General features: G+C 43.0%; 2 protein-coding genes and 1 pseudogene across 12 annotated transcripts; 2 read left to right on the forward strand and 1 right to left on the reverse strand.

Annotated features, from left to right (window-relative positions):
- The first annotated feature begins 1655 nt into the window (after positions 1–1655).
- Positions 1656–86633, forward strand: MAPK14 (mitogen-activated protein kinase 14). 11 transcript variants are annotated; one of them, XR_002521533.2, is made up of 13 exons: positions 1656–2287; positions 26478–26607; positions 33388–33446; positions 47831–47942; positions 48641–48670; positions 48998–49045; positions 50809–50923; positions 51505–51576; positions 52812–52841; positions 58249–58297; positions 77977–78055; positions 82840–83013; positions 83779–86633. XR_002521533.2 is itself a non-coding variant. In XM_009205001.4 (13 exons), exons 3-13 carry the CDS (start codon positions 26593–26595, stop codon positions 83844–83846), a joined length of 852 nt encoding a protein of 283 aa, XP_009203265.1. In that variant the 5' UTR covers positions 1763–1898; positions 2205–2287; positions 26478–26592; the 3' UTR covers positions 83847–86633. The 11 variants fall into 11 exon arrangements, 9 of the variants coding, with proteins under 9 accessions (XP_003897562.1, XP_003897563.1, XP_021792870.1 ...); XM_009205001.4 differs by lacking the exons at positions 52812–52841; positions 58249–58297 and adding an exon at positions 71359–71438 and having other exon boundaries at positions 1763–1898; positions 2205–2287; XM_009205002.4 differs by lacking the exons at positions 52812–52841; positions 58249–58297 and adding an exon at positions 71359–71438 and having other exon boundaries at positions 1763–1886; positions 2205–2287.
- Positions 67353–68407, reverse strand: LOC108585256 (annotated as a pseudogene).
- A 19580-nt stretch (positions 86634–106213) lies between the features above and the next one.
- On the forward strand, positions 106214–115491 carry MAPK13 (mitogen-activated protein kinase 13). Its single transcript, XM_003897515.5, has 12 exons — positions 106214–106735; positions 107380–107509; positions 108729–108787; positions 112219–112327; positions 112500–112529; positions 112965–113012; positions 113135–113249; positions 113362–113433; positions 114381–114460; positions 114700–114778; positions 114874–115050; positions 115305–115491. The coding sequence occupies exons 1-12, from the start codon at positions 106617–106619 to the stop codon at positions 115382–115384; spliced, it is 1098 nt and encodes a 365-aa protein (XP_003897564.1). The 5' UTR covers positions 106214–106616; the 3' UTR covers positions 115385–115491.
- Positions 115492–144179: the final 28688 nt, after the last annotated feature.

Consider the following 144179-nt stretch of genomic DNA (forward strand, 5'->3'; position numbering starts at 1 on the left):
ATAGAATAATCACAGGAAATGTTGAGCAATGTCCTGGCTTGGACCTAGTTATTTCTAATACAAGAAACTAAGACAATGATGCAGGATCTGATTCTTCTGCTCATTGTAACAAGCTTTAGCATAGGTGTAGGTTGATAATGGATGTAGGCATGGGGTTATAATGCCTTGCCCATTCACATTTATCTTGTTTAGTTTTTACAAATGACTCTGTTAGTCGGGAATGCAGGGCAGGAATTCTCTCCTAGAAGCTGGAACTAAGGTTCAGGAAAGGTCAGTTGACTTGCCTAAATTCGATGAGACTTCTGCCCTCTTCTCCTTACTCGAAAGGTGTGAGTTGAATGCTTAAAATCCTCTTCACTGATGGCTCTTCAGGATAGGAGTCAGTTTCAAATCTTCAGTGTAATGGTTTTTTAAATGCTTTTCAAAGGGAGATATCAGACTTTCCTGAATCAGAATTACCTAAGATGTATTATAAAAATACATGCTCTTGATGCCTTCCTCTGACCTACCCAATTAGACTCCCTGTGAGTCCTGGGAACTTGCATCTTAAACTCCCAGGGTGATTTTTCTGCATGTAAGTTTAAGAACTATTAGGAGAGTTTGAATGGAAAGCCTCAGCCTTTTTTTTTTTTTTTTGAGACGGAGTCTCCTTCTGAGGCCAGGCTGGAGTGCAGTGGCGCGATTTTAGCTCACTGCAACCTCCGCCTCCCGGATTCAAGCAATTCTCCTGCCTCAGTCTCCCGAGAAGCTGGAACTACAGGCTCAAGCCACCATGCCCAGCTAATTTTTGTATTTTTTAGTAGAGACGGGGTTTCACCATGTTGGCCAGGATGGTCTCTATCTCTTGACCTCGTGATCCGACCGCCTCGGCCTCCCAAAGTGCTGGGATAACAGGCGTGAGCCACCGCGCCCAGCCCCTGGAAAGCCTCAGCTTTGATGCAGGGTTAACATTTGCCTTTGGGACATATTTCGTCAGCATCTCGAAGAGTAACCCATATGTAGAGTAACCCATATGTCCTTGAGCAGATGGGAATGCAACAGCCTTCTGGCCAGAACCTGTCTCTCACTTTTTTTTTTTTTTTTTTTTTAATTTGAGACGGAGTTTCGCTCCTGTTTCCCAGGCTGGAGTGCAATGGCGCGATCTCGGCTCACCACAACCTCCGCCTCCCGGGTTCAAGCGATTCTCCTGCCTCTGCCTCCCGAGTAGCTGGGACTCCAGGTGCGCGCCACCACGCCCAGCTAATTTTGCATTTTTAGTAGAGACGGGGGTTTCTCCATTTTGGTCAGGCTGGTCTCGAACTCCCGACCTCAGGTGATCCGCCCGCTTCGGCCTCCCAAAGTGCTGGGATTACGGGCGTGAGCCACCGCGCCCTGCCACCTGTCTCTTTTTCATGCAAGTGTTTTTTGGAATTTGGGGGTTCAGCTGAGCAGGTGCTCCGCTGCTGGTAACTACTCGCAGTTAAAGATCTTTTGACTCTTTCCCCGACACGCTATTTGTCACTGTCGTTTTCCACCACAGAGCCAGGTATTTGCCCTGCCGGCCACGGTGGGGCGCGCGCGGCGTGTGCTGCCCGCTTATCTCTTCCTTCCCTGGTCCGCCTTCGCGCCCTTAAGGAGACAGTCCCTGGGAGTTTCTGCCTTTGGGCTCCAGTTGTTGCTCTCTTCTCGCGAGAACTGCTCCTCCCATCCTCTCCTCTCACGAAGCCCCGCCCGCGAAGAGGTTCCATATTGGGTAAAATCTCGGCTCTCGGAGAGTCCCGGGAGCAGTTCTCGCGAGAGTACTGCGGGAGGCTCCTGTTTGCTGGCTGTGGAACCGCGACCACTGGAGCCTCAGCGGGCGCAGCAGCTGGATCCGGAGTACTGCGACGCAGCTCGGAGTCGGCCTTGTAGGGACGAAGGTGCAGGGAAATCGCGGCGGGCGCAGCCTTGAGCGCCGGAGCGCGTCCCTGCCCTTAGCGGGGCTTGCCCCAGTCGCAGGGGCGCATCCAGCCGCGGCGGCTGACAGCAGCCGCGCGCGCGGGAGTCTGCGGGGTCGCGGCAGCCGCACCTGCGCGGGCGACCAGCGCAAGGTCCCCGCCCGGCTGGGCGGGCAGCAAGGGCCGGGGAGAGGGTGCGGGTGCAGGCGGGGGCCCCATAGGGCCACCTTCTTGCCCGGCGACTGCCGCTGGAAAATGTCTCAGGAGAGGCCCACGTTCTACCGGCAGGAGCTGAACAAGACAATCTGGGAGGTGCCCGAGCGTTACCAGAACCTGTCTCCAGTGGGCTCCGGCGCCTATGGCTCTGTGTGGTGAGTGTCGCCGGGCCTGGGGCCGCTGTGGGCAGGGTGGCCCCTCGCGCCCGAGAGCCAGGCCTGCACCACTGCTCTGCGTTGCGTCAAGTGGCAGGAATTTTCCTCGGGGGAGGGCATTGCTGCCCCTTCGAGCTCTGCCTGTTCTGCACCTCCTGCACCCCTCGCCCTGCACTCACGCGGGTATTGCGGTCCACCGTGTGCAGCGCTCAAGTCCGCTGCGAGAGGTAGGTGGTGGTGCTGGAGCTCGGTTCTGGCTAGCACCCTGCGCCTTCGCCTCTCGGAAGGTTGCTGCTCGGCGGCAGGCACCGGGGGAAGGGCTGCTTCCTTGGGGGTCTCCCTCCCGACCTGGAGCAGAAGGACCCTCTCCCGCGATGCGCCCACGCTGTGGCGCCGGACCCTGTCCTCTGAGCAGACAAGCTTGGGGAGCTGCTGGGAGAAGCAGAAGGGCAGAGCCCAACCCGAAGACTGCGGTCATCTAAACAAAACTGACCAGGAAGGGAGCTCTCTCCGGGCCTTTTTTTTTTTTTTCCCCAAACCTCTGTCGAAATCCCATCTCGAGAAGTGTTCTTTTTGAAATCGCACTTGAATTAGCAGCGATCCATAGAGCTTAAAATGCCGACTTTATCTCGGTGAACACTGTGCCAGCTTGAGTGGTGTGTTTCCGATTCGGTTGAAAGCGTATTTCCTTTCTGTGGAGGGGCGGCGGTGGTAGTGCCTGCAAGAACGCTGCAGCTTGAGAAACTGGCAGTCTCACTGATTAGTCACATACCACTGCTCATTTAAGTATTGTTCGACAAAACAGTTTTTTCATTTGGAGCAAGAAAGATTCAGATCTGTAAGGCGCCCTCAAGATCAAAAAATTATTAACAGTGCTAGGAGGTATTGTAAATATTTTTTGAGATAATTCCTGCGAATACTGTGTTTTAAAAGTCCCTTTCAGAGTTTGCAGGGATTTATCTAGTTATCTGCATTTATGGCCTGAGGTACACGATGGTTTTCGTAAGAATATGGAACCACATAGAAAAGGAAGGGAAGAGATACTTTTTAGCTTTAATTTACACCGTGAGTGTGTTTTAAATTAAGTCGATACCATGTAATTTCCAGACCTGAAATATTTCACTAACTGCTCTCTAATTTTCAAGGCTTTATACCCTGTATTTTAGATTTTCTATAATTTAAAAGCTACGGATCTGAAACTAAATATCAGATTTAACTGTTAGCTTTTTCTGTGTTTTAGTAATTCGTATTGTATGCGTCATTTGAAAAGGGGCCTGTAAAATCGTTTTTTGTTTTGGAACAAATTCCAGGCTTTGGATGTGTTAATCTTTAAATATGATTTCTGTGTTTCCCAAAGTCACATCATGAATTTCCTGTTTGGTAGAATCTTCTGGGTAATTGAGATTGTGCAATTGTGTCCAGTAACAGATCATATTGCAATTTCTAGTTCAAGCTGCTTAAGTTATGTTGCAGATGGCACCGTGCGTGACATCTTTCTCCCATTTTTACAGCATGGCAGTTTACATTTTAAAGGAATTTGCAGGATTTTACATTCAGAGAGTATGTATGTGTATAGTTGATTTGCAGCATTTTACATTCGATATATACATGTTAATATATGTATATCCATTCAGTATATACATATTATGTATATCTAGTTGATTTGCTAATTTTCAAAGATGTATTTGGATCATTGTTCTTTTAATATTTTATAGCTCATTAATATACTTCCATTTTTTCATTCTTGAATTGACACATTCATTTCTGTAGTATCACGTTTTTGTTTTCAATGCTATTTAAATTTTAATGGAGTGATAACAGCAGAATAACTCAAGTATAGAGGGTTTGGGTGAACTCCAGTTGAATTCCTCGCAAAGGTTCAGTACTGTTGGTGACTAGCTCTGCACTGGAACAGGAGATCCAGATTTACAGTGAAGTACCATTAAAATTAACTCCACATTTCTTTAGTGGTATATTTTTCTGTGGTATAAAAGCCAGCAGAGGCCGGGCGCGGTGGCTCAAGCCTGTAATCCCAGCACTTTGGGAGGCTGAGACGGGCGGATCACGAGGTCAGGAGATTGAGACCGTCCTGGTTAACACGGTGAAACCCCGTCTCTACTAAAAAATACGAAAAAGTAGCCGGGCGAGGTGGCGGGCGCCTGTAGTCCCAGCTAACCGGGAGGCTGAGGCAGGAGAATGGCGTAAACCCGGGAGGCGGAGCTTGCAGCGAGCCGAGATGGCGCCACTGCACTCCAGCCTGGGCGCAGAGCGAGACTCTGTCTCAAAATAAAAAAAAAGCCAGCAGTATCTGACACTTAAAAGTACTTTTATTGAACAGATTTTTAAAAATAGGTAATATATTGACATTGTATAAAATTTGAAAGTTTTAAAAAGGTATTCAGTGGGCCGGGCGCGGTGGCTCAAGCCTGTAATCCCAGTAGTTTGGGAGGCCGAGGCGAGTGGATCAGGAGATCTGGAGATCGAGACCATCCTGGCTAACACAGTGAAACCCCATCTCTACTAAAAATACAAAAAATTAGCCTGGTGTGGTGGCAGGCGCCTGTAGTCCCAGCTACTCGGGAGGCTGAGGCAGGAGAATGATGTGAACCCGGAAGGCGGAGGTTGCAGTGAGCCGAGATCGCGGCACTGCACTCCAGCCTGGGCGACAGAGCGAGACTCTGTCTCAAAAACAAAAAAAGGTATTCAGTGTAAAGTCTCGTTTTTTGTTCTCCAGCCACTCTACTGTCTTTGTCAAAGACAAGCACTGTTAAGTGTCTTGTGTCTTTCCAGGGGGGCAGAGTTTTTTTATTTGCTTGTTTGTTTAGTAGTCTTTCTACTAAAGGGATTTAAGATGTAACCTACAGCATATTGGTGAAGGAAAATACAACTGAAACTGAAATTATTTGACAGTTAACAATAAACAATTATAACTAATATTGGAATGAAAATACCAGAATTTAGATTTACAATTAAGTGTTATCTTATTCAGAGTTTCGGTGTAGTTATTTGAAGTTGTTCTTTTCTTTGAGATGAAGTCTCACTCTGTTGCCCAGGCTTGAGTGCAGTGGTGCCATCTCGGCTCACTGCAACTTCCACCTCCTGGGTTCAAGCGATTCTCCTGCCTCAGCCTCCGGAGTAGCTGGGACTACAGGTGCCCTCCACCATTCCCAGCTAATTTTTGTATTTTTAGTAGAGACGGGGTTCTCCATGTTGGCCAGGCTGGTCTCAGACTCCTGACCTTGAGTGATCTGCCCTCCTTGGCCTCCCAAAGTGCTGGGATTACAGGCCTGAGCCACTGTGCCCGGCCTGAAGTTGTTCTTTCAATGAGTACCTTTTTATGTGTGGCAGAAAACATTTTTTGGAACTTCTTTTAGAATCCACTTTGGAGCCTATGATACTCTTCTTCTTTTTTTTTTTTATTTTGAGACAGAGTCTTACTCTGTTGCCCAGGTTGGAGTGCAATGGCACCATCTCTGTTCACTGTAACCTCCACCTCCTGGATTCAAGCGATTCTCCTGCCTCAGGCTCCCAAGTAGCTGGAATTACAAGTGTGCAACACCATGCCCGGCTGATTTTTGTATTTTTTAATACAGACAGGGTTTCACCACGTTGGCCAGGCTGGTCTCTAACTCCTTACTTCAGGTGATCTGCTCACCTTGGCCTCCCAAAGTGCTGAGATTACAGGGGTGAGCCACTGTGTCTGGCCATCCATCTTCATTTTTTTGAGAGCAGATTTGATTTTAGGGAATAACAGTCCATTTGAATCCAAATAATTTAGGGAATTTGGACTCAAAGATTAGGCAATCAGGTTGGTGATACTACTGTTTTAGGTCAGATAGGAGTTACAAGTATAAAGTAATGACACAGCATTTTTTGTGTGACTTCTTGAACTGGACGTGAAGTCTGCTTCCAAAAATATCTCAGAATTTTATTTTATTAATATTTATTTATTTTGTAGAGATAGGGTCTTACTGTGTTGCCCAGGCTGGTCTCAAACTCCTGGCCTCAAGCATTTCTCCCACGTTGGCCTCCCAAAGTGCTGGGATTATAGGGATGAGCCACCACACCCAGTCCCTGAATTTTATTTTCAAGAATGAAGATAAATGAATAGAATATTTCAATGAATAAAATTCATTCATTGAAATATTTGTCAGTTTCCTAATTATTGCTCTGAAGTGCCGGGTACTTTGATGTGTAACATTTATAAATTATTTTAAGCCTATATTAATTTATACTAAGTATAGTAAAAAAACAAGTAGCAGCCTGTGTGATAACCAACTATGAATCAAAATAAGGTTTTACATATATGCCTTTCCTTTAAAGGGTAAAGGGAACTAGACTAGGTCTTGCAGTTTTAAGGAACTTTATGCATTGTCTGTGAGGGGAAATGAAGCAAAATTGTTTAAGAATACATTGTTGCAAAGCATTGATTTTGGGGTTTTGGGACAGAAGGGGAGAATCTTTGTGGTGAGTTTAAGGAAATACAAACAGGAACTTAAAAGTGCCTTTCCTCTGGGGTACTGTTTTTCCAGGCCCTTGCTGTTGATTAGAGGAGGTGGGGCACTGGTAACCATAAAATAGGAGGTGATAGTTGAGAATTACTCTTAGATCATATTCAACTGTTTATTCAACAGTGTTTATTGAATACCTACTATGGGCCAGATAGCTAGGTTCTGGAAGTAGAGTGCTAAAGACAATCCATTCTCAACTGGAGCTTATAGTCTAGTGGGTTTAATAACTACATTTTGTGGATTGCTTGCTATGTTCTAGCATTGTGCTGTGCACTGTATCTTCAGCATAGAAAGTATATAACAAAACCTTTGGTAAAAGGATAGCAAAACTTGCTAAGAAATAAAATACAACTTCCTAAGTGCTTTGTGGAACAAGATTATTCTAGTATAATAAAAATAAATGAAGCTAACTTTTTTTAAACTATTAGTGGCCATTCACCGTTTTAAATCTTTTTTTAAATTATTTTTTATTTTTTTTAGAATGAGCCAGGGTGCAAAGAAATAAAAATGCATCATTATTAAGTATACAAGGGTGACTTTCTTGACTCCTGACCAGTGAGAAGGTCTACTTTTCTAGTAGTGATAGTAGGTCCATGCTGAGCTTTCCATTCTTTTCTTTGTAACCAAAAGTAAGGTAGTTGCCTGTATGTTACCAGTGCTAGTCAATAAGAAATCTTGAAACATAATTAATGGCAAACATTTGTATTATTTATGTATAAAGGTTGTTTTAAGAAAGAGTTCATTTGAAGCTGACTGTAAAGTCATTTTATTTATCAAATCCCATTTTTCCACTGTTTTTTTTTTTTTTTTTTTCGCCCAGGCTGGAGTGCAGTGGCACGATCTCGGCTCACGGCAACCTCTGCCTCCCGGGTTCAAGCAATTCTCCTGAGTAGCTGGGATTACAAGTGCACGCCACCACGCCTGGCTGATTTTTGTATTTTCAGTAGAGATGGGATTTTACCATGTTGGTCAGGCTAGTCTCGAACTCCTGACCGCGTGCTCCGCCCATCTTGGCCTCCCAAAGTCCTGGGATTACAGGAGTAAGCCACTGCACCTGGCCTCCACTGGTTCTTCTTTGAAATAAGCTTATCTGGGATCTCCAGGTTTTCAATTCTGCCAGTTTGATTTCTTGATACTGAGGAGTACTCTGCTTTTGATTTCTTCCTAGCCCAGTCTCAGAGATGATCTGTGTTGACTTTGCCTTTCATGGGCAAGAGTACAGATATTGCTGGGCCTCTAGGGCCTACAGTTCAAAGATGGAAGAATTCACTGGGGTAGATCACCCTCACTTTAGAATTAAATGACATTTTTAGGGATTTTTGCAGTTTATAAAGTGTTTTCATTCAAAACGTTATCAATCAGTTCTCACTAGCTCCATGGAGGCTGATATTTATTAACCCCATTTTATAGATGGACTCATTCATTAAAAGAATGGCATACTTGTCAGTGCTACTTTTAGTAGTCTCCTTTCCGATAGATGTGGGCTGCTGAGGTTGTGTGGTGGCACCTTCTCTTATGCCACCTTCTCTTATGCCACCTATTGTGAAAAAGGGATTGCTGAGTCACTCGGAATAGAGCTTGAGTGTAGGAAAGCAATCCCACCAGTGTCATTGCCCAGTTTATGTGAGGGGAAATGACTTAATTTAACCCATTAAAGTCATGTCTCCTTCTCAGAACTGATAAACCAAAAATGCACTCATTGCCCAGATTAAATTTTTTTCTGAAGGAATTATTAGGCAGTGCAAATAGTTAATTCCTGAATTTATGAATCCTATTGGTTTGAAATTCTTTAGTGTACATTTATGTAAAGTTGGGACTGTCCATACATGTTTGTGTTATGTACATATAGGATATAAATAGAAATAACTGCCTCTCCAGCCCTTTGAAAATATATTAGATTTTTGCTTTTTGCAGTAAAATTTGTTGTAAAACTGATTTGTTCTTATCTAAGAGGTATAATTACTGCAGTGCTCAGAAAAGTCTCATTATAAAGTGGGCACCCCTGACTTAGAGCTTAGGAATTTCTTCTCATGGCTGCTATGGAAGTCATGCGCCTATTTCATCAGAAAAATAACCAAAAACTTCTTTAAACTTGGAAATGTTTTTTGTAAAAGAAACATCAGTATTTGGAGTTGTTTGTCTTTCACAGTGCTCCCATAAATTAAGTACAGGCACAACTCATCTTATGCTTCACAGATAATTGCTTTTTTTTTTTTTTTTTTTTTTTACAAATTGAAGGTTTGTGACAACCCTGTGGTAAGCAAGTCTAGTGGCATCATTTTACCAACAGCATGTGCTCACATCATGTCTCCATGTCACATTTTGGTAATTCTCGCAATATTTCTTTTCTTTTTCTTTTTTTTTTTTTTTTTGAGATGGAGTTTCGCTCTGTCGCCCAGGCTGGCGTTCCGTGGCGCGATCTCGGCTCACTGCAACCTCCGCCTTCCAGTTTCAAGTGATTTTCCTGCCTCAGCCTCCCGAGTAGCTGGGACTATAGGCATGTGCCACCACGCCCAGCTAATTTTTGTATTTTTAGTAGAGATGGGGTTTCACCATGTTGGTCAGGCGGTTTTCGAACTCCTGACCTTGTGATCTGCCTGCCTCGGCCTCCCCAAACGCTGGGATTACAGGTGTGAGCCACCGTGCCCGGCAATTCTCGCAATATTTCAAACTTTCTTCTTCTTATTAAATGTTATGGGGATCTGAGATCACTGATCTTTGATGTTACTGTTGTAATTGTTTTGAGGTATCTGGAACCATGCCCATAGGCAGACTTAATTGATAAACATTGTGTGTGTTCTGACTGCTCTGCCAACCAGCTGTTGCCTCTCTCCATCTCCTAAGGCCTCCTTATTCCCTGAGACACAATAATATTGGAATTAGGCCAATTAATAGCACTACAGTGGTTTCTAAGTGTTCAAGTGAAAGGAATGGTTGCATGTCTCTTACTTTAAATCAAAAGCTAGAAATGATTAAACAGTGAGGAAGGCATGTCGAAAACTGAGATAAGCTGAAAGCTAGGCTTCTTGTACCAAACAGCCAATTTGTGAATGCAAATGAAAAGTTTTTGAAGGAAATTAAAAGTTATATTCCAGTAAACAAATGAATGATTAGAAAGTAAAACAGCCTTGTTGCTGAGATGGAGAAAGTTTTAGTGGTCTGGATAAAAGAACAGACCAACCACAACATGCCCTTAAGCCAAAGCCTAATCTAGAGCAAAGCCCTAACTCTCTTTAATTGTATGAAGTTTGAGACAGGTGAGAAAGCTGCAAAAGATAAGTTTGAAGCTAGCAGAGGGTGGTTCATAGGTTTAAGGAAAGAACTTGTCTCCATAGCATAACTTTATAGTGCAAGGTGGCTGGGGGCGGTGGCTAACATCTGTAATTCCAGCACTTTGGGAGGCTGAGGCAGGTAGATCATCTGAGATCAGGAGTTTGAGACCAGCCTGGCCAACATGGCGAAACTCTGCCTCTACAAAAAATACAAAAATTTGTTTTTTGTATTTTTTGGTGTTGTGGCGTGTACCTGTAGTCCCAGCTGCTTGGGAGGCTGAGGCAGGAGAATTGCTTGAACCCAGGAAGTGGAGGTTGCAGTGAGCCACTGCAACCAAGTGGCAACCGAGATTGTGTCACTGCACTCCAGCCTGGGTGATAGAGCAAGAGTACATCTCAAAAAAAAAAAAAAAAAAAAAGAATAAAAACTTCCATAGATGAGACATTGCTTCTCAGAAATGAATAAAGCAAGTAGTTTCTTGAGGTGGAATCTACCGTTGGTGAAGATGCTTATGAACATTGTTGAAATGACAACAAAGGGTTTACAATATTACATAAACTTAGTTGATAAAGCAGCAGCAAGGTTTGAGAGGATCGACTCCCATTTTGAAAATAGTTCTACTGTGAGTAAAATGCTGTCAAACACCATTGCAGGCTACAGAGAAATCTGTCACGAAAGGAAGAGTAAATCAATGCAGCAAGCTTCACTGTTGTCTTATTTTTAGGAATTGCCATAGTCATTCCAACCTTCAGCAATTATCACCTTGATCAGTCAGCAGCCATCAACACTGAGACAAGACCTTCCACCAGCAAGAAGATAGTGACTTGCTGAAGGCCCAGGTGACCCTTAGCATTTTTTAGCAAAAAAGTGTTTTATTTATTTATTTATTTATTCATTCATTCATTCATTCATTTATTTTTTCGAGACAGAGTCTCGCTCTGTCACCCAGGCTGGAGTGCAGTGGCACAATCTCGGCTCACTGCACCCTCCACCTCACAGGTTCAAGCAATTCTCCCCCCTTAGCCTCCCGAGTAGCTGGGATTACAGGTATGCGCCACCATGCCCAGCTAATCTTTGTATTTTTAATAGAGATGGGGTTTCACCATGTTGGTTAGGCTGGTCTCAAACTCGGACCTCAAGCCATCCTTCTGCCTCAGCCTCCCAAAGTGCTGGAATTAATAGATATGAGCCATCGTGCCTAGCCAATAAAATATTTTTAAATTAAGGTATGTGTGTATGTGTGTGTGTGTATATATATATATTTTGACATACTACTAGTGCATACTTAATAGAGTACAGTATCGTAAATATAACTTGTATTTGCATTGGGAAACCAAAAAATTCATGTTACTCATTTTTTTGTGATACTCACTTTGTTGTGGTTATCTGGAACTGAACTCATGATATCTCTGAGGTACACTTGGATGTATGTGTTAAGGATTTACAAAATTAACCAGTTTTCTCATGCAGTGTTCAAGTCTATTAATAATTTATTCTAGGGAAGAAGAAGTGGTGGTTTGTAAATTCTGCACTTAACAAAATACTGGGTTTTGGGCATGCTTGGCTCCAAGGCTGAATGTAGTGGGGAAAGAAGTATACGAGAGGCCAGGCGCCGTGGCTCACGCCTGTAATCCCAGCACTTTGGGAGGCCGAGGCGGGTGGATCACGAGGTCAGGAGATCGAGACCATCCTGGCTAACACGGTGAAACTCCGTCTCTACTAAAAATACAAAAAACGAGCCGGGCGTGGTGGCGGCGCCTGTGGTCCCAGCTCCTCGGGAGGCTGGGGCAGGAGAATGGCGGGAACCCGGGGGGCGGAGCTTGCAGTGAGTTAAGATGGCGCCGCTCACTCCAGCCTGGGCCACAGAGCGACACTCCGTCTCAAAAAAAAAAAAAAAAAAAAAAAAGAAGTATACGAGAGTGAGGAGTCTAGGATTTCCAAGTTTTGGCCTTGGGCAAATGGATATATTTTAGTGCCGTTTTCTGAACTTTGTGTTACAAAGTTACAAAGAGTGTTACAGGGTACAAGATTATAGAGAGAAAGGGGAAGGAACATAGGTTCATGGTAATCTCCTTGAGGACAGGACTCATTATACATTGAGTGTCTACCATGTATGGTTTGCTGTAAGTGCTGGAGATGAAATATGAATAACAAAGACAAAAATTTCTGCCTTAAGAAGCTATATTCTGACCAGGTGCAGTGAGGGATTATATTCTGTAATCCCTGCACTTTGGGAGGCCAAGGTAGGAGGTTTCCTTGAGCCGGGTAGTTAGAAACCAGCAGCCTGGGCAAAATGGGGAGACTCCTCTACTAAAAAATAAAAATAAAAAATTAGGCAAGCTTGGTGGCACACTCCTGTAGTTCCAGCTACTTGGGAGGCTGAGGTGGAAGGACTGCTTGAGCCTGAGAAGTTGAGACTGTAGTGAGCTGTGATCCTGCCAGTGTACTCCAGCCTGGGTGACAGAGTGAGCCCCTGTCTCCAGAAACAAACAAACAAACAAAAAAAAAAAAAAAAAAAAAAGGAAGCTATATTCTAATGGGGATGGCAGTGGAAGTATATAATAAACAAGTAAAATTTATAGTGTGTGAGGTAAGTGCTGTGGAGAAAATGCAACAAGGGAAGGAGAGTGAGTGCTAGGATGCCTATTGCACTTTTAAGCAAGGTGAACAGGGTAAGCATCATTGATAAAGTAACAATTGAGCAAAAACCTGAAGAAGGTGATATAGAACACTGGTTGGACATGGGTGAGGATGTAAGAACATTCTAGGCTGAGGATTAACAAGTGTGCAAAAGCCCTGAAGTAAGGGCCCTGTGTTCCAGGAAATAGCTAAGAGGCCAGTACAGCTGGAGCTAAATGAACCAGGGGCCAAATATAGGGAGAAAAGTGGAGTGAGGGATGGGTCGCAGATGTTCAGGGATCATGTAGGGTCTTATTTGCCTTTATAAAGACTGTGACTTTTCCTTTGAGTGAGAGGGGAAGCCTTGGAGGGTTGTGACCAGAGGAAGGACATGACCTAAATCATGTTTTGACAGATCACTGCGCTCTAGGGTCCCAAGTGTTTCATTTCGGTTTCTTACCCATTCTACCCTAAATGACTACTGTGAATAGGATAGAATGGTGGAGTTAGATGAATTGATGCAGAGCCCTGACCCATGCTCACAACTCTCATTCCAGCAGTCCCAGAGTGCCAGAGCCAGTATTTTTGTTGGGCCCTAGAAATTTAGGGTATTCCAGTCCAGCTCTTTAAATAACATGGGCTTCCTTTACTTTTTCAGGTTTTTGTTGCCAAAAGGAAGGGAGCAGAGCTTAGCTCTTGAGTTTAGCTGGAAAAGGAAGATGAGTCTGCTGGCAGATTGTTTTTTAACTTCTTTGCCTTTTAGGGTTTTTCTTACTTTTGGATCGTGTTTTAAAAGTCATTTTTACCTTCTTTCAACAGTTAAACATTTAAGATCTTATTTATTTGATTTTATTTGACTCTTTTTCTGACTTATATTCCTCTGCCTTTTCCCCATTATAATACTTTTAGTAGAGATTGGACCATTGTTATCTGTCATTAATATCTTGGCTTTGAGGTCCCAAGGACTTCTCTGTTAAACTTGAATACGTTGTATAGATTGAAAGATTCTACAGACATGTGACCCTATAAAAACCCATATTATTTATTGTCCTCCCTGCCTTTACAGATGTAAGCCCCCCTCCTCTTTTCATCAGAGCTCTCCCTCTTTTACTGCTCTGTCATCAAGTTGCAGAAAATAAGTTTTCCTGCAAACATAGATTCCCATGGCAACATAACAGAAAGGTAATAGAACAAATGTTTATTTTGTCTAGACCTGCTGTCTGAGTAACATTAGACCCTGAACATGTTGGCTCCTGTTACTTGAATGTGTGGTTACAAATTCCTTATTTTCCTCAAAACTTACTTCTCTTAGACCTTCATGATATTGTCACTGTGCCTGTGATATGGAGGAAGGTGTGTGTGTGAGTATGTGTGCCTTACTGTCATTCTACTCAAAAGTATGTATTGATTGCATTTTCAAGCTTATGGCTTAAAATCTAGACACCACACAACATGTGAGCATGTGAAGAAAAAAAAAGCATACCAGTTTTGTCCTTTGTTTTCATAAGTTCATTAATTTAGTATTTCCAGTGCACTATACTAGGTGTTTTGTTTACAGAGATTTAAAACAGAAGAAGGGTACCTGCTTTCGAAAATATCAGTCCAGGCTGTGTGTGGTGGTTCACGCCTGTAATCCCAGCACTCTAGGAGGCTGAGGTGGGCGGATCACTTGAGGTCAGGAGTTGGAGACCAGCCTGGCCAACATGGTGAAACCCGTCTCTGCAAAAATTAGCTGGGCGTGGTGGTGTGTGCCTGTAATCCCAGCTATTTGGGAGACTGAGGCACGAGAATTGCTTGAACCGGGGAGGCGGAGGTTGCAGTGAGTCCAGATCGCACCCCTGCGCTCCTGCCTGGGCAACAGAGCAAGACTCAGTCTCAAAAAAAAAAAAAAGTATCAGTCCAGAGGAGACATATTTATGTTTCCTCAGAGATGGCTTTAGGAGTCCTTTGTAGCTTTTATTTTCTGCATTCTTCCTGCTTAAGTTGGCATTTGAAATCTACCTTTGTATTGCTAATTCTTCTCTTAAGATCTTTTTAGATTTTTCTATGTCTCAGATTGAGTGACTGCTGTGGTTTGAATGTATTCCCCAAAGTTCATATGTTAGAAACTTAATCCCCAATGCAACAGTGTTGGGGAGTGGGGCCTAAGAAGTGATCAGGTCATGAGGGCTCTGCACTCCTGACTGGATTAATGTCATGATCAAGGAAGTGGGTTAGTTATCACTAGAGTGGCTTTATTATTAAAGCAGGTTCAGTCCCCTCTTGCTCTCTCTCTCTCACCATCTCTTGTCTTCTGTCACCCTCTTGCCTTCCACTACTGGATTACACAGCAAGAAGGCCCTAACTAGATGCCAGCACCTTGATACTGGACTTCCCCGCCTCATGGACTGTGAGAAATAAGTTTATTTTTTAATAAATTACCCAATCTGTGATACTCTATTATAGCAACACAAAATGGACTAAGATTGACATACTGGTCATTTTTTACATCTAAGGTAATTTTATGCAAAGGTATATATTGGAAATCTGTGTCAGATAAGCCTTTCCATCTGATGATTCAGATGTAGAAATGATGACATCAGCATGTGTTCACACGAAGTCAAAACAACATCTTTTGATCTGCCAAGGGCTCAGGGAGGATGTTTTAGGAGGAAAAAGGAACTGTGAGGGTAAGAGTCCTTTAGTTCCTTAACCCATCCCTATACTTGCACTTGGGGTAATGTCTCTGGCTGTGACAGTCTTCTCACCTATAACATGTGGCCCTAATCATACCCTTACTTTTGTCTGACACACGGTTGAGATGTCTGGCTTATGCAAGTGTATATTTAACTCATCTTTCTTGTATTTCCTCATCCCTGTAGTAGGTATAACTTGATTCTCAGAAATAATTGCTTTGCTTTTAATATCTCCAATAGCTATCTCTTTTTTTCTCTCCTGTCAAATCTTTTATTTAGGGCTTTAGCTGGCATGAACTTTCTGGAACTTAGGCTTTTAAATAAATAGTTTCTATTTATGTTTTCTTCTTCAGGCTACCAAATGCTGGTGAAAATATTAGTTGTCTTCCTCATTCAGTGTAATAAACTATTATGTACTAATGAGCATAGTATTAAGTTGAAGTGAAATGTTGATATTGGCTTCTTATACTGATATACTTCTTATGTCATTCCCTCATTTGACATTAAGTTTGGCTTGCCTCATTTTCTGTTTCCTAGTTTAGTGTTCTGAGCGCGTTATGCTTTGAATGATCTGTTGTGAAATGAGCAATCTCAATATTAAATGATACTGATGCTAGAGCAAACAGAAAAAAGTTAGCAAATTAAGAGAACAGGCAGTAAGTACTATGAGCATCTATTAAGCTCTTTCTGCATTCCCAAATATAGTACAGGTTCAGTGTTCCTTATCCAAAATGCTTCGGATCACAAATGTTTTGGATTTTGGATTTTGGAATATTTGTATTATACTTCCCAGTTGAGCATCTTTTTTCAAAATATCCAAAATCTGAAATGCTCCAATGCATATTTCTCTTGAGCATCATGTTGATGCCCAGAAAGTTTTGGATTTTGAAGCATTTTAGGTTTTGGATTTTCAGATTAGGGTTACTCAACCCGTATAACCCAGAGTAATTCAACCTATTGACATTTTAGGTGGGATAATGTTTTGTTGTGGGGTACAGACTTGTGCGTTGTAGTATGTTTAGCAGCATCCCTGTCTCCTACTTGCTATATACTAATAGCAATTCCCAGTTGTGACAACCAAAAACATCTAGACATTGCCGCATACCTCTTGAGGGGTAGGGAGGGCAAAATCACCTTTAGTTGAGAATCACTTGTATAACCCTATATATTTGGATTGGTTGGTCCTGAGTAAAAACTAGATGGGATAATATGAACCTTCCACCTGCAAAAAGATAGAAATGCTATACTTTTTGCATTATAAATTGGGCCTCTCTAAACATGGTTTTTATTATTTCTAGGAGAGTAGCAGCATTTCTAATGGTCCAGGTCCTAGTTATAACCCGATAAGCTTAATGGATGGGAGAACTTGCACAAGCATGTTTGAAGAGGCCAGGTGTATCACTGGCACGTTTGAGAAACAACTAATTAGGGAGGGAGACCCAGTTTTCATGAACAATTGTGTTTTGTCATTGTCATGGCCCCAGCTTTGGGTGTTTTGAATTTTTTCTGGAAAGGAAATTAGCATGAAGTCCCAGTTGGTAGGTAGGCAGCATTTTCCGTAGTGTCTCTTCTGTATTCTGTGTCCTTCGTCTCCTGTCTTTCAGTATTTAGCATTTTCAAACTCCTAGAAATGAAATGCTGTTTAGAAGTCCACAAAGAGAGCTAGTCCATTGTGAATTACACAAAGAAGTAGTCCATTGTGTATTAATTTTCTGTACGTTTTTGAAGGCTCTTGCATCTGGGAAGGCTTGCTTAGTTTTAAAAATATTAGGTAATAACAGACTGAAATTTTGAAGATCTTATGGATCCAAGGTAGCAGGAACTCAGGAAGATCAGCCTTCTTTGATTTAGAATGTCATTTAGGCACATTATATATTCTGATACCTTAGAAGATACAATGCATTTTCCTGAATTATCATTGCTACTGCTTTAATTACTTTAAGGCTGTGAGGCGGTAACTAACTTTAGTGTCATGATGTATACATCTTAACATTTAATGTGCTCTTTTATTTTTTTTAACACCCCCTTAAAGTACTCTGGTATTCAGATTTTTCCTTGTGTTTCTCTAATTCTCCTATTTCATCCATTGGTCAGTTTTTCCTGCCTCTTTTCTTTCTGCTCCATGATCCATTCTTAAATTTTCTTTTTTCTTTGCATATGCTTTTTGAATTCATTATCTCATAGTCTCAACAATGGTCTTGTTCATATACTATACTTCCAAATTTGTACTTTCAAACCTATTCTCAAGAATGTCTGACCCTTTGGATTCTCAATCTATTGAGATGTAATGTTTCATGCTTTCCCTTGATTACTTTCCTACACACTTGTTGAAGATACCAAAGATGTAGCACTAACTTCTCTTGGAATGGGATTGATGTTACAAACTTGAATGGTTCATTCAGTTTAGATATGTGAAGCGGATATCATCATTAGCACTGATGATTGACAGTAGTTTTAAAAATTCCAGTCAGGAATGAACCAGAAGTTACCTGAAGTTTTCAATAACTCTAGGTATTAATGCAACGTATTTTGAAAGTTTGAAATATATGGGTGTAAATATTGATGCTTACATGTTAGATTTACTGTGGTGAAGGAAATTTGCCAGTCGTCCATCAGACAGTGTTAAATGCCCACCAATGTGTAAAAGCAATAGACCTAAAATATTAATAAATTGTGTATATATGTATGAAGGTATTGATGTGTACAGAGAAGTGGAGACATTGTGAGTTATAGTGGTCAGTATGGTTTCATGGAGGAGGAAGGATTTGAAGATTATTTAAAAAGATGGATATTTGGACAGAAGAAAAGCAAACATTTTCAGACAAGAGAAAACATAAACCAAGAGAATGGATATGAAAAGGACTGTCCTGACAGGAGGAACATCTCAGGTAGGGTGAACCCAGTTGTGGTTCTCATTCTTGTTGTGCTTCAGACTCACTTGTGGAACTTTTAAACGTACCCCCAGAAATTAAGAATGAGGTCTGGAGTGGGACTTAGGCAGTTGCTTTTCTAAAAAGTCTACAAATGGTTCTTTAGGTAGTAGAGAGCTGTTGGAGTTTCTTGAGTTGTGAACTGTTGAGTAAAATTGTTTTAAATTGGTCTTGCTGGAGTGTAAAGAATGGATTAGAGGAAACAATTGTATTGCTTTGTAAAAGTCTGGTAAATGTATTTACGTGTCCCTCTGTTCATTTTGACTCCTCAGCTAGATTTCTTAGTTCCTTGAGATCATAAACAATCAACTTTTAAAGGTACAATGAAGAAATATCTTTTTTTTTTTTTTTTTTTTTTTTTTTTTTGCTGGGTTGGGGGACAGGGTTTTGCTCTCTCACCCAGGCTGAAGTGCAGTTATACAATCAATGGCTCACTGAAGCCTTGAACTCCTGAGTTCAAGCGATCTTCCTACTTCAGCCACCCAAAGTAGCTGAGACAACAGGTGTGTGCCGCCATGCCCGCCTAATGTTTTTTTCTTTTTTTTTAGACACGAGGTCTCACTACCTCATGAAGTTGCCCAGGCTGGTCTTGAACTCCTGAGCTGAAGCTGTCTTCCTGCCTCAGACTTCCAAAGTGCTAGGATTACATGTGTGAGCCACTGCACCTAGCAAGAAATACCTTATCATTCTATTTTCATTTGGAACTTGCAGGCTCATGCCTGTAATCCCAGCACTTTGGGAGGCTGAGGCAGGCGAATCATGAGGTCAGGAGATTGAGACCATCCTGGCTAACATGGTGAAACCCTGTCTCCACTAAAAATACAAAAAAATTAGTCGGGTGTGGTGGCGGGTGCCTGTAGTCCCAGCTGCTGGGGAGGCTGAGGCAGGAGAATGGCATGAACCAGGGAGTCGGAACTTGCAATGAGCCGAGATCGTGCCACTGCACTCCAGCCTGGGTGACAGAGCAAGACTCCGTCTCAAAAAAAAAAAAAAAGAAAGAAAGGACCTCATGATATATGCTAACCTCACCTGTACAGACTTTCTTATTTTCCCTTAATCTCTTACCATTTTGTCAGGTTTTATATATGCAATTCCAGTCTGCTTTAAATCCATTGTGAATAAAGGAAGGTATGCATCAATAAATTTAGAAGTTAAACAATTTTATTAGGATATATGAAGAATCTAGTAACCCAGATTTTCTATGTGTGTGTGACACAAGGGGAGGCAAGTATGAATGTGTAACAAAACATTGAAGTTTATTTAATGATTATCCTTGTATGTTATGTACTGGATTCACAGCAGTAGATGAGTGACAATGACATCCTAATATTGTAATAACTGCTTCTAATTTTTATGTTTCTTTCAGCTATTTTTTACTATACCAATGATTTTATAAGATGTGAATTAATTTGATAACTTTGGAAGGCTTCATGTAAATTCACAATTGGGGAAAAAACTTGTTAAACAGTATGTCCTGAATTTTAGTTTGGAGAACCTGTTTATCATAAAGATAATTTCATTTTATAATGCTGTTCATGAAAACAAGGTTTTACTTGTAGCTCTACTTTTACAAATGTGATTGAGAGGAGTATTCCAGCTTTGCCATGGACCAAGCTCCTTGCCAAACCCACTATAAAAGTTATCACATTTAATTCTAACAAATACCCTACAGATGAAATATAAACATAATTCTCATTTCATGAAAAAATTTAATTAACATCCTCAAGATTATATAGCTATTAAGTGACAGAACTGGAATTAAAATCCAGATAGTCTAATTCCAAAGTCTCGGCTCTTATTTAATCACTCTGTTGGAGTATTATAAACATGTAATAATAAATTGTGATTGTTGGGGTCTGTAGGGTACGATTAATTCTAGCCTGCCTTTTGCTGAATAGATTCAGGAGTCAAATAGAGATAAAAATATTTACTTTATTAGTAAAGCTGGCATGCAGAGTGGCTTGGACAGGCAACTTAAGTGGGCTTCTTTCTTCCCTAGTTAATTGAACTTGCACACTTAATCAGTCAGATCAGCTAGAGAACTGCTGCTGTTCCTTGCTCCCCAGCGGACTTACCAGCGGAGGAGAGAAGAAAGTGCTCAAGTTGCAGGTGGCAGGCAAACTCTGAGGTGGGAAGTTGAAAAAGCTGGGTCCCGCAGGGGCAATGGCCATTTTTCCAGTCTCACCAGAGCTAGTTTAGAGAACTGGGTTTAGAGATGAGTATACATTTACTTGCTACTTTTGAGAGAGAAGAAGTTACTAATTTATGGGTCTGTAGGAGCAGTGGGAGTGGGAAAGAAGAGAACAACCACCCTCCTTTATGTGGGATAAGGAAGGAGTCAGTGTGGGCATTGTAACAGAGTAATTGCTTCTTAGAGGTCCCTGACAGGTTCCTGAGCAGGTGACTATTTAAACCAATACTTGAAGGGTAAGGATTTAGCTATGGAGTGGGATGGGTGCGGAGGAGAAGAAAGTCCTAGGAACCAGGAGCAGCTTGTCTGAATAGTTAAAAGAACTGAAAGGAGCTAGCAGAACACAGTGGCCGAGAGAGAGGGAAAGAGTAGCACAGGAGCAGGTAGAATAATCAGTGGTGGCCAGATCACCTGGGCCTTGTAGGCCATCATGAGAAATTTGTGTTTTACTCTGTATGCCAAGGAGATTTCTTGAACGGTTTGAAGGAGGGGAGCGGTGTGATCTAATTTGTACTTTTATTGCTATTTTTTATTTTTCGTTTTGAGACAGTCTCACTGTATCTTCCAGGCTAGAGTGCAGTGGTGCCATCATGGCACACAGCAGCTTCAACCCTCCTGGGCTCAAGCAGTCCTCCTGCCTCAGCCTCCCAAGTAGCTGGGCATGGTGGCCCATGCCTAATTTTTTTTTTTTTTTTTTTTTTTTTGAGATGGAGTTTTGCTCTTGTTGCCCAGGCTGGAGTGCAATGGCGTGATCTCAGCTCACTGTAACCTCCGCCTCCCTGGTTCAAGCAATTCTTCTGCCTCAGCCTCCTGAGTAGCTGGGATTGCAGGCTCCTGCCACCACACCCAGCTAATTTTTTTTAATGTATATTTTTAGTAGAGACAGGATTTCACCATGTTGGCCAGGCTGGTCTCAAACTCGTAACCATGGCCTCCCAAAGTGCTGGGATTACAGGTGTGAGCCACTGCGTCTGGCTGCCTGACTGATTTTTAATTTATTTATAATTATTTTTTTGAGACAGAGTCTCACTTTGTTGCTCAGGCTTGAGTGCAGTGATACAATCTCAGCTCAGTGCAACCTCCACCTCCTGGGTTCAAGCGATCCTCCCGCCTCAGCCTCCCAAGTAGCTGGGGTTACAAGTGTGTGCCACCACGCCCCACTAAATTTTGTATTTTTTTAGTAGAAACGGGTTTCACCATATTGGCCAAGCTGGTCTCAAACTCCTGACCTCAAGTGATCCACCCGCCTTGGCCTCCCAAAGTGCTGGGATTACAGGCGTGAGCCACCACACCCAACCAATTTTTTATTTTTTGTAGATACAGGGTCTTGCTGTGTTGCTCAGGCTGATCTCAAACTTCTGGGCTCAAACAGTCCTCCTACCCTGGCCTCCCAAAGTGCTAGGTTTATAGGCTTGAGCCATTGTGCCTGGCATCATTTGTATTTTTAAAAGACTGTATTGGCTGCATTTGGAGAGCATATTAGAAGGACCGGCAGGCTGGTGACGTGGACTAATATGATAGTGGTGAAATGAAGAGCAGTTGACTTTGAGATGTATTTTGGAGGTGAAAACCATGAGACTTGCCAATAGATTTGAATGGGGACTGAGGAAAGGGAGAAATCAAGGATGACAATCAAATGTCTAGCTCGAGCAACTGGATGAACAATCCATTTATTGGATAACAGAGACATGGAGAAGAATAGTTCTGGGTGTTTTGTACTTGTTGCGTTTCAGGTGCTTATGTGTCTTTCTCATGGAGACGTCAGGACACAGAGAAGAGATTTCAGTGAGAGACATAAATTTGGGAGTTTTCAATATATAGATGGCATTTAATTTAAAGTTGTGGACATAGATGAGATTATCTAGAAAGAGAATATGGGAGAGAGAACAGGGCCCAGTACCATGTCCTGAAGAACTCCAACATAGAGAGTTTGAGTAGAAGCAGCACATGCAGTGGAGACAGAGATGGAGCTGCCACAGGGGTCATAGAAAACCAATAGAAGTGTTGATAAAGACTCCAGGATGGACAGTATTTAGAGAAAGTGGTGACTATGTCAATTACTAATCTTAGAAAAGTGGATTTGGTAGCAGAGATCATTAATGACCTTGAGAAGAGCAGTTTCAGTGGAATGGATTGAGGGAAGAATGGAATTGAAATGAGTCAGTTGTGTAGACGTGTGCTTCTCACATCTTAAGAGGTATATTAATCACCTGGAAATCTTGTCAAAATGTAAATTCTATTTTAGGGCCCAAGATGTCCTGTCCTTTCCTTTTCCTCTTCATTTTCCTTTTCCTTTCTCCTTTCTCCTTTCCTGTTGTCTGCAGAGATCCTGCATTTTCTTTTTTTTTTTTTTTTTTTTTTTTTGAGACGGAGTCTCGCGCTGTGTCACCCAGGCTGGAGTGCAGTGGCGCGATCTCGGCTCACTGCAAGCTCCGCCTCCCAGGTTCAGGCCATTCTCCTGCCTCAGCCTCCGAGTAGCTGGGACTACAGGCGCCCGCCACCACGCCCGGCTAGTTTTTTGTATTTTTAGTAGAGACGGGGTTTCACCATGTTAGCCAGGATGGTCTCGATCTCCTGACCTCGTGATCCGCCCGCCTCGGCCTCCCAAAGTGCTGGGATTACAGGCTTGAGCCACCGCGCCCGGCCGAGATCCTGCATTTTCTAATGAGCTCCCAGATAATGCCAGCGCTACTGGTCCATGGAGCAATCAATGGAGCACACTTTGAGTAGCAAAGGTATAGATTAGTGATTCTCAAACTGTAATATGTATCAGACTAATGTGGAGGGCTTGATAAAATACAGATTATTAGACCTAGTTCAAAGTTTCTCATTCCGTAACTCTGGGGTGGTACCTGAGAATTTTCATTTCCTATAAATTCCCAGGTGAAACTGATGCTGCTAATCTGGGAACCTCTGGTGTAGGTGATTTTTTGGAGAATTTTAACTGTGATGCAGAACTGTCAAGGGAAGTCTTTTGTTTGTTGGTTGAAGGTGGCAAACAAGTAGAGTGCCTTTCTGCTGATGAGAATGGTCCAGTAGATAGGGAGACACTGATGATGCAAGGGAGAAGAGGAATGAAGAAGGGAAACCCTTGAGAAGATGAGGAGGGTGGCTCCAAAGCATATATTGTGGTCTTGAATTTTGATAAGAAAGGGTATATTCTTAGTTATAGCAACAGGGAAGGTGGAGACGATGGGTTTATAGATTTGGGGATAAGCAAATGGAGCTCCCCTCTTGATGGTTTCTGTTTTCTCAGTGAAGGTAAGGGCAACTCTTGAGGGAAGAGGGTGAGTTGGAGATTTGAGAGAGAACATGTCAAATGATCATTTTCGAGTAGGAAAATGAACTTACTAGAAGAAAATGGCTTTATTGAGAGCCTCTTTGAGATTAAGGTCAGAAACTAAGAATGAAAATCTGATTCTACAGTCTTTTTTGTTCAACCTCCGTTAGTTCCTTGGATTCAGTCATGGGAGAATTAAGTGGTTGAGATTACCCAAGGTTAAATTTTATCCAGGTGAGTACATCAGAGAGAGAGAGAGAGAGAGAGAGAGAGAAGTACAAGGAAGTGATTATAATCATGGAACAGGAAGGGAAATGAAGACAGAAGAGGGCTGAAGGATAGAAACAAGCAATGACGAGGTTAACAAATTGTTGTATTCAGGGTGCAAGTAAACTAGAAGTAACTAGGTTTGTGATGAAAAGCAAATGCTGCTGGCATTCAAAATTTTGTAGGTGGGGCAGTTTTTGGTAGGAATAAAGGTCTAGAGTGTGACTGTGAAGACGGCTGGGTGTGGTGGAGTTTCCTAGAGAGATCAGGAAACAGGATGTTGGGTGTGCCGTTCACCTGGATGTTGAAGTTGCCAAGAGTGATGACAGAAGTTGGGAGTGTAGAGAGATCTTCTGGATAGACACTAACTTTTCAATGAATGATGGAAAATTTCAGGTTAGTGGATACCAGCAGCAGAGAGGGATAGGTTTATCAGGGTTGTGAGCAGGAGGTATTTTATAGAACAAATGGAAAGTAATGGTCCTGAAGTGGTAATGGCTGCCAAGGAAGACTCCTACCCACCTGCTAGCCAGGAGGTATCTGGGCTATTAGAGAATGCTTTCTAATGGCAGGGCTATAAGAGAAGCAGTGTCTTCTAGATATGGCCTAGTTTCACAGAGATGGAGGGAAGGTTCAGAAAAGAGGTTGCAGATTTATAGGAGTTTATCACAAATTGGGATTTGAAGATTGAGGGCATGGCATAAAAGTTTGGGAGTGAAAGGAAGGGAACTGGAGTAGGTACAGAGTTGTAAAAGCAAGTTTGGCAGGCAAAGAGTTTGGTGATAATAGATGACCAGAAAGTCTTAGATACATATTAGAGACCGAGACAAACTGGAGGATGAGGCATAATGGAACTGGCCCAGACAATTTCTGTTATTACTATTATATGTTTTTTTGAGACAGAGTTTCACTCTTGTTGCCAGGCTGGAGTGCAGTGGCACAATCTCAGCTCACTGCAACCTCTGCCTCTTGGGATCAAGCGATTCTCCTGCCTCAGCCTCCCGAGTAGCTGGGATTACAGGCACCCGCCACTGTGCCCGGTTAATTTTGTATTTTTGGTAGAAACGGAATTTCACCATGTTGGTCAGACTGGTCTCGAACTCCTGACCTTGTGATCCACCCGCCTCGGCCTCCCAAGGTGCTGGGATTACAGGCGTGAGCCACCGTGCCCGGCGATGATTTCTAAAAATAATTAAAATACACATCTCATTTTTGCTGTAGATGTCCTCCATGATCTAGCCACTGCCTGCATCTCTTATATCATCCCTTCCCACTCTCCCCTTGCACCCTGTGCTCCGCCCACACAGCCCTTCTGTCTTTCTGTCACTCACTCCAGCATGCCATAGTTTTCCTACCTCTGTTTCTTTTTTCATTTGTTTGCACTTGCTCTTCTGAGAGATAGCAGAGTCAAGTGGTCAGTAGCATAAGCTCTGGATCCAGACTCCCTGCTCTGCCACTTTTAAGCTTTGTGACCATGGTCAAGTTACTTAACCTCTCTGTGCTTCAGTTGCTTATTTGTAAGTTGGGGAATGATAATAGTGTTTTTTCATAGGAGATTCGGGGAATTACAAAAGCTGAATTGAGACAAATTAATGTAAAGGGCTTAGAATAATTTCTTGTATGTGTGGGTAAAGACTCAATAAACATTAATATTATTATTTCTTCTACTTGAAGCTCTTTTTCTTATATATTTATATAGGGAATTTAATCATTACATTGTTTCCTTCTCAGGTCAGATGTGATTCCTCAGCCATCCTAGCTAAAGTGTCATAACTCCGCTGGCTGTCTGTCACTCTTTATCCCATTACCCTTTTATTTAGTCATAGTATTTTCATCACCATTTGAAATTATTTTATTATTCTGTTTTGCTCTTCCCCCATTCCCTGAAGGGCCAAGTACTTTGTAGGTGCTCCAGAAATATTTGTGGCAATTTATCGTCCTGAAAACACGGTTTCCTGGGCCTTGACTCTAATCAGGTGACGACAGTGAGGCCTAGGCAGGGAAGACAGAATTCAACTCTGTTTATTAATCTGTTGGCTCATCTAGATCAAGCAGCTGCCAGTTTTTGTAAATTTTATTAGAACACAGCCACACCCATTTTTAAACTTATTTTCTGGCTGCTTTCCTCCTACAACCAGAGTTGAGTAGTTGTGACAGAGGTCTTAGGGTTTGCAAAGTTGAAAATATTACTATCTGGCCCTTCATAGAAAAAAATTTGCTGACTCCTGATTTAGATACATAGAAAAGACAAGGAGAAAACACCAAAAATAATAACAAGCTTTATTTGGATAGTGGGATAATAGGTCATTTTGCTTTTTATCTTTATGCTTTTTTTTTGTATTTTGTTATAACCCTTTAATTTGGAAATAGCCGTATAAATACCCCAAAATGGTATTTAGAACGCCTTTTTAATGGTGAGTTTTTTTCCCTTTTTTTCTCCTTAGTGCCGCTTTTGACACAAAAACGGGGTTACGTGTGGCAGTGAAGAAGCTCTCCAGACCATTTCAGTCCATCATTCATGCCAAGAGAACCTACAGAGAACTGCGGTTACTTAAACATATGAAACATGAAAATGTAAGTTAATTCATTCAAGGAAGAATAAATTTTGATCTTGAATAGGCTGGGGAAAATGTTTTAATTACTGCAGTTGGAAATGCATTGGAGTGCATCAGATGTTGGTCCCTGCTTCTTGTCCTGGGGTGTTAGTGGCCACTTGGTTATGTCAGGTCAAAGACTTGGAATGAAAGTGATGCATCTTCCTGGAGTTCTAGTTTTACTCAAAGGTTTTTAGAGGGGAAGGAACTCTTTAAAATTTTAAAGTAAAAGGATATATTATGAAATATAACACAAAATTCACAAGAATTGTTAAGAGAAAATATTAAAAGGTTGTGTATTCTTTGCCTGGTTTTCCTAAGGCTCTATTATGAGAATGTGGGAGTCTGTGGCTATCAAAACACAAAATAGCCACAGACTCCCATATTCTCATAATATAGCCTTAATATTTTTAAGTGGAAAAATCTGAGGAAGAGTGCCCTAGGCTCACTGAAGGTCCTATCAAAGAGGGCTATTATTTTATATATTTGTTAATAATTTTTCTTTTTTTCCAGATTCAGTTATTTTAATAAATATGTCAGAGGCATTGTTTAAGTTAATTACAACTTTTTATTTTTTACCAATTTGGTAATTCGAGGACATTGCCATTCTGCCAAGATGCTTACAAATTCTAATATAGTAAATAAGTGGATATAATTGGAGTATTAACTGAAAGTAAAAAGACAGTTGACTGAAGACATTTTACTGAACTTCAAAATCAAGTTGTGAATTTCTGTGACTGCTGTATGAAGGGTACTGTGGAGTTTGTAGCATCGTGGAAGCAATGGCCATAGAGATTTCAAAGTCCTTTGGCTGTACTGCTTGTTTTTTGTGCAGAAGAAAATTCAAAATCTATGAATTTATTATTTGACTATTTAGACTGTTTTAGTAATTTAACTTCTTCATAGCGAGAAAAAAGTCACAGATAAGTGATTCTTCATTAGCATACACTTGTTTCATTAGTGCAAATTTCTTCTAAATTGAGAACATTAAGACTTAAATTTGTAATTGGATTATGGATGCCATTATAATCACAGCTGCTGCTTTTGATTTTCACATTTTATTTTGATTGTATAGTATCGAGGAAATCCTATTTCTACAGACAACTTCTATTCCTGAATATAATTTTACATAAGTAGCTATGTGCAAACCTGAGTTTTAAGAATGTTCAGTGTGGAGCTGCAGCTTTCCTAATCAGTGACATGTTTACAAGAAGTTGAGATATGTGGAAAAAGCTGGCAGCAGAAACTTTATTCCTAGGTCTGCATAAAATCAAGGTGGCCTGGCAGCTTTAAGGGATGTGTTTGCATTTGATTTTTAACACACTTGAGTGTGTATGCTGTTTTTCATTACACATTATTATATGTGACAGAGATAGTGTCACAGCTTTGCAAGTATAAAGGATATTTTGAAAATGAAATGCAAGCCAAGCATTTATGGAACCCCAGAGCACCTTTGGGAGCCCCTAGGATCTTATTGATGTGGCTACGCTAATTTAAGAACATCTAGTTTAAGAGATTATCAGTGCTACACTTGATTGTTTTGCTTTTCTTCCTAAATATGTTAAGCCAGTGTTTAGGGATCATGGTATTAGAAAAATAGGATTTTAATTTCCATGTATTGTTTTATAAGTGTCTTGCTTACTAGCGGTAGATGGTCACCTAGATATCAGTGATTTGTTACTTAAACAAAATAAGACACATGGCTGAATGTCTCATAGTTCTCTATTCCGCTGGCAAATGTTTGAAGCCAAAAGACTTGACTCAATGTAGAAAAATTCCTGCATTTTAGCCTATTTTAAAAACATTTGTTAGGTGCTTACAATGTAACAGTAATTTTACCCAATAAAGAACCAAAACTTCCAGTAAGTTTAATTGAGGGTTTTCAGAGAAATTTGTCTCGTTTACCTTCCTCTTCTTTTTTAAAAAATTACTGTTTTGGGTCACCATCCAATTTTTATAGCTGCCAAACCTCCTACGGGCAGCAGCAACAGAAGCTTAAAACTTGTGACCATTTTAAGTGTTGGTAACAAATACAATTTTCAGGTGCCAGAGGGCACATGTGATCTTTTACACAAAAATGCCTCTGACCCACAGTCGGTAGTTCATCTTGAGTTGTCTCTTCTGTTAGTGATCATGAATAATAAATAAAACATTTATTAGGTGAGTGACTGAAGCTAGGGGATGTCCTCTGTGACTGTGAGAGTTTCTCTCTGAACAAAGTTAGTTGGACCATTCCTGATTGAACTTCTGACCTTGATCTCATTAACACCTGCTCTAAGGAAAGATTAAAGGGAGGCAGCCTGCCAGCTGCATCCTTTTGCTGTCTGGGCAGACACTACAGAAATGGCCCACATATGGGTCTAGAGATCTGTACATTTTAGAATTTAAAAATGATCAAAGAAATTCTTTTGTAAATTTTATTTGGGAACCTTAGATTTAACCTTACCATTGTAGACCAAGAGATTGTTTTGATGTGCTGTTGTTAAATATGCTAAATATGGTCTTTGGATACTGAGTTTTAAAGTATTTTTTTTGGATGTGTGCTAATTTGATAAAAAATATGACTTATATTTGCCAGGCTTTGGACCATGATGGGATAATCATTAGAGATATTTGCTGCTTATTTGTATTATAAATGTCTTTTCTAAAACTTTTATTCCTGGATTACTTTGAGGTGACTGAAGTCATGTAACAGCAGAAGGAGTTAAGGAAATAGACTAAAATATGACTTGATTTAGAAGGGAATTTCCATTTAAGAAATGAGAAATGGCCGGGTGCAGTGGCTCATGCCTGTAATCCTAGCACTTCGGGAGGCCAAGGTGGGTGGATTGCTTGAACCCAGAAGTTTGAGACTAGCCTGGGCAACATGGCAAAACCCAGTCTCTATTATTATATTAAAAAAAAAAAAGAAATGAGAAATGAATAGATTCCTAAAATATTTTCCAGATCTATTTTAATGCTGAGAATTTTTTGTTTTACAGTATTTTCCTTATGATTAATATTTCATAAATATGATTAATGGAGGGAGGGGTATTTTGTGAAAACCCATCAAAAATTTAAGTACTTTGATTTAACATGAGTAGTTTTAATCTCAAAATTGTTATTTTTGGTGTCCTTATGTTAAATACATTAAATATTATAAATATTGCTCTTTTTAGGAAATTAAAATTTGCTAGGGTATTTACTAGTTGGCTTTTCTCTATTTTTTTTCAGGTTACTTTGTTTTTCTTCTTGCAGTCATGCTTTTTAATCATTTGAATAGTTGAGCTTTATGTCTCAAATTCTGTTAATGGAAGTAGCTGCTTCAGATAGTTTGCTTAGGTATATTGTATTTTGTAATTCTCTATTCAGCTGTATGGGCTGTGGTCACCACTTATTCTGATGATCCACAGTGGGTCAGTCCTTTGTCCTAGCCACCTTCAGATACGTTATCTGCTCAGTCTTGCTGTCAGGACTGTGAAAATAAGCAATGATGTCCTCATGTTTTTCATACGAGGAAAATGGAACTCAAGAGAAGATACCAAATGTATTTGCCAATTATTATTTACATAATAGCCATTCATTTTAGCTCCTGCTGAATGCCAGGCTCCGTTCCAAGTGCCAAGGGTATTGGAATGAAGAAATTATAAGCTCTTGGATCCAAGAAATCACAGACTGATACTGGGGTTCAAACTTATAGCTGTTTGGTTCCAAAATGTCTGTTATGTTTTCAGTTTGAAATTGGAGTTTTTATTTGAAAATAGTTTTGACTTTTTTTTTGTCTTTGAGGTAACTCTTGCATGTGTAAATCGGATCTCTAATGATTTAATTTCCATAGGAGGGTGATTTTCACAATCACAATGGAAACAATGTAAAACAATGTAAATAGTTGTAAACTTTTCTATTATATTGAGGAGATGGGCATCTCAAATAACAAGAATCTTTGATTAGAAAATATTGGAACAGGTGAATAAAGTTAGCTTCTGGACCTCAGTTACCTTAAGTAGAAGTGGGTGTAAGGGAGAATGATTAAAAGTCCAGAGGTCTTAAGCCAGGAGTGTACCAAACTCAAGGGAAACAATTACAGTTTAGATGGAAAAGGTAAAAGAAAATGGATTTGACTTAAATTTAAAGCACTATTATGAATGAGGTCACAGGTACTGTATTGGGAGGGGGGGCATGTAAGTTGGCCTTACCTCTATGGAGGACAATTTGACAATATTAAGATTCTTAAATATATTGGTGCCCTTTGATTCTGTAATTCTGTTTCTTGAAATTTATTTCCTGGAAGAAAATATGAGATGTGCAAAATACATATATTTTTCTTGCAGTATTCCTTAAATGTCTAAAGATAGGAAATTGGTTATGGTATACACAAATGATAGATATGCTGTATACAAATGTTTAAATATTAAGTAAAAAGGCAGGATATAAAACTGTGCATGGTATAACCCCAATTTAATTTATGTACATCAGAAAATCAAAGGAAATATATCTCAAAATGTTAATGATGGTTATAATGGGTGGTACAATTATGGGTAATTTTGATTTTCTTGTATACTGTTGTCTGGGTAGGGATCTAAAAGTGACTCTATTTCCTTTGGAACAATTTTCAAGGACTTGAAACCTATTCTTAAATTCCAAGTATGTGTCCCAACCACCTCCTTTTCAGGTTCAGACTGTAAAATTGAAGTTGCTTTTAAAAAGTCTGATATTGGCCGGGCGCGGTGGCTCAAGCCTGTAATCCCAGCACTTTGGGAGGCCGAGGCGGGTGGATCACGAGGTCAGGAGATCGAGACTATCCTGGCTAACATGGTGAAACCCCGTCTCTACTAAAAATACAAAAAACTAGCCGGGCGTGGTGGCGGGCGCCTGTAGTCTCAGCGGTGGCGGGCGCCTGTAGTCTCAGCTACTTGGGAGGCTGAGGCGGGAGAATGGCGTGAACCCGGGAGGTGGAGCTTGCAGTGAGCCGAGATCACGCCACTGCGCTCCAGCCTGGGAGCACAGCGAGACTCCGTCTCAAAAAAAAAAAAATAAATAAATAAATAAATAAATAAATAAAGTCTGATATTTGGAGTCAGGCATGGTGGTGCACTCGGGAGGCTGAGGCAGAAGAATCGCTTATACCCGGGAGGCAGAGGTTGCAGTGGGCTGAGATTGTGCCACGTACTCCAGCCTGGGCAACAGGAGCGAAACTGTGTCTCAAAAAAAAAAAAAAAAAAAAAAAAAAAGCCTGATATTTGGATGAGTGGAGTAACATCCTAATTAGAAGACCTTTTTCATGATAATGTTTTGAGTATTAACATATCTTACTTCTAGAGCTTCGTGTTTAAGTTGGCAGGTTAGAACAGTGTGCTAGTGAGGCCACAGTCTTGCTTCATATCCAGATACTCTCAAATATGGCTGGGTGTATTACAAATGAATTATAATATTTCTTATTTGTCTTGTCAATACCTAACTCTGTAGAAATGAATGGCCTGGGTTTTAAGGAAAATGAATGGGAGGTGGGGGATGGAGGTGCTGTATGTGGATGAATTCATGATCAGAAAACTTTTCAAAGACCTTGGGTTATTGAGTATTAAGTACCTCTTTGCTTTATCCCTGTGTAAAGATAGACTTTTTTTTTTTTCATTTTTAAATTGTCTGATTTAAATACCTGATCCATTAAGACTTTGTGAGAATAATACCAAGAATATACTGAGAATATTTTGAGGCTATAAATATGTCAGTTTTGAAGGCTATACAGTTAAGATGGAAATTTTTCATGGAATACATTTTTTGAAAACACAATATTATGGTAACAACCATGGACATGTGACCTTTTTTTCCTGTTGGATTAATTCATTAGACCATTAGTACATACGTAACGCAGGTACCCTAAATCTTTTTGCCTTCTGGTAAACTACTGACTACATATGATTAAATTCTAAAGAGATGAAGATTTTTAATGGTAAAATGGGTTAATATGAGAATTGATGTTAACAAGTAGAAAACAAAAGCATAATTTGGGTAGAAAATTAGTTGGAGTTACTAAGGATGTGACGTGATGTTATGAAACTGAGGTAGCTGGTTTTGAATTAGTTCCTATTAAAATGATTGAGACCTGGCTGGCCATGGTGGCTCACTGCTGTAATCCCAGCACTTTGGGATGCTAAAGTGGGAGGATCACTTGAGGCCAAAAGTTCCAGACCAGCCTGGGCAATCTAGTGAGACACATCTGTACAAAAAAAGAAAAATTAGCTAGGCATGGTGGTGGCATGTGCTTATAGTCCCAGCTACTTGGGAAGCTGAGACAGGAGGATTACTTGAGCTGCCATGAACTGTGGTGGTGTCACTGTACTTTAGCTTGCATGTCGAGTGAGATCCTGACTCTTTTTTTTTTTTTTTTTTTTGAGACGGAGTCTCGCTCTGTTGCCCGGGCTGGAGTGCAGTGACACAATCTCAGCTCACTGCAACCTCCGCCTCCCAGGTTTAAGCAATTCTCCTGCCTCAGCTTCCCGAGTAGCTGGGATTACAGGCGTCCACCACCATGCCTGGCTAATGTTTGTATTTTTAGTAGAGACAGGGTTTCACCATGTAGGCCGGACTGGTCTTGAACTCCTGACTTCAGGTGATTCACCTGCCTCAGCCTCCCAAAGTGCTGGGATTACAGGCATGAGCCACTGCTCCTGGCCTAGACCCTGACTCTTAAAAAAAAAAAAAGAAAAGAAGATTAACACCTGATAGGTACTATACTGAGTTTAATATTTATTTACTGTTTAATTTTTATATTTTCTTACAGGTGATTGGTCTGTTGGACGTTTTTACACCTGCAAGGTCTCTGGAGGAATTCAATGATGTGTGAGTAAATCTTTTGCATTTGCCTTCCTGGTCTACAGAATGAAGACTAATAGCCCATTTCTATTCCTGAACCATTTAGCAACATACAGACTTCAAAAAATTCTTTATTCCTATCATGCAACTCTTTCTGGGTGTAGGGGTGGATACCAGAAGAGATATGTTATGGGTGGGGTGTGTTAGTATTTGCATCATTTCAGGCACATTGTACCCCACTGAAGAGTCAGTCTTGAATTCTTACAAAAGTTCCATGGAGAAAGGAGTAGAGAGTTTTGACTATGGATTTTTTCTTTTCAAAGTGTTTATCCCAGGTTTGGTTTTTTTTTTTGTTGTTGTTGTTGTTTTAAAAGACACGGGGTCTTGTGATATTGCCCAGGCTGAACTCAGGCTCCTGGGCTGTAATGTTCCTCCCACCTCAGCCTCCTGAGTAGCTGGGACTGCAGGCACATGCTACCATGCCTGGCCAGTCCCAACTTTTTAAAGTGCTCTTCAAGAAATGTAATGGAGCCCCAGTCATATAAACTCCCTCCACTTTTATTGCCCATGCATGTGGGAGGTGATATTAGAACTACATACTGATCCTTGAAGTATTAGATTGCTACACTGGGATAAGGGGCAGACATGTTGAGAAAGGCTTCTCCCAGCTTTGTAACCACCTCTGTTATTTTAACCTGGGATCCCCCTAGAAAGCAGAGCCTGGGATTCTCAGGAACTGGTAGTAGGGGCTAGGGAAAATGAAACAGGGAAGGAGAGAAAGCTTCTGAGGATATGTTGATTTGGTCACCACTATGGACAACTGGGCTGAAAACTGCTAAGATCTAAGAAGCTGTACATAATGCACCTCAGATAGGGATCATGAATCCACTGGCTCCTGACCCCATTGGCAGGGGTTGCCACATGTGTCATTAGTGCCTTCACATGCCCAGGTTGCACCTTGGTGAGCATAAGACAGATTCCAGCAAGTGTTCCCATGTATGTGTGAGCTCTCTACTATAATAGCTTTTCTAGTATCTGAGTTGACACAGCTCTCCCTGCCCCCAGTTCACAGATACACTATACCATAAAAGAGAAAAAAACCTTAAACGTAGTTATACTTTTGGTCCCATTGAAATTTTGGCATTCCTAAATGGAAACGGTTACTGTTATGAAAGCTAAAACAGAATTGAAGATCATTACTTCTCTTCCTTAACCTCCATTCCCCCATTGACTCCGGTGCTGAACCTAACCAGTTTCTCTTCACCCTTATCCTGGTTTCAGTTTCTCCCATTCTTATCCTGGACTGATCACAAACACCATTTACTCCTTTCCCACAGAACACACAGGGGATTTGTTTGAACTTGTATGTTCTGTCTAAGGAAAGGGAGAAAGAAATAAAGAAGATGAAATGGAAAGGGAAGGAGGAAAGGTGACAAAAACATTTCTCCACCATTTGAATTTAGTTGGAACAGTGTATGGCTGAGAGTAGAAGTTGAGAGAGGAGAATTTGGTCTACCTACAAGATCTCCTTGGCCACATTAACTTTGACCCTGCTAATGAAAGTTTAAGAAACAAAGGAAAAAAATAGCCAATAACTAAGAAAAATTGTTCTTCTCGCAGCCTTGCTTGGTACAAGAATATGGAGGCTTCCAGAGATTACTGGATGTTACCCAAGGGCATGTATATTACAGTTTGTTGAGCCCTACTGTATGCTGTAGTTGGAAAAGGGAATGTTGCAGAATGATGGTTTTTTAAAAAATAGTTTCCCTAAATGTGGAAGAAATGCTGAAGTAATGTGTTAGTGAATTACTTTGGAAAACATTTGAGCTGTTAGATCCCAAAATTTTAGGTCTACTAAGGATGGATTTATATAACAAAGGAAATGATTATTTGCTGACTTGTGCAAAGTGCAAAATGCTGTACTTTGGCCTAACTGGACAGTCTGGAACTGTATTGAGAACCTATTTTTCCTGTGTGAAAAGACCTTAATTAAGGCCAGTGTCTTCTTAAAAGGTTAAATGTTACTGATAGTTTTGCCTTTGTTTGGATCCTTTATCCATGTAAGGACCCAGCAACTACAAGTCTACCTTTGAACTAAAGTTTCATTCATTTATTCATTCAACCATTCATTCATTTATTAATTCATTCAACAAATACTATGGCTGATGAGCAGGAATCTGTTTTTTCTACTTTAGCTGGATTCTGTTCTTTATAAACAATAACTGAGTTTACCTCTTGGAAGCAAATCTCATTACTACTTGTTGAATACTTACTGAGTGCAGAACACTGAGCAGAGTGTTGGCACAGGCTCAGAATAATCAGAAACAGTCGCTCTTCCTTTTGATGAAAGTGTCTGGTTGCGGGAAACAAATTCAAAGCAGTTTTGTATCCAGGCTACCAATTGGCTGTATGACCTTGGACAAGTCACTTTACTACTATAGGCCCAGTCGTTTCCCTGTAAAATGATGAGAATTGAGGTCGTTGACTTCTGAGGTGTTTCAAATTACAGAAAGTCTCTGAAAATAGAATGAACTTGTTTGCCCTTAGAAAAATATTCCATTGTTTACTTTTTCTGTGACATTCATATCACGGAAAAAATCACTGTAGTTCAGGACAATAGTTATTTCAGTGTTTTCTTTTTTTTTGAGACAGGGTCTTGCCCTGTTGTCACCCGGGTTGGAGTGCAGTGGCGAGATCTCGACTTACTGCCACCTCTGCCTCCCAGACTCATGCAATCCTCCCATCTCAGTCCCCCAAGTAGCTGGGACTACAGGCATGGGCCACCATGTCCAGCTAATTTTTGTATTTTTGGTAGAGATGGGGTTTCGCTATGTTGCCTAGGCTGGTCTTGAACTCCTGAGCTCAGGTGATCGCCCTCTTAGGCCACTCAAAGTGCTGGGATTCCAGACATGAGCCACCACTCCCGGCAGTTTCAGTATTTTCTAAAGTTATTTAGGGTCACACAAAGAACATAAATGAGGTTCAGTGTTACACAATTGGGAGCGGTGGGGTCTGTGGCAAAATACATCTGCACCTCCTAAAAGTATTCAAATTCACATTCAAACAAAACAAGTAAACAAAAACCTACACTTCCGGCCAAGCCAGACATAATTTAGGCTAGAGTGGTTCTACAAGCCGCCTGTTTAGAGCAGGCTATAATTTGAACACAAATTTTTAAATGGTAATTAGCAAAATCTCTAATTACTTTCAGATTTACAGTTGATTTTTTTCTTTTCTTTTTTTTTGAGACAGTCTCTCTCTGTCACCCAGGCTGGAGTGCAGTGGCATGATCTTAACTTGCTGCAACCTCTGCCCCCTAGGTTCAAGTGATTCTCCTACCTCAGCCTCACAAGTAGCTGGGATTACAGGTGCACACCAACACGCCTGGCTAATTTTTGTATTTTTAGTAGAGATGGGATTTCACCGTATTGGCCAGACTGGTCATGAACTCTTGACCTCAAGTGATCTGCCCACCTCAGCCTCCCAAAATGCTGGGATTATAGGTGTGAGCCACCGCACCTGGCCTACAGTTGACTTTTAATCATGTGGTACGTGTATTTGTGCCTTTATGTTTTGGTTAGCACTTTTAATTTATATACAGCCATGCATCAGTTAATGACTGGGATGTGTTCTGAGGAATATGTCATTAGGTGATTTTGTCATTGTGCAGACATCACGGAGTGTACTTCCACAAACCTAGATAGTATAATCTGCACACCTAGTCTATATGGTATATCTTGTTGCTCCTATGCTACAAACCTGCACAGCATGTTACTGTACTGGATACTATAGGTAACTGTAACATGATGCTATGTATTTATGTATCTAAACATAACTAAGCATAGAAAACATACAGTAAAAATACGGTACTATAGGCCAGGCTTAGTGGCTCACTCCTGTAATCCCAGCACTTTGGGAAGCCAAGGTGGGCACATCACTTGAGCCCAAGAGCTGGAGACCAGCCTGAGCAACATAGGGAAACCCCTTCTCTACAAAAAAATTTAAAAAATTAATCGAGCATGGTGGTGCATGCCTGTAGTCCAGCTACTGGGGAGTCTGAGGTGGGAGGATCACTTGAGCCCAGAGGCGGCGGTTTTATTGAACTGTGATTGCGCCACTGCATTCCAGCCTGGGTGACAGAGTAATATACGTGGTCCACTGTTGACTGAAACATTGTTTTGTGGTACATGACTACTTCAGATTTTTGCTGTGTTTTAAATTTTAATTCTTACAAATGAAGACTATACCTTTGAGAAAGGAATAATAGGTAGTGCATTTTGAACATTAGGAACAATATACAGTTACTGAATCTAACAGATGGAGATTATTTTTGGAAGATGTAGTGTTAAAAGATGGATATACGGAGTTGCTCTTGACCGCCATAGGATGTGGTTGTACAGATGGCAACATTTTGTAAAGATACAGTACCTCTAGATCTCTTAAATGATTGGAAATCATTTGGGCCTCTCTGTTGGCTTTTTGATAGTAATGTTTGGCAAGAGACTGCATGCATATATATTCCTGTGTATGCAGCAAATATTACCAGTAGAAATGCAAAAATCTTAAATAGCCAATATTTGAACCTAACACCAGAGCGAGCTGTAATTTAGTATTATTACAGTATTGCCTTTTCTCTGCGTGTGTGTGTGTGTGTGTGTGTTTTCCTTTTGTAGTTGGGTCTACAGGCTCACACCACTAGACTCAGCTGTTTTTATTTTTTTGTAAACATGAGGCCTTGCTGTGTTGCCTTGGTTGTTCTTGAACTCCTTGACTCAACCAGTCCTCCCACCTTGGTCTCCCAAAATGCTGGGATTACAGATATAAGCCACCATGCCCCCGCCTTTTCTTAACTGTAGTGGTTCTTTGCACAAGCATAGTAGGCAGTGAAGAATTTTTTGATTCCTCCTGGGAACTATTTCCTCAAATTTCCTGGAAACTGAATTGTCATAAGTGGAAATTAGTCTTCTGGTACTTTTTCCTTTATTTTACAAGTTCCCATCCCAGGTTTCTTGCACTGAATTCCTTATCTCTGCTTCATTCTTGAAGAGTGAAATGGAAGTGGGGTTTTGGAGTCTACCGTGGTAGAGCAGAAAACCTACAACAAGGCTAATCAGCAGCCCTTGTTTTAGTGAAAACCAATGAGGAGAGATCACTTCTTCCACCTACTGACAATGATTGCTCAACTAATACGTTTAGCTTTTTATTTCAATGTAAAAGTTGCTGAAAACACTGAATTGGTAAAGGAAATTTCAAGATTTACATTTTAACCTGATGATGTTCAATAAATATTTGAAGACCTTATGCTAGGCACAGTAATAGTCTCTGAGGAATATAGCAATAAATAAGAGTTGAGGCTCTTAACGGGAGAGAAGAACAGTGTAAATGATCAAACAAAATACCATGTGGTAAGATCTAAAAGGTCCTATATGAGTTGGTCTCCTGTGTACTCTCTAATCTGACCTCACTTAGTCCTCTTTCCACTCTGTCTCCACCCCAGTCACTCTGGCCTCTTGTTCTTTGACTACAGACAACCACATTTGCAATAAGACCTTTGCACCAGTTTCTGTTATTGCCCTGGAACTGTTTCCCCACATACCTACATGACTGTCTCCTTTCCTTCAGGACTCTACCCAAGGGTCTTCTCATTAGAAGTTCTTCTTGGCCGGGCGCGGTGGCTCAAGCCTGTAATCCCAGCACTTTGGGAGGCCGAGATGGGCGGATCACGAGGTCAGGAGATCGAGACCATCCTGGCTAACACGGTGAAACCCCGTCTCTACTAAGAAATACAAAAAATAGCCGGGCGAGGTGGCAGCGCCTGTAGTCCCAGCTACTCGGGAGGCTGAGGCCGGAGAATGGCGTGAACCCGGGAGGCGGAGCTTGCAGTGAGCTGAGATCCGGCCACTGCACTCCAGCCTGGGCGACAGCGCGAGACTCCGTCTCAAAAAAAAAAAAAAAAAAAAAAAGTTCTTCTTTTGTTACCACTCTAACTGAAATAGTATCCCTGCTGGTCACTGTTTACCCCTTACCCTGCTTTGTTCTTAGCAAATTTTGTTATTGTCTGTCTTCTCCCTCCGTTTGTAAGTTCTTTTCGAGCATGGAGTTTGTTTTCGAGCATGGAGTTTGTTTTCGTCATCGCTGAATCATTAGCACTTAGAACAGTAACATGCACTCTATTGTTTGTTAAACAGGTGAACACAAGAATTGCCATTATAGGGCAGGTATAGGGTGCTAAAGGACTGCATAGTATGGCCACCTAACCCAGACATGGAGTGTCTTCAGGAAAGCCTCTGCAAAAAAGATGTATACATAGAGGGCTTAAGGGATGAAGGAGAGTTGGAAAGGTCGGGAAAGTGCAAGTTCATCCAGGGGCTAAGAGAGGGAGCTGAGGGCAGAAGAGGGGTGTGTGTGTGTGTGTGTGTGTGTGTGTGTGTGTGTGTGTGTGTTTGGTGGGAATAGAGGTGTATATGGCAAAAGATGAAGCTGGAATGGGGAGGGACTAGATCCTTGGGGCTTTGTAAGCTAAGCCTCATTAAGGTGGTTGCTTTAGAGAAGAGATCAAAGGGTACTGGGAACTGGAAATGGAATTGGAAAAAGGATGAAAGGTTTTATTTTTATGTGGGATGACATAGTTACAACTCTCTCCCCCTTCCTCCCCACACAAACACATTCCATAGTGTGTGATAAAAAGATATCATTTTACCACAGGCAGTTTTCTTCTGGATCCTTAACACATTAGGAAATATTTTGGATGAGCATACTAGTTTAAAATCTGAAATGGATTTAAGACTTTTCTGGGAACTTAAATTTTTGTAATGATGCTTCTCATTGTGAATATGTGACTTGAATTTCTTTTGGTTTGACTTCTTGCCAGTATTACAACTATGTCCTTTCTTTAAAAACAGGGTCTTATGCTTGTGAGTGAAACTGACAAAACATGTGGGTGAGCAGTTCTGTGACACCAGCTTTCTTTTTTTCAGTAACATCTTGTAGGGTACAAAGGGCTTTCACATAATCTCATTTGACACAACAACCCTGTGAAATAGATATTATCTCTAATTCTCAGATGAGGGAACTGAGGTTGAGAGAGATGAACTTAATTGTATAATATCACATACAAAATTGCATCTCTCCCTGGTCTTTTGGCTCTAAACCTATTTCTCATCACATTTTTCTGATCTAAGGCTATGATTATTATTTGAGAGTCTGCTCCCCCTTCTTATTGAGTAAATACTGTGTTAAGTTCTATGTAAGATGCCGAAACTAAGGGCCTGTCTCGTTTTCCAATTGCTATGATCTTATTAAAGAAATGAGGCATTTCTTATTAAGAAATGCTTACCTAAAATAACTGAAGAGGTGAGTCAAATCTGTAATGTCTAGACAACTTACAGGGTGCTGCATGAACTCAGAATATTAGAGAAGCTTAGTGGAGAAAAGCCTCTAAAGAGGGTAATAACTGTCCGAAGAAGCAAACAGGGAATAGGATGTGGAAGCTGAAATTTATTCCAGACAGAGAATGAAGGAAATATGTAAAGTATATAGAAAAGAGATTTGTATGGAATGGAGAGTATTAAATGAAAAAAACTATTGATTCTTCTTTTGTACTTGGATGAAAATTGTGCATTAATGAATTCTGGGTGTGTGTGTGCGCATATGTATATGTTTAGGGTTATTCCTAATTTAGCTAATAAACATGATCTTTTTGGAAATAATGCTGAAAGAAATACCTAGCCTGGTTGCTTGGACTTATAGGTTATTTCCTAATTTAGCTACTAAACATGGTATTTTTGGAAATAATGCTGAAAGAAATACCTAGCCTGGTTGCTTGGACTTATAGGTTATTTCCTAATTTAGCTACTAAACATGGTATTTTTGGAAATAATGCTGAAAGAAATACCTAGCCTAGTTGCTTGAAACTAGGCTAAGTGCTCAAGTTAGTGAACACAGGAAGAGAAGTAGTCTGGGAAAAAGATTAATGAGTTAACTATTAACATTTGTGTTTACAATTTATTTATCAGAGAGGTCTGCTGAAATGGAGATGGTGGGTGGTGAAACTCCTTGTAGATGTTTTTACAAACTCACGTTAGAAATCTTAAATAAGTTACATATCTCTTAAGAAAATATCATTCAGTTTTTGCTTGACATGATCAGTAAGATGCCACTTTTTTCTCAGATTAGCTAGTTTTAAAAGGTAAAGAAGCTTCAAGGCCTAGCTTAGAGTTTGAGTCCTTCAGCAATCTCTCTCTAATTCACTCCTTCCTAAGTCTGTGCTGGGACCCTCTCCTGTGTGTTCTCCAGCACTATATGTCCTTTTATTATGATTATATATTCATATATGCCTTCCTTTCATCTAAATGCTGTATCTGCCTTTCCCACTGCTGCATCTTGAGGGCCCAGAAATACGTATTTGTTGATGGAGTGATAGAATGAATAAATGACTGCGCTGTCACTGTTTATAACTGGTTGAGGATTTGGTTGTCTGAAAGCATGCTCAGTGCTCTCTCCTTTGACTAGCTTTTTTGTTTTCATCCTGTAATGTAGACTATATGTTAAAATATTGAGTCTAGTTTCATTGATGCAGGTAATGTAGAGGGCATCTTTTAGTAATCTTTGCTTCAAGTGAGAATAATTTGTTGTGAAATAAGCCTACTAAGCTGCCTACTTGGCTGCTGAATGGTTCTTTTACCCCTAAATTAGAACAGTCTGGTCTGCTTAACAGATAAGACCTTTGGCACACATATTTCAATAAAATGAGCCCTTGTCTTGTCTCACTAGTAGTGCTGTATGAGTTGTCCTGAGTCATTCAGTGGTAATTGAGTGCCTACTATCTATCCGACACTGTTCTCGGTACTTTAGATACTACAGGGAACAAAAAATAACCCTGCCCTCCATGAACATTGTACAAGCAGATAACAATAAACAACAGTGAGCATATAAAAAAGGAAATTACATAGTCTGTCAGCAGACAATAATGCTATAACTAAAAAGAAAAGGTAGAACAGGAAAGGGGAATTAGGAGTACAAGGGCGGGAGGAAGATAGAATTTTAAATGGAGTAAGGATAGGTCTTATTGAGATGAATTTTGAGCAAAAATGTGAAGAAGCGGAGGAATTAGACCTGGGGATATCTAGGGAAAGAGCATTCCAGGCAGAAGAGGCAGTCAGTGCTAAGGTCCTGAGGCAGACTGCATGATATATTGGAACTGGAGCAAGGAGGCCAGTGTGGAGCTAAGAGCAAGGGAGAGAGATGTAGACTATGAAATAATGAGAGACATAATTGGGGGCAGTGTACTGGATTAGGTAGGGCTTTCTCTGCCATTGAAAGGAATTTTGTCTTTTACTCTCAGTAAAATAGGGAGCCTTTTGAGGAAAGGAATGCCCTGATCTGATTTTTATTTCTAAAGAATCACTCTTCCCCTGTGTTGAGAATAGACTGTAGTAAGTCCCAGGGATCACTAGGTGAGTTGCAGAAGGTTGTGCTTACAAATTGTCAATCCCTGTGATTGTTTTAAGCATGCTGTTTAAATATGGAATAAATTTTTTTTTTTTGCCTTTTGATAATTTCTTTGAATAGGACTGATGGTGGTAAGAGATGCCAGTCTGTAGATACAGATATAGAAGAGTTTTTCCTACAAAGGTTCTTTCTCTTTTTTTATTTTTATTTTTATTTTTTTGAGACGGAGTGTCACTCTGTCGCTCAGGCTGGAGTGCAGTGGCGCGATCTCGGCTCACTGCAAGCTCCACCTTCCGGGTTCACGCCATTCTCCTGCCTCAGCCTCCCGAGTAGCTGGGACTACAAGCGCCTGCCACCACGCCCGTCTAATTTTTTTGTATTTTTAGTAGAGACGGGGTTTCACCATGTTAGCCAGGATGGTCTCGATCTCCTGACCTTGTGATCTGCCTGCCTTAGCCTCCCAAAGTGCTGGGATTACAGGCGTGAGCCACCACGCCTGCCCTCTACATAGGTTCTTTCTGATTATTCTGTGCTTTAAAAAGTGGAGGGTGGGGAGAGAGAGGGCAGGGACGGTGGTACTGGTCTTAACAATTGGATATTATCCAAGAAGTATAAATGAAGCTGTAGAATGGGGTGCTGTCTAGAGTACTGGAAAGCATTTATGACAGAGTTCTTCCTTCTTGCTGTCACAGTACATTTTACTCACAGGAGTCACTTTGAGAAATGTGATTTGTGATCTCTATACTTTGATTAAATTTAAAGAAGACCAACTTCACAAGGAAAGTGAAAAACAAGATTTGTATCAGTCCATGAAGTTCTGTTTTCAGCTTTTAGCCTAATAAAGGCCAACTTACTTAATTCCGTTGTAAAGATGTGAGAACCAGATAGCTTTCCAACCATACTCAAGTCTGACCTTCCTTAGTTTACTTTAGGTGTTATATACATTGACAATATTAGGCATGTCTTTAAAATGTAATTGACTATGCTTTCCAGAAACAAATACTGTAGAAATTATGTGACTCTCCATTAATGCCTCTTTTGGAATGTACTTACTTAAAATGTGCTCATCTATATTCCTTGCCCCCCATCCTGTTCATTATTTTTAGAAGTTGGTGCGTCTTCCATAAACAGTCAGCAACTTTGTATGATGCTTGCTTTTGTCCTCTGTTGCAAGACTTACTTTGAAAATCTTTCTATATGGGAGTTAGAATGTAACAGTTGGTGGTCATGGATTGGTTTTTGGGCCTCCTGGAAACAAGTATAGTGATTATGTTAGTTCCTGCAAGACACTTCTGCCATAAATTATGCCTTTCAGTTTATTTCATTGTAGCTTAGTAGTAACGCTTGATAGTTATTACTATATAGAGTGATTAATCTTACAAACTTACATAATGTTTTGGCAGTCTCACCCTTTCTCTAAATTTTGGTGATAAAATGGATGTGGTCTCTGAGGGGGAAAGGGTTTGAGAGAAATTACATCGTGGTAAAATGTTCTAACTAAAAGCACACTGTCTCTCTCTCAGGCCATGCAGTCAGTGGTCCTCTGGCTGCCTAAGATTTCTTAAGTCACTGATAACCATTTAAACACAATAGTTGTATTTGAAGTTGCTATACTTTCATTAGTAATTTTGCCTAACCTTTGTGAACTAGCTCAGGCATATTAGTTAGGACTTTTAGGTTTTATTTAAAGATAAGTTATGTTTGTCCTTTCTCCATAAAATTATTTAGAAAAGTTGAAAGAATAACCCTCTTATTTTCCAATGTCAAAAAATATAATTATGTGCAAAGTAGTCTTATAAGACTGAAATTGGATTCTGTCTTCCTCAGCTTATGCATCAATTTAGAGTTAAAGAATATAGTAACTGTGATTAGGACAGAATATTGCTATGTTCTTGCCAGCCTTCTTTATTAGTTAAGATTAACTTTGATAGTAAATACAGTATTGATAATTATTAAGGACATTATTCAGACATACTGCTTCGCTAGTTATTGTGACATTTATAAGAGTTTTTAAAAAGGTCATTCCCTTGATGTAAATTTTGTATCAGCTGAAAGAATTGTTGGAAGAATATGTGCTGTGATTAAGATCATGGTCTGTGGAGTCAGTTAGTTTTAGATTCAACTCCTGACGTTACTACTCTTTTTGACCTTCAGTAGATGGCTTATCCTTGTTCTGTCTCTGTTTCCTTGTCAGTAAATGGGAACACTAATGGACATTATCTCACAGAGTTATTGGGAGGAGTGTATGAGACGTGGACATAATAAACTGCTTACTGCAGTGCTGGACACAGAATAAGTGCTAGTTAGTGTCTTTGGTTATGTTATGTTGAGATTGGAACATTTCTTAAAACGTTTCAATCTCATTTACTTATTAAATTACATTTAGAGTCTACTCTTTCCTCAAGGCAGTATAAACATGTAAGTTTTAAAAATATGAAATGCTAAAATCTTAAGGTTACAACTAGATTAGGTCCTGTTGATCTCCATGAAATTGAGAACTAACCATGGCAGCCCTACAGGGAAATTATGATAGAGAAAAAAAATTCCATTCCTCTTGGAGTTGTGTGTGTAGGTATATAGAGAGGTCACACACACGCATGTTTATTCTTATAATACATTAATAATAGATCTAAATTACTGACCTCCTTTCTTCCCTCCAAAATTCATAAAAAATGAAAATAGAAATGAAATGAAATCAGCATTCTTTATAGCTCAGGTGATATATATTATTACCCAACCTTAGGAATAGGAATGATTCTTAGACAGTAAATAAAACTTACACATATTTTTAAAAATTCAGCCTCTTAGCCGGGCACAGTAGCTCACGCCTCTAATCCCAGCACTTTGGGAGGCTGTGGTGGGAGGATCACTTGAGGTCAGGAGTTGGAGACCAGCCTGGCCAACATGGTGAAACCTCATCTCTACAAAAATACAAAAATTAGCCAGGCGTAGTGGTGCGTACCTGTAATCCCAGCTGCTCGGGAGGCTGAGGCATGAGAATCACTTGATCCCGGGAGGTGGAGATTGCAGTGAGCCGAGATTGTGCCACTGTACTCCAGCCTGGGTGACAGAGCAAGACTCTGTCTCAAGAAAAAAAAAAAAAAATCAGCCTTTTTAGTACCAATCTACTTTTTATGTTTCCATAACTGCGTAATACAGTAATGAGTGGCTTAAGACATTGTGTCTAGAATATGTGTGGTGAACCTGTTGGACTTGAATGTAATCATTCCCTAATCTTACCACATAAAGATGGAATTAATAACCAGCACCACACCTGTGAGGAGAAATTCTGGAATGCCTCATCTTGCCTCCAGATAAAACATGTTCCTCCTTCCTTTAAGGTAAATGCAGGAATATTGTCAATGAACAAAATCCTTTCACTAGTCATTCCTGAAAAAGAATTATAGTTTGAAAATCAAAAAATAGACTGGGCGCAGTGGCTCAAGCCTGTAATCCCAGCACTTTGGGAGGCCGAGACGGGCAGATCACAAGGTCAGGAGATCGAGACCATCCTGGCTAACCCGGTGAAACGCCGTCTCTACTAAAAAATACAAAAAAAAAAAACTAGCCGGGCGAGGTGGTGGGTGCCTACTGTAGTCCCAGCTACTCGGGAGGCTGAGGCAGGAGAATGGTGTAAACCCGGGAGGCGGAGCTTGCAGTGAGCTGAGATCCAGCCACTGCACTCCAGCCTGGGCGACAGAGCGAGACTCCGTCTCAAAAAGAAGAAAAAAAAAAAAAGAAAATCAAAAAATACTCCTATTTTAGAACCTACAACGTGGAAGGCTTATAATAAGGTGAAAATGTACTGGTGGATTTAAAACTACAAGATACTTAATTATAGCCATGCACTAAGTTATACTTTATATTTTGTCATGCAAGAATAATATTTTTAAGAAAACTGATACTGACACATGTATCTTTCTAATCCCTACCTTTGCTTTTATTATTATTATTATTTTATTTTTTGTAGAGATGGGGTTTCCCTATGTTGCCCAGGCTGATCTCAAACTCCTGCCTCAGCCTCCCAGAGTGTTAAGATTATAGGTGTGAGCCACAAAGCTTGGCCTGTTTTCTTTTCTCTTGAAATAACCTGAAAAAAGTTATGTCAAGTAGGAATAAGTATGTAAATGTTTAGAATAGATGGCAGGTAGTTAAAGTTAGAATAGTAATGTTGGGAGGCTGAATTGGGAGGATCACCTGAGACCAAGAGTTAGAGCCCAGCCTGAGCAACATAGTAAGACCCCATCTCTACAGAAAAATTTTAAAAAATTAGCTGTGCGTGGTGGTGCACACCTTTAGTCCTAGCTACTCGGGAAGCTGAAGTAGGAGGATCGCTTGAGCCCAGGAATTTGAGGTTGCAGTGAGTTACTATGATTGCTCCACTGCATGACAGAGCATGACCCTGTCTCTAAAAAAAGAAAAGTAAAAGAATAGCAATGTTGAAAATGAGGTAATGAGGTGCCCCTCCCCCGCAAAAACGAGTAGTTGTTAACTTTTAGCTGTCATCGTGGTACAGCTACCATTTTAAGGGAAGGGTGGCCTTCCCTTAAAAACTTAGAAAAGTCAGGCTGGGTGCAGTGGCTCATGCCTGTAATCCCAGCACTTTGGGAGGCTGAGGCGGGTGAACTATGAGGTCAGGAGATCGAGACCATCTTGGCCAACACGGTGAAACCTTGTCTCCACTAAAAATACAAAAATTAGCTGGGTGTGTTGGCGGGCACCTGGAGTTCCAGCTACTCGGGAGGCTGAGGCAGGAGAATCACTTGAACCTGGGATGGAGGTGGAGTGCAGTGAGCCGAGATTGCGTCATTGCACTCCAGTCTAGCAACAGAGTGAGACTCCGTCTCAAAAACAAAAACAAAAACAAAAACAAAAAAAATAGAAAACTTACAAAAGTCTTGTGAAGATAAGAGTTTTCTTAGGGGTTCTAGATTGTTATGTAACTTTTCACTAATTTCTAGGTATCTGGTGACCCATCTCATGGGGGCAGATCTGAACAACATTGTGAAATGTCAGAAGCTTACAGATGACCATGTTCAGTTCCTTATCTACCAAATTCTCCGAGGTCTAAAGGTACAGATAATATAAGTAATAATTTTAAAAAATTAATTCTGCCTTTCTCCCCTCCTTTTAGGGCTTAAACAAGTAAACAACTTTTCTTACGGAAAATTCAAACACATAAAATCACAAGTAAAGGTCATAGTACAATAAACTGCCATGTTCACTCAGTGACAACAGTTACCGACATATGGCCAATCATGTTTCTTTTGTATTTCCCAAGCCCTGGATTATTTTAAAGCAAGTCTAGACATTATATAATACCACCCATAGATACCTCAGTATGCACATCTGAAAGATAAGGACTCTTCATTCTTACATCTAAACAATAATTTATTGATGTGATCTAATATCTGGTCAGTGTAATGTTGAGATTTTCAAAAAATCCTCAAGAAAGACTAATTTATTTGTTGGAGGGGCAGGTAAACAGTGTTTTAAAATTAAACCATCTTTGATATTTAGCTGCTTTGAGTCCTTATTGAGCTCCAGAGTGCCAACCAGAAAATAGATAAAAAGCTCAACTGAGTGGAGTCAATGGCTGTGGAAATTATAGTTATGGTAAATGTACACAATACTGATAGTTACTTACGCTGATTTCTAATCTTACTGTTAACACTAGCAGTTCTTACTGATTCATGAAAATGTGCAGCAAATATGTTATATAATGTGACAATAGAAGGTTGGAGGTAACTGACTTTTTTTCTTTTTTGCAGTATATACATTCAGCTGACATAATTCACAGGGTATGTATTATGACTTTGATCACATTATTTTGGGGAAGTGGGGTGAGAGTGGAAGAATGGCATTTAGCCAAGATCCTAATCTAAACTTACTTTAGCCATTGAAATGTTGATTGATTGCAACTTTAGGTTTAGGCTGATTAAAGAAAGAAGTTGTGTAGTTTTGTTCTATGTAAAGCTAACTTGGACTAGATATTGACTGTAGGATGGAGATTGTGTTTTGATAGCTGGATGAAGTCTTTTATGTCTGGATCCTCATTATTACCTGTAGGGGGAAAATTGATCATGCATCATGAAGTTGATCCTGTCTTCCCTGTATTTGCTTCCTAGGACCTAAAACCTAGTAATCTAGCTGTGAATGAAGACTGTGAGCTGAAGGTAAAATGAAGAGACAGTATTCATTGTTTGCTTTACTTTGAGATTGTATGTTTGACTAAGCAGGCAAACTTTCATAGGGAGTAGATTTATGAGCCATGACTATCCGAAATTCATATTATTTTTATTACCAGACTTTGAAATGTAAACCATTTCTGAGTAAGCTAAGTGACATTGAAAGTGGCATCACTTGTTTTTATTTTAACATAAAGTTAAATTATAAATTTAATATATTCATAATAAAGGAAGATAATAGTCAAATATCAAGTAAGTGGTCCTAAAGAGGTGATAACTACATTAAATACATTTCTAAGAGGAGAAATGACAGAAACCCACTCACTCAAAATAATTCAAATAAAAGATAAGTGAATTAATTTTTTCTAAAGAGCAAGCAGCTCTAGAACTTATTTTGTTCCATTTCATTTTTTTTAACTTAAAAAAAAATAATTTCCATACATTAGAACGCACCATTTTCATTTTGGCAAAATTATGTATCCACTTAACTATCACATTTATGATAAAGAACATTTCTTTTTTTTTTCTTTTTTTTTTTTTTGAGATGCAGTCTCGCTCTGTTGCGGTCTAGAGTGCAGTGGTGAGATCTTGGCTCACTGCACCCTCTGCCTCCCGGGTTCAAGCAATTCTCCTGCCTCAGCCTCCTGAGTAGTTGGGATTACAGGTGCATGCCATCACGCCTGGCTAATATTTGTATTTTTAGTGGAGATGGGATTTCACCATGTTGGCTAGGATGGTGTCGATCTCCTGACCTTGTGATCCACGTGCCTTGGCCTCTGAGAGTGCTGGGATTACAGGTGTGAGCCACTGCTTCCAGCGAAGAACATTTGGATTACTTTAAAAAGTTTATGGCCAGGCGCAGTGGTTCATGCGTGTAATCCCAGCACTTTGAGAGGCCGAGGCGGGTGGATCATGAGGTCAGGAGATAGAGACCATCTTGGCCAACACGGTGAAACCTCGTCTCCACTAAAAATATAAAAATTTAGCTTGGCGTGGTGGCAGGCACCTGGAGTCACAGCTACTCAGGGGGCTGAGGCAGGAGAATGGCATGAACCCAGGAAGGCAGAGCTTGCAGTGAGCCGAAATTGCGCCACTGCACCCCAGCCTGGGTGACAGAGTGAGACTCCTGTCTCAAAAAAAAAAAAGAAAAGAAAAAGAAAAAGTTTATTGTGTCCCTTCCTAGTCTAGTCAATCCCTATCCCTCCACCCCTATTTCTGGCTCCACGCAACTATGCATCTGCTTCTAACACTATAGATTAGGTTTATCTTTTCTGGAGTTTCATGTAAATGGAATCATATAGTGTGTATTTTTGTGTGTCTGACCTTTGCTTTGTGTAATGATTCGGTATTGTGTGTGTCAGTGGTTTCTTCCTTTTTATTGGTAATAGTATTTTGTTTTATGAACGTATCAGAATTTTTAAATCTGTCCACCTGCTGATGGACATTTGCTTGAGTTTGAGGCTATGTAAAGCAACTGTGAACATTTATGTGCAAACCTTTGTGTGGACATAAGTTCTCATTGCACTTGATTAAATACCTAGGAGTGACGTTTTTGTTTTGCTTTTTGTAATTTCAGTTTAAGTTCTTGCTGTATATTTCCCATACATTCTAAGCATGGACCAGGAAATCTTTTTATGAAAGTGCTATTTTGTTCTCCTTTTTAATAAGGCGGCAGAAGTTTGTTTGTTTGTTTGTTTCCCGTGCCTGTTTCTCAGTCTTAGCAGTTTGTCTGTTCCTCTTCTGCCCTTTAGATTCTGGATTTTGGACTGGCTCGGCACACAGATGATGAAATGACAGGCTACGTGGCCACTAGGTGGTACAGGGCTCCTGAGATCATGCTGAACTGGATGCATTACAACCAGACAGGTATTACTTGCCTTGGTTATTTAGGGCCTTATTTAATTCCATGTTGGATGCATTTGGGATTCTCAGAAGTAGAGATGGTGGGAGTGGGAAGAAATATCTTTTGTTCCCTCAGTGGTCCTTTTAAAGCCTACAAGTAAAAATATTTCACTTCCTCAGATGGGGAAGTGTGGGGTTTTATACACAGCCTTTAAATCTTGTGATTTAGCAATTGGGTTTTTATTTATTTAGATTTTAATATATTCTCTGAGTACTTATACCTAAAGACAATGAATCCATAATATTAACCCCTCAATGTTACTTGGAAGAATCTACCATTCTGCTAATACGAAACTTACCCCTTTTTAAACAGCTTATTTCTCTTAAGTATGTTTTGACTTACCACACCTTTGAATAGCCCTTTAGTCAGGTGATCTTAGTAAGCTATTTATTTCTGTAAAAATGACTATGATTGTTGAGCCTCAGATGTCTTAAATAGTAATTTGAATATTTCACCCCTAGTTACGGTTTCATTTGTTGCCATTGTTGCCAAGAATAGTAACAGTGACATTGCATGTACTTTTATTTCTCTTTAATTTTGCCAGTTGATATTTGGTCAGTGGGATGCATAATGGCCGAGCTGTTGACTGGAAGAACATTGTTTCCTGGCACAGACCGTATCCTTTAAAAAGTTTTGGATTCTTGTTTCTTATCTGTATTCCAGTGTCCATGGATGTATACTCCTTTTACTTATCTCTAGGAAAGGCTCTCAGTTTTTTGCTTTTATAGTCTAGATAATGCATTATGAAGTTTTTCTTCTTACTGAGTAGCTTGCCTTGCCAAGAAAGAGGCTTCAGTTTACTTTTATGAGTTGGAAAAATTCCTCGTAAGTTGAAAAACCCATCAAATCTGTCTTCTTTTTGCAGCAATCCCTTATTAATCATCCCACAGCAGTTCTGAGACCTGAACATACTCATGAGAAACTCCAGATCCCAATGACGGGTTTAGTCTGCTTGTATAAACACTTAATGAGCACAAGATACCTGTTTCTAAATGAAGGACATCTTGCTAGTATGTTTGTTTTGTGTATTAAAAAGGCTATGTTTGGTACCTGCAATGATATACTGCTTACTTGTTATGTTTGTTGTTTGACAACAAAGAGTAAAAGCAAGAAGTGAAAAGGTTACCATGTAATGTACTTTTGTTTTTCCAGCACAAACTTTTTCCCAGATTGCAGCCAAACCCTAATTTACTCCAAGACTTACTGTCTAGTTTATGGTTTATTATAGCCCCTTTATTTTAGTTCCTTTCCTATCTGCGGTATGCTTGTTTCATTGTTTAGTAATAATGTCATGAGAAATGTGGTTTGTTGGAACTCTTATCAGTTCTACTTATGGAAGATGTTTAGGTGAGAAAGAATGTTAAAATATATATCTAGAATTAGTTTTAGGGATTTTTTTTTTTTTTTCTATAGAATTGAGTTAACTAGCCTTCAGTTGGTTTTGGTTGGGCTGTTAGACATGCTACAGTTACCTCTGATCTATTATGCCTAGAGATCTAAAAGTCGTTTTAGTCCCTTACCTAAATAAACTCATTGAGTTTATAAACCAGAATGTCAGTTCACTTGCTTACAGTTTGGGATGTACTTCTATAATGGCTGTGATGTTTGTGATATCTGCCCATGTGTTCTAACTGTCTTCTGCTAGAGAGAATGTACTTGCATTATGAACTGAAAACTCCTCTATTTCTCAGGTAAAGCTGTTTCTTTCTCTGAATATTAGGATTGATACAGAATGCAGTCTCCCTGTACATAGCTTACCTTATTACTCCCTACCTCTGGATTTTAAGTTAGTTGAATACCTAGTATTTCTCCTTTGTCCTTTGTTTCATTCACCTTATATCTGTTTCTCAGAAATTTGGTATATATATATTACAGTCCAAGGTAAGAGAATTAGGGAAAATTTATACTTCCCCCTTTCCTCATGTACATATCTCAGAGTCCCATCCTTGGTTTGTCCTCTGGAGTAGCTGCTATCCTGATGCTATTCTCTGTTCCCCACTCCCCTTCCTCTTCTTGTGTCTGTATCTCCAGCTACCATTCAGTCAGTCACAGACCTCCATGCCGGTGTAGACATACAAGGTGGCAGAGAGGGAAAAACAGTACATACAGGTTAAGCACATGCTCTGGAGCCAGACTTCCTGGGTTTAGATCTTAGCTCTTTTATTTCCAGCTGTGTAACTTTGAGCAAGTTTTCTAACCTCTATGTCTCTCAGTTTCCTTAACCGTAAAATGATAGTAATCATACATACTCACAAGGTTGTCGTAAGAATTCAGCCAGATAGTGACTGGAAAGTACTGAGACGAGCCTGCCAGTAAATGTTAGCCATCATCTTTAGTAATGACCTTGCGAAACAGATTACCCCTTCACCCTCCCACTTTATTGTCTACCTGTGAATCATTAATGTTTTGTTTTATTTTTAATTCTGTGATAGGTAGAAAAGGATGGCTCTCCTTGGCAGACTGATGTTAAAAAGTTTTCAAAGCAATGTGGGTCTTGTACCTTTGTGGTCCGGTCTCACAGACACCTGTCTATTCTCTGACCCTTTTAAATGCTAACTTTCCGCCTATAGGAAATCTTCCCTTTGTGCTTACGTCTTTTTCTTCTGTGAACTTTAGATAAACAACCTAGTGTTTCAACTTATTAATAGGGGATTCATTTTTTAATACATGAGAATTCATTTCAAAATTTTGGTTTTAGTTATTTATTGTTTCTATTCTACTTGGCTCTTTCAGACAGATGTTCTCTCCTGGATTGTAAAAGTCGAATTCAAAGGATTTTTATTTGTAATATACTTAACCTTTCTCTTGTAAGTTGCCATCTGTGTAGATACAGCTTCGATTGCCTGACCAGAAGAAAAGAGGAAAATGTTTCCCATTATCTTTTCCTGCCTGAACTATACAGTCACTTGTGTTCCAGCATAGTGGTTCTTAACCCTCATAGTGTGTCAGAATCACTTTGCAGAGCTTTTAACAACTCTAGATGCCTTGGCACCACCCTAAAGACTCCATTTTGTTGTCATGGGTCAAAGCACAGTCTTCTAGTTTGCAGCTAGTGTTGAGTACAACTAGAGTTTAACCCAGTTGAATTTTAGTTTAATCTTGACTGATCTTGAAGATGTTAGTAATCTTTATTCTTTTTTTTAAAAAAGCACCAATGAGATCTAGTTGAATCGCCTGTTTAAGAGATGAGGAAACCAAGACCCAGAGAATATAATCCAAAGCTACCGGTCATGTAGGCCACAATTTTTTTTCTAATATTCTGGTCTTTGCTATTCTTCGTAGAACTCCTCTTTTCAAAACCTTTGGAGAATGTATTGGCCTCATACCCTCTTCCTTCAGCCTGAAAGACATGCAACTGCCACTTATTTATGATTTTTAAATGCACCCTCTAGAACAGGGGTGTCCAATCTTCTGGCTTCCCTGGGCCACATGGGCCACACATAAAATACACTAATGATAGCCGATAAGCTTAAAAAAAAAATTGCAAAAAGAAACTCATAATGTTTTCAGAAAGTTTACAAATTTGTGATGGGCTGCATCCAAAGCCATCCTGGGCCACATGCAGCCCGCAGGCCCTGGGTTGGAAAAGCTTGTTCTGGAAGGTACTCGTTGTTTGAGTGTCCAGTTTTCTCCCTGTTTTCCTTATTTATTGATCATTTTGCATTTGGAATTGTTGATTTTGGCTTGTAAGTAAGAACTAGGTACTAGAACTTTTGTGGTATTGCAAATGTTTTATATCTGTGCTATCCAATGTGGTGGTTGTAGGCACCAGCTGCCTGTGGCTAGTTATTAAGCAATTGAAATGCAGCTAGTGATGAGCAGTAACATTTTTGTGGAGAAGAAAACAAGAAATGTAGCTAGTTTAACTTGGAAATTGAATTGAAAATATTTTTGTGGTTAAATGTACATAACATAAAATTTACCATTTTAACTTTTTTTTTTTTTTTTGGAGACAGTCTTGCTCTGTTGCCCAGGCTGGAGTGCAGTGGCATGATCTTGGCTCACTACAACCTCTGCCTCCCAGGCTCAAGCGATTCTCCTGCCTCAGCCTACCAAATAGTTGGGATTACAGGTGTGTACCACCACGCCTGGCTAATTTTTGTATCTTTAGTAGGGATGGGGCTTCACCGTGTTGGCCAGGCTGGTCTCGAACTCCTGGCCTCAAGTGGTCCGCCCACCTCGGCCTCCCAAATTGCTGGATTACAGGCATGAGCCACTGTGCCCGGCCCCATTTTAACCATTTTAAGTATACAATTTAGTGGCATTAATTACATTCATGATTTACAATCACAACTACTATCTATTTCCAGAATTTTTTCATCACCACAGATGGAAACACTCAGCCCATGAAACAGTAACTTCCCATTCATTCTCCCTTCTGGTAACCTCTGTTCTTTCTGTCTCTGTGAATTTGCTTATTCTAGATATTTCATAGAAGTAGAATCATATTATAGTATATTTGTCCTTTTGTGTCTGGATTATTTCACTTAGTGTAATGTTTTCATGGTGCTTCCATGATGTGTCATGTATCAGAATACTATTCCATTGTAAGTATTTAATATATCCCACATTTTGTTAACCTGTTCTTCTGTTGGTAGACAGTTGAGTTGTTTTTACCTTTGGCTGTTGTGAATAATGCTGCAGTGAACATTGTCATACAAGCATCTGTTTGAGTCCCTGCTTTTGATTCTTTTGGTTATGCACCTAGGAGTGAAATTGTTGCGTCATATGTTTAACTTTCTGAAGAGCACCAAACTCTTTTCCATAGTGGCTGCACCATTTTAAATGTCCACCAGCAATGTATGAGGATTCCTGTATCTCCACACTTGTTCTTTTTTTTTTTTTTTAATAGCCATCCTAGTAGTTACAAAGTGGCATCTCATTGTGGTTTTGATTTGCATTTCTCTCATGACTAACAATTTTGAGCATCTTTTCATCTGCTTATTGGCCATTTGTATATCTTCTTTGGAGAAATGTCTATTCAAGTATTTTGCCTATTCTTAATTGGTTGTTTGTCTTTTTGTTGTTGAGTGGTAGTTCTTTATATATCTTGGACCCTTATCAGATACATGATCTGCAAGTATTTTCACGTATTTTGTGGGTTGTCTTTTCACTTTCTTGACAATGTCGTTTGACACACGAAACATTTTTTTTTTTTTTTTTGAGACGGAGTCTCACTCTGTCGCCCAGACTGGAGTGCAGTGGCTGGATCTCAGCTCACTGCAAGCTCCGCCTCCCGGGTTTTACGCTATTCTCCTGCCTCAGCCTCCCGAGTAGCTGGGACTACAGGCGCCAGCCACCTCGCCCGGCTAGTTTTTTGTATTTTTTAGTAGAGACGGGGTTTCACCGTGTTAGCCAGGATGGTCTCGATCTCCTGACCTCGTGATCCGCCTGTCTCGGCCTCCCAAAGTGCTAGGGACACACGAAACATTTTTAATTTTGATCAAGTTCCATTTTTTTTTTCTTTCATTGCTCATGCTTTTTTGATGTCATGTTGTAGACTATATTGCCAAATTCAAGGTCGTGAAGAATTTGTCCCTATGTTTTCTGCTAAGAGTTTTATAACTACTAGGAATGTAATAGGGTTTAGCTCTTATACTTGGGTCTTTGATCCGTTTTGAATTTTTATAGATGATGTGAGGTAGGGGCCCAACTTCATTCTTTTGCATCTGGAAGTCCAGTTATTCTAGCACCATAAAGCGACTATTACTTCCCCCATTGAATCAACATGGTACCCTAGGATTTCTCCTTTGTTTTTGGTTTCATTCACCTTTTACCTGTTTCTTAGAAATTTGGTATATATAATTAGCAATACATGTGTGGGTTTAATTCTGTACTGTGAATTCTATTCTATTGGTTTGTATATCTATCCTTATGGCAGTACCACACTGTTTTGATCACTGTAGCTTTATAGTAAGCTTTGAAATCAGGAAGTGTGAGTCTTCCAGCTTTGTTCTTCTTTTTCAAGATTGCTTTGACTATTCTGGGTCCCTTGTAATTCCATATGAATTTAACAATTGGCATTTCTATTTCTGCAAAAAAAAGGCTTTAGAATTTTGATAGGGATTGTGTGAAATTTTTAGATCACTTTAAGTGATAGTGACATCTTAACCACTATGAAGTCATCCTGTTCATGAACACAGGATCTCTTTCCATTTATTTAAGTCTTTAATTTTGTTTCAGTAGTGTTTTATAGCTTGCGGTTGTAAAGTCTTTCACCTTGGTTAAATTTTTTCCTAGGTATTTTATTCTTTTTGCTGTGATTATAAATGGAATTTCTTTGATGTGTTCCTTGTTGGTATACAGAAACAAAATTAATTTTTGATTGTTGATCGTACACCCTGCAAATTTGCTCAATTTATTTATTAGCTCTGCAGCTTTCTTCTAGATTCTTTGGGATTTTCTATATATAGGGTCATGTCATCTGCAAACAGAGATAGTTTTATTTCTTCCTTTCCAATTTAGATGCTTTTAATTCTTTCTCTTATCTAATGTAATGGCTCTGTCTAGAACTTCCACTACAATGCTGAATAGCAGCAGTGAAAGTAGGCATCCTTGTCTTGTTCCTGTCTTAGGGAGAAAGCTGCCAGTCTCTTCCTGTTGAGTATGATATTAGCTATTGGTTTTTCATAAATGCCCTTTATCATGTTGGGGAAGTTCTCTTCTTTGGTAGTCCACTTCACATTGCTATAAAGGAATACTTGAGACTAGGTAATTTATCAAGAAAAGAGGTTTATTTGGCTCACAGTTGCACAGCTGTAAAAGAAGCATAGTGCCATCATCTGCTTCTGGTCAGGACCTCAGGAAGCTTTCAGTTGTGGTGGGGGAATAGGCATTTCACATGTCAAAGGAGGGAGCAAGAAAGATGCCAGACTCTTTTAAAAAACAGCCAGCATTTGCATGAACTAATAGAGTGATAACTCACTCATTAATGTGGGGAGGGCACCAAGCCATTCATGAAGGATCCAAGACCCTAACACCTTCAATCAGGCCCCACTTCCAACATTTGGGATCACATTTCAACATACTTGGAGGGGACAAAACATCCAGATCCTATCACCTTCTGTTCAAAGTCTTCTGAGTATTTTTATCTGAATTTTAAATGTCATTAAAATTTTATTTAGATTACATTTAAACTTAATTACACATGTCTAGTGGTAATGGTTTATGCATTTTTAGATCTCTTCAAGTTGTCTTCCTGTTCTACTTTTTCTTGGGTTTTATAATTAGTCTCCTTGAAAGATTATTTTGGTACTGGTTGTTAGTAATTCCTGGATTTCCTTTAAAGATATAAGAAGTACTGCAGTCAGAGGCTCCCAACAAGAAGAGCGAAAACGGTGAGTGAATCCTGCACCAGCAGCTGAGGTCTTTAGCTTCTCTCAATGGGACTGACTAGGTGGTTGGCATGACCCATGGAGAGTGAGGAAAAGCAGGTGGAGCGACAGCCCACCTGGGAGCTGCAAAGGGCAGGGGGAACTCCCACCCCCAGCCAAGGGAGGTGGTGAGTGATTGTGCTACCCTGCCCAGGAAATCATGCTTTTTCCAAGGATCTGTGCAACCTGTGAATCAGGAGATCCCCCTTATGAGCACACACCACCAGGGCCTTGGGTCCCAAGCACAGAGCTGTGTAAATTCTTGGTGGCCTCTTGACTGGAGACTACATAAGACTACTGAGTTCCTTGGGGTAGGGGTTGCTGTCATCACTGTAGCTCCAGTTTGCCATTTTCACCTGCTGGTGCTGGAGAGACTGGGCGATTGGGACCCGGAAGGAATTTCCCACAGTGCAGACCATACAGTGGTGGTGGCAGGTCATGGCCAGACTGACTCTTTAGGCTGAACCCTGACTCATACCCCTTCACGGGTTGGGGCCTCTCTGCAGGAATTTCAGCAACTCCAGCCAGGGGTTTACAGACAGAATTCTAATCTCCCTGGGATGGAGCCCCTGGTGGGAGGGGTGGCCATGGTCTCCACAGATCAGCAGACTTAGTCTTTCCCCTTTCTGGCTCTGAAGAATCCAGGCAATCTGGATGACTGGGATTCCTCCCAGCGCAGCACACCCCCTCCACCAAGGGGCAGCCAGAGTGCTTGATTAAGTGGGCCCTTGCCTCTTGACTGGATGAGACCCCTCCAACAGGGGTCGCCAAACACCTTATACAAGAGCGTGCCCACTGGCATCAGCAAAACAAATGGAAAGCAACAACAATAGCATCAACAAAAAGGTCCCCACCAAAAACCCCTCTAAAGATTAGCAGCCTCAACGATCAAAGCTAGATAAACTCATGAAGATGAGAAAGAATCAATGAAAAAACACTGAAACTCAAAACACCAGAGTGCTTCTTTTCCTCCAAATGGTTGCAACACCTCTCTGGCAAGGGCACAGATGTGGGCTGAGGCTGAGATGGATGAGTTGACAGAATTCCATTCTTCAGAAGGTGGATAGTAATGAACTTCACTGAGCTAAAAGAGCATGTTCTAACCCAATGCAAAGAAGCTAAGCACCATGATAAAACATTACAGGAACTGTTAACCAGAATAACCAGTTTAGAAAGGAACATAAATGATGGAGCTGAAGAACACAACCTCAGAACTTCATAATGTAACCACAAGTATCAATAGCCAAATAGACCAAGTGGAGGAAAGAATTTCAGAGCTTGAAGACTATCTTGCTGACAAGATTAGAGAAAAAGGTAAGGGAATGAACAAAACCTCTGAGAACTATGGGATTATGTAAAAAGACTGAACCTGCGAATAATAGGGGTACCTGAAAGAGTTGGGGAGAATGGAACCAAATTGGAAAACACACTTCAGGATATCATCTAGGAGAACTTCCCCAACCTAGCAAGACCAGCCAACATTCAAATCAGGAAATCCCTAGAGAACCCCAGTAAGCTACCCCATGAGAAGATCAACCCCAAGACACATAATCATCAGATTCTCCAAGGTTGAAATGGAGGAAAAAATACTAAGGGCAGCCAGAGAGAAAGGCTAGGTCACCTACAAAGAGAAGCCAATCAGACTAACAGTGGACCTCAGCAAAAACCCTACAAGCCAGAAGAGATTGGGGGCCAGTATTCAACATTCTTAAAGAAAAGAATTTCCAACCCAGAATTTCATAATCTGGCCAAACTAAGCTTCATAGTCGAAGGAGAAATAAAATCCTTTTTAGATGAGCAAATGCTGAGGGAATTCATCACCATCAGGCCTGCCTTGCAAGAGCTCCTGAAGGAAGCACTAAATATGGAAAGGAAAAATGTACTGGCCGCTACAAAAACACACTGTTTCTTTGACCAGTGACACTATGAAGCAACTACCTTAACAAGTCTGCAAAATAACCTGCTAGCATCATGATGATAGGATCAGATTCACACATAAAAAAATATTAACCTTAAATGTAAACGGACTAAATGCCCCAATTAAAAAAAACAGAATGGCAAGCTGGATAACGAGTCATGACCCATCAGTATGCTGTTGTATTCAAGAGACCCATCTAACGCAAAGACATACAAAAGGCTCAAAATAAAGGGATGGAGGAAAATTCACCAAGCAAATGGAAAGCAGATAAAAGCGGGAGTTGCAATCCTATTTTCTGACAAAACAGACTTTGAACCAGCAAATATCAAAAAAGACAAAGAAGGGCATTACATAGTGGTAAAGAGTTCAATTCAATAAGAAAAGCTAACTATCCTAAATATATATGCACCCAATACAGGAGCACCCAGATTTATAAGCCAAGTTGTTAGAGATCTACAAAGAGACTTAGACTCCCATACAATAAGAGTGTGAGACTTTAATACCCCACTGTCAATATTAGACAGATCATCGAGACAGAAAATTAATAGGGATATTCAGGACTTGAACTCCACTTGAACTCTGGACCTGATAGATAGCTACAGAACTCTCCATCCAGAAACAACAGAATATGCATTCTTCTCGGCAGCACATCGAACTTAGACTGAAATTGATCACATAATTGGAAGTAAAACACTCCTCAGTAACTGTGGAAGAACTGAAAATATAACAAACAGCCTCTCAGACCACAGCACAATCAAATTATAACTCAAGATTAAGAAACTCACTCAAAACCACACAATTGCATGGAAATTGGACAATCTGCTCCTGAATGACTCTTGGATAAATAATGAAATTAAAGCGGAAATCAAGAAGTTCTTTGAAACCAATGAGAACAAAGAGACAACATACCAGAATTTCTGGGACACAGCTAAAACAGTGTTAAGAGGGATAGCGGGGCTAGGCGTGATGGCTCACGCCTGTAATCCCAGCACTTTGGGAGGCTGAGGCGGGCGGATCACAAGGTCAGGAGATCGAGACTATCCTGGCTAACACGGTGAAACCCCGTCTCTACTAAAAATACAAAAACAAAATTAGCTGGGCGTGGTGGCAGGCGCTTGTAGTCCCAGCTGCTCATGAGGCTGAGGCAGGAGAAGGGCCTGAACCCAGGAGGCAGAGCTTGCAGCGAGCTGAGATTCCGTCACTGTACTCCAGCCTGGGTGGCAGAGCGAGACTCCGTCTCAAAAAAAAAGGATAGCATTAGGAGATATGCCTAATGTAAATGATGAGTTAATGGGTGCAGCACACTAACATGGCACATGTATACATATGTAACAAACCTGCACGTTGTGCACATGTACCCTAGAATTAAAGTATAATTTAAAAAAGGGAAGTTTATAGCACTAAATACCCACATCAGAAAGCTAAAAAGATCTCAAATTGATACCCTGACATCACAGCTAAAAGAACTAGAGAACCAAGAGCGCACAAACCCAAAGCTAGCAGAGGATAAGAAATAACCAAGATCAGAGGGGAACTGAAGGAGACAGAGACACAAAAAACCCTTCCAAAAATATCAGTGACTCCAGGAGCTGTTTTTTTGGAAAATAAAATAAGACTTCCAGCTAGAATAATGAAAAGAAGGAAGAATCAAATAGACACAATAAAGATGATAAAGGGGATATCACCACTGACCCCACAGAAATATGAACAACCATCAGAGAATACTATAAACACCTCTATGCAAATAAACTAGAAAATCTAGAAGAAATGGATAAATTCCTGGACACATATGATCTCCCAAGACCGAACCAGGAAAATGTTGAATCTACCAATAACAAATTCTCAAATCGATGCAGTAATAAATAGCCTACCAAGGAAGAAAAGCCCAGGACCAGACAAATTTACAGCCAAATTCCACCACAGGTACAAAGAAGAGCTGGTACATTTCTTCTGAAACTATCCCAAACATACAAAAAGGAGGGACTCCCCTGTGACTCATTTTATGAGGCCAGTGTTATCCCAGTACCAAAGCCTGCCAGAGATACAGCAGAAAAAGAAAACTTCAGGCCAATATCCCTGATGAACATTGATGCAAAAATCCTCAGTAAAATACTGGCAAACCAAATCCAGCAGCACGTCAAAAGCTTATCCATCTACCACGATCAAGTTGGCTTCATCCCTGGGATGCAAGGCTGTTTTAACATAGGCAAATCAATAACCATAATTCATCACATAAACAGAACTAAAGACAAAAACCACATGATTATCTCAATGGATGCAGAAAAGGCCTTTAATAAAATTCAGCATGTCTTCATGTTAAAAGCTCTCAATAAACTAGGTATTAATGGAACATACCTCAAAATAGTAAGTCATTTAAGACAAACCCACAGCCAGTATCTTACTGAATAGGCAAAAGCTGGAAGCATTCCCCTTCAAAACTGGCACAAGGATGCCCTCTTTCCCCACTCCTATTCAACATAGTATTGGAAATTCTGGCCAGGGCAATCAGGCAAAAGAAAGAAAGAAAGAGTGTTCAAATGGGAAGAGAGGAAGTCAAACTCTGCAGGTGACATGATCCTATATCTAGAAAACCTTGTTGTCTCAGACTAAAAGCTTCTTAAGCTGATAAGGAACTTCAGCAAAGTCTCAGGATGCAAAATCAAAGTGCAAAAATCACAGCTATTCCTATACACCAACAATAGACAAGCAGAGAACCAAATCATGAATGAACTCTCACTCACAACTGCTAGAAGAGAACAACATACGCAGGACTATAGCTATTAATAACAAGGGAAGTGAAGGACCTCTTCAAGGAGAACTACAAACCGCTGCTAAAGGAAATCAGAGAGGACACAAACAAATGGAACAACATTCCATGCTCATGGATAGGAAGAATCAGTGTCATGAAAATGGCCATATTGCCCAAAGTAATTTATAGATTCAATGCTATTCCCATTAAACTACCATTGACATTCTTCACAGAATTAGAAAAAAACTTTAAAATTCATATGGAACCAAAAAAGAGCCCATGTAGCCCAAACAATCCTAAGCAAAAAGAACAAATGTGGAGGTATCACACTACCCGACTTTGAACTATACTACAAGGCTACAGTAACCAAGACAGCATGGTACTAGTACAAAAACAGACACACAGACCAATGGAACAGAATAGAGATCTCAGAAATAAAACTGCACATCTACAACCATCTGATCTTCAACAAAGCTGACAAAAACAAGCAATGGGGAAAGGATTCCCTATTTAATAAATGGTGCTGGGAGAACTGGCTAGCCATATGCAGAAAATTGAAACTGGACCCCTTCCATCCACCTTATACAAAAATTAACTCGAGATGAATTAAAGACTTAAATGTAGAACCCAAAACTATAAAAACCCTAGAAGAAAATCTAGGCAATATCATTAAGGACATAGGCATACGCAAAAATTTCATGATGAAAACATCAAAAGCAATGGCAACAAAAGCAAAAACTGACGAATGGTCTTCTGCACAGCAAAAGAAACTGTCATGAGTGAACAGACAACCTACAGAATGGGAGACAATTTTTGTGATCTATCCATCTGACAAAAGTCTGATATCCAGAATCTACAAGGAACTTAAACAAATTTACAAGAGAAAAACCCCATTAAAAAGTTGGCAAAGGGCCAGGCATGGTGGCTCATGCCTGTAATCCCAGCACTTTGGGAGGCCAAGGCAGGGATCACGAGGTCAGGAGATCGAGACCATCCTGGCTAACACAGTGAAACCCCATCTCTACTAAAAACGCAAAAACTTCGCCAGGCATGGTGGCTCATGCCTGTAGTCCCAGCTACTCAGGAGGCTGCGGCATGGCATGAACCCGGGAGGCGGAGCTTGCAGTGAGCCAAGATCACACCACTGCGTTCCAGCCTGGGCGACAGAGCAAGACTCTGTCTCAAAAAAAAAAAAAGTTGGCAAAGGACATGAACAGACATTTCTCAAAAGAAGACATTTATGCAGCCAACAAACATGAAAAAAAGCTCAACATCACTGACCATTAGAGAAATGCAAATGGAAACCACAATGAGATACCATCTCATGCGAGTCAGAATGGTGATTATTAAAAAGTCAAGAAACAACAGATGCTGGTGAGACTATGGAGAAATAGGAACATTTACACTGTTGGTGGGAATGAAAATTAGTTCAACCATTGTGGAAGACACTGTGGTGAAATCCTCAAAGACCTAGAATCAGAAATAACATTTGACCCAGCAATCCCATTACTGGGTATATACCCAAAGGAATATAAATCATTCTGTTACAAAGATACATGCATGTGTATGTTGACTGCAGCAGTATTCACAATAGCAAAGACATGGAATCAACCCAAATGCCCATTATCCAGTGATGGACTGGATAAAAAAATGTGGTACATATACACTATGGAATACTATACAGCCATAAAAAGGAATGAGATTGTGCCCTTTGCAGGGACACTGATGGAGCTTGAAGCCATTTTCCTCAAAAAGCCAAACACTGCATGTTCTCACAAGTGGGAGCTGAACAATGAGAACACATGGACACATGGAGGAGAGCAACACACACTGGGGCCTGTTGGTGGGGTGGGGTGGGGTGGGGGGCAGGTGGAGGGAGCACATCAGGATAAATAGCTAATGCATGTGGGGCTTAACACCTAGGTGATGGATTGATAGGTGGAGCAAACTACCATGCCACATATTTACCTATGTAACAAACCGGCACATGCTGCACATGTATCTCAGAATTTTAATTTAATTTAAAAAACATATAAGAAATACTCATTTTTGTCTTAAAGCCAATTATGTGTTATCAGATTAGAAATTCTTGTTTGTGACTTTGCAGAACCTCTTCCATCTGGCCTAATAATAGTAGTAGTATTTTTTAAAGAATGAAGCCCTTTCTTAAAAGCCTAGTTGACTAGGGATCTCAAGTGGACACAGCTGACAGAACTTTGTACTAGAAAGGAGGGGGAGGATATAGAATGTCTCTTCAGGTATAGTACTAACTTACTTCAAATACCATAGATCTTGAAATGAATAAGCCACTTAGAAAATTCTGTTATCGACACTTAACACTCTGCAGCTTAAGGAATAGAGAAAGTTTCATAGCCCTGTTACTCATCAAATACTATTTTTCTACCAGAGATCACAGCCTTGGCTTGCTGCTGTTTTCCTTTTCTACACAATCAAGTGAATTTCCTGTATGTGTAAAACCTTCTTTAATTTTAACAGAAATGGTGCTCTTATGGGTTAATGGAGCTGAGTTAAAATCCACTTGCCATCAGTTGCTGCCCTGGTCTATAGGAATTTTCTTAGTGTATTAAATTTGCTGCTTCTATTTTTTTTTCCATTTCTTTTGCAAACATGTTTTGAAATATTTCAGACATACTAGTAGACAAATAGTAATATAATGAACACCTCTGTTCATACTGTCCTGCTTGTGGGTTAAAACACTGGCAGTAGAGCTAAAGTTTCTGGAGACCCTTCTCTCACATCTGCCCATCACTTTCAGTCATTGGTTTCAAATATTCTTTTTTTGTTGTTTGTTTTTTGAGACAGAGTCTCGCTCTGTCGCCCAAGCTGGAGTGCAGTGGCACAATCTCAGCTCACTGTAACCTCTACCTCCTGGGTTCAAACAATTCTGCCTCAACCTCCCAAGAACCTGGGACTACAGGCGCACACCACCACGTCCAGCTAATTTTTTGTATTTTTAGTAGAGATTGGGTTTCATCATGTTGGCCAGGCTGGTCTAGAACTCCAGACCTCAAGTGATTTGCCCACCTTGGCCTGCCAAAGTGTTGGGATTACAGGTGTGGCCACTGCACCCTGCCAAATATTCTCTGTTGTCTCTCTTTTTTTTTTTTTTTTTGGAGACAGAATCCTGCTCTGTCACCCAGGCTGGAGTGCAATGGCCTCATCTTGGCTCCCTGCAACCTCCACTTCCTGGGTTCAAGTGATTCTCCCTGCCTCAGCCTCCCGAGTATCTGGGATTACAGGCGCACGTCATCATGCCCTGTTAATTTTTGTATTTTTAGTAGAGACAGGGTTTTGCCATGTTGGCCAGCCTGGATGTTCTCTCATTTTTAAAAAGCAGTTTCACTTTAGACACTAAAAGCAAGTGTCCTAATAAACGCTGAAGAAGAAAAATATTTTATTAGATTATTTGCCCTTTCTTCTCTGACTTGAGAATACATTTTCTCAGAAAAAGGTAGAATCCTCAGATTTGTCCATAAACCAAGGGTACCTTAAGACATTTTCTTTGTGTTACAGTGAAAATGACTATTTTGACAACCTGGAAGATAAGGAGCTAGGCTAAGTCTTACTCTCGTCTATCCTGTCTGTCACTAGGAAGGTTTCCTACCTTTCCAAAGGTTAGTGCTCCATTTTGCCCCTATGTGGATTTATTTCGTTGAAAATTGCTGCTCATGGCAGGTAGGTCCTGCAACTGGTCCTTTTATTCATCTTCAACTTTCTGGTCTGTGGAGGTTTTTTAGGAGTTGCCTGGAGAACTTAGAACTGACTAAAATATCCCTCTTTTACTTTCCCTAGAAATATCCTGTTATACTTTGTTTTTGTTTTTGTTTTTTTTCTTTACATGTTCATTCTGACTGTTGCTTCTGTTAAAGATGACTTGATCTAAAGAGTAATCTTAGGCTTAAGTTGTTCTTTTCTTCATTTGTTTTAGAAGGATTCAGGAGATTTATGATTTAAATTTTGACGTTGTGATCATTACAGTTAAAACACATTTTAAACTAATAGTAAAAATATTTTCTACCTAAGAGAAAAAGGGCTAAACCTGTTACAAAGGATGACTCACTGTGGAAATACTGATTGTCATGATGTGGTAAGTTTTGCTTTACTCCGCTAATATGGCTACGTGAAGCTCCTTCTGGTCTTAACTGCCTGGACAAATCATAGTGGCCTTATAGTAGCTGGTACTGTTGGAAGACTGGCCTGTATTTCAGTGGATTTGCCAACTTTTGAAGAACCCATGGTGATTTCTTCTGAGGTTTGCATGTTTTAACTTCCTTCATGCAAATGCTTTTAGCTACTAAGATTTTTATTTTACATTGTGTATTTTTCCATGGAGTATGGTCATTCTGTGTTTTGAGGGCAAGGCAGTGGGGTAGGACTGAGTTGAAAAGCATAATATGGCTCATCTTTTCTTTTCTTTTCTTTTTTTTTTTTTTGCATTTTGTGCTGCTTTTATTTTACGAAAAAGCTAATTCAAATCTACATTAAACTAAGTTGAATACAAAGTCTTTGTGAAGAAGGCCTGGTAGTCTCATTTACAAAAATGGCCAGTGTCGTCTTTGGCCTTCAGATTTCAGGGTGGGCACTTCAAATGGCTTCACATTTGCATGTTTCAGCACTAGAGCATAGGAATAGACTCTGGCATCCACTGTAAGATGTTCTTCAGCTATGAGAGCATCGAGTCTCTGCAGCAGGTCATTCTTGGGTAACGAAATGACTTCCACAAATTCTCCATCCCCTGGCGTTGGCTTGGGCCTTAGATTTTCTATATCATCTCCGTTAATGATTACTGTCACAATGTGTGTGGTACAGTTTGACAAACTTGGGTCCATACAGACCACTGGAGAACTTTCGGCAATGTCCCCCTAGTAGCCAGTTTCTTCTTCAAGCTCCCGAAGAGCAGCTGCTCCTGGGATTTCACCATAATCTATGAGATCTGCAGGGAACTCTATGCAGTAGCCACCCGTTGGTCGTCAGGACTGTTTCACCAGAATGATACACTCGTAGTGAAGCGTTCTCTGCAGCACAGGGATGATCGCTGCATCATCACCAGTCTGTTCTTTCCTGGTTGTACGTTACACTGAGTCCCAAGTTCCAGTTTTACCAGTAGGAGCCACCTACGTTGTTTTTTCAAGCTTGACCCATTTTCCTTCTGAAATTAACTCCTCCAAAATAATACAGTGTTTCCATTCTGAGAAGATTCAGTTGGTTCTTGGCTGTCCCTTTTCAAACTAGTCTTTACAGCCCTCAGGAGAGAAGTTTACCTCCAAGGTGTAGGGGTGACAAAGGGAAGAGAATGAAAGAACTACTGGAGGCAGCAGTGTCAGCAGGTGCCAGTGCCACGGCTGGAGACACCGGTGCCTACCGAGGTGCTGAAAGGATGTGCCATGGCTCATCTTTTCAAGTCAACCAGTATTTATCAAGCTGCTCTGTGGAAGGTGTGGGGACAGGATGGTACCTGTCCTTAAAACCAGAATGATCAGACTCAGTGGAAAGAGAGTTACAAGAGTTACTTGAACAACTGTTTGTCCCTGATTATAAAATAAGATGGAGTGATAAATACGCTAGAATAATAGATAAGCTTTTGAAAAAAAAGTAGAGAATTAGTTCCACCTCAATATATCCAAGACTTCATGGCAGAGTTCTTGGTTGAATAGGACTTCAAAGAGTAAATAGGAATAGGAAAGGCTTGGAAGGATGGGAGGAGGGGAGGTGTTCTGGTTTATGAGTTACATAAATAAGTACTTGGAAGCTTAGAAGTGCCTGGAATATCTGGTGTGAGTTGAAGCACTGAGTGCATTCAAGAATACTAGTTTGAGCCAGAGTCAGAAAAGAAGCTTGATGCCAAATCACAGACGGCTGTGAATGTGAGGCTGAGGAATTGGGGCTTGATTCTTCAGGCCTGATATTGTTTCATGCCAGCAGAGGTGGGAGAGAGAGGGTTTCCCAGCTCATTGACGTAATGAGCCACTGTGACTAATGGAAATTGCATATTCTTCAGGTAGGTTGGGGTGAAGTTCAGGTAGTTGAGAAATTCGTAGCTCAGAGAGCTTGTCTTCCTTAGAGAGAGTATAAAAATTGACTCTCACTGTAAGTAGTCAGAAGTCTCTTAAGAATACTAATATCAAAAGCTTCATTTTAGAGATTACTTTTGATGCATATATTGTAAAGCCACCTGTTTGAGATATGAAGTCATTGAGATTTTTCCCATATATGATTTACTTTATCTTGTGGTAGCTACCCAGGTAAATATATTCCTGAAGAGTGTTAATGTGAGGGAACTAAATTTTTGTAAATTGAGTCATTTTAGAGCAGCAAGAATTTTTTTTTTTACAGATTTCTATTGTGATATAATTAATCTGATTATTTTAGAGCAAGACAGTATCCATCCCACCCCCACTCCTGCTCTGTCCTATGAACATATGCTTCAAAATTTTTGTCTTGTCAACATCTTGAACTGAGAAGCCAGTATTTAAATCTTAACCTTTATAACACACTGATTTTTACCATTTGCAGATGACAGAATTCCCTGTTATTCTTAATTTAGAAGTAACTTACGTGAGTGGACTTGTTTCTAGTTTGTTTTGCTTGCTAAAGAACACAAGTTGTTTGGGTTTAGGATGGGGTTTGGCACACCTTTTCTGAAAGGGCCAGGTCGTTAATATTTTAGGCTTGGGAACCGTATGGTAACTGTGCTTGTTGTAATTGGAAACACCTATAGACTGTACATAAATGAATGGACATGGCTGTGTTCTAATAAAACTTTATATATAAAACAGGAAGAGATAAAACAGGAAGAGATTGGGGTTTGCTGACTTCAGCCTAGAATTTTCTTCTGTTTAAGCTGATTTCATATCTAAAAGAAAGTAAAAGACAAGATGTCAAATTACTGCATAAGTTATTCCTATAACGTAGGCACCTGTGGCTTATAGAGACTGCTGTTTTTAAGTGTTGCTATGTTGCCTTTATATGTATAACCATAAGCAAAAATTTCTTTCATCCTGCTCTACCTTTTCCTCAAATATTTTGACTACCCGTCATGTACCAGATGTTAGGCTGAGGATAAATGGTGAAGAGGCAGAGTGGCCCCTGTCCTCACAGAGCTGTAGACCAGTACAGGGGGCAGACGGTAAGCAAACAAAGTAATTCTAGGCTGTGATAAGCACTATGATGTTATCAAGCATGATGCTGAGAAGGAATTGGGGGGGAGTGGGGTATTATGTATATAGAGTGTTGAGGGGAGGCCTCCCTGAGGAGGTGAAGTTGAAGCCGAGACCTGAGGCCAAGAGGATTTAGTCATGTGAAAAACCTGATGGGTCAGAAGACAGTCATCCTCCCCTTCTCCCTCCGTGGAATGTCAGTCAGTATAAACGTGGATAAACTATTCACATTTTCAGATAAAACATTAAAAGCTATTTTATAATATTTCCCCCCCCTCTTTTTAACTTCCTTTTTAGGTAAGACTAAAAGCAATGAGAACAAATGGAAATTTTTGTCTTCTGGTTAACACATGCACATACATTCTGAATATACATTGAAGTGTTGGCTACCAGGATAAAAGTTTTAGCATTGTGGCCTATTATTTAGAGCCTTTGGGATGTGTGGAACTTGTTAAGCATTGTTCATTTGCGTTTTATAAGGTTGAAACTGCCTGTGTTTGTGTTCTCATGGCGCTCCTGAAGGAACATGCGGTGGGAGAGCGCCCTCTGCTGGCGACTCTCCCTCATCGTGCTCTGCCTACTGTAGCCAGTGGGAGAGGCGAGGCTTCCCAGAGGGTGTGCTCCAGTGGTCAGGTTTTGGGGTCTCACAGGCCTTCCATTGTCATATCATAAGCTCTTTAGGTCACGTTTAGGAGAATATTCATAAATAGACTTGTACATCCCTAGCTCCTGTGCTCTGTTGCTTTTTTCCTTATCTGTGGCCCTGTAATTACCAGTGCTCTTTCCTGGACTGATTACTGACACTGTGATGGCAGATGAAGAGGGCAATGTAAACTGAGTGAAGCTCTTCTGTTTTCACCTGCTATCTTTGGCAGCTAAGAACCACCTAACGTTGCCTCACTTTACTGATACATGCTGTTGACAGATGCACAAAATGAATATAAAGTGGATACGTGTGTGGTAGCATTTTGAATCTTTGTACAGGAGGAGCATGTCCTACGTGAAGTGATCATCCTGCGGGAACCTTGACCTAGAGGGATTCACCGTGTTGGCTAGGTTTGGGGTGTTTCATTTTTGTTCTTGGGGTGTTTTGTTTGTTTGTTTGTTTTTGTTTTGTTTGTCATTGTTTGTTTTTCATTTTTATTTCGTCCCAACATTTTCCTTTATGGTCCACCATTAGATATTGATCAGTTGAAGCTCATTTTAAGACTCGTTGGAACCCCAGGGGCTGAGCTTTTGAAGAAAATCTCCTCAGAGTCTGTGAGTTGATGCTTTGTAATTATCTGCCCTGTTGGGAGCCTCTGCCACTTGCCTTCTGCCAATCTGTACTTTGACCTGGGTGTGTTTGTAAGCACACATACCCTTTGTGTGCTGAATTCCAGGATGAGTGAGGTATAAGATAGTGTGAGTGTGTGTGTGCGTGCACGCATGTGTGCCTGCTTGCATGCACAAGTGTGTTTTATTCTCTATCTGGGTACACACTAAGATCATGGGAGCCTCTATTAGGCAATAGTATCCCAGTAAAGCAATGAGATTTGAGATTCTAATTCATTCCAAGAGATTAATGCAAAATGTGTGTCTCTGTCCTCAAGCTCTGACTTTCATCTTTCTCAGAAGTTTCACGTATGCTCTAGAGCTCTTTTCACTGTTTCTAGTGTTTGTTCTCAGCGCATAAACTTCACCATGTATTTAGTCTAACTTAATCACTAAAAGAATAAAATGTACATTGTCTGCACACTGTTGCCCCTTCCCATAAGTTATTTTTTATTGTTTTAGAATAGATACTCACATATCCTACGTAAAATGTTCGTTCCCAACAGAGGGACCTTTCTACCCAGTCCCTAGACCCCACTCAGAAGAAACAACTCCACTCTTGATACCTCAGATCCACAGGAATGTGGTTATAAATTTTCCTTCTATTGCCTTGTAATTATAAGTTAAATAACCCGAGACAGAGTTTGGAGCTAGTGCTTTCTTGCTTCTAAGCAGGGACTTAGACAGAAGCCATGGGAATGTGACTCTGGCTTACTTTTGCTTGATTTCCTGCTCTTGGTCATTTTCTTGGGCCAGAGGCATGAGAGAAGCCATGAAAGCCCAGTTTTTTTTCCTTTTTCCCTCAATCTGCTGCCAGGCAGTTGAACAAAAGAAAAAATGAGCTACGGAGCCAAGCTCCAGTTATGCCTTCCTGGATTCTCCTCCCAACATTTATGACTGAAGGGGCCCTTTGCCTAGTTGGGAAGACTGCTGGGTAGCTTGAGGCAGGCATAAGTAGGTGAGTTGGAACCGTTCATTCACCTTCCGGACAAAATAAAGAATACCGTCATCTGGTATGTATCCGGTACATTTCTTGAAAGGATGCCAAAGCCCAGTGTATTTCTGAACCTCCACTCTGAATTTTGTTTCATTTACTTATTTAAGATAAAGAAGCAAAGGCCCAGAAAGGCAGTGACTTTTCCACATCATGCACTGAGTCACGTGGCAGAGCTGAGTATAGATCCCAGATGCTGGATAACATGATCCAAACTATAATCGCATGTGATTACATACTATTTTGGAAGTCGTTGTCAGTGTTACCACAATGTCAACCTAAAGAGGTATTTTTTCCCCCTTTATGATATATAGAAGCTGGATTACAGTGAATCAAAGATACCAGATGATGCTTAGAAAGGGCAGTACTTTTTTTTTTTAATGTTTTTTCTTAGAAACACTGTCTTACAGTAAGAGGCCCTAAGGGCAGAGGGAGGGCTGGGAAGGAGCTCAATTAATAAATAGTGCTAATGAGACCAAGCAAATTCATTTCTTTCCTGAGAGTGACTCTTAGCAGCCCTTTCCTAGTCTTCTCTTCCATCCCAGCCATCTGCCCTATAGATATGTGCTATTAGTCGTAAGGAATTCAAACCAAAGTCTAGGTAAAATAGTCAATAGTATTTATCTCTCATTAATCCATCACTTATTTTTAAGAAAGAAACACTAGGTGCACAGCATAATAGTGGAGGTCCCTCTGTGAAATGAGGCACATTATATATTTCAACAGCTCTACTGAAATTGAGTACCAGAATACAGAACTTGACTCAAATAATATTATATTGAGTGTAAGAATAAGAAAGTTTTTTTTTGTTTTTTCCTACATAATTGGGGCAAGTGGATAAAAGTAGTTTAAACATCCTAAGGGGTAGACAAGATTGATTTCGTGTTCATGACACGGCCCAAGTACCTGTTTATCTTATGGTAACATAATGGATAAATAAGGCCAGGTGAGTAAAATTGTTCAGAGATTTTTAAAATTTTAAAAATTAAAGAAAAAAGACATTAGTGAAGGAATGCAGAAAATAGAAAGCCAACAGCTGTTTTCATTCTCCTGAAAAGTAGTGAAGTAGCGATGCCAATAATTATGAAGAAATTGAATGCTGAGTAAGAGAATGCAGTAATGGATTGAGAACCTATTAGGATGAGCCATAGGAAAAGGTATAAATGGGTTGTGATGGAGGCCAAGGAAAGAGAATTCATTTGGTTAATGTCCCAGTATTTGTAATAATCAGTGAAAGAACAAGAAAATCATATTAAGAAAGCAAAAGCAGACTGGGCACAGTGGCTCACATTTGTCCTCACAGCACTTTGGGAGACTGAGGCAGGAGGATCACTTGAGGCCAGGAGTTTGAGGCTGCAGGAAGTGGTGATCGTGCACTGCACTCCAGCCTGGGTGACAGAGCAAGACCTTGTGTTTAAAAATAAATAAACTAATTAATTAAATTAGATAAAAAAGCAAAGACCTGACTCATTCATATTTTCCTCCAGAAATAGAATCTTTCTAACCTCTTGACAGAAAGGGGATATAAAAAATAACCTCTTTGACTAAAGGAGACAAAGACAGAAAATGCGCAGGCCAGGTATTATTCACAGAAAGGAAGGAGAAGTGGAGGATTTTTACATTTTAAGACCCAACTGGTATATTGCTATTGCTGGTTTATTTTGTGGCCCCTTTTTGTTACTTCGCTTGGCATGAAAAGTGTCATTTGTTATGTGATTTGTTAAAGGTAACTCTAAATTCTGTTTCCTAAACTCCTAACAAAACAAAGAATTCCATCATCTGGTATGGATCTGGTACATTTCTTAAAAGGACCACAAATCAAAGTGTAATTACTACCTCTTTTGGAATTTACTGGCCTCTGTCTTTGGGTTTAGGGAGCGTGAAAGGCAGCGTGGAGCACATGGCTCTAGCTCTCTCCCTGTGGCCAGCCTTAAACAGATTACTGCTAAGTCATCTGACCACTAGGGAGTTTAGTTCAGAGGACGAGCTAAAGTAGAAAAATTATTTGGGAAAGCCACAAAGAAGTAAAATTGCTTGGCCATGGTGCTTATTGAAGATGACGCTTCACCTGAATGAGGGAATTAGTAGTTAACAAGAAAAGGACTAGAAAAGGGGTTTATTGAATTACATTGAAGATTTTTAAAATCTCCTCACTTCTGCTCTTAGTAGGAACATGATAAACAGTTCTTACATTTTAGAAGAGGGCGAGTTGTATTAACATTGATAGAACAGTTAGAGAAGTTGTGGTACAGCTTACATATGTGCCTATACATATAGAAAATCTCATAGTTCTGCCCTTGTCAGATACTTGCAGAGTATTTTGCAGACTTCCCTCCACCTGTTTGTTAAGTGAGGTTAGTCTGTTCGCTTGTTGAAGAGACTTGTGGAGGAAATCATGTGGCATGCTTTAACACTGTCAGCAGCCTGTGACTTCTGTTTTGCCTTTGCCATTAGCCTCTAACCTTCTGCCCGTCTCCTCTTTCTTCATTTACCCATTTTGTGTTTGTGGCAAGTATTTTAAATGTACCACTAAATAATATCTTTGAAATGTGGCATTGCTTATTAACCCAGATGCCCACGTGTATCTTAATTCGGAGGGATGGTGCCTTGGAGAACCCGTGCTGCAAAAGTTTAGTCTCTTTCTTGAATGGATATGTTGGATATTTTATTTTGTTCAAAGTTTGAGTCAAAAATTTTAGAATCATCTATATTTCTCCCACAAACAGGTTTTGGCCGTCAGTACTTGAAAACAGTTCTCTGGCTGGCATCCTGGATCAAGGGGCAGTCTGTTTCCAGGGAACCTAAAATATTTAACAGTAAAGATGATGCTAAAACCAAAGAAAAGTAATTTTTCTTATCTGCATGGCCAGTCACTGACTACATGCCTAGTTACTCATGTCATTCACAGAAGCGACTCATGTCATTCACAGAAGCTTTAACATGCAGCCTTGGGTCCTCGGGTAGGGTGAATGGGGGGTAGGTTTTTTTGTTTGTTTAGGGGTGGCTTTTTGACCTTTTTAAAAACTTGAGTTGAAAATTATTTTTTGCACTGTATGTTTAACAATGCCCTTGACTAGGCATCTAAGATATTAACCAGCTTCAGCAGATTATGCGTCTGACGGGAACACCCCCCGCTTATCTCATTAACAGGATGCCAAGCCATGAGGTGAGAACAAAGAGACTATACAGGGATGTCGCACTGAGAAGCCACTTTCTCATTTTATTGCCACTGTATAACCAACAGTTTTTAACATCACTGGATGCTTGCATGTGCCTGGAGGCCTGCCTATGTGCTATTGCAAGATGTTGACTTTTGGGATAAAATGTCATCCAGTCTTGTGAGATTGGGGATATAATTAGTAAGCTTGTAAATGGAAAATTGTTATTTTTATATTTGGTTTTGTGAATTTAGTGCTCGTGAGGTGGTTTCTTTCTAGGTGCTATGCCTGTAGCTAGGGTGTGCTACTATCATGACCTTTATCAGAAGGGTAGTTAACTGAAGTCCATTAGCATGCTTTCTAATTCATCCACTTTTTTAATGACCAAAAGAGAATTCTTTATTTAAAAACAAAACAAAACAAAACTGAAATATCCAGTACTAATACATACTATATTTAAAAGAAAATACACAAATAATATAAAATAAATACAAACACTTTGGTACAGTTAGGTACCTTCTTTATTCTTAACTACTTAGTCTAACTCTTGTTTTATTATCAGAGGTCATTGGGGCACTTCTTTCTTTCTAAGATACCCTTAATATTTTGGGGAACTGGGTTGGCATCACAGAGGGCCCCTCCCAGCAACTTTGTTTCTACTTCGGCTATATTCAGGTCATCTGTTGATTTATCTTTATTAAAGGGATGACTGTTCTCTGAATGAGATAATTGTCTCTTACCTGTTTTCCCTTCATCTTTTTATTTACATGTTCAAGTAGAAAGGGATTACAGCCATTTATATATTCAATTCCTACAACTTCTTTTCAAATCAGAAAGATTCTCAGTTGCTTTTCAAAGCAGACCTTTCCTCCTGACTCCACATGCAATCATTAAGAAGGTGAAGGCTTGGCGTGGTGGCATGCATCTGCAATTCTCAGCACTTTGGAAGCTGAGATGGTAGGATCACTTGAGCCCAGGAGTTTGAGACCATCCTGGGCAACACAGCAATACTGCAGGTCTACAAAAAAATTTAAAAATTACGGCATGATAGCACACGCCTGCAGTCTCAGCTACTTGGGAAGCTGAGGCAGGAGGGTTGCTTGAGTCAGAAGTTTGAGGCTATAGTGAGCTGTGATTGTGCCAGTGATCTCCAGCGTAGGCAACAGAACAGAGACTGTGTCTCTAAAAAATTTTTTTTAATAAATAAGGTGAACTTGCCCAAGCAACCAGATTTTGTTTTTGTTTTTGTTTTGTTTTAAGACAGGATCTCACTCTGTCACCCCAGCTGGAGTGCAGTGGCACAATCTTAGCTCACTGGAACCTCCACCTCCTGTGCTCAAGCTTCCTGGGCTCCATCTTCCTGCTCAAGTGATCCTCTTACCTCAGCCTCCCAAGTAGCTGGGACCACAGGCATGCGTCACCATGCCTGGCTAATTTTTTGTGTTTTTAGAGACAAGTTTTCACCATGTTACCCAGGCTGGTCTCAAAGTCCTGGGCTCAAGTGATCTGCCCTCCTTGGCCTCCCAAAGTGCTGGGATTACAGGCGTGAGTCACCGTGTCTGGGCAACCAGAACTTTTTACAACCTTGTGTGTGTATGTGTAAACATAAATATACATACATACCTTTACTGTTGGACTGTATTAAAACAGAAATTTTAAAAAGGTGGTTAAGATAGACAGCAGACTTTGCTTTTCTCTGAAGGTGATAGTGGGATAGCAGATAATGTTTCTTGAACTCTCACTTGGAACCAAGTACTGTGTTAAGAAAGTACTAGGTTTGTTATCTCTAATCTTCACTCCAACCCTGTGAGGTAGGACTGTTATATTAAGTTTATATTAACTTTTTTGTTACCAGTGTTACTTTGTTAGCAAGGTTTAATATTGATGTCCTTTGATGTGCTAAGAGCACCTACTGAAGTTAGCACTATCAAAAGACTGCTGGTCCAAGACTTACTTTGGGAATACCAACCCTTCTAACAATTTTAGCTTTTTGAGAAGGCTGTCTCAGAAAGGGCTACTTCTTACATATCTCGGCCTCAGTTTTTAAACTTCTCATCCTGTGATCAGAAAGCCGATGAAAGAGAATTTGATTGATGAGTATTCTCGTTCACTTGAAATGCAACTGTGAGAGATAGCAGGAATAAAGAAGGTGATGATCATAACTAGGAAGTTAGGATGGCAGTAAGGGAGAAGTTTTATCAAAGACAGTTATAAACATTGGAGTTAGTGGACTTTGTCAGTTAACACTCGTTCCTTAGCAGGACCAAGATTCTTTCTTTGAGAGAAGTAACATTATTGAACAAAGTAATTCTGAAAACCCTTGTTTTTTCAGGCAAGAAACTATATTCAGTCTTTGACACAGATGCCGAAGATGAACTTTGCGAATGTATTTATTGGTGCCAATCCCCTGGGTAAGTTGACAATATCCTCACCTCATGGATATTGAATTGGTTATGATATAAATTGGGGATATGAAGAAGAGTTTCTCCTTTTGACCAAATAAAGTACCACTAGTTGAATCTTGGAAGGTGATAAATATGGCTTTTATTATCTATTTGTGTTGTCAGATTTTTTTTTAATTACATGAGATGCTTATATGTTTAAATGATCACAGACCTTGGGGTCGGGGGAATGAGCAGGTACAGTGGAGAAAGGAGAGAAAGTAATAGGAATGTTGAGATAAAGGATTGGAGAGGCAGGAAGAAGCAGATACAGAAGAAAGCTGTAGCTTGTTCACAACTGCTGTGGATTCATGGTGTCCCTGAGTGGAGGACAAAAACCACTGAAGTGCAGGTGGGTGTTTAGAGGACCCACCCAGGAACTCCCTGCAGGGTGCTCTGCTCTATCGGTAGCTGCCGTTGCTACAGATCCTGTCATCTTCCACACACATGAACTTTTCCCCTCCCTTATTCTTTCTCTGCCCCTCAGAGGTGTAACTATCCTCTCCTCTTTGTGGAGCTTATTTGCTACCTAAACTTAAAGAAATGGCTTCATATGCCTTCAAGAGCCTTGGCAGAGGGAAGTGATGGTGGCAGTTGAAGATATGTGTTGCCTTGGCTAAAAATGCAATTGCTTTATTATTATTATTATTGTTATTATTTTTTTTGGTAGTGTCAGGGTCTCAGTCTGTTACCCAGGCTAGAGTACAGTGGCACAGTCATGGCTCACTGCAGGCTTAAACTCCTGGGCTCCAGTGATCCTCCTGCCTCAGCCTTCCACATAGCTAGGACTACAGGCATGCATCCCCATGCCTGGCTAATTTTTTAAAGAATTATTTGTAGAGACAGGGTCTCACCATCTACTAATCTTTGTCTCCTGGGCTCATGTAATCTGCCCACCTCAACTTCCAAAAGTGCTGGGATTCAGATGTGAGCCACCATGCCTGGCTGACTATATTCTTTGAAGGGGAGGACTGATGTGTGCTTCAGATGGTCCCTGAAAGCTGCTTTGCCTGAGCCTCATTCCCTGACTCTAGAAGAGGGCAGTGGACAGTGCTGTTTAATGGTAGACACAGAAAGATCAGACCAGGAACTCCCTACAATAGGGAAGGGAGCTATGCTATGATAACGAGTATAATCCGCCTTCTCACTTTTCTTAAGATTGTATTGCGTGGTATGTTTTAAAATCTCACTGCATTTCTTTGCATCTGTGTGGGTCATGTGTTTTCTTAAGGGTCTTGGCAGCTATGCTTCAGGTTTAGTTTTATCTTTTTGAGGGCCGACAGCCATGCTGACTTCTTTAGAAGCTGGGGTGAAGGCTAGGTGATTTTACCTTTTTAAGTACTTCATCCATAGTGGTTATGGAGAGGAATTTTAGTGTCGCAGTGATAATTCTTACAATAGCAGAGATGCTCATGCTCTTTGAAGTATTGGGCAGTTGTGGATGAGTTTGTGTCAGCCTTGGAGACGGAGAGTATGTCATATCTCAGCTGGGTTGCTCTCCTGCCCAAGGATGAATCCACAGTCTCATCAGGGGTAGGTATGATTCTACTGAGATTGGTTTAGGTTTGCATCTGCCCTGGCATGCTCTAATTGACTTTGTATGATTTATTTGAGCTGAGAAGCTCTCTTTGAGCCTTAAGTACTACAGGATGTTGGGAAAAGATGTTGTGTTCTTTCTTTCTTTCTTTTTTTTTTTTTTGAGACGGAGTCTCGCTCTGTCGCCCAGGCTGTAGTGCAGTGGCACGATCTTGGCTCATTACAAGCTCCGCCTCCTGGGTTCAAGTGATTCTTCTGTCTCAGCCTCCCAAGTAGCTGCGACAGCAAGCGTGTGCCACCACGCCTGGCTAATTTTTTGTATCTTTAGTAGAGACTGGGTTTCACCGTGTTAGCCAGGATGGTCTCAATCTCCTGACCTCGTGATCTGCCCACCTCGGCCTCCCAAAGTGCTGGGATTACAGGCGTGAGCCACTGCACCCGGCCCGTTGTGTTCTTTCTTGTCTGTCATTCTGTTCTGAATTTGTCCAGAACAGCCCTAAGCCCTAAGTTTTAAACAGGGCAGTACTCACTGACACCCTCTTAACGGACTCAGAAAGATCTGTTAATTCATTTTTTAGTGGGAGAGGGGAGATATTTGTGTTCCAGCAGCTTATTTAGGTCACATAGCTCCTGATAGGTCTTCCCATTCTTTGAAATCATGACGTTGAAACCGCCAAAAGAACTAGATACCACTTTGCTAATGAGTTGAAAGGAGGCTTTGGTCCATCTGGTGCTCAGCACTGTACTTCTCAGCATTTAAACGTGCCTTACAGCCCATTGCCAAACAGTGATGTCATATAATGAGGTTCCCCTTGCCGGGCAGATGGAGTGCAGTGTTACTGTCACAAGCTCATGCCCAGCATATTAACTGAGCAGGAACATGCCAGCAATATAAATATTAACAGCTCTGTTTCGTCAGCCACTGACTTTGTTTCACTGCTATTCCCAAAACATGAATTAAAACTTAAATTACCCCCTTGATGTTAGTGTATATATTTATCTGTCAAGATTTTTTTTTTTTTAAGAAATAGCATCTCACTCTGTCACCCAGGTTGGAGTACAGTGGCACAGTCATGGCTCACTAAAACCTCAAGCTCTTGCATTTAAGTGATCCTTGCTCTTCCCTATCCCAAGTAGCTGAGACTACAGGCGCATAACACCATGCCCAGCTAATAATATCTTTGAGGAATCTTTTTCTTGCCCCTGACCTTATTGGTTATAAGAACATGGTAGTTTTTACCCTAGGGGTAATAGAGACTTGTCATATAATCTGTGTTCAATTATAAAATCAACAGCTGATAAGGTTTCTTTTTCTAAGAAGAGAAGACCATCAGAAGAATATATGTATATATAATCCAGGCATTCATCTAGTACTGTACTGTAAAGTGTAAACTAATGGACTTGAATTGACACATGAATATTCACTTTGTTTCTGTATCTCCCTGAAGCCCATATTTCTCCAGTGGATTACTCTGGAATTCAAGCTGTAGGACAGGGGTGTTTTACAGCCTCCAGTATACACAGCAGTCGATCTCCATAGAAAGCTGTCCTCTTCACTACTTACCCCCACCTGCTCCACATTTAAGAAGTAATTTGCAAAGTCTCAAAAGCCTATTTCACCACAGTGATAACTGGTTATATGGCAGTATTTATCCTCCCAAGTGCTGCCATGCTGAAATACAAAAATACTCATTTGAAATACAGAGTTAGACAAATCACCATTTTGTAACCCCTTATGAAAGAAATAATTGCTTTTGGAAAGGAAACCCAGTGAATGCAAAAAGCCATAAGTGAAAGGAACGGATATTTATTTGGTACCAAAATATCCCACAGATTACTTGCTTTGGTCAAAGGGGAAGCATCTTAACCCAGTGATCAATTTTAGTTCATTAGTAGTGGGACAGATGGCCTTAATGCATTATCACGTGCATGGCATCACCTGTATTTTTGCTGAAAATGTTTGACCTGATTCTTACCTAACTTCTGGTTTTTGGGAAGTACAGGGGATAGTGGAAAGCAGGGTATAGACACATGACAGCAAAAGAAGCAAAATCAGACACATCCCGAGAAACGGTCATTCTCAGGACAACCAGAGGGTCTCTTCAGATCAGAATCAGGAAAGAACAGGGCTTAGAAGTAAGGAGATTATTCTAGACTAAGGGAGACTAAAGAAATCCAGTTAGTTGCAGTGCATGGCCCCTAATTGAATCCTGGTTTGAACAAACTAGTTCTAAAAGACAACGTTGGAATAATTGGAGAAATTTTAACATGAACTGGATTTTAGATGATATTTAGAAATTATTTGTCAGAGATGATAACAGTATTATGATTATATAGGAAGATGTCTTTGTGTTGAAATATTTGGGGAGGGTAAAGTATCATGTCTATAATTTTATTTTAAAACAGTTCAGAAAAACATATAAATAAATACAAGAATGTTAATTGTTGAATCTGTATGCTGGGCATGTGAGTGTTCACTTTATCCTTGTTTTTACTTTTCTGTTTCTGTATATTTGAAATTTTTCATAGTGAAATTTTTTTAAATAAAATTCCCTTTGATTTTAATACCATGTCTCACCCCCATCACCATGTAAAACCCCCAGTTTATTCACTGTTTGAAGATCAGTTTGATGAATATTTATTTGTCTTATGTTAGTAAATAAACAGCGAAGGGGGACAAAAAACAACAACAACAAACACACAAAAAACAGTCCTGCCTACCTATTCTAGATTACTGTAGCTGTAGGCTTTTGTTTTTATACAGTTTGACTACACTGGTAGCAGTTTGACATTGACGTTCCACAAAAGCCTGTTCAAACACAATCCTAGTCATTTAAAAAAATTCTTCTTTAGTAACATGTTCTTTAAAAATACAAAATACAGGAGGAGGGTGAGGGTTGAGAAATAACCTGTTGGGTACAATGTTCACTATTTGGTTATTGGGCACACTGGAAGCCCAGTCCCCATCCGTGAGACCCATGTGACAAATGTGCATGCGTACCCCCGAATCAAAAATAAAATAAAACACTTTAAACATACAAAATACAGATACACACACACACGTAAAGGAGAAAAGGGCCAGTATATCCCAGAGTAGGTATTTTTGGAGGAGAATTCTTTGTTTGGATATGAAGGGTCAAAACTATGTTTGCTTAATAAGGCATACTTTTTTGTAACATATTAAAAACTATTTTCCTTCCTGTCTATGGTACTGATAGCTGTCGACTTGCTGGAGAAGATGCTTGTATTGGACTCAGATAAGAGAATTACAGCAGCCCAAGCCCTTGCACATGCCTACTTTGCTCAGTACCACGATCCTGATGATGAACCAGTGGCCGATCCTTATGATCAGTCCTTTGAAAGCAGGGACCTCCTTATAGATGAGTGGAAAAGTAAGTCCTAAGGGTAGGATTAACATCTTGTACCACTAACCGAAAGCGGTGGGAAAAATAAAAACTGAATGGTCATAACTAACTTGCTAAAGCTTGTAGTTGAGGTCTGTAATGCAGAATGAATATGTTCTCTGGTGGAAAGTGTTGTAGACAGTGATACTCTCTGGACCTTTGAGATACTTACGTCTGGTCTGATTTTATGCACAGCCCCTCACATACAGGAGCTTTGCATGGAGATTTGAGGTTTTCAGAGTTATTGCATTTACAACATCTCTCTGAGCTAAGTAAAGAATAGGATATTTTTACAGTTTTACAGTTAGTAGAACTGGGGCAAAGAGAATTTATGTCTTATCAGTTAACTTAGAACTAGTTAGGGACATAGCCAGGAATGGAACCCGTGTATCCTGTGTCCAGTCCCATATTCTTTCCATAAAACACAAGTTCAGAACTCCAGTTAAATCCAAAGAGCCAAGACCATCTGTTGCCGTAGCTTGTGAGAGTGCTCTTTCATTCTTGAGCACCTCCGTAGAGAGCTTAAGAGGCATTCAGCAATGAAAAACATGAGAAAAGAAAAAGGTTCTTTTCTATGTCCCTCGAACTTCTGTGTCATAACGTGCTCCATTAGAATATTACATACAAGCTGTGAGGTAGCCCATCATACCACTACCTGGACAGGGAGGAAGGATCTTGAGTGAAGTCAGAGTGCTCACCAGCAAAGAGAACAGCCTAAACTCTCACGTCTTACTTTTCCTTCCCGATGTCTAGGCCTGACCTATGATGAAGTCGTCAGCTTTGTGCCACCGCCCCTCGACCAAGAAGAGATGGAGTCCTGAGCACCTGGTTTCTGTTCTGTCGATCCCACTTCACTGTGAGGGGAAGGCCTTTTCACGGGAACTCTCCAAATATCATTCAAGTGCCTCTTGTTGCAGAGATTTCCTCCATGGTGGAAGGGGGTGTGTGTGCGTGTTAGTGTGTGTGCATGTGTGTGTCTGTCTTTGTGGGAAGGTAAGACAATATGAACAAACTATGATCACAGTGACTTTACATGAGGTTGTGGATGCTTCAGGGCAGCCTCCACCTTGCTCTTCTTTCTGAGAGTTGGCTCAGGCAGGCAAGCTGCTGTCTTTTTAGGAATATGTTCAATGCAAAGTAAAAAAATATGAATTGTCCCCAATCCTGGTCATGCTTTTGCCACTTTGGCTTCTCCTGTGACCCCCACCTTGACGGTGGGGCATAGACTTGACAACATCCCACAGTGGCACAAGAGAAGGCCCACACCTTCTGGTTGCTTCAGACCCAACGCTGTCCCTCAGTGATGCGTACAGCCAAAAAGGACCAACCGGCTTCTGTGCACTAGCCTGTGATTAACTTGCTTCGTATGGTTCTCAGATCTTGACAGGTGTATTTGAAACTGTAAATATGTTTGTGCCTTAAAAGGAGAGAAGAAAGTGTAGATAGTTAAAAGACTGCAGCTGCTGAAGTTCTGAGCCGGGCAAGTCGAGAGGGTTGTTGGACGGCTGCTTGTGGGCCCGGAGTAACCAGGTAGCCTTCAGAGGCGGTCATGTGTGCATGTGAGTGCATGCGTATATGTGAGTCTCTCTTTCTCCCTCACCCCCAGGTGTTGCCATTTCTCTGCTTACCCTTCACCTTTGGTGCAGAGGTTTCTTGAATATCTGCCCCAGTAGTCAGAAGCAGGTTCTTGATGTCATGTACTTCCTGTGTACTCTATTTCTAGCAGAGTGAGGATGTGTTTTGCATGTCTTGCTATTTGAGCATGCACAGCTGCTTGTCCTGCTCTCTTCAGGAGGCCCTGGTGTCAGGCAGGTTTGCCAGTGAAGACTTCTTGGGTAGTTTAGATCCCATGTCACCTCAGCTGATATTATGGCAAGTGACATCATCCTCTCTTCAGCCCCTAGTGCTATTCTGTGTTGAACACAATTGATACTTCAGGTGCTTTTGATGTGAAAATCATGAAAAGAGGAACAGATGGATGTACAGCATTTTCATTCATGCCATCTGTTTTCAACCAACTATTTTTGAGGAGTTATCATGGGAAAGATCAGGGCTTTTCCCAGGAATATCCCAAACTTCAGAAACAAGTTATTCTCTTCACTCCCAATAACTAATGCTAAGAAATGCTGAAAATCAAAGTAAAAAATTAAAGCCCATAAGGCCAGAAAACTGCTATCTTCCTCTAAATATGATTACTTTAAAATAAAAAAGTAACAAGGTGTCTTTTCCACTCCTCTATGGAAAAGGGTCTTCTTGGCAGCTTATCATTGACTTCTTGGTTTGGGGAGAAATAAATTTTGTTTCAGAATTTTGTATATTGCAGGAATCCTTTGAAAATGTGATTCCTTTTGATGGGGAGAAAGGGCAAATTATTTTAATATTTTGTATTTTCAACTTTATAAAGATAAAATATCCTCAGGGGTGGAGAAGAGTTGTTTTCATAATTTGCTGAATTTCAGGCATTTTGTTCTACATGAGGACTCGTATATTTAAGCCTTTTGTGTAATAAGAAAGTATAAAGTCACTTCCAGTGTTGGCTGTGTGACAGAATCTTGTATTTGGGCCAAGGTGTTTCCATTTCTCAATCAGTGCAGTGATAAACGTACTCCAGAGGGACCGGGTGGACCCCCAAGTCAACTGGAGCAAGAAGGAAGGAGACAGACTGATGTTGATTCCCTCTTTCAAGGAGAGTGAACGTAAAGGCCGGGACTCTCCCCCTTTCAAGGAGAGTGAACGTAAAGGCCTCATCTCCTTTATTGCAGTTCAAATCCTCACCATCCACAGCAAGATGAATTTTGTCAGCCATGTTTTGGTTGTAAATGCTAGTGTGATTTCCTACAGAAATACTGCTCTGAATATTTTGTAATAAAGGTCTTTGCACATGTGACCACATACGTGTTAGGAGGCTGCATGCTCCGGAAGCCTGGACTCTTAAGCTGGAGCTCTCGGAAGAGCTCTTCGGTTTCTGAGCATAATGCTCCCATCTCCTGATTTCTCTGAACAGAAAACAAAAGAGAGAATGAGGGAAATTGCTATTTTATTTGTATCCATGAACTTGGCTGTAATCAGTTATGCCATATAGGATGTCAGACAATACCACTGGTTAAAATAAAGCCTATTTTTCAAATTCAGTGAGTTTCTCAAGTTTATTATATTTTCCTCTTGTTTTTATTTAATGCACAATATGGCATTATATCAATATCCTTTAAACTGTGACCTGGCATACTTGTCTGACAGATCTTAATATTACTCCTAACATTTAGAAAATGTTGATAAAGCTCCTTAGTTGTACATTTTTTGGTGAAGAGTATCCAGGTCTTTGCTGTGGATGGGTAAAGCAAGGAGCAAATGACGAGGTATTAAGCACTGGGGCCTGTCTTATCTACACGCGAAGGTAAGAGTGGCCGAAATGACAGGGCTCAGCAGACTGTGGCCTGAAGGTCAAATCTGGCCCACCACTCGTTTGGTGTAGTCTGCTAAGAATGGCTTTTACATTTTTAAATGGTTGGGAAAGAAAAACAAAAAGAAGTAGTAGTTTTTGTAGCAGGTAAAAAGTAATGTAAAACTTAAATTCCAGTATCCATAAATAAAGTTTTATGAGAACAGAACCATGTTCATCTGTTTATGTATTGTCTGTGGCTGCTTTTGTGCTACAGTGACAGAGGCAAATAGTTGCAGCAGAAACTATACGACCTCCAAAATGTTAACCATTTACCATCTGGCCCTTTAGAGAAGTCTGCTGACCCTTGGCCCAGGGCTACAGTTTTCTCATCTATACAGTGAAGCTCAAGTTTTCTTCATCTTTAACATTCGAGACTATAAGCCATATATTTTTATTATAAAACTGCCAGAGAGAAGGTTGGGTTTGTGTATATATATATGTACATTGTTTGTAAGCTTTTAGGCGAATGTATTTTATGACTGTTTTTCTTAGCTGGCTACGGTCCTTGAAAATACTCTTCAGAATGACTGAATTGCATCACGGGATGAAAGAGCCACAGGGTCTCAGAGCTGATTTCTCAGGGACTTTGCTGATGTGCTTCCTTTCTTGGTGTCCTTGGAATGACACCCAGCAGGTGTCCCAGGGTGGACCGTGGGGCTCAGCCTGTGAGGATATTGAGAGCTGGGTTTTTGTCTGGGCCCTGGCTGGCAGCGGGGAATGAAGGCAGTGATAGAAGGCAGACCAAGCATAGTCTCCTTTCCATCCCCAGTGACTTCGTAAGGAGGTGAGAGAAAAGGGCCCCGGTTATTACATGGGGTCCTTTAGCTCCTGTAAGAATCAGACAGTTGTAGGGAGTATTTTGCATTCACATACCAGACATGACAGCAGCCTTCCTCCTAGGCTTCTGAGAAGAGGGCCTGCTTAGCCCAAGGAGAGTTGATACCAGAAAAAGCTCCCCTGAAGTGAAACCACTTAAAATGGGGACCAAAATTTCATAGAATGTGGTGGACACTGGGGGTAGGGGAAGCCTGAATGGAACTTTAATCATGAAAATGGAACATAATGATGAAAGCATGTTCATAATTTTAAAGATATATTAATTCTGACAAAGAAGGAAACTAAGTTGTTTTTGAAGTGAAACTGATTTTTGTATCTTACAGTAATCTTATTTGGTTTTTGCAACATGATCATAGAAGGAAAGTTTTGCAAAAATATTTGATAGTTTCATCAGTTTTCAGAGTCTCTTAATATTTTGATATTCACATTCTTTTTTATAAGTATCAGTGATCACCTCCTCCACTTTCCTTTTATTGTTAACTGGTCTGAGTCTGTCACCCACACTTTTTAGGGCTTTTGCTTAAGGTTTGAGCAGTTTTCTAGCATTATTCATCAAATCCACCACCATTTGCAAGATTTGTGATTATTGCAATTAAGTTGCATTCTATTTGTGTCATTTGTCATATACTTACAATATAACCATAGAGACTAACAGAAGACCAGAATACAGTGGGCAGGATAAATACTTTGGCTTCAGGTACTTTGGAAGCAAAGAGAGACTAACTTTTTATAAATAGCTCGTTAGTGAATGTTTTCACATGGGGATGACTTTCACTTCTGTATACAATTTGGTAGCTGCAAGGACTTGGTTAATGAATATGCAAATAATAAAGACCCCCTTTTATTTATAATGCAGATATGTTTTAATAATGTACATGCCCTTTGAATTTAGCATTTACACTTCTCAGAAGCCTTTAGCCTGAGCAACATAGCTGGGGACTCTGACTCTACAAAAATTTTGTTTTGATTACCAGGTGTGGTGGCGCATGCATTGTTAGTCCCAGCTGCTTGGGAGGCTGAGGTGGGAGGATTTGAGCCCAGGAGTTCAAGGCTGCAGTAAGCCATAGTTGTGCCACTGCACTCCAACCTGGGTGACATAGTGAGACCCTGTCTCAAAAAAAAAAAAAGGTCTTAAGTGCACAGCGTAGAATGTTTTCAGTGTCACATTCTTTGTACAGCAAAATACTGGAAGTAACCCACATATCTATGAATAAGGACTTGATTGAATAAGATGGTCATCCGTGCAGTGGAATACCATCCAGCAAGGAGAAAAAGTCAGTGGCAAACTATAGTACCCTGGCCCCCCTTTTTGTTGATAGATAATGCATGGCTAGGAAATGAATATACATTGAACTGTTAGCAACCATCTCTAGGTAGTGGGATTGTGGCCTTTAATTTTTATTTATTTATTTTTTTTTTGAGATGGAGTCTTGCTCATCGCCCAGGCTGGAGTGCAACGGTGCAATCTTGGCTCACTGCAAGCTCCGCCTCCTGGGTTCACGCCATTCTCCTGTCTCAGCCTCCCGAGTAGCTGGGACTACAGGCGCCCACCACCACGCCGGCTAATTTTTTGTATTTTCAGCAGAGACGGGGTTTCACTGTGTTAGCCAGGAGAGCCTCGATCTCCTGACCTCGTGATCCGCCCGCCTCAGCCTCCCAAAGTGCTGGGATTACAGGTGTGAGCCACCACGCCTGGCCAATGGCCTTTATTTTTTATGCTATTTTTGTAATGTATGCCTTTTTTTACACTGAGGGTTTTGTTTTGTGATCAGAAGAAACTTTTTCTTTCTTTTGTTTCTTAATGAGAAAGGTGTTTAAAGTCTATGTGACCTGGAGAACCATTCTCAAATTTCAGTTTTGCCAGGGTAGAGCCCAGCCTTCCAAGGCAGGAGAACAGTTGCTGGAAAGAAACTGCACCCAGCTATTAGGCCTCTGGCAAGCAAAGCTGCACCAGTACTTTGTAGCGGGATTCTCCACCCAGCTGGGAGGATTTGGTGATTTCTTCTTCAGTAGAAGGGTGTATTTTAAGAATCTGAAGCAGGATTTTTCAAGTTTGGCACTATTGACATCTCAGACCAGATAAGTATTTGTTGTGGAAGCTGTTCTGTGCAGTGTAGGGTGTTAGGCAGCATCCCTGGCCTCTACCCATTAATGCCAGTAGCACACATGCTCCCTTCCCCCAGCTGGGATAGCCAGAGATGTCTCCAGATGTTGTTGCCAAATGGCCTCTGGGGAACAAAATCATCCCTGGTTGAAAACCACGAATCTAACACTTCATCCCTCCTAGTCTTGCAGAACACCAAAGCCTCTTTTCTTGGAAAAAAAAAAAAATTTAACACCCAGTAGCCTGTTGTAACTTAAAGAAGTAGTTTGGCAACCGGGCACGGCCTGTAATCCCAGCACTTTGGGAGGCCGAGGTGGGTGAATCACCTGAGGTCAGGAATTTAAAACCAGCCTGGTCAACTTGATGAAACCCTGTCTCTACTAAAAATACAAAAAATTAGCCAAGCTTGGTGGTAGACGCCTGTAATCCCAGCTACTCAGGAGGCTGAGGCAGGAGAATTGCTTGAACCTGCGAGGCGGAGGTTGCAGTGAGCCGAGATCACACCACGGCACTCCAGCCTGGGCGACAAGAGTGGAATGCCGTTTAAAAAAAAAAAAAAAAGTAGCTTGACATCTTGGAGGGAAAGTACAAATTGGAAAGGCCTTTTTAGACTCAAAATATTTTTAGGGGAAAAGGAAGATGGTAGCTTAGAAGAAAATATGTTTGGTACTGAATTAAGGTCATTTCTTTAAAAAAAAAAAAAAAAAAAACCAGTAGATGTAGATGTTGAGTAAATTAAGTTATCCTTTGTTCAGAAGCTCTTTGCCATTATCCACAGACAGAAAATCTGGTAATTAAACTGGGGGTATGACTACAAGATTTTCTTAGACCAGTAATGAAATAACAAACCTCAATGTGCCTGTTGTGGACACCTAAGATACTGGTTAGTCTGCATCTCACAAGTTGACATTGGACATCGAGGCTGTCTTGTTAGGGGGAGTTTGCAGCCTTCTGCATCTGGGAACCGTTCGTGCCTCTGAAGCCAACTGGGAAAAGAGCTCCTGAGGACAAATGATCCTGAGGCAGTTTCTGGAAAACCCATTATTGAAGCCATAGGCTGTGGTCTAAGTACTCATAGCCAGTGGGATAATGTTATATTGCAGACCTATTTGAGTAGTTCAGTTAAGTGCTTTGTTTAGAAGTTATTATAAGTTAAGGAAGTAACCTTCAGTTTTGCAACTAAAAATAAAAATTATACCACCACCATTTGATTGTCAGTTGCAGCAAAAAATAAGATGTAAAACCACAGACCCAGCCTAGATTCTTAACAAAAACCAGTGGTTCTGAACTCTTATCAGATCCATTACCCTTTGCATAACTAATATTTCATAATACCTCTTTTATAATCCTGAGGTGAAATTCATAGATAATTCACACAATTTCAAAGAAAATATAATGATCGGCTGGGCACGGTGGCTCATGCCTGTAATCCCAGCACTTTGGGAGGCCAAGGTGGGCGAATCACAAAGTCAGGAGGTCGAGACCATCCTGGCTAACACAGTGAAACCCCATCTCTACTAAAAAATTAAAAAAAAAATTAGCCAAGCATGGTGGAGGGTTCCTATAGTCCCAGCTACTCGGGAGGCTGGGGCAGGAGAATGGCGTGAACCCGGGAGGCGGAGCTTGCAGTGAGCCGAGATTGCACCACTGCACACCAGCCTGGGCGACAGAGCGAGACTTGGTCTCAAAAAAAAAAAAGAAAATATAATGATCTAATATAAATGACAAAGGAAAAATACTAATACATTTCCATATATAAGTGCTGGCTGGGCATGGTGGCTCGCACCCGTAATCCCAGCACTTTGGGAGGCTGAGGCGGGCAGATCACTTGAGGTTAGTTGTTCAGGACGAGCCTGGCCAACATGGTGAAACCCGGCTCTACAGAAAATTTTTTAAAAGTTAACTGGGGCGGGGCACAGTGGCTCACACCTGTAATCACAGCACTTTGGGAAGCTGAGGCAAGTGGATCACTCGCCAGCCTGGCTAACATGGTGAAACCCTATCTCTACTAAAAATACAAAATTAGTACAAAATAGAAAAATTAGTTAGCTGTGGTGGCGCAGGCCTGGGTCCCAGCTACTCAGGAGGCTGAGGCAGGAAAATTGCTTGAACCTGGGAGGCAGAGGTTGCAGTAAGCCGAGATTGTGCCACTGCACTCCAGCCTGGACAATAGGGTGAGACTCCGTCTCAAAAATAAATAAATAATGAAAAAATAAGAAGTTATCTGGGCATAGTGGCACACACCTGTAGTCCCAGCTACTGAGGAGGCTGAGGCAGGAAGATTGCTTTGCACTCCAGCCTGGGTGACAGAGTGAGACCCTGTCTCAAAAAAAAAAAAAAAAAAATGCTCAAGCGTAGCTACATAAAAGATACAATAAAGTAGTTAGATGCTTGTACCTATACATAGAATCACCTTGAATATGACAGCTCCACAGGCATACTGATACAGTTGTGTTGTCTTGGCAACTCAAATACCATGGCTGACTGCCGTCAGTCATGATTTTTCTGAAACTGGTAAGCAATTCTTGGGAAAATTTTTTAAAAAACAATTAGAATTTTTTTTTTTTTTTTGGACAGGGTCTCAGTCTGTTGCCCAGCCTGGAGAACTTTTTGATTTATGCAGTTGTGATCCTGGGAAATTTAAGTATATTAATATGCAGAAAAGTATTTGTTTTATATGTAAAACCAAGTTACAGTCTAGGCTCAGATAACCATAAATAGTTTTTTCCACCTTCATGAATGTTCAGCAGGATGTTTGTCGTGTGAAGCAATTCTTGTTAAGAATCCCACTCTGCACAGTGGCCCTTGCATGCTCAAATAGCAGTAATACTCCTGATCAGTATGATAGCCAAAATGGCCGGAGAGATTTCAGTGCACCCGCTGAGAACTGCTGACAGACCAAATGACCCTGGGACACCTGGAGTCCTAAGAAGTGAAACCTCCACAATGCAGGACAGACCTGGCTCCCTATTGTCTTCCTTCTTCTTTCACCTCCTTCCCCCTACTTTCCTTACCTCCCTACTAAAAAGTAGTTATTTTAATGAACTGTTACTGTATGTTAGGCAATTTACATTCTTGCATATTCTATACAAGTAATGTCTCTTTCTCAGTCACGTTACAACTGAGGCTAGATTCAACAGACTCTCCTGGTATCAACATTGAAAGACTCCTGGTTCCAAAGTTTTACAGCATTGGTGTTAGACACACCTCTTTTGGTTTTTTGAAAGAAAATTTAAAAAAAAATTAATTCAGCGTAATTTCCATAAGGACTCTCTGGCTGCTGCTGGCCAAACTGGGGAGGAGTCCCTGGCAGCCACAGCCAGGCACTTGGTGCCTTATCTCATTCAGCACACACTGGGTCTCTCTCCCTAGTCCCAGCCCCCTTGCCCTCGCTTCTCAGCTGGGATAGAAATGCACCTCCAGTCCTCTGAAGAGGAACTACCTTTTCCCTCTTTCAGCCAAAAGGTCTTAAGCCAGCACTCGCTTTGTATGTCCTAGAAGATTAACGTGCTTCCCTCTGACTGTCCTCTACAGCACTGCTCTAATGGGACAAGGTCATTGTGTGCTCTTGCTCTCTCTCCTGGTCTTTGTGCATGATAGTCCCTCTCTCTAGAACCCTCTCCTCCTCCTTATTCCTCTGAGCTAATGTATTCGTTCTTCTGTTCAGTCTTGACATCACTCGCTCTGTAAATCCCTGACCATTCCCAAGCTTGGATTAGGTGTGTCATCTGCGTGCACACTGTAATCTTCTGGAATGATCAGTGGTGGCACTGGTCACACTGCTTTATCATTGCTTGCTGTTTGTACCACCTGCTCAAAAAGGAAAAACATATAAAGGTTAGGGATACAGACTCTGGAACCTTTGATGGGACTAAGTAATTTGCCCAAGATTGTACCAATAGTAGAGAGTGGGGCTGTTCAAATCGCAGCCCTGCTGTCTCCTATTGGTATGATCTTGGGCAAATTACTCAATCTCTCAGAGTCTGTCTTGTAGGGTTGTGAGGACTAAATGGGTTAAGATATGAAAAGCCCTGAGCATAACAGAAAATGCTAAATACTGGCTTAAGGCTGCATGTCATCGAGGACAGATCATGTCTTATTCACTATGGTGTCCCTTTCACCTAGCTTGGTACCTGGCACACAGTAGGCATTCAGTCCTTATTGACCGAGTCAGTAAATGACTATCGGCTTTTAATCCCTTGCAGATCGCCTTGTCTTTTGCTTCCTGTCTTTACAATCAATAGTCTTTAGAAGCAAAGATCATCTAAAGAAAGAAACCAAATATGTATGGGTTATCTGCCTTGCCTAAGAAATGGTGCTGTGTGGAATTTCCTTGTTTAAAAAGAGACACGTGTTAGAAAAATTGGCTTCTGATTCTCTTTGTTATGCCTTGCTGTGTAATTTAAGTTGGATGCACAGCAATTTAATGAATTAGAACAAGAACCAAAAGATTATTGGAAGTGGCTGATGGCCATAATCTAGATAATTCCTACTGTGTCCCCATCCATCTGCCACTTTAAAATGAAAATAGCAAGGAAAAAGAAAGAGAATTGGAAGGCATTATGGTTTCTTGCACCCTCATTCAGCCATTCTACAAATTTCTATTAGGTACCTTCCATCTGTCAGGCACTGGGAATATGGGAAAGAATAAAAGTCAAATTCCTGTCCCCATGGAATTGTTCGTTGCTTTCATGGGAGAAGGCAGTGGTAAACAATGACCGTACCATCTCGCTGGCACCCCTAGAACAGAACCTCTAAGCACCTGTTGCTGGAGGCCATTTCTGGGCCGGTGCACCTTTGATCCGCCTCCCTGGCACTCAACGGACAGACAGTAGAATTTCTCGTGGTGTCCAGGGCTGCGTGTCCTCTTGGGTTACCTCGACCTCATCAGCTGGCTCCACTGTGTGTTTCCAGTGTGAGGTGTGAGGTCACCATCCACTGCCATTACACGAAGACCCATTTCCCCTGGACCATTGCTCAAGTGTGACAGAGCTGATTGTCCTGTATGAAACTCAGCCACTCACAGCTCTGCCCAGTGAGACAGGCAACGACTCTCTGATCATGGTTGCTGACGCAGTGCTTGTGGTGGGGAGTGTCCCTATCTGGAGGCACAGCCAAGTGGCTGCTGTGCCCTCAACAAGCCCCACCCTGCTTCACGGTGAGGAAACAGCCCCCACTCAACCAGTCCTGTCCCCAGCCTGCAGTTGAGTCAGGTACCCCCACAAGTGTTTATGTAACTTGTGCTGATCATACTAGGGTCAAAGCACTTACCACATTACTTTGTCTAACTATTATTCTTTCATGACACAAAACATATTTATTGTTGAAAATGTTTAAATGTAGGTAAGTAACATCTATTATCCCACTACCTGGAAACAATAGCTGTTGACAGATTGGTGTAACTCCTGGAAATTTTCCTAAATCTGGAAAAATGCATTGCTTTTAAAACTCATTATTATTCAGTGATCTGTGTCAAATGATGTTGAAACAGCTGGATAGCCACTTTCCTCCTTCAGCCACAATCATTTCCAGACAGATCAAAGATTTAAATGGAGAAAGGTTTTCAAAGCATGTCCCAAAACCTAGAAATCATGCAGGAAAAGGCAAATGAATTTGCTCATACAGAAACTGTAGAGTTTTCATACACTGGTGTCCATTTGGCAGGATTCAGTAAGGGCAGAAGCTGTACATAGCTGCAGTGCTAGGTAATTATTCTAGAACTTTCTAGAAGCGTTCTCATATGTCCACAAGGAACAGAGTACAGAGACTTTTCACTCAACATCATTTGTAATAGCAGAAAGAAATGGGAACAAACCTCAAACTCCATCAATCGGGGAATAGGAAATACACTGCAGCATGTATTCATACAATGAAATACTAAACAACAGTGAAGACAAATGAACTAGAATGATTCCCCACCACCACCCCAGACCCCTGATTTTGTCTCTGTCCCAGGAACAATAGGCAATGTCTGGAAACATTTTTAGTTGTCACACTTGGAGGTGAGGGTGGTGAGTAATAGTGGGCAGAGGCCAGGGATGCTGCTGAACATTTTGCAATGCACAGGACGGCCCCCACAGCAAGGAATTATCCAGCAAAAACGTGTCAGCAGTGCCGAGGTTGAGAAACTGAGAGATGACTCAACATCTTGGCAGATCTCACCAACAACCTTAAGTGAAAAAGGAGGCTACAAAACGATCTATCTGACATCGTTTACAGATGCATACATACACCGTAAAACTAAAAGCAGAAAATAATAATAAACACCAACTTGTAGAGGGGTCACCTCTAGGGAGGGAGAGGGCATGGAATCAGAGAGGGGCATGAAAGGGCTTCGGCTGTCAATAGCCAGACAGCTTAGGTTCTAATGCCGGTTCCACCACTGACAATGTATAACCTCCGCAGGTTGCTTAATCATTCAGGGCCTTAGTTGTCACATCTGTAAAATGGGATGACATTGGTAATAGTGCCTTCTTCACAGGATTGTGGTGAGGGTTAAATTCGTTACCAACGTAGAGCACTTAGAACAGTGTGTGGCTCATAGTAAGAACTATATGTTTTTGTCACCATTTTCATCATGATGATGAGTATCTATGATGTTCTATTTCTAAAATATCAGAAGTGAATATGGCATGTGTGTGAAACAGCTCAGCGTTCTGCCTTGACAAGGACCTTCACTCCTCCTGCCACCCCCACCGGCCGAGTGAATTTCAGCCTCAGCACTTACTCTGTATCTGTTAAGGCAGGCCATCCCAAACATTCTCTGCAAATCCGAGACAACTTATCCAAGCACTGTGTTTCCTTTTCCTCTCCCCCCACCCCGCCGCCCCCATGATGCTGGAAACTTCTCTTTATTGATACAGATGATGAGCAATGCGGTGACAAGTGTGTGTCCCTCGGCTGTTTCAAATTGATGGCTATGGGATTACCAGGATTAACAAGGTGCACATTTTGACACTTCGGCAGCATTGCCAAATGGTTCTCCTAAAAGCTTGCCCCAGTTTACACTCCCACCTGCCAACAAGTGTTGTTACTGTTTCCTGTTGCCGCCCTCACTAGGATAGGAGCTTCTTGACGCAGACTGTGACATTTGTCTGTGTATTCTCAATGTCTTGAGAGGTGCCTGGCAAAATTTGGTTGAATGGATTAAGGCTTTACCTTAATCACCAAGTAGGTAAGGAGGATAGAGAAAAATAAGACACTCATGCCCTCAAGAACTTACAATTTAGGTTTGTTTGAAAGTTAGCTGAGAATTCCAAGTCTATGGGCGCTGGTGAGAGTGGCCTGGCAAAGCCAGCCCAGGAAGAGCTGCTGAGCAGGTTGTAAGGAACAAGGACTCCCCCCAGTCCTTGGCAAAGCAGAGGAATGGCGTTCCAGACAGGCCACAGACAGCTCAAACAAAGTCGTGGTGACGGGGATGAGGAAGGTGCGCTTGCGGATGGCTAGAATGGAGGTTGCCTGGGCACAGACATCTTGGAGGATCTGATTAGCAAGAAAGGCAGGGCCCGTCCAGATGGGGGCAAGCCTTGTCCAACTGACTAAAAAGTTTAATCTTTATCCTGGAGGCCACTGAGAGCTACCAGGGGTGGGGCGTTACGGGGAGGCAAGGCTGCTCTGAAACAGGAAGCTTAATCACAGCTGGGCTGCCGCTGGCTGCCTGTCACACGGGAGCTGTGCTGCCCTCAAGCTGCCCACCTGGAGCACCCGCTTTCCAGGTGACCAAAGCTGGATCCGGATGCCCCCTGGCTTAGGAAGGGCAGCCCCGGGCAAGTGTGAGGGAGTGAAGACCAGGCCTGAGAAGCAGGGAGAAGCTATTTGTCAGGGAAGTGTAGTCACCAGGATCAGGGGCAAGCTGGTGGCTTCCTCTCCACAGCCCCTTACTCATCTCTGTCACCACACCTGTGCTCGGGCTGACAGTGACAGTGGTGTGCTGGAGCTGTCTCACTGTGACTCTTAGTTTTTTAGAGACAGGGTCTCGCAATGTTCTTTCTACTTAATTTTATTTCTTAGGAAAGATTGGCCCTTCACATGCATCATCCAGCACAGCTAAGCATAGTGGTTACCAGCACTGACCCTGGGCAAGACTGCCTGGGCTTCACTCCCAGCTCTAGTACTTACTAGCTGTGTGTCCCTTGGGCAAGTCACTCCACCTCTCTGTGCCTCATTGTTATACATAAAATGGGGGGTACTGTTAACCCATCTCAGAGAGTCCTTAGGAGGATTAAGTTACATGTATGTAAAACTCATAACTTTTGCCAAGTAATTAGTGCTCTTTCCATGTTTATTAAATGCATATAAAAGAAAATGAATGTATCCAGAGAGGCAGTCTGACTTACCTGAGGTCACATAGCAAATTAGAGACAGAGCTGGAATCAGAGCCCGAACCTCTGCCATGGCAGGTAGCCCTGCTAGTCTTGTTTGGGGTCATCTGCCCCTGACCAGGGTCCATAGGGCTTCTGGGGAGGATCTATGTGTCCTGACATTGGATAGTTTACTTAGAAGGGGTGGAGCAGGGAGACCCCGTGGCCTCTGCCTGCGACAGGCAGGTTGTCGAGGTGGCCTCCAGGGTGCACAGCCTCCCCCGCCTGAGGCAGGCCGCACACAGAAGTCCAGGCAGGACCTGACCCCATTACTGCGGTTTGTCAGGTCAGTAGAGCAGAGACTGCCCCAGGCACGAAGGCGAGTTGGGCCTGCATATCAGCTGCACACAGACAGAGATGCGGCGATAACAAGGCTGCTGGAGATAAGGCCCTGCTACATTTCTGCCGTTCAGCCAGTCAGCGGCCGCCAGGCACTCTTCTAGGTACTTGGAATTCAGTGATGAACAAAATAGACAAAGCCCCTACCCTCGCCAACCTCATGACATTCTATTAGAGGGGGGCAGACAATAAACAGGTACACAGGGCTTGAAGGACATGAGGCCAGGTAAGGCAGGTGAGCATGGCTTGTAATGAGGAGGTCGGGGGGACCTCAGAGGAGGTGACACATGAGCAGTCCTGAAGGACCAGAGGGACCACCACTCACAGTGCTGCAACCTGGCATGTGTTGCTTCAGTAAACCCTCCTGGTGTCCCTGGCTATGCAAGTGACATTCTCCCATCTTACTGATGAGGAAGCTCAGAGACATGCACTCACCTGTAGCCACAAATGGAGGCGTGAGATTCAGACTCAGCCCCGTCTCCCAGAACTCAGCTACCTCTCCACCGGCTCACAGGAGTACAAGCACGCTTCCAGAATGTGGACGTCATGAAGCCTGTGGGGGGGAAGCAGGTGGTGTGCAATGGGGGTCATGGGGAGAGGGGGATATGCACAGGGTTAGTGGGGTGAGCGGATCTAGAGTTCACTCAGGAACGCCTCCTTGTAGACCTGAGTTTAGAGTTAAGCTTGGAAAGAAGGAAGGGAGGGAGAGAGGGAGGGAGGGAGGGAGGGAGAGAGGAAGGAAGGAGGGGCGGACAATTCCATAGGGAGAGGATCTGGCTCATGCAGAGCTTCAGTGGGAGTGGTGAGGAGGGCTGTCCGCAGGGAGGAACCTGCTTTGGAGTGGACATTTGGTGCAAATTCATGGCAAGAGAAGAGGCTTCAGATTCAGGTTGTACACTCTGGTTCTTTCACCACCATTCGAAGGTCCAGCCTCATGCTAGGACCTTGGGGGCCCCACGAGGATGAGGCCTCTAGGCCTTGCCTCAGGGAGCAAGGGAAGAACACAGCAAAGTCAGAAACATCCTAGGACAGATTGTATCAGACGGAACAGTGACCACACATCCCAGATACCCACCCCGTGGCAGGCTAGCCAGGCGCATTCCCCTACTATTGCTTACTCCATCCCACCATTTGGGTCTTCAAGCCACATCTTCCTCCTGTCGGTAGTACCCAGAAGAGACACAAAACTCCTTGGTTCGTTCAGTCACTAAGTATTTACTGAGCAGCTACAATGGGCCAGGCACAGCGCCAGGGGGCTCAGCAGTGGCCAGAATACTGCCCTCGCCCTTACAGAGTCATTGTCCAGTGGTGGAGAGGGACATGTCACTGGAGACAATGCAGATTAATTAATATGCTGAATGCTACCAAGGACAAGGCCGAGATCAAACGGAGCGGAGGCCTGGGCACCAGACCTTCCCCCAGCCACATCTTTGTAGGGTGGAGTGGAGGGGGCTGACCTGTGGGCTGGGTGCAGGGAGGCAGGCCTTTGGGGTGGAGTGGAAAGGGAAGTGTGGACCGGACGGTGTGGGGAGGGAGGTGTGAAGAGGAGAAGCCTGTCATCCGAAACCCAGAAGACTGGCTGAGAGGTGCTCGATTCACAGAGCTGTCCCCACCCCCGTCTTCCACCAGGGGGTGCTAAAGCTGAGGGCGGGGAGAGAGGAGGAGGTGCAGGAGGTGCGGGGGAGGGTGCCTTTTCTTCCCTCCCTCCCTCCCTCCCTCCCTCCCTCCCTCCCTTCCTTCCTTCCTTCCTTCCTTCCTTCCTTCCCTCCCTCCTTCCTCCCTTCCTTCCTTCCTTCCTTCCTTCCTTCTTTCCTTCCTTCCTTCCTTCTTTCCTCTTTCTTCCTTCCTTTCTTTTTGAGATGCAGTTTCACTCTTGTTGCCCAGGCTGGGGTGCAGTGCCACGATCACTGCAACTTCTGCGTCCTGGATTCAAATGATTCTCCTGCTTCAGCCTCCCAAGTAGCTGGGATTACAAGCAAAAACCACCATGCCCGGCTAATTTTTGTATTTTTAGTAGAGATAAGGTTTCAACTTGTTGGCCAGCCTGGTCTCAAACTCCTGACCTCAGGTGATCTGCCCTCCTTGGCCTCCCAAAGTGCTGGAATTACAAGCGTGAGCTACCCGCACCTAGCTGATGGCACCTTATCTTTTGCTGCTGGGATGGATGTTCTGCTCGAGCCCTAAGTCTGCTGACCAGCCCTTGCCCTTGAGAAGGGGAAGAGGTAATGGGGACACAAGGTTGGGGAGATGGCCTCACAGGAGAAGCCCAGCACCCCATCAAGTTTCCAGAGGCTGGCTGGGCTTGGTGGCTCATGCCTGTAATCCCAGCACTTTGGGAGGCCGAGGCGGGCAGATCACCTGAGGTCAGGAGTTTGAGACCAGCCTGGCCAACACGGTGAAACCCCATTTCTACTAAAAATACAAAAATTAGCTGGCCATGCCTGTAATCCCAGCTGCTCAGGAGGATGAGGCAGGATAATCGCTTAAACCTGGGAGGCGGAGGTTGCAGTGAGCCGAGATCGTGCCACTGCACTCCAGCTTGAGCAACAGAGCAAGACTCTGTCTCAAAAAAAAAAAAAAGTTTCCAGAGGTCAGTAAGGTGTCCCAGGCGCTCTAAGCTATTCCCCTGAGGGACTTACCAGGGGATGCTGGAGTAGGAAGTAATGGGCACAGGAGGAATGAGGCTGGGTACCTGGTCTACAGGGTCAAGTGTCCCCTGAGGGGTTTGGAAGGCAGACACTTGCTCTTTCCCCAGGTGTCCACTGGGCTTACTCCCAGACCCATTCAATGGTTGCTCAAATGTTGCCTCCGCAGACAGACCTTTCCTGATCAAACAGTACTCACTAGTCTTTTAGATCCTTACTCTGCCTTATTTTCTTCATTGCACTTAATACCACCTGCCATTACATTTAGTTGACCCATATGAAAGTATTAAATACCAGCATTTTAAATCATTTGTTTATTGAGACAAGGTCTCCCTCTGTTGCCCAGGCTGGAGTGCAGCTCACTGCAGCCTTAACCTCCCAGGCTCAAGCAATCCTCCCACCCCAGCCTCCCGAGGAGCTGGGACCACAGGCATGTGCCACCATACTTGGCCAATTTTTACTATTAGTAGTAGTAGTAGAAACGGGGTTTCAACATGTTGTCCAGGCTGGTCTCAAACTCCTGTTCTCAAGTGATCCTCCCGCCCCAGCCTCCCAAAGTGCTGGGATTACAGCCATGCGCTACCACGCCCAGCCAACAAATAAATGTTGAACGAATGGGTCAATGAATCCTTGGGCTGAGTATCTGGCAAAAAACTTAATAGAGGAGTTGGATGTGAGTTGGAGCTGACTCTCACCGAGGGGACCATTTCTGGGGCAGGGACTGGACAGCCAAAGGGCAGGAGCTGGGGTTGGGCAGCTGGAGTACCCGGGCAGAGCTGACACAGTCCACTGGGGAAGGAGCCTCTGGTGAGAAACCTACTGTGTGCCAGGCACTGAATTGGACACTTTTCTAGTCATCTCTTTTAGTCTTCACAACAGTCCTGTGACATGGGTCTTATCACCCACTCTCATTTTACAAATGAGAAAACTGAGGCTTAGAGGAGCTAAGTAACTTGTGTAAGATCACACAGCTTACCACCCCACAGAGCAGCCCACATCTGCAGTCTTTCTTCTGCATCTCCCTGCCTCCTTGCAATTTTGCTTGTTTCATGGAGTTTTGACAGCCCCAAAAGAGCATGGGAATCTCTAGAGCTGGGGCCAGAGCTCCAGGGCTCCCTGGCCTGTCCTACCCCCATAGGACCCCAGATGTGTCATGCTTTTTCATTTCTGTGGCGGTCTCGTGGTGAGGATGTCCGTGCTGGCCCATCCTCATTATGGCGAGGAGGTTCATGCTGGTCCTGCTATTTGGGGCAGAGAGGGTGGCTGCTGTGCTCCTGGGGCAAGATGGGGTCCAGGTGGCCAGGATAGGGGACATGACAGCCTCATAGCTTTGTGGGGCTTTTGTCTCAATCTCTAAGAAACCAGTCATCAATTCCCACACCATGTCTCTGCCTCCAGAGGCTCACAGGCTGACTAGGAAGACAATGCAACAACAGCAGCCACTTCTCAGGCACTAGCTGGGCACCAGGCATTCTAGTTGGCGGTTAAATGTGCAGAGTTAGGAGCCAGATGCCAGATATGAAGATCATATTCACCACTTTCTTAGGTATGTGTGACCTTGGGCAAATTACTTAACCTCTCTGGGCCTCAGTCTCTCCATCTGTACCAGGGGAATAATTATATTGGAATAGACCAAAGCAGCCCTGATATCTGGGAGCTGCCTGGTCCTATCAGCCAGGACTTGGTTACTCAGAGCTGTCCAGCTTGGTGCAATTCGGTCTTGCTATGCTGAACATAGACAATTTCACAGACATCAGCATCGAACAAGGCCATCCGTGAACAGGGCAGACTAACACAAAAATGAAACTACTCCATAATCATATCTGAACACAGACAAAACATGAATATTGTCAAACCACAGAAATGACCCAAATCCCCCTGTAGAGCTAAGCTGAGTGGAGGCTGCTGGTTTACCAGCCGTAGCTTCAGCCTTGCTCTAGTCTGCTTTCCTTCTAGGCAAGATGTGTTAAGACTCCCAATCACAGTGTTACCTCCATTTCCTGACAGCATCAACCCAGGACAAAACCTCGCTTCCTTAACCCCTTCCCAATCACCTAACACAGCTCCAAACATTAGTAACGCCCCCTTCCTGGGGCGCCCCATGACCCCCATGGTGCATGCTCTCCCTTGTTGCAAGGAGTCATCAGCTCAGCTTGTTCCCCCACACGCGTGTTTCTGGTGATCTCTGGTTGGAGGCATTGAAAGTTCCTACCTCATTGGGTTGTTGTGAGGAATATACTTGAAATGATACAATTCTAAGGCTCTTTCAATATGCTTGTCACACTTTAGTATTATCCCCATTTCACAAGGAGGACACTGAAGTTCAGAGAGAGGACCAAACTTTGCCCGAGGTCACACAGGAGGTAATGACAGAGAAGGGATGTACATTCAGGTCTCATTCCAAAGCTGGTTTCCTGAACCCCTGCCTCCATGCTCATAGGGCACAAGCCAACAGGACAACCTTGGGTTGGTGTCTAGGGAGGAGAAGAGCAAAGGGCCCTTGGAACTCAAAAGAAGAGAGCCTCAGGCTGGAGAGGCAGGGTATTGAGGATGACCTGAGTCACCCTCTCCTCCTCCCATCCCTTTCATGACTCCCCCAGCTGGATCCTCCAAGGACTCCCTCCCAGGCTACCTGGCTGCTGAGCAACACAGGGCCAGTCAGGCCCAGAGTGGGAGTCAGTGTCAGCAGAGTCCGAGGCCTGAGTCACTTCCTGACCCTTGCTCAAGAGCATCCGGAGCCACAGCCAGAGTGGCCACTCGTGCCCTCAGAAGCTCACACCCACTTGGGCCATGAGCATGTCTTTGGTATCCCCACCTTCCCCAACTCTGCCCCGCTCAGGTGTTTAAGACATGCAGCACCCGCCGGGCGCGGTGGCTCACGCCTATAATCCCAGCACTTTGGGAGGCCGAGGCAGGTGGATCACAAGGTCAGGAGATCGAGACCATCCTGGCTAACACGGTGAAACCCCGTCTCTACTAAAAATGCAAAAAAAAAAAAAAAAAAAAATTAGCCGGGCGTGGTGGCGGGGGCCTGTAGTCCCAGCTACTCGGGAGGCTGAGGCAGGAGAATGGCGGGAACCCGGGAGGCGGAGCTTGCAGTGAGCTGAGATTTGCGCCACTGCACTCCAGCCTGGGCGACAGGGCAAGACTCCGTCTCAAAAAAAAAAAAAAAAAAAGACATGCAGCACCATCCTGACCTGGTGCCACATCCTAGCCCCTTTCCTTACTGGATCCTCAAACCAGAAGAAAACCTGAATCTCTGAGCTTACTTACTCTCCTTTGCCTGCCTTCGGCCTAAAATCTGGCTTCCTGGACCCCACCCCAACTTCGGAATCAAGGTACCTTGCACTGGTGCCACCGATCCCAAAGGTCCAAAACTCCTGCAGCACTCCCAGGCAAGCAACTCCATTCCTTAGGCTCCCATGGGATCTCAGGGTCAGAGTAGGGGGTGGAGGAGGGAAAAGGCTGGGGAAAATATCAGATACCCCAGGGCAGGATGGACTAGGGAGACCCGGTTGGATCAGTAGACATGTCCTTATGATGTGGGCAAGGCCATTTCCTTTGAGGAGCATTTCTCTTAACTCTAGGCCACTGCAGAGCCTCGCGACCAAGAGCAGGGACTCTAGAACCGGGCTCTGCCCTTACCAGCGGTGTTACCTTGGGCAAATTACTTAGCCTCTCTGTACCTCGGGTTTCTCATCTCTAAAATGAGGATAATCATAGTACTGACTCATAGGCCTCTTACCAGGATTAAGTGAGTTATATAAAACACTTAATGACTGGCACATGGCAAACACAAGTGTTTATTAAATGACTCTTTTACATCTAATGGGCTGACTCCTCCATTCATTCTCCACACATTTGCTGATACATTGCCATGTGCCAGAAATGAAAAGACAGATTGCCTGACCGAAATAATGGCGGGCGTTATTGTGTGGTGCCGGCACCCCACCCTCACCTCAGAATGGTCTTCCAAGTTGTGCCTGAGGCTGCACGACTGCCCGGGAGGGTTTGGGGCACAGAGTCTGGGGGCTGCAGACTCCCTAGTGTGGACCCCCGGCTTGCTGTAAGCCCCTAGCAAGTTTCTTTCCTTGTTCAGTACACCTTTTCTCTTTTCCACAAAGTGAAGCAAGTGGTCCCTGCCCCTTCCGCAGCCCCATGCCTGGGCCAGAGAGGGGTGGACAAGTCAGGCTGGGCATCCAGAGCCCTTGCAGCCATTTCCTCCCCCACCTCCCCACCTTGCTCCTCAGAGGCCTTTGTGGTTTGAGCATAGAATCTCCATCAGGCTGCACAGGCCACCAGACAGGTGGCAAGGGCCTCGATTTGTCATTGTCCTCATAGGGCCTTAGGAAGCCCACAGAAACTGTCTTCAAAGCTGCACATTTGGGCCAGGTGCAGTGGCTCACGCCTGTAATCCAAACACTTTGGGAGGCTGAAGTGGGCAGATCACCTGAGGTCGGGAATTGAAGACCTGCCTGGCCAACATGGTGAGACCTCATCTCTACTAAAAATGCACAAATTAGCCATGAGTGGTGGTGTGCACCTGTAGTCCCAGCTACTCAGGCTGCTGAGGCAAGAGAATTGCTTGAACCCCAGAGGCGGAGGTTGCAGTGAGCTGAGATGGCGCCACTGCACTCCAGTCTGGGTGATAGAGTGAGATTCCATCTCAAAAACAAACAAACAAAAATTCTGCACATTTGAACCTGCATGCATATTTGGTATTATAGAATTAGTGCTGTTAATTTTAGGTTTAAGAATGTATTGTGGGCCAGGCGCAGTGCCTCACACCTGTAATCCCAGCACTTTCAGAGGCCGAGGCGGGTAGATCACGAGGTCAGGAGTTCAAGACCAGCCTGGCCAAGATGGTGAGGTGGTGTGGTGGCAGGCACCTGTAATCCTAGCTACTCGGGAGGTGGAGGCAGAGAATTCCTTGAACCCGGGAGGCGGAGGTTGCAGTGAACCAAGATCAGGCCACTGCGCTCCGACAGACCGAGACTCCGTCTCAAAAAAAAAAAAAAAAAAAAGTATTGTGTATATGTAGTTTTTTAAATCCTTACCTTTTAGAGATACAAAAATATTGATGAATAAAGTGATATGACGCCTGGGTTTTGCCTCAAAACGATGGTGGGGGAGGAATGTAGATGAAATAAAATTGATTATGAGTTGCGGTTGCTGAGGAATCGGGGTCACGGGGGTTCATTGAACCTCCTATCAGATGTGGTCCAGAAGCCTCAGATCTGGGAGCTGGCTAGAAATGCAGACTCTCGGCTCCACCCCCCGGACCTACTGAGTCAGGATCCGTATTTTAATCAAATAAAATGCCCAGGGGATTCCTGAGCACACTGAGTGTGAGAAGCGCTGGCTTACTCTGTTCACTTCTTTTCTGCATGTTTGACATTTTCCATAATTAAGAGGTTGTGGGGTTTTGTTTTGCTTTCCTGTGTCTTCACAGTCACGAGGAGCTCTTCCTACGGAGACCAGGGCTGGAGGGAGCTGGGAAGCGCTGCCTCCCGGCTCCTGCCTCCTGCTTGGACCCACTAGCCCCGCCGCTGGCCGGCGCTCGGTCGGGAGGCACCGGGGTCCCGCAGGGCAGCCCTGACCCCGTGCCTGGGCCGCACCTGCAGCCGGGGCTCCGTCGGGCCGGGCGGAAGCGCGGCAGCGCAGGGCTGGGCAGGCCCGGGCGTGGCGGCCCCAGTGCACCTGGGCGAGCCGGCAGGTGGGAGCGTCGCGGCCCGGGGCCCCCGCCCTCGCTCGGGGGAGGAGCGGGCGGCGCGGGGCGGGCGCAGCGGGGGCCGGGGCGCTGAGAGCCCGTTGGGCCGCGAACGCAGCCGCCACGCCGGGGCCGCCGACATCGGGTGCCCGGGATGAGCCTCATCCGGAAAAAGGGATTCTACAAGCAGGACGTCAACAAGACCGCCTGGGAGCTGCCCAAGACCTACGTGTCCCCGACGCACGTCGGCAGCGGGGCCTATGGCGCCGTGTGGTGAGACCCCCGGGCCGCTGGGGGGCGTGGGGGGGGGGGGCGGGGGGGGGGGGGGCCGGGGGGCGGGGGGGGGCGGGGGGGGGGGGGGGGCGGGGGGCGGCGGGGCGGGCGCCGTGCGCTCCCCTTTCCTCCCAGCCCGCCCTGAGCTGGCCCCTCGCCAGCGCCACCTTCACCGCGGACCTCAAGGCGCAGCGCCCTCCCCGGGGCCACTCAGCCGCCATCTCCCTTTTCTCACCGGGTGGCTGAGTGCGGTCTCTGTGGGTCGAATTGGGACTGGGCCTGGTTCTCCAGGACTGTGCCCTTGCAAGATCCCGGAGTTCATCGGGCAGATCCTCACTGTTACAGACAAAGTACACCGAGGCCCCAAGAGGGGGAGGTGGCTCGCCAAGTTGCAGAGAGAGTGAGACTCCTTCCCTGCTGTGGATCCCGTCGCAATGAGACGATTGCTACCCCTGGCGCTGTGCCCCTCTCTCAGCTCCTGCCTGACTTCCCACTCCCTGCCCTGCGTCCCGGGGCTCCCCCATATTCTAGGTGGTGGTCATCGTCCCCTCTCAGCCCAGCTGCCCAGTGGGAGGGGTCAGGGCGATCTGGGAGATACGGCCCAGGAGGAGAGCCTCGCCTGCTGACCTGCCTGTGCCCCACAGCTCGGCCATCGACAAGCGGTCAGGGGAGAAGGTGGCCATCAAGAAGCTGAGCCGACCCTTTCAGTCCGAGATCTTCGCCAAACGCGCCTACCGGGAGCTGCTGCTGCTGAAGCACATGCAGCATGAGAACGTAGGCGGTGGCTGCCCCGGGGAATGGGGCGGGGGCTGCCCTGGGGAGTCAGGGGCAGGCGCAGGCGGGGCCTCCCGGTGTGGAGAGCTCGGGATAGTCTCCTCCCTGCTCCCCGATGGTGCCTCTCACCTCACTGTTGAAAGGAGGGGGTACTGGGACCTGCCCTGCCCACTTTCCAGGAAGGGGTCAAAGGGTATTTTTGGCAGGACACACTTTGTGAGGTACAGACTGTCTCATCCTACAGAGGAAATTGGCACAGGGGAACTTTGTAATTGGTTCCATGTCTGAGAACTTGTGGCTAGCTGGGACTAGAATCCTAGTTAGTGTTGTGTCCACGTGACCCTGATAACAACAATATACACATATTGAGCACTTCCTGTGTTCTAAGAGCTCTGCATACACTAACTTGTCTGGTCCTCATGATATATGAGTTCTCTTGCCCCGTGTCACAGACAGGGAAACTAAAGCACAGCAAGTCTCACAGGTTAGATGGTTAGTCAGTAGCAGAGCTGGGGTTTCAATCTGGGCAGCGAGGCTCAGGGTCTAAGCACATGACCATCAGATTGGCTTGTCTGATAGAAGCAGCCAGGAAAACCAGGGGCCCAGCTCAGGGCCTGGCAGGCAGGCTTTGCTGCAGGATACCTAGATTGGAGGGCAGACATTTCAAAGAATCATTTCAAAATGTTATGTACATTTTAAGCCCATCCTTCTCCAGCAAACCCCTCCCCTATTCCTCCAGCCAGGGTGATCTTGCCCTTGGCTCTGAACCAGCCCTGTGGCAGGCAAGGATGGATGTGGCTGGAGACCCAAGGTCGGGGCAGGGCATTTGCTGGCTGGAAAGCTCCTTCCCTGTTCCCTCCTTTTTCCCTTCCGCCCTCCCCTTATGCTTTCCTGCTGCCTGTGTGAGTTGAGAGTGGGTTTGCATTGCTTGCCCTGAACACCAGACTTGAAAGTAATGAGCACACCTCATTCTTCTCCCCACCTTCCCTTCTCCTCAGCCTGACTCTCTGTCATGATTTATTGCAAACTCCCTCCAAATCCAGGGGATTCCTCTAGGCCTCTGCCCTTTTTACTGCTTCCAAGAAGGTTGGAGACATGCCTCCTGCTGCGGGTGGTGTATTAGGAAAGGGTGGATGGCCCTGTGCATGGCCAGGGCCCAGGAGGAGGTGGGAGGAGAAGGAAATATCTGTCTAGCCCTCACAGGTGACTTTTTTCCCAGGTCATTGGGCTCCTGGATGTCTTCACCCCAGCCTCCTCCCTGCGCAACTTCCATGACTTGTGAGTCGGGCTGCACTGGGTTCTGGGGCATTTGCAGGCCTTACTTGCTGCTGGAGAGCAAGGTGGGGAGGGTCCAGGGTTTCTGTTCTGGGTGTGGCGGGGAGAAACTCCTTTCCTGGCAGTCCTGTGCCTTTGCTTGTCAAGGGTGATTCTCTCTGGAAAGATGCTTTTGGCCAAAGGCAGGCAGGAAGAGGCAGGAAGGACTCTGTGGGGTGCTTGCCTGGCAGGGGGAGGTCTGCACAGCTGCTTTGCTTTTTACCCAGTTTTAACACCATGAAGACACATCTGCCAGTCCTCACAGGGTTAGCACCAGCTCACTTTTCCTGGGGACACAGATGTGAGTCTGGACCTTGGAACTCTTTCTAGCACGAAGCAAGGATTAAGAAGCCTTGGCTGCCTCTGGCTGATGGGGGTGTTTCACAGAATGGCAGAGAACCAGAACATTTAGTGCAAAATGTATAGCTTTGCCCGTGCAGTGTCTGAATGAGACTGGACTATGTGGACAAGATGGAGAAGTCAGTGTGGTGTGTAGAGGCCAGCAGCTGGCTTGGTCAAGCTGAATCTGGATTGATCCTACAGGCAGCCTCAAGACCTGGGGATCTGAGCAGGGAGGTGATCTGTTCAGATGGGATTTGGGGGATGCACTCTGGCAGCACCAAGAAAGGAGTAGGAAGCAGCTCTGGGGCAGAGGGGAGAGCCTGAAGGTCAGTGTTAGTGATCTAAAGTAGAGGTGATGGGATGCCAAGAGCAGACTTGAGGCCGCATTTGGGAGGCAGGGCCAACACAATGTTCTGTCTGTTGGGGTGCAGTGGCTAAGTGAGGTGGCAGAGGTGGGGGGAGTGCAGGTTCTGCTTGGAATACAAGGGGGAGGAAGAGCAGATCTTGGGGGAAAGATAATGAACTCCATTTTGGACACTTTACTTTTAAAGAGACTGTGAACATTCCAATGTTTAATCACAGTTGCAAATAAATATGAACCTCAGCAGAGGAAAGTCTGGGCTAGGGATGTGGATTTGTGCTGGAATAATCACCGATGGATTATAGCTGACACCTGGGAACAGATAGTTATAGAATGCAGTAAGATAGTATTGATTCAGATATCAACATGAAAGAGAAGATCCGAGAGGATAAGCAGATGGAAGAAGCTGAGAGGGCCTGATCGGAGGCAGAGGAGAGTCAGCAAAGAATTGAGAGGGAGTTTCTTTCTTTTTTTTTTTTTGGAGATGGAGTCTAGGGCTCTGTTGCCCAGGCTGGAGTGCAGTGGCGTGATCTCGGCTCACTGTAAGCTCTGCCTCTCAGGTTCATGCCATTCTCCTGCTTCAGCCTCCCGAGTAGCTGGGACTATGAGTAGCTGGGACTACAGGCACCTGCCACCACGTCTGGCTAATTTTTTGTATTTTTAGTAGAGATGGGGTTTCACCGTGTTAGCCAGGATGGTCTTGATCTCCTGACCTCGTGATCCTCCTGCCTCGGCCTCCCAAAGTGCTGGGATTACAGGCGTGAGGCACCGCGCCCGGCCAGGAGTTTCAGACTTGGTGAAAAGTTAGGTCAGAAGAAAAGGGAGTCATGGTGTGTTTGTTGGGTGTTCACTGGTGATCTTGAGCTGAGCAGTCTGGCAGTAGGAGGGAAGCAGAAACCAGGTTATCTCAAGACTGGGAGTTAAGGCAGTGGAATCCAGGAATGTGGACCGCCCTTTCTAGAAGTTTGGTGGTGAGAGAGGGAGAAGGGGTGGTCAGTTGAAGGCGCAAAATCAAGGGAATGTGGTTCTAGCACAGAGAGGCTTCAGGAAGATTGTCGCCAAGATGAAAAAACCAGTGCCCGAGTGGAGGGGAAAGACAGGAGGGGACTGGGCATGGAGAGGGCCCCAAGGGAGGTGTGTGGTCAGGCAGGAGAGGGCTGCCAAAATCCAGAGTCTCCTGGAGATGCCTCCAGCATGTCCTTTCAAAAATATATATATATTTTATAATTTTTAAGGTAATATTTATTTAAAATTTTTTTAAAATTATATTCTAGAGATAGGGCTGTGTTGCCCAGACTGGAGTGCAGTAGCACAAACACAGTTCAACCTGTAGGCTCAAGCCATCCTCCCGCCTCAGACCCCCAAGTAGGCGGGACTACAGATGCATGCCACCATGTCCAGCTTTTTGTTTTGTTTTTAAATTTTTATAGAGATGGTGTCTCACTATGTTACTCATCCTGATCTCGAAATCCTGACCTCAAGTGATCCTCCCACCTCAGCCTCTTGAGTAGCTGAGACTAAAGGTGCATGCCACCACACCTGGCTATTTTTTTTTTTTTTTTTTTTCTGAAAGATGGAGTCCAGGCCAGGTGCAGTGGCTCACGCCTGTAATCCCAGCACTTTGGGAAGCCAAGGCAGGCAGATCACCTGAGGTCAGGAGTTTGAGACCAGCCTGGCCAACATGACAAAACCTCGTCTCTACTAAGAATACAAAGGGGATAGCTGGGCATTCTGAAGTGGCCTGTAGTTGTGGCTCAGGGGAAGCTGGGAGCAGGAGGGTGTGAACCTGGGAGAAGTGGGAGGGTTGCAGTGAGCCGAGGGTGCACCACTGGCCTGGGGAAGACAGGCTGAGGTTTCACCAGAAAGAAGAGGGGCAGGGAGGAGGAGGAGGGAGGGAGGGAGGAAGGAAGGAAGGAAGGAAGGAAGAGGAAGGGAGGAAGGGAGGGAGGGAGGGAGGAGGGAGGGAGGGAGAAGATGGAGGGGGTCCCTATGTTGCTCAGGCTGGTCTCAAACTCTTCGCCTCAAGCGATTGTCCAGCCTCCGTCTCCCAAAGCACTGGGATTGGAGGTATGAGCTATGCCCCCTGGCCTATTTTATAATTTTTATTATTTTTTGTCTTTGTCCTGGACTTTGCTGTTGCTACAACAGTTACATTTTGCTGGCCTGATCCTGTTGTGCAATTCCCTAAGAGGCTGCAGTAGCCTCCCCATGTCCCCCTTCCACCCTCCTGGAAACTGTTGTATTGTTTCCTTCTTGGAAAGGTGGACATATTATTTGTGGAGCCATCTCAGCTGGGCATGACCCTCTGAGGGATAAAATATTTGGACAGAAGCCAAAGGAAATACTGGCAGATGTTTCTAACTCCTAGCTGTGGCTTTCCCTGGGGTGTGGAGGAGGGCAAGGAGAGAGTACCTTTGAAGAGCGGGAACACAGTTCCATGTGGCTTTCCTGAGCACGCTCCAACTGCAGCGCTTACTCTGAGCTCTGCCAGTTGGGCGGCCTGCCATAGGAAGGCTGGGAGCCAGGAGCCCAGAGGCCTGTGTGGTGATCTGGCTGGCTGAGGTGGGGTTGGTTTTTGCACACTGGAGGGTGTCTCTATGACCCCTGTTCTGCCCTGAGGCCCCTCCTCTGAGCACAGACCTGGGGCTGGGTGGGACCCAGCACTGTCCCAAGAAGCCCTCATGCCTTCCAGCTACCTGGTGATGCCCTTCATGCAGACGGATCTGCAGAAGATCATGGGGATGGAGTTCAGTGAGGAGAAGATCCAGTACCTGGTGTATCAGATGCTCAAAGGCCTTAAGGTGGGTGGGGAGTTGGAGTGTGGCAGAAGGGATGCCTTGCTGTCGAGACCTGAGGTTTGGGGGAGGCTGGAGGGAGCACACTGTTACAGGTCGGAGGAGGTTTCTGAGCCAGCCTGAAGTGCCTGGTGTGGAAACTGGGCCATGGACTCACCCTTCTCTCTCCCACACACAGTACATCCACTCGGCTGGGGTCGTGCACAGGGTGAGTGCTTTCTCTGCCATGGTCCTCAGAGGCCCCTGTCCCATCCCTGGGTGTGGGGTTCTTTGGTAATCAAGGAGTGGGAAAGGTGGAGGGAGAGGACACTTCCCGGAAGCCCAGAATGTGGAGTTTTCAGACCCAGCCACGGCCCAGGAAGGCCTGCTCCAAAGAGTCGCTGTGTCCCAGGGGACTTCATGGGGAATTGCTGCGGACAAAGTGAGCCCTGAGCTGAGTGTTTTAGGCTTCAAGAATCAGGAACATTTTAGAGCTGGATGGGCCCCAAGAGAACACCTAGTCCCACCCTCATTTTACACATGAGGAAACTGAGGCCCAGAAGGGGAAGGGGCCTGGCTGAGGTCACACCCCTGGGTGGTGGTGGAGCTAGGACAAGCTCCATCTCTGCCTCAGCCTAGCATGCACTCCCTGTCTTCTCCCCAGGACCTGAAGCCAGGCAACCTAGCTGTGAACGAGGACTGTGAACTGAAGGTGAGTGGGCTGCAGGCTCAGCCCAGAGGCGGGATGGGCCCTCCCCCAGGGAAGCCCCTGGAAGCCGCTCCCAGAGCCTCCTCCTCTCAGCAAGTTCCTTTTCCATTTATCCCGAGCCATAGATCCTGGATTTTGGGCTGGCACGGCATGCAGATGCCGAGATGACTGGCTACGTGGTGACCCGCTGGTACCGGGCCCCCGAGGTGATCCTCAGCTGGATGCACTACAACCAGACAGGTCAGTGGTCAGCGCCTGAGAGGGCAGTCCTGGGGCCATCTGGTCACTCGGTGCTGATTGACTGCCGGGCCCCAGTCAGACAGTCCAGGTGACACTCCCCTTCCCTCTGCAGTGGACATCTGGTCTGTGGGCTGTATCATGGCAGAGATGCTGACAGGGAAAACTCTGTTCAAGGGGAAAGATTGTATCCTTTGCTGGAAAAGCCAAATTCCATCTAGGGATTCCTTCCTTCAACAGACACTTTATTTAAACAACTGTCTTTTTTTTCTTAATGTGAGAGTGATGTATACTCCCTGTAAAACAATTTGTAAATGCAAGGCTGGATGCGGTGGTTCACGCCTGTAATCCCAGCACTTTGGGAGGCCAAGGTGGGAGGATCAGTTGAGCCCAGGAGTTTGAGACCAGAGGTGGCAATAGGGTGAGACCCCATCTCTAAAAAATTTTTTAAAATTAGCCAGACATGGGCCAGGTGCGGTGGCTCACGCCTGTAATCTCAGCACTTTGGGAGGCCAAGGCGGGCAGATCATCTGAGGTTAGGAGTTCAAGACCAGCCTGGCCAACGTGGTCAAATCCCAGCTACTCGGGAGGCCGAGGCAGGAGAATTGCTTGAATCCAGGAGGTGGAGGTTGCAGTGAGCCCAGATTATGCCACTGCACTCCAGCCTGGGTGACAGAGTAGACCCTGTCTCAAAAAAAAAAAAAAAAAAAAAATATAGATAGATAGATAGATAGATAGATAGATAAGCAAAATGATGAAAAATGGGTCACCTATAATTCTACCACCACGTGGAAAATACATTTTGGCACCGCACACATTAACTGAGTGACTGTGTGTGCAGGACAGGCCTTTGGTGAGAAGATGAGGAAACAGAAAAGAGTGACTGGGATGAAGGCTGAGAAGTCCACATGTATTTGTCCGGTAGGGAACCCCCTCAGCCTGGCATGTTAGAAAGCTCTCCAGAGCCCTGAGCCCTGAAGAATGAGCCTCTCCTGAGAGCAGGAGGTGGTTAGGCAGGGCTGGAGCCTGGACAATCAGTTGCCACGGTGCCCAGGTGAAGTGATGGTGGGGTCGTGGGAAGGGCAGTCTCAGACCCACCAGGAGAGCAAGGCTAAGCCTTAACCTGCCACCAAGACCTGGACCAGCTGACCCAGATCCTGAAAGTGACCGGGGTGCCAGGCACGGAGTTTGTGCAGAAGCTGAACGACAAAGCGGTGGGTGGTAAATGGGACCTAGCCTGGCCTGGGAGTGTGCTTGACTGACTGGGCCCAGTGGGCTGGAGGCTCACCCGCACCTTCCCGCAGCATCCTTCTACCCTGGCAAGCGCTCTTGTCTTCACCTCACCGTGGACCCAGACCTGAGCCTTCAGCCCTGCTCTGAGGCTTTTCTGAAATCCCTGCTCTACATGCTGAGGCCAGAGCCCTAAGGGGTTTGATGCTTTTCTGTCTTCCAGGCCAAATCCTACATCCAGGCCCTGCCACAGACCCCCAAGAAGGATTTCACTCAGCTTTTCCCGCGGGCCAGCCCCCAGGGTGAGTCTCATAGCCCGCTCCCCAGGGGCCTCTCAGTGCACCCCAAGGGCGGGCTCTCCCGCCCCGGTGTGAGGCTCATGGCTCTGCCCCTGCAGCCACGGACCTGCTGGAGAAGATGCTGGAGCTAGATGTGGACAAGCGCCTGACAGCCGCGCAGGCCCTCACCCATCCCTTCTTTGAACCCTTCCGGGACCCTGAGGAAGAGACGGAGGCCCAACAGCCATTTGATGATTCCTTAGAACACGAGAAACTCACAGTGGATGAATGGAAGCGTAAGAGCTGGGGCCTCGGGCTTCCTCGCCTCCACCTGCAGCCTCTCTTCCTTGCTTCCTCCATCTTTATGCCTGGCCTCTGCCAGCCCTACCTGCCACCTAAGGCTCCTGCCCCCTCCTTCTTGGTGGGCATTGTCTCCTAGGTGCTTCTTTCTCCTTGAGCTGACTTCGCTCTCCATGCTCTCTCTGAAGGGAGGTGGACTTTCTCGCCTCAGCACCTCCTTACCCACCTTAAACCATGCTGCCTTTCTCAGAGCACATCTACAAGGAGATTGTGAACTTCAGCCCCGTTGCCCGGAAGGACTCGCGGCGCCGGAGTGGCATGAAACTGTAGGGACTCATCTCACATGGCACCGCTGGCCAGACACTGCCCAAGGACCAGTATTTATTTGTCACTACCAAACTCAGCCCTTCTTGGAATACAGCCTTTCAAGCAGAGGACAGAAGGGTCCTTCTCCTTATGTGGGGAATGGGCCTAGTAGATGCAGAGTTCAAAGATGTTGGTTGGGAGAAACTAGCTCTGATCCTAACGGGCCATGTTAAACTGCCCATCTGGAGAACTGCCTGCAGGTGGGGACCTTTCCTTCCCACTGGAGTGGGGCTGAGAGGGCGCTGAGCCAGGCCAGGGGCCTATGGCAGTGATGCTGCATTGGTTTCCTAGGGATGCTCTAACGAATTACCACAAACTGAGTAGCTTGAAACAGCAGAACTTGATTCCCTCACAGTTCTGGAGGCTGGAAATCTGGGATGGAGGTGTTGGCAGGGCTGTGGTCCCTTTGAAGGTTCTGGTTAAGAATCCTTCCTTGGCTCTTTTTTTTTTTTTTTTTTTTTGAGAGGAGTCACCGCGCCAGCCGCCCAGGCTGGAGTGCAGTGGCGGATCTCAGCTCACTGCAAGCTCCGCTTAGCCTTCGGGTTTCACGCCATTCTCCTGCCTCAGCCTCCTATAGCTGGGACTACGAAGCCGCCACCTCGCCGGCTATTTTTTTTGTATTTTTAGTAGAGCGGGGTTTCACTGTGTTATGGGATGGTCTCGATCTCCTGACCTCGTGATCCGCCCGTCTCGGCCTCCCAAAGTGCTGGGATTACAGGCTTGAGCCACCGCGCCCGGCCCTCCTTGGCTCTTTTTAGCTCGTGGTGGCAGTGGGCACTCCATGGCATTCCCCGGCTTAGTGCTGCATCACTCCAGTCTCTGTCTCTTCTGTTCTCTCCTCTTTTAACAACAGTCATTGGATTTAGGGCCCACCCTAATCCTGTATGATCTTATCTTGATCCTTATTAATTACACCTGCAAATACTCTATTTCCAAATAAAGTCATATTCTTAGGTTCCAGGTGAACATGAATTCCAGGGGGAAATGATTCAACTCACTACAGATAGCTGGGAGGGAGGGGCCCCTTCCTGGGCCCTGTGCTGAGGCCTTGTGCTCTGTGAAGGAACCAAATGTGTTTGGCTGCTAAATTAAGGGAGTTGCGGAGAGAGCTGCAGCTGGTGCGATTGCATTCAGGTTATTTTGGGTGAGTGATAAGCAATCAAGATATGAAACAACAGCAGGCTTGGAGACTGCGAGCTGCACAGGCAGAAATGGGCTCTTGCCTGGCTTGATGGCAAACCGTTCTGCTCCCTTTGGGAGATGGCACAGCTCTCCAGAGCTTTGACCTGACAGTGGCTAGAACCTCTGTTTTTATCTGAGAAACGAATTTCCGTGTGCGCAAGCTATCAGGGGCACAGTGGGTCTCAAATTTCCTTGTGCACCAGGGGAATTGTTAAAATGCAGATTCCTGGGCCCCATCCCAGGGCTTGTGACTCAGCAGGTCTGGAGTTGAGACCTTAGAATGTGCATTTGAATGAGGACCTCTCGCCCTGACCCAAGCCTAGTGATTCTGATGGATATCAGACATTTAGTGGATTTCAGTCATACTTGATTTGTTGGGAGGCCTAAATCAACCTACAGCAGAAGACTGGGGGGCTTCAGATGGAGCTTCACACTCATCTTACAGGTGTTAAAACTGAGGCTCAGACAACTTTTTGTTTGTTTGCTTGTTTGAGACAGGGTCTGGCTCTGTCACCCAGGCTGGAGTGCAGTGGCACAATTACAGCTTACTGCAACCTCAACCTCTTGGGCTCAAGCCATCCTCCCACCTCAGCCTCCTAAGTAGCTGGGACTACAGGTATATGCCACCCAGGTGCACCAGGACTACAGGTGGCTAATTAAAACATTTTTTTTCTTTTTTGTATAGGCAGGGTTTCTCTATGTTGCCCAGGCTGGTCTTGAACTTCTGGATTCAAGTGATCCTCCCATTTTGGCCTCCCAAAGTGCTGGGATTATAGGCATGAGCCACCCTGCAGGCCCAGACAGCATTTTTAAGGCCTTGAAACTCTTCTGTATGATACTGTAATGGTGGATACATATTGTGCATTTGTTACAATCTGTAGGACTGGATAACACAGAGTGAACCCTCAAGTAAACTATGGACTTCAGTTAATAATAATGTATCAGTATTGGTTCATAAATTGTAACAATTGTGCCACACTAATGCAAGATGTTACTCATCAGGAAAACTGGGGAGAGAGGCGGGAAGTACATGGGAACCTCTGTACTTTCTGCCAACCTAAAACTGCTCTAAAAATAAACAACAGGGCCAGGGGCAGTAGCTCACGCCTGTACTCCCAGCACTTTGGGAGGCTGAGGCGGGCGGATCACTTGAGGTCATGAGTTCAAGACCAGCCTGGCCAACATGGTGAAACCCCATCTCTACTAAAAATACAAAAATTAGCTGGGTGTGGTGGTGCATGCCTGTAATCCCAGCTACTCGGGAGGCTGAGGCAGAATTGCTTGAACCTGGGAGGTGGAGGTTGCAGTGAGCTGAGATTGCACCACTGCACTCCAGCCTGGGTGACAGAGTGAGACTCCATCTCAAAACACAAAAAACAAATACCCTGAGGCCACAGAGACATTAGGTCAGATACCCACAGCTGGGAAGTGGTGGAGTCAGGATTGGAACCCAAGTAGGCTTGACCACTGCACCCAGCTTGAATTCAGGGTTGCCCAGCCTTCTGTCTTCTCGCCGCTCTCTCTGAGACCCTTACTGCTGACTGTGTCCATGGTCTCTGTTTTCTCTCCCACAGAAAGGCCCTGCTGTCAAGGAGTTGGGGAGTCCTTGACTGGGACTGGCTAGTCTTGCCACAGCCCTGGCCTCGCTGGTTACTAAACTGCCCCAGGTTCCCTGAGTCTAGATCCCTCTAAGTCTCCTTCTGAGAGTCCTCACTGCCACAAGGAAAAAGTCCAGCCTTCTTGGCCTGGCATTCAAAACCTCTTGTGTTTTGAATCTCATCAGCTCCCACTGCCTCCCCTGGTCCTTATGTCAGTGTGAGACACCAGTCCTGGGATCCACCATAAGGTTCATTCTGCATCATTCACAGGTTAAAAGTCCTGACAAGTGCTGCAGTACACAGAACTGTTCAACTCATTTAATCCAGAACTTCCCAAATTTACTTAACCACAGGACCCGTTTTCTCCCAACAGCATGACACTCATAGCCTTTTTCTGCCCAGTGCAGCCCAGTGCACAGGTCCCGATACTGCCTCTCCCCAAGTAGGCTTGGCCTTCTTTTAGTGCCCGTGGGTGGAAGGCCCTCCATTCTCCTCTCCATTCTCCTTGGCCTTCAAGGCTTTGCCTTAGGCCTCCCTCCAGGCAGCTGTGGTCCATCATCCCCCCTGGGCTGCAGGCCCCCTCTGTGGGCAGCATTTACAGTGTGTGGTTTGGCCTCCCCTTCCCGTTGCCCACTGTGAGCAAATATCTGTGTGTGAATGAATGAATGATGACTGAATGATGTCCCCAGGGGCCTGTCGGTCACTTCTTTGCCCCGACCAGGCCAATGTCATATGGAAGGTGGCAGAGAGCACAGCAGGAAGCAGAAGTGGGCGGCCCTGGGCTGTACCTTTGAGAATCTCTATTCTCTCAGACTCCCAGACCGCACTCCTCCCCATCATCCTTTGCTGTCCCCCTAGGCTGTCCCCACTCCGGAATTAAACCTCAGCCCCCTCCCACAGAATTTTCTCAAACCTGTGAAGTTTCTACAAAAGGTGGTGGAATGCTCAGCAGCGCAAGGTGGGGGGTGGAGGGGGTGGGGGCTCCATGGGTTTGGGTCTTGCCCAGTGGGCACATGGCCTGTGTGATAGGAAACAAGTCCATTCTCCTGCTGTCTGCGGGCAGAGGAGCTGGCGGGGTGGGGGAGGGGGAGATTTGGGCTCAGGTACTCTTGGTGGATGGGCTTCGTTCTGTGGCTGATGGGGTGGCTTAAAAGATCTTAACAGAGAGATCAGGAAGCCAGACTGCAAGGTGGGGGGCATTTCCTAACAGTAAGTGTGCCCTCCATTCCCTCTTTTGAGGAACAGAGAGTATCTTTGCTGGGGCCTGAGTCATCCATGAGAACAGAGAGCAGCGGTGTCCCAGGGCAGGGCTTGCCTGGCGTGGATTGGGGTGGTGCTGCTCCCAGTGAGGGGCAGCATAAGGGGAGACAGAAATGGAGGAACAGCCCCCGTAAGGGCAAGCCCAGTATACACCAGTGCCCAGAACTGCCTGATGGAGGAACAGCTCCGTAAGGGCGAGCCCAGTGTGCACAGGTGCCCCGAGCTGCCTGCATGAGGCTGGAGGCTAGTTTGGATGAGGGCATGGCTCAACTTTCACTTGGCACATTGAAATAGCTTTTGCTGTCTGCTAGGGTGTGGAAAACTGTTTTTCCATGCCCCCAAGCAGTGCTGCAGCCATAGGTGAGGAGGGAGGTATCTCTCCCTGCCTCTCCTCCCAACTCTTGGCTTTTGCATCCTTAAATTTGGTTGAAACAATTCCCTAAGATCTAATGCTGGGAGGCTTCCCTTCTTTCATGACACAGTGAACTCAGGTGCTCTATCTGCATTCTCCCTAAATCCTCCTGAGCTTTTAGGTAAGAGGCCGGTGACTTCACAATGGGCAGCAGAGACCTAAGGCCATTCCATCAAACTGAAGATGGTGGCAAGTTGTCCTCACTTCTTTGTTGAGCACCCAGGGGTATATCCTGGAGCAAGGGTGGTGCCAGGGATTCTCCTGCTTTGGTTCCTCCTGCAGGGTCCCGGCAGCTGGACAGCAGCCCTCACTCTGGGTGGATGACACTCAGTCAGGGGCTTTTGGCCATTTTTTGTGCCCTCGATCGCTTCTTAAAATCATCTTTTCTTTCCTTTTCTTTTGAGACGGGGTCTCACTCCATTGCCCAGGCTGGAGTGCAGTGGTGCAATCACGGCTCACTGCAGCCTCGACCTCCCTGGGTTCAGGTGATCCTCCCACCTCAGCCTCCCAAGTAGCTGGGACTATAGGCATGCACCACTATGCCTGGCTAATTTCAGAATAATATTTTCGTACACATAAAATATGTAGGATTACAAAGTAAGCTAGTTACATTTATATACAGTTGTCAAAATATTTTTAAAATGTGTAACATGGTACTATGTGCATAGGTTTCTTTATTAACATATTGAATAACAAGATCTAGGGGTGGGCCTATTAAACAATGGTAAATTGAAGTAGAGATGAGTGTAAACAATATTCTAAGATACCTGTGGCAAACTGTAAAGGGATATGAAAAACTCTGTGGTTTCTATTGGCGCTGCTGATACAACTGCACTTTGCTCCCTTTGTCATAACCCAGGAAATAGAAACGACTGAAAATAAAGTTGTGTTCTATTCCAATCCAAGTGCACAGACCCCTGAATTCTATAGTTCATGGACCCCAGTTATGAGCTATTGGAATGAGGCTGTTCTAGCTACTGAAATGAGGCTTTAGGTATCCTCTGAATTCCTAACAAACCCCCCAGCTCCACTCTCTATGATCACGGAGCCAGGCTGGAAACTTCCAGCACTGCACCTGGATGCCCACACACTCATCAGGGCCCACTCCTCTGGACCGCCCAACCTCACCATCCAGGTAGAAATGGACATGACTGGGGCATTTTGCTAGGGCAGCAGTCCCCAACCTTTTCGGCTCCAGGGACTGGTTTCATGGAAGACAATTTTTCCAAGGATGGAAGGTGGTGGGGAATGGTTTTGGGTGAAACTGTTGCACTTCAGATCATCAGGCATTAGATTCTCATAAGGAGCATGCAACCTGGATCCCTCGCATGCGCAGTTCACAATAAGGTTTGTGCTCCTATGAGAATCTTGTGCCACCACTGATCTGGCAGAAGGCACAGCTCAGGCTGTAATGCTCACCTGCAGCTCACCTCCTGCTGTGCAGCTCGTCCCTAACGGGCCACAGACAGGTATCAGCCCCTGCCTGGGGGTTGGGGACCCCTGTGTTAGGGAATTGGTGGAGGCCTCTGTATCTAGTTTGCAGAATGGGTGGAACTCTTCCATTCCTGCCCCGCCGTGGTCCCTCTAAGCAATTTTACTGATGAAGACACCTAAGCCCAGAGTAGGGCCAGGGCTCAGGTCTCCAATTTACCACTGCACCATTCTTCCTGCTGCCAGTGTGGTGTGGGCACGATGGAGATGAATGTGTGTTTTTTGCTCCCTGTGTTACTGCCCCGAGCCCCCGGCCACCATAGGCACAAAGGCAGCCACGCCTTGGGACAGGTTTGTGTTAACTGGCCAAGAGAAGGAGCTGCCATAAGACATTCCTCTCTGTGTTCCCAAAGGTCTCACTATTGAGAATATTTGGCCAGGACCCCGGGACGGGACGAGGTAGGGGATGAGGAAGGGAAGTGTGGTTGAGAAGCACTGTGGCTTAGATAGGAGGTTTCTCCTGACCAGAAGGAGGTAGAAAGCAGCCCCTGAGTACCCATATGCATTTGGGACGGTGCCAGCTCCCCACAACACCCTGACAAAGCCCAGGAAGGAGCTGCTGGGTGTGCCCGGGGAGGCTGGACCCTAAGCCCAGGGCTCCTGGTTTTGTCTGAAATTTCTGTCTCCGGAGTGTGGCCGGAGGCAGCAGACCATGGACCCCAAACAGTCCCGTGGACTGGGTCAGTGGTCTTCTGAGACAGAAGTGTTGGTTACCCACCCAACAGCCATTCTCCCATGTTCCTTAAAGAACCTACATTTTATTCTAGATGCCGCTTGCTCGGGAAGGTGGGCCTTTCCTCCAGCTCCAGAGGGTGACCCATGAAAGCCCTAAACCAAGTGTGCCGATTTTCCCTTTGCTAGGGATCGATTTAGGACTCAGTCCTGCCCAAGAGAACTTGGGAGAAGTCTGGGAAGGAGATACAGGTGGTCTGTACCTGCTACCTGCCCTAAAGATGGTTTTGTGAGCTCTGCAGCTCTGGCAGCCATGGTGTGACCATGAGATAGCAAGCCTAGGGTAAAAGGCCCACACACTGAGGACAATGGAATGCAAGGATAGAAAGATCCTAAATGCTTGGATACATCAGGGAACTATGAAACCACTCTGAGGACTGCCTGCCTCTAGACCTCTTGCTACGTGAAATAACTAAATCACTTTTTTAGCTTAAGCTGCTATCAGGCAGGTTTCTTGTATGTATGGCCCACACATTCTTAACTGGCACAGCATCTCAGTGGTTTCAATACAGACTCATATGCATGGGGGCTTTCTCCAGATTGTGGGGTCCATAAGATGCAGAAGTTTTCTAGGGTTCCAAGGAAGAACCCCAGTAAAGGTTACAGTTGGATTTCCTCCAGCCCAGCAGTATAGGGCATTGCCTTTAGAAATTTGAGTTTAGTTCAGCCTTTCCTTTTCTTATTTGTTTCTTTTTTAGACACAGGGTCTCGCTCTGTTGCCCAGGCTGGAGTGCAGTGGCACAACCATAGCCCACTGCAGCCTCAAACTCTTGGGCTCAAGCAATCCTCCCACCTCAGCCTCCCAAGTAGCTTGGACTACAGGCACATGCCACCATACCTAGCTAACTTTTTTATTTTTATTTTTTGTAGAGACAGGGTCTTACTATGTTGCCCATACTGGCAATCTTTCTTTTTTATCCTCCATCAGAGGAAGTGGCACCCCTCTCTACTGCTGCTCTCTCCTTGTGTGGCACACTATAGTAGTTAACTGTTAGCTCTGGAGACATACGACATGTTATTCTCACCAGCCCTGTGATCTGGGGCCTCAGTTTCTTCATCTGTAAAATGGGGACAGTAACACTAAAGAAATAAAAATAAGGAATGTACTCAGAACAGTGCCTGGCACAAAGGAAGTGCTTGCCAAGCATTAACTGTTATTTTTATTATTTTCCCTACCACATCCTCTTCCCTCCTCAATTACCCCATCTTCCTGACATCTCCACTTCCTCCTTCTCAGTAGCAGTTTTTCCCACTCACCGTGTCCATGTTAAATCCCTCCTCAATGGGTCTACTACCTTATTCCCACCTGGGTTCTTTACCTTCTTGACAAACTGTCTTCAAAGAGGAGTCTGTGTTTGTCACCTTTGTTTTCTCACCACGACTCCCTAGCAAACACCCTGACACCTGCCTTCGGCATCTACCCTTCGTCCACAAGGAATCTGTCATGTTCTACAGCAGTCTCTGATCAACAAATCTTGCCGTCCTGGGTCCTACGCCTCTCCACCATGCCTGCCACCCTCCTCTACAGGGAGCCCCTCTGCCTCAGTGGCGTGACTGTCTCCCACCCCCTAGTGCCTTCCAGCTCTATCTCCCCAGTCTGGTCACTGGGCCAGCTTCCTGCTGCCTTTGACCTAGCTCACAGAGCAAAGTCCTTAGCCTGTGGCTTTCCTTTCTTCCCAGCCGTACTGGCCCTCCAGCCTGGTCTTCTCTCTAGAGCCTGGATCTGACTCCAGAGGCTTTCTGTGGAATCCTCCCACCGAGCCACCCCATCTCTTCCCACTTAACCAGCTCTCCCATCAGACTCCCCCACTCTGGCCCACGATGCCCTCTGTCTCTTGGCCATTTAGCAGGGCCACCTTGCTGGCTCCTCCCTGCCTCTGCCTTGTTTCCCTGTTCGTCCCACAACTAGGGGCCCCTCTGTGATAATGCTCCTCCCAGTTATTCTGTGTTGGCCACTTTAGGCCCCTTTGCACCTGTTCTATTATAAGATTAATAATACACAATGATTTCCTCCCTCTAGGCTCTTCCTTATCTGTTCTGCTGCCAGATTCTTCTTCCTTAATGCTGCTGAGACACATCCCCTTGCTCAAAAGCCAAAAATAGCCCCCTCTTGCTTACAGCACCAGGTACCATACCCTGCCTGGTTGTGTTAGTTCCCACAGTAGGAACACACCTGGGTTACAGCAGCTCTTGCTTATATTACAACCCTGGTATACGCAGCCTTTTGGGCAAGGTCTGCAGAGTGTGGAGTTAAGAGCCTCAGCTTTGCATTCAAAAAGACCTGGGGTTGCATCCTGGCTTTGCCACTTACTAGCCATGTGTATTAGGGTTCTCCAGAGAAACAGAACCAACAGGATATATGCAGAACTTGCAAAAATCTCTATCATCTATCTATATCCACCTATATATATATCATCTATCTATATCATCTATATTTATCATCTATCTATATCTGTATCATTCATCTATCTATCTATCTATCCATCCATCCATCCATCCATCCATCCTTATTTATTTTTAGGAATTGGCTGACAAGATTGCCAGGGATTAGCAAGTCTGAAGTTTGTAGGACAGACCAGCTGGCTAGCAATTCAGGTAAGAGTTGATGTTGCAATCTTGAATCTGAAATTCATAGCGCAGGCCAGGCAGACTGGAAACTCAGGCAAGATCTCTATGTTGTAGTCTTTTTTTTTTTTTTTTTTTTTTTTTTTTTTGAGACAGAGTCTCGCGCTGTGTCACCCAGGCTGGAGTGCAGTGGCGCGATCTCGGCTCACTGCAAGCTCCGCCTCTCAGGTTCACGCCATTCTCCTGCCTCAGCCTCCGAGTAGCTGGGACTACAGGCGCCCGCCACCACGCCCGGCTAGTTTTTTGTATTTTTAGTAGAGACGGGGTTTCACCATGTTAGCCAGAATGGTCTCGATCTCCTGACCTCGTGATCCACCCGCCTCGGCCTCCCAAAGTGCTGGGATTACAGGCTTGAGCCACCGCGCCCGGCCTATGTTGTAGTCTTAAGTCAGAATTCCTTTTTCTAGAAACCTCCCCCTTTGCTCTTGAGGCCTTCTCCTGATAGGTTGAGGCCCACCATCAGTAGGGAGGGTAATCTGCTTTGCTTACAACCAACTGATTGTAAATGCTAATTCCATCTACAAAATTTCTTTGCAGCAACATCTAGACTGTTTAACCAAATAACTGGGCATGTAAGCCTGCTTGTCACACTATGCATTTTGGAGCAGGCTGTTTTCCTCCTCTGAGCCTTATTTTCCTTCTCCAAGATGGAATCTTGGAAGAGCTTAGCTCATAGGACTAGTGAGGGCAAAGTGCATACACAGAGTGCACAGTAAATATTAGCTATTTTTACTATTGTTGTGGTTGTATCAGTGGGTACTCAAAAACACTTGTGGATGATGTTAATACTCTTGGGAATATGGGACCTACAAAACATGGCTGCTGCCCTCCAGTTTTTGGTTGGGTTGTGCAGGTATAACACGAAACTATGGAGGTGAACTGTGCTTATTCCCATCTGACTCTGTGGCCCAATAGACTGGTTCAGAGCCTTTAGTTCATGTACAAACTCCCAAAGGAACAAAATCTTCCAGAATTCTTCACATTCTTTTTTTGTGAAGGGAGGAAGAAAGTTTCTCCACTGGTTTCTTCATTTTTGAGGGGATTTGGAACAATATGTCAAAAAGAATTAAATTTCACTTCTTCAGCAGCCATTTCACATTTTTTAAGAACTGCATATTTATGCCAGTAAACAACGAAGCAGGAACAAGATGATAGCTCCGTTTTCCTGGAAATCAGGAAATCAATCAAGCTGTCTCAAACTGAGATGTCTGCATTGTGAAATCCTGCTAACATTCCAAAAAGCTGTTTTAAATAAGAGTAATTTTTATAAATGGAAATTCTCTCCCTCTCTTTCTCCCCCCCTTACCCCTCTCCCTTCCTTCTTCCCTCCTTTCTTTTTTTAAACCAGTGTTGGCCACTGACTACTTCTGATGTGTTCAGCCTAGGCATCAATTTTTAAAAATAGGTGGGATGGGATACGGGTTTCTTTGCTTCTCTCTCTGAGACCTTTCCATTGTTTCTGCCCAATTAATTGGCATCCATCTCTGCCTGCCTAGGAGTCTGCTTGCCTTTGTCCACACCAGCCCTACCTGTTCCTATCCTTTTTTTTTTTTAAACAGTGAAGCCATTACTTCAGCTGCGTCTTTCAGAACCAGGAATAAATGATCTCAAAAGAACTTCTCTGTGTACAGTATTAAGATTTTATATATATATATATATATGTGTGTGTGTGTGTGTATATATAATATATATAATATAATATACACATATATACTTTTTAAGGGTACAGTGGGGCATGCCTGTATTCCCAGCTACTTGGGAAGCTGAAGCAGGAAGATCACTTGAGCTCAAGAGTTCAAAACCAGCCTGGGCAACACAGCAAGACCTCATCCTTTAAAAAACAAACAAAAACTTATACAAAGAACAACTTTTTAATTTTAGATTTATAGAATAGCTGCAAGAAGAGTACAGAGAATTTCCATATATGCTGCGCCCAGCTTCCTTCTTATTAATATCTTAGTACAGTACTTTTTTCACAACTAATGAACCAATATTGATATATTATTATTTATTTTTCTTGAGACATTCTCACTCTTTCACACAGGCTGGGGTGCAATGGTGCAATCTCAGCTCATTGCAACCTCTGCCTCCCGGGTTCATGTGATTTTCCTGCCTCAGCCTCCCGAGTAGCTGGGATTACAGGCCCACACCACCACACCTGGCTGATTTTTGTATTTTTAGCAGAGGCGGGGTTTCACCATATTGGTCAGGCTGGTCTCAAACTCCTGACCTCAGGTGATCCACCCACTTCAGCCTCCCAAAGTGCTGGGATTATAGGGTGTGAGCCACCACACCTGGCCTGATACATTATTATTAAGTAAAGTTCATACTTTGTTCAGTTTCCTTTGTTTTTCACCAAAGTTCTACAGTAAAACTTACTTCCTAAAGTTTTACCTAATGTTCTTTTTCTGTTTCAGGATCCCATGTAGGATGCCATATGCATTTAGTCATGATGTGTCTTAAACTCCTCATGGCCATGACAGTTTCTCAAATTTTTCTTGCTTCTGATGAACTTGATGGTTTTGAGGAGGTCAGGGATTTTGTAAAATGTCCTTCAACTGGGACTCATTTAATGTTTTTCTTGTGATTGGACTCAGGTAATGTGTTTTTGGGAGGAGGACTACAGTAGTAAAGTAACCTTCTCATCACATCATATCAAGGCTATATCCTATTAATATGACTTAGCACTGCTGATGTTAACTTTGATCACCTGGCTAAGGCAGTGTTTGCCAGACTTCTCCACTGTGAAGTGATTTTCTCCCCCTTCTTCCCACACTATAATATTTGGAAACAAGTCACTAAGCACAGCCCATATTTAAGGAGGGGAAGAGTACTCCACTTCTTTGAGGAGGGAATATCTAGATAAATTATTTGGAATATTTCTGCATGGGCGATTTTTCTCAATAATTTAGGTCTATGGGCCCACAGGTGTTTATTTTATACTTTGGTTATAATCCAATAAATAACATAATAAAAATAAGTAATAATAGTGATATGGTTTGGCTGTGTCCCCATCCAAATCTCATCTTGAATTGTAGCTCCCATAATTCCCATGTATTGTGGGAGGGTCCCGGTTCCTGGTGGGAGATAACTGAATCAGGGGGAGGTTCCCCCATGATTCTGGAGGTAGTGAATAAGTCTCACGGGATTTCATGGTTTGATAAGGGGTTTCCCCTTTTGCTTGCCTCTCACTCTCTTGCCTGACCCCATGTAAGAAGTGCCTTTTGCCTTCCTCCATGATTGTGAGGCCTCCTCAGCCACATGGAATTGAGTCCATTAAACTTCTTTTCCTTTTTTTTTTTTGAGACAGTCTCGCTCTGTCGCCCAGGCTGGAGTGCAGTGGCCGGATCTCAGCTCACTGCAAGCTCCGCCTCCCGGGTTTACGCCATTCTCCTGCCTCAGCCTCCCAAGTAGCTGGGACTACAGGCGCCCGCCACCTCGCCCGGCTAGTTTTTTGTATTTTTTTAGTAGAGACGGGGTTTCACCGTGTTAGTCAGGATGATCTCGATCTTCTGACCTCGTGATCCGTCCGTCTTGGCCTCCCAAAGTGCTGGGATTACAGGCTTGAGCCACCGCGCCCGGCCCATAAACCTCTTTTTCTTAATTACCTAGTCTCGGGTATGTCTTTATCAGCAGTGTGAAAATGGACTAATACAAGCAGTAAATAAATTTTGTGTTTTGAGATGGAGTCTTGAATTGCTTGAACCCCAGGCTGGAGTGCAGTGGCACAATCTCAGCTCACTGCAACCTCTGCCTCTGTGGTTCAATCAATTTGCCTGCCTCAGCTTCCCAAGTAGCTAGGATTATAGGCACCCACCACCATGCCCAGCTAATTTTGTATTTTTATTACAGATGGGGTTTCACCATGTTGGCCAGGTTGGTCTTCAACTCCTGATTTCAAGAGAGCCATCTGCATTGGCCTCTCCAAAGTACTGGGATTACAGGCATGAGCCACTGTGCCCGGCCAGTAAATAATTTTTTTTTTTTTTTTTGAAACGGGGTCTCACTATGTTGTCTAGGCCGAAGTACAGTGATATGATCTCGGCTCACTGCAACCTCTACCTCCCAGGTTTAAGTGATTCTCCTGCCTAAGCCCCCTGAGTAGCTGGGATTACAGGTGCCCACCACCATGCCTGGCTAATTTTTAATTTTAGTAGAGACGGGGTTTCACCACATTGGCCAGGCTGGTCTCGAACTCCTGACCTCAAGTGATCTGCCCACCTTGACCTACTAAAGTTCTGGGATTACAGGCGCGAGTCACCACGCCTGGCCAGTAAATAAATATTTAAAGAGCTCTACCTTTTGACTTGATTTGTAGGCTTTACTTCCTTTTGTGTGAATTGAGCCCATTTCCCTGAAAGGACCGGGAGGTACTGCTCACAGCCAGAGGGAGTCAACTCAGTGGTCATGCAAACACACGGAGTCCTGGGGGTGGGGGAAACATGTTTCATTTCTCCCATTTTGATGCTGATTAATCCAGAGTCCACTTTGGACGGGCACCCTGGAGGCCCTTCCCCCTCTCATCTGGCTTCTTGGTTGTTGATCCTCTCTCCCTTTTCCATTCCAACACCACCTATCCCCTGGTAAGACATGTAGGGGACCTTCATTCTATTTGCATGAAATAAGGAAACAAAATATAACAGATATAAGTCATGGGTAGTGTAGCTATCCTTTTATTGCATGTTTTCGAGGTGGACTCTTCTGGGTACTTTAAATATATCATTTCTAATCTTCACACTAATTACACAGCAATTATTCCAATTTAACAAATATAGAAACTGAATCTCTAAGAGTTTTTTTTTTCTTAATTCCCCCAAAGTTTTCCTCTTACTGCAGTTTTTTCTTTTCAGTCTCTTCTACCAGCAACTCCTCTCATGCATCTCCTAATGGTGCCCATGGCTCTCTCCTTGGTTGCCCTTTTCTGTTCAAGCTCCCCTCTAAATGGTCTCTTCTACTCTCCTGGCTTTACATACCATCCATATGCTGATGACTAGCAAATGCACATCTCTACCTTGGGTGTCTGTATTTGATTTCAGAAAAGTCAACGTCTTCCCTTGAGTGTTTTAAATCAAAAGTCAGAGGTTCTGCTTCTAGTAGTGGTGGAGTCGCTTGTATTGTATTATAGTCATTATAGAGATAATAAACAAACACAACCATTGGAAGGCACTGGAGAGACCAAAAGCAGGCAGAAACGAGACGGGGAGGAAACCACCAGAAGAAGGGAGTGCAGCGGGGAAGATTTGTGATCACAAGGCTTTTGCCTGAGGGTACTCTTCAGAACAGGTAGCACAGGATGGCCAGAAAGTGGCTAATCTTACTGGTTTGGCAAGTCAGAGAATGGGATTTAGAAAGAAAATCTAGGAATGAAGAAACCACAGAGTTTATATGCACTTTTAACCACTTCTTAAAAGTGCATATAAAATTTGATTAAATCCTTGGTCAACTCCTGACCTGTGCATGCATAGGGGATACTTTAAGGAGCCCAGCAAGGAACAAGCAGAAGGTAAAAGACAGGAAGTTGAAAGAACTGAGCAGAAAGTTTAGCTGCTGCCCATCTCAAGGGACACAGAATTTGGAATTTTATGCCTGCCAAGTTAGCTGCCTGAAAATAAATGCTCTTCAGAGGAAGGTAACAGAATCCAGATTCTCTACATCATACTATCTATAATGCTTAGAATAATAAAGATTTTTAAAAACTCTAAACTTGAAAACAAGCAGGGAAATGTGATCCATAGTCAAAAGAAAAGCAGTCAGCCAGGCACAGTGGCTCATGCCTGTAATCCCAGCAATTTGGCAGGGTGAGTCGGGTGGATTGCGAGGTCAAGAGATCAAGAGCATCCTGGCCAACATGGTGAAACCCCGTCTCTACTAAAAATACAAAAATTATCTGGTCGTGGTGGTGCGTGCCTATAATTCCAGCTACTCAGGAGGCTGAGGCAGGAGAATCACTTGAACCAGGGAGGCAGAGGCTGCAGTGAGCCAAGATGGCGCCATTGCACTCCAGTCTGGGTGATAAGAGTAAGACTCTGTCTCAAAGAAAAAAAAAAAAAAGAAAGAAAGAAAAGAAAAGAAAAGCAGTCAATGAGAACCAATTCTGAAACACTTCATACTATTAGAATTAGTAGTCAAAGATTTTAGAGCAAATATATGTTTTCAAGGACTTTGAAAACACAGTCATAATGAATGAACAGATGGGCAATTTCAACAAAGAACTAGAAACTACAAAAAAGAACCAAATGGCAATTCCAAAATTAAAAAGCATGATATCTGAAGTGAAAAATCTCACTAGACAGGCTTAACAGAATATTGAAGATGAAATAAGAAAAGATGAACTTGAATAAAAATCAATAAAATTTATAATAATCTGAGGAACAGAGAAGAAAATATTTGAAAAGATAATCAAAGCTTCAGTAACTTATAGGACAATATAAAATCATCTAACAGACACAAAATTCAGTTCCTAGAAGGAGAAGAAATAAGCAATGGGACAGAAAATTTTGGAGAAGTAAATTATTTGGAGAAATAATGGCCAAAATTTTCACAAGTTTGATGATAAATATAAGCTTACAGATCCAAGAAGCCCAACACAACTTGATAAATACAAAGAAAACTACTCTTGAACACATCATAATCAACCTACTAAAAAACAGAAAATCTGGAAAATGACCAAGAAAAACAGCATATACTACATACAGGGAACCATGAGTAGACAAATCAGCTAACTTCTCATCAGAAATATTGAAGGCCAAAAGACAATGGAATGCAATATCTAATGTGCTAAAAGTAAAACCCTGAAACCCAGAATTGTACATATACAATGTATTGATTTCATTATTATCATGTTGCTAATATCCTCACATACTTTAATATATTTATTATGCTTATTCTAAACTCTTGGTTCATCTGTTCTAATGCATCTCCTGATGGCATCTGTCATCTGGCCATGATTTTTTTTTTCTGAAGTGGTTGCTTTACTCAGATACCTTAGTTTGGTCTGTTAACTCATATCCCCTAGCTCCTCTGTCCAATAATGAACACTGGGGAAGGACAGAAGCCACAGTATCACAGTAATGAGCTAAAGGGTGTGTGTGTGTGTGTGTGTGTATGTGTGTATATGTGTGTGTGAGAAAGATAGGACAGAGAGAGAAAGATGTGAAGGGTATGATGGGGAAGAACAAACACTAAGAGAGCCCTGGTGTATTAGTCCGTTCTCATGCCGCTAATAAAGACATACCTGAGACTGGATAATTTATAAAGGAGAGAGGTTTAATTGACTCGCAGTTCAGCATGACTGGGGAGGCCTCAGGAAACTTACAATCATGGTGGAAGGGGAAGCAAACATGTCCTTCTTCACATGGTGGCAGGAAGGAGAAGAATGAGAGGTGAGTGAAGGGGGAAGCTCCTTATAAAACCATAAGATCTCATGAGAACTTACTACCACAAGAATAGCATGGGAGAAACCACCCCCATGATTCAATTACTTCCCACCAGGTCCTTCCCACGACATGTGGGGACTACGGTAACTACAATTCAAGATGAGATTTGGGTGGGGATACAGCCAAACCATATAACCTGGGCACCAGAAAACCAGTAACAAGAAACCAATCTTCAGGTTAAGTCTTCATCTCAACCAGTCAGGGAGAAGCTATATTGGTAGGAGGGTTGAGAAGGTGACTTGAGGCTCTTCAACATCCACTCATACAACTCCTCTACAGAGCAGAACTTCTGCACTGTCCTGATTGTATTCCCTGAACGTCACTTCAAAACAGCCCAGTACAATGTTAAATAGAAGCAGAGGTAATTAGATGAACCCATGGATATAAAGAGTCAAATATATATATACACACATATATATAAACACACACACATATAAAATATACAAAATATACATATATACAAATAATGCAAAATATATATACAAAATATATATAATCTCTTACAAAACTGAAATTTATCAAAAGGACAATTCCTTTTGACAGATACTTTGTCTCTTCAACAACCATATTTTTCACACTATTTACTCAGGTAGCAAGAAAAGATCCCTAGTCCATTAGTTTTACTAGGATATATTTGAATCAATTTTCCCTGGCTCATGGTAAGTTCCTTTCCTTGAAAAGAAGAGTCAATCTTCTTTTATTTCAGAAAAGATTTTTAAATTTATATATTGAAATATATCTTGATCTAAATAATAAATATAGTTGGTCCTCCATATCTATGGGTTCCACATCCATGGATTCAACCAACTGGGATAAAAAATATTCCAAACAACAGGAACAACAATAATAAAAAATAACAATATAACAATTAAAAACAATACAAAATTTAAAAATACAGTATAACATCTATTTATATAACATTTACATTGTACTAGGTATTATAAGTGATCTAGAAATGACTTAAAGTATACAGAAGCCCAGCCTGGGCAACATATGAGACTTCCATTTCTACAAAAAATAACATTAGCCAGGTGTAGTGGTGCATGCTTGTGGTCCCAGCTACTTAGGAGGCTGAGCTGGGAGAACTGCTGAAGTTCCGGAGGTTAAGGCTGCAGTGAGTCGTGATCACACCACTGCATCCCAGCCTGGGAGACAGTGAGAACCTGTCTCAAAAAATAAGTAAATACAATAAAAAATAAAGTATACAGGAGGATATGCATAGATTATATGCAAATCTCACACCATTTTATGTAAGAAACTTGAGTATCCTCAGATTTTGGTATCCATGGAGCTTTCCAGAACCAATCCCCTGTAGATACTGAGGGATCACTGTACACATACACACACACAAATACACACATATAAATACACATACACGTATACATACACACATAAATACACACACACACAGAATGCAATTGCTGGAGTGTCTGGTAAGCCTTTGTTTAATCTTTAAGAAGCTGCCAGACTGTCTTCCAAGTGGCTGCATCATTTTGCATTCCCACCAGCAATGAATGAGAGCTCCTGTTGCTCCACAACCTCATCAGCATTTGCTGTTCTTAGTATTTTGGATTTTAGCTCATCTAATAAGTGTAGAGTGGTATCGTGTTTAAATTGCAATTTTCTAGTGACATATTATGTTGAGAATCTTTTCATATGTTTATTTGCCATCTACATATATTCTTTGGTGAGGTTTCCATTCAGCTCTTTTGCCCATATTTTAATCAGGTTGTTCATTTTCTTACTGCTCAGTTTTAAGGGTTCTTTGTATTTTAGACATATTGCCTTTATCAGATAGGTGTTTTGCACATATTTTCTCGTAGTCTGTGGCTTGTATTTTCATTCTCTTAATGGTGTCTTTGCAGAGCAGAAGTTTTCCATTTTAATGAAGTCCAACTTACCTATCTTTCTTTTCTTTTATGGATTGTGCTTTGGTGTTGTATCTAAAAACTCACTGCCAAACCAAAGTCAACTAGAGTTTCTCCTATGTGATATGCTTACCTGAATGAAATGTTTAGCTTTTTCATTCTTCTTCACAGTATAACCCTCTTCTAACTTCATTTCAAAAATTTGTAAGCCATTCATTCTAGTTTTTCCGTATTTTAGCAGCCACATTACTAAATCACTTATTTCTCAGGTTCCAGTTTTCTTCCCTCTTGGGAAATCATCTCCCTGAGTCAGCAAAGGCCCATTACTTTTTTAGTTTTCTAGTGTCTCTAGTCTCATAGTTGTGTTCTCTGACTTTTGGATAGTCATCACTCTCCTCTTTAACCCTCAAAACATTGCCATGGAGTTCTAAAAGGAAGGAGAACAAATGATATGGAGGTAGCAGTCGCCGATTTCCTGAACCAACCTCAGGAGATAAATGAGCAAACACTTCCCTAACTTTGCAATTCCCGCCTGTTTGGCCCAAATTTATATGAAGTGCTCACTTGTCAATTAATAGCTTCTTCACCGATTTTTCTTGCAGCCTTAGTAAGGAAACTTCTTTTTTTTATTTTATTTTTTCTTTTAATGAGACAGGATCTTACTATGTTGGCCAGGTTGGGCTGAACTCTTGGCCTCAAGCAATCCTCCTGCATCAGTCTCCCAAACTGCTAGGATTACAGGTGTGAGCCACAACGCCCAGCCAGGAAACTTCTATAAGAAAAGGTTTCACCCCGTCTCTACTAAAAAATACAAAAAAACTAGCGGAGGCGAGTGGGCGAGAGCCTGTAGTCCAGCTACTTGGGAGGCTGAGGCAGGAAGGAATGGCATAAACCTGGAAACCTGGGGCCCGGAGCTTGCAGTGAGCTGAGATCCGGCCACTGCACTCCAGCCTAGGCGACCAAGGTGAGAACTCATTAAAAAAAAAAAAAGAGAGAAAAGGTTTCTGTTATAGAATTTATTTATTTATTTTTTATTTTTAAGATAGAGTTTTACTCTGTCACCCAGGCTGGAGGGCATGGCACAGTCACGGCTCATTGCAGCCTCAACCTCCCAGGCTCAAGCAATCCTCCCACCTCAGCCTCCTGAGGAGCTGGGACTACAGGCATATATCACCATGCCTGGCTAATTTTTTTAGTTTTTGTAGAAACAGGGTCTTACTATGTTGCCCAGGCTGGTCTTGAACTCCTGGACTTATGCAATCCTCTCGCCTTGGCCTCCCAAAGTGCTGGGATTACAGGCATGAACCACTACACCTGGCTCTCTGTTAGAGAATTTAAACTGACAACATCTCTTGCATCAAAGAAAATTTAACTAGTTTTTTCCCATTTGCCTTTTCTTTGTGTAATGGAGTTCTGAATGGAATCAGGAATAGTAATTTGAGTTCTGAATGGCTTTTAACAATCACACTTTTATTTCATTTAAAACAATATTTGTAAGAAATGTACACTGCACTCCAGCCTGGATGACAGATTGAGACTCTGTCTCAAAAAAAAAAAAAAGAAAGAAATGTATTTGATAGACTTGTTAGGTAACTGATTTTGTAAGTAACTGCTGGTTCTTAAGTATGCTTTTTTTTTTTTTTTTTGAGACAGGGTCTTGCTCTGTCACCCAGGCTGGAGTACAGTGGCTCCATCTCAGCTCACTACAACCTCTGCCTCCCAGGCCCAAGTGATCCTCCCACCCCAGCCTCCTGAGTAGCTGGGACTACAGGTGTGTGCCCCCATGCCCAGCTAATTTTTGTATTTTTTGTAGAGACGGGATTTTGCCATGTTGCCTAGGCTGGTCTTGAACTACTGAGCTCAAGCAATCTGCCTGCCTTGGCCTCCTACAGTGCTGGGATTACAGGCGTGAGCCACCACACCTGGCCCAAGTATGCTTCTTACAAAGATAACCCACCAAATCATTCGTAGTGTTTCTGTCTGACATGTTTAATTTAGACAAGCTGTGTGAAGAGTGAGTATGAGTTTCCTAGGGCTGCTATAACAAATTCCTACAAACTTGATGGCCTGAAACAATAGAAATGCATTCTCTCACAGTTCTGGAGGCCAGAACTCTAAAGTCAAATGTCAGCAGAGTTGTGCTCCTTCTGAAGGCTCTAAGGGAGGAAGAATTCTTCCTTGCCTTTTCCTAGCTTCTGGTGGTTGCTGGAAATTCTTGGCACTTTGTGGCTTATAGCTGCATCACTCCAATTTCTGCCTGTCTGCACATGGCTGTCTTCCCTGTGTGTGTGTGTGTCTTTAAATCTCCTTTTCCTTATAAGAACACCAGTCATTGGATTTAGGGCCCACCCTATTCCAGTGTGACCTCACCTTAACTTGATCATGTCTCCAAGGATCCTATTTCCAAATAAGGTCACAGCCACAGGTATTAGGGTTTAGGATTTCAATTCAACACATAACACAGCGAAGCTATAAGGCCTAGGGCATAAGAATAAAATTCAAAGGAGATATGCTAGAGAGAGAAAACACAGAATAAAACATGCTTCAGGAAGAAGAACTGGAGGTATGCGTGGTGTGCGGTTATTGCTTTAAAGACAGGCTGCTTCAGTCTGAGAAAGTGCCTCTTGTAAATATACATAAAGAAGTGTAGTCTAAATATGCTTGACTTTAGCCTTGAAAAGGATAATTAAGAAAATAGGCCGGGCGCGGTGGCTCAAGCCTGTAATCCCAGCACTTTGGGAGGCCGAGGCGGGTGGATCACGAGGTCAGGAGATCGAGACCATCCTGGCTAACACGGTGAAACCCCGTCTCTACTAAAAAATACAAACAACTAGCCGGGCGTGGTGGCGGGCGCCTGTAGTCCCAGCTACTCGGAGGCTAAGGCGGGAGAATGGCGTGAACCCGGGAGATGGAGCTTGCAGTGAGCCGAGATCGCGCCACTGCACTCCAGCCTGGGCGACAGAGCGAAAAAAAAAAAAAAAAAAAGAAAATAGCAAACCCAAATCATCAACATTAACTAATGGAAATTGTCAGAGAGAGTAAAAATTTAAAGCATAATTGCAGCTGAACATGGTGGGGTGCGAGAGGTGAGGTCTCATAGCTGGCCACCAGTCAAGCACTAACAGGCAATGCACTGCCCCTACCTTAATTTTTCTTTCATTTTGTTCCTGTTTCTGTTTTGCTTCATTATTGATTGATCAGACATCTGGTAAACATTTATCATCGATATTACTGATTGGCATTTCCCTCCACCATTTGCTCAAGTCTCCAAAGTACTGGCTGTGCTATCACGGCACATAAGTCATCTGGGGAGTGCAGTGGAGAAAGACCTTGGGTCTGCACAGGATATTGTGCCTTCTGAGTATGATTGGGAAGGTGAAGCTAAAACCTGCTGGTCTTGCAGTGTCTCAACTCTCTCACAGTGTTGGAGATTACAGAGGGTGGCTTTAAATGTCAAAGGTTATTAATTATAATAACAATACAATATTTATCATCTTTTGAATTGACAGATTTTTCAAATTCACTTATTAGTTCTGGTAGGGTTTTAAAAATTTTTTCGGCCCCCCTATATCCCATTTCCACCTACACCTTACCTATTATTTTATTGTGAAGACTTCCTAAGCTTCCTTACGGGGTAGGAGGTAGGACTTTACTACAGGCCACACTGAAGACTGGCTGAAGTTTACCACTGCCATGATAGCACCCAGAAGTTACCACCCTTTTCCTACAAATTTCTGAACAACTCACCCCTTAATTTGCATGTACTTTAAAGTGGGTATAACTGTGACTGCAGAACTGTCACTGAGCTACTACTCTCAGCACACTGCCTGTGGGGTAGCCCTGCTCTGCAGGAGCAGTCATGGAGCTACAACCCTGCCACAGCTTCAATAAAACTGTCTGCTACCATCGGCTAGCTCTTGAACTTGAATTCCTTCCTGGGCGAAGTCAAGAACCTGCCCTGCATCACTTATGCAAATAAAAACAAACACTATTATATATTCTTATTCATTCCTTTGTTACACAAAATGTAGCATTTATGTTTTACACACTGACACATACTGCCAACCTGACCTTAGGGAGGTGTACACCAAATCACATCTTACTGTATTTTGCCAAATGCCTTTTACTTCAAATACTCACCAAAATATTGAGTAGTATTATTTTTGAAAAAAAAAAAATCAAACCCAGAAGACACAATAGGTACACCTTTCCATTTGTTCAAATCTTCTTTTATGTCACTCAGAAAATTGCACATTTCTTGTGTTAAACTTGTTCCTAGAAACTTTATCTTTTTGGTTACTATTGTAAGACTTTTTCTATTAATCTATTGATTCCTAAATATTAATTTTGTAATCAGTCCCCTGACTAAAGTCTCTTATTATTTATAGTATTATTTATAGTAGTTTTCAAATTGGTTCCCTTGGGTTTTCCAGTTGAACCACTATATCATTATATCACTGTATTTCAGCGCTTGTGTTCAAGTAATCCTTATTTTATGTAATACTGGTCCCAAAGTGCAAAAGTAGTAATACTGATAATTCAGATATGCCAAAGAGATGCCATAAAGTTATTCCTTTAAGTGACAAGTTGAAAGTTCTCAATAAGAAACAAAAATCATATGCTGAGGTTGCTAAGATCTATGATAAGAACAAATCTATATATTGTCAGGTGCAGTGGCTCACACCTATAATGCCAGTACTTTGGAAGGCCAAGGCAGGAGGACTGCTTGAGCCTAGGAGTTTGAGGCCAGCAACGGCAACATAGTGACACCTTGTCTCTACAAATAAATAAATAAATAGCCAGGGATGGTGGTGCATAACTGTAGTCCCAGCTTCTAGGGAGGCTGAGGCAGGAGAATTGCTTGAGCCTGAGTCCAGGTTGCGAGGAACCAAGATTGCACCACTACACTCCAGCCTGGATGACAGAGTGAGACCCTAAAATTAACCATTTTAATGTGAACAATACAGGCCAGGTGCGGTGGCTCACGCCTGTGATCCCAGCACGCTGGGAGGTTGAGGCGGGCAGGTCACTTGAGGTCAGGAGTTCAAGAACAGCCTGGCTAACATGACGAAACCCTGTCTCTACCAAAAATACAAAAATTAGCTGGGCGGGGTGGCAGGCGCCTGTAGTCCCAGCTACTTGGAAGGCTGAGGCAGGAGAATCACTTGCGCCTGGGAGACGGAGGTTGCAGTGTGCCAAGATTGAGCCACTGCACTCCAGCCTGGGTGACAGTGCGAGATTCTGTCTCAAAAAAATAAAAAAATAATAAATAATGTGAACAATTAAGTGGCATTTAGTACATTCACAATGCTGTGCAGTCACCACCTCTCTCCAGCTCCAAAACACTTCATCATTCCAGAATAAATCCTGCAATCTCTAAGCAGCTACTCCTCATTCCTTCCTACCTAAAGCCTCTGGCAACCCCCAAGCTTTCTATGAATTTATCTATTCTGGATATTTCATATAAATGGACTAATGCAATTTTGAATGCCAGCTTCACTGAGCATTATACTTTGAAGGTTCATCCACATTGTAGCATGTATCAGTACTTCATTCTTTTTTTTTTTTTTTTTTTTTTTTGAGACAGAGTTTTCACTCTGTCATCAGGCTGGAGTACAGTGGCACGATGTCAGCTCACTGCAACCTCTGCCTCCTAGGCTCAAGTGGACCTCCCACCTCAGCCTCCCTAGTAGCTGGGACTATGGGTGTGTGGCACCACACACGGCTAATTTTTGTATTTTTTGTAGACAGGTTTTCATCATGTTGCCCAGGCTGATCTCGAACTCCTCAGCGCAAGTGATCCACCAGCTTCAGCCTCCCAAAACGCTGGGATTACAGGCGTGAGCCACCGTGCCTGACCCCTTCATTCCTTTTTAAGGCTGAATAATATTTCACTGCATGCACATACCACGAAATTGTTTATCCATTTATCCATTAGTGGACATTTGGGTTATTTCTACATGTTGGCTATTGTGAATAGTTCCATTATGAACATTTGTTTACAAGGATATGAGCACTTATTTTAAATTCTTTTTGGAATATAGCCAGGAGTATAATTGCTAGGTCATTTGGTAATTTTATGCTTAACTTTTTAGGGAAATGACGAACTCTAAGAGTTATCTGACTCAAATTAGGGGAGAGCAAATTCAGGCTGAAAGCACAGGGGTAAATGGATACTTCTTTAAAGGGAGATGTTTCAGTGGGGTTTCCTAGTAATCAATGCAGATATAATCATATTTACCATTTTTATAAATCTTGGAGAAGGGGTACAAAATTAAGTGAGTGTAACGATAACATAAGATGAAGTGCAGGGCAAAAGGAGACAGCCCTCGGGAAGGTGTCATGAAGCTGTATCATTGTTCAGAACATTAGAACAGTATGAGCAAATGTTAGCAAAAAGAGCACCACTACGGTGTGAGAATATGAACGCTGATACTCATGATACAGAAAACAGCTCTCAGTCATAATTGATTGTTCCCATTAGGAATACCTTTAGTGAATTACTATACATGACCAGGAAGAATACTAGACAAAAGAAAGGGACAGTTTTAAAGAAAACTTGCAATTATAACTGAGGCATACAAAAAACTGTAACTTTGTTTTTATTCTTTTAACTGATTCCACCCTTGCTGAGGAGTAACCGTTTTTTTCTGCGGCAATAAACACAAATTCTTGCCAACTAAATGTTACTGTGTCATTCTGGAGTACAAACTGGTCTCTCCAGGTTCCCCAGACTCTTTCGTGTTTATCCCAGTGTGGCATTTTTTATTGGAATAATGACAGACAATGGATTTGCCTGCTCTATCAGCTAGTTTAGACCAAAATGACTGCAAATGTGTCAATTCTTTCTTTGTTAAAGGATGTATTAGACAAAGGGACTCAAGATTAAAAAAATATGAGACACGAGAGTCTTTCAGTCATTTTAAATATGGACCACTATGAACAGGAAGAGGCTCTTCCATGTTGTCTCTGGCTCTCTAACTAGACCCCTTTTAAGTGTTAGAAGGTAGAGATCCAAACACAGAGGTTTTGAAACACCAATGTCAGGCTGGGCAAGGTGGCTCGTACCCGTACTCCTAATGTTTGAGGCCAGGAGTTTGAGACCAGTCTGGGCAACATAGGAGATCCCGTCTCTACAAAAAATACAAATGTTAGCCAAGCGTGGTGGCACATGCCTGTAGTCCCCAGCTACTTGAGAGGCTGAGGCTGGAGGATCTCTTGAGCCCAGGAGTTTGAGATTGCAGTGAGCTATAATTGTGCCACCAGACTCCAGCCTGGGTGACAAAGTGAGACCTTGTCTCCAAAAAACAAAAAAAGTAAGAGAAAGAAAAGAAACACCAATGCCAAGTATTTCTAAAATTCGTATGGAACCAAGAAAGAGCCTGCATAGCCAAAGCAAGACTAAGCAAAAAGAACAAATCTGGAGGCATCACACTACCTGATTTCAAACTATACTATAAGGCCATAGTCACCAAAACAGCGTGGTACTGGTATTAAAATAGGCATACAGGCCAATGGAATAGAATTGAGAACCCAGAAATAAAGCCAAATATTTAGTCAACTGATCTTTGACAAAACAAACAAAAACATAAAGTGGGGAAAGGACACCCTTTTCAACAAATGGTGCTGGGATAATTGGCAAGCCACATGTAGGAGAATGAAACTGGATCCTCATCTCTCACCTTACACAAAAATCAACTCAAGATGGATTAAAGACTTAAATCTAAGACTTGAAACTATAAAAATTCTAGAAGATAACAATGGGAACACCCCTCTAGACACTGGCTCAGGCAAGGATTTCATTACCAAGAACCCAAAAGCAAATCCAATAAAAACAAATATAAATAGTTCAGACTTAATTAAACTAAAGAGTTTTGCATGGCAAAAGAAAGAGTCAGCAGAGTAAAGAGACAACCCATAGAGTGGGAGAAATCCTTCACAATCTCTACATCTGACAAAAGACTAGTATCCAGAATCTACAACAAACACAACAAATTAGCAAGAAGAAAAAAAACAATCTCATCAAAAAGCAGGCTAAGGACACGAATAGACAATTCTCAAAAGAAGATATACAAATGGCCAACAAACACCTGAAGAAATGCTCAACATCACTAATGATCAGGGAAATGCAAATCGAAACCACAATGTGATACCACCTTACTCCTGCAAGAATGGCCATAATAAAAAAATAAAAAAAAACCACACAGTAGATGTTGGCATGGATGTGGTGGTGATCAGGGAACACTTTTATACTGCTGGTGGGAATGTAAACTAGTACAGTCACCATGGAAAACAGTGTGGAGATTCTTTAAGTAACTAAAAGTAGAGCTACCATTTGATCGAGCAGTCCCACTACTAGGTATCTACCCAGAGGAAAAGAAGTCATTATATAAAAAAGATACTTGCACGCATATGTTTATAGCAGCACAATTCACAATTGCAAAATTGTGGAACCAACCCAAATGCCCATCAATCAACAACTGGATAAAGATATTGTGGTATATATATAATGGAATACTACTCAGCCATAAAAAAGATTGAATTAACAGCATTTGCAGTGACCTGGATAAGACTGGAGATTATTATTCTAAGTGAAGTAACTCGGAAATGGAAAATCAAACATTGTATCTTCTCACTGATATGTGGGAGCTAAGCTACAGGGATGCAAAGGTATAAGAATGATACAACGGATTGTGGGGACTTGGGGGGAAGAGTGGGAGGAGGGCAAAGGATAAAAGACTACAAATATGGTGCAGTGTATAGTTAGTTCTTGGGTGATGGGTGCACCAAAATCTTACCAATCACTACTAAAGAACTTCCTCATGTAATCAAATACCACCTGTACCCCAATAACTTATGGAAAAAATAAAAATTTTAAAAATCCATTCTTTTGGCTTATGAATACATTTTCCTCCATCATCGAGAATATATTATCACAATTTTGTGTTTTTACTTAATACTTTTTTCTGATAAAATTTTATAATTATTTGCTAGATTAGGGCAAAAACTGTTTCTGATATAATTATAGTGGCCGTGTAAATGTAATAGGATGATGCTCTCTTCTCATACCTTCTTAAACCATAACAAATGGGAGAGTCGAGCTATTTTACCTTTCTACTAGTAACTTATACAAAATTCATTATCTTTTGCTCATTTTACAGTGGCAGATTGCTAAATATTGTGCCAGATAAAGAGGATTTTTAAAAAATGATAGGTTTGTGACCTGGAACACTTACAGTCAGGGAGAGGGACTGGACATAGTCAATAAGCACATAATTAGTTTTATATGTGAAGATATGACAGACACAGCTCTGAAAACATACTTACACAGTGTTATAAAAGCACAGAAGAGGGCATGTAACCCAGAACTGGGGATGGGGTGGGGAAAGAGGACTCAGGTAATGCATGGTAGAGAAGTGATGCTGGAATTGAGTTTGAAGGATACATTGTAGGGTGCCAAGTGAAGAAATGGTGAAAGACATTTTAGGCATAGGACTGACTTAAGCAATGGCACAGAGGTATAAAAATAAAGCATGATCGTAGGATTTCAGAACATTCAGCAATATGCAGCACAGAACATGTGTTGGAAGAGGCACAAGAGGATGGAGAAGTCTTTTTCAATATGTAGCTTTAAATCATTGTTTTTTTTTAAATCAGAAAGCTTTTGTTGAATCATAGTTGTTCGTATTTGTTATATTCCCTGATTTTTTAAAACCCTGGGACTCTTATTACATATATGTTGGCTCTTCTTTATTTTCAAGAGGAGAGATCTTCGATATTGGCTATTTTCTCTCAAATCCTTTTTATCTTTCTTTTTATGTGCAAATTTTCTTTCTTTTCACATTAAGGCATCATCTATTGTGTTTATTCTACTTCTGTTTCTTTTAATTTGGTTTTCATTTATGAAACGATCTTTTATGTCTAATTATTTTCTCAATTTTGTCACTCATGCTGTTTTTCTAATTCTGATTTAATGTTTCTTCATCCCATGTATTATTTTATTTGAATGTCTTTTAGCTTGTTTTAAAGTAACAAGTTACAGTTTTGATCTATTGCATAGGCTCATCCTGGCACGTGTTCATTAGTTGTAGGCATGTTATCCTATATATTATTCCATTTTTATTACAATAATTTTGTATCAGATTGATCTGGATA

The sequence above is a fragment of the Papio anubis genome, chromosome 6 (assembly GCF_008728515.1).
Source record: "Papio anubis isolate 15944 chromosome 6, Panubis1.0, whole genome shotgun sequence".
Lineage (NCBI taxonomy): Eukaryota > Metazoa > Chordata > Mammalia > Primates > Cercopithecidae > Papio > Papio anubis.

Bases quoted from the DNA above. Each gene is read 5' to 3' on its own strand.
- MAPK14 (XM_003897513.5), top strand. From the start codon at position 2,172: ATGTCTCAGGAGAGGCCCACGTTCTACCGGCAGGAGCTGAACAAGACA. The intron at 33,447-47,830 runs GTGAGTAAATCT...ACTAATTTCTAG, and splicing joins CTGGAGGAATTCAATGATGT to GTATCTGGTGACCCATCTCA. The intron at 83,014-83,778 runs GTAAGTCCTAAG...CCCGATGTCTAG, and splicing joins CCTTATAGATGAGTGGAAAA to GCCTGACCTATGATGAAGTC.
- MAPK13 (XM_003897515.5), top strand. From the start codon at position 106,617: ATGAGCCTCATCCGGAAAAAGGGATTCTACAAGCAGGACGTCAACAAG. The intron at 107,510-108,728 runs GTAGGCGGTGGC...CTTTTTTCCCAG, and splicing joins AGCACATGCAGCATGAGAAC to GTCATTGGGCTCCTGGATGT. The intron at 113,250-113,361 runs GTCAGTGGTCAG...TTCCCTCTGCAG, and splicing joins GATGCACTACAACCAGACAG to TGGACATCTGGTCTGTGGGC.